General features: G+C 40.8%; 6 protein-coding genes across 7 annotated transcripts; 2 read left to right on the forward strand and 4 right to left on the reverse strand.

Annotated features, from left to right (window-relative positions):
• Positions 1-584: 584 nt before the first annotated feature.
• cacng2b (calcium channel, voltage-dependent, gamma subunit 2b) lies at positions 585-64127 on the reverse strand. The gene is made up of 4 exons (XM_084932038.1): positions 63593-64127; positions 21182-21265; positions 6652-6792; positions 585-2831 (listed from the first exon to the last, which is right to left on the reverse strand). The coding sequence occupies exons 1-4, from the start codon at positions 63801-63803 to the stop codon at positions 2299-2301; spliced, it is 969 nt and encodes a 322-aa protein (XP_084788164.1). The 5' UTR covers positions 63804-64127; the 3' UTR covers positions 585-2298.
• A 19880-nt stretch (positions 64128-84007) lies between these two features.
• LOC146386018 (protein CutA homolog) lies at positions 84008-87802 on the forward strand. Of its 2 annotated transcripts, none has more exons than XM_084932042.1 (7): positions 84008-84088; positions 84520-84640; positions 84739-84887; positions 85490-85549; positions 85720-85765; positions 87081-87130; positions 87296-87802. In XM_084932042.1, the coding sequence occupies exons 2-7, from the start codon at positions 84578-84580 to the stop codon at positions 87393-87395; spliced, it is 468 nt and encodes a 155-aa protein (XP_084788168.1). In that variant the 5' UTR covers positions 84008-84088; positions 84520-84577; the 3' UTR covers positions 87396-87802. The 2 variants fall into 2 exon arrangements, with proteins under 2 accessions (XP_084788168.1, XP_084788167.1); XM_084932041.1 differs by having other exon boundaries at positions 84575-84640.
• A 105-nt stretch (positions 87803-87907) lies between these two features.
• Positions 87908-103421, reverse strand: sst3b (somatostatin receptor 3b). Its single transcript, XM_084932040.1, has 3 exons — positions 103346-103421; positions 92814-93655; positions 87908-90249 (listed from the first exon to the last, which is right to left on the reverse strand). The coding sequence occupies exons 2-3, from the start codon at positions 93588-93590 to the stop codon at positions 89578-89580; spliced, it is 1449 nt and encodes a 482-aa protein (XP_084788166.1). The 5' UTR covers positions 93591-93655; positions 103346-103421; the 3' UTR covers positions 87908-89577.
• Positions 103422-110434: 7013 nt separating this feature from the next.
• Positions 110435-114158, forward strand: LOC146386020 (kallikrein-8-like). Its single transcript, XM_084930087.1, has 6 exons — positions 110435-110462; positions 111413-111593; positions 111754-111939; positions 113427-113479; positions 113746-113903; positions 114003-114158. Exons 1-6 carry the CDS (start codon positions 110435-110437, stop codon positions 114156-114158), a joined length of 762 nt encoding a protein of 253 aa, XP_084786213.1.
• A 3484-nt stretch (positions 114159-117642) lies between these two features.
• On the reverse strand, positions 117643-121043 carry LOC146386021 (uncharacterized). The gene is made up of 3 exons (XM_084930035.1): positions 120577-121043; positions 117983-119226; positions 117643-117752 (listed from the first exon to the last, which is right to left on the reverse strand). The coding sequence occupies exons 1-2, from the start codon at positions 120812-120814 to the stop codon at positions 118262-118264; spliced, it is 1203 nt and encodes a 400-aa protein (XP_084786161.1). The 5' UTR covers positions 120815-121043; the 3' UTR covers positions 117643-117752; positions 117983-118261.
• A 13368-nt stretch (positions 121044-134411) lies between these two features.
• On the reverse strand, positions 134412-137824 carry LOC146386022 (uncharacterized). The gene is made up of 4 exons (XM_084930036.1): positions 136179-137824; positions 135689-135754; positions 135180-135272; positions 134412-134975 (listed from the first exon to the last, which is right to left on the reverse strand). Exons 2-4 carry the CDS (start codon positions 135749-135751, stop codon positions 134634-134636), a joined length of 498 nt encoding a protein of 165 aa, XP_084786162.1. The 5' UTR covers positions 135752-135754; positions 136179-137824; the 3' UTR covers positions 134412-134633.
• Positions 137825-144179: the final 6355 nt, after the last annotated feature.

Consider the following 144179-nt stretch of genomic DNA (forward strand, 5'->3'; position numbering starts at 1 on the left):
AGTAAGTAAATAACACATCCTTGAACATTAATGTTCTCATCTATCACATATTTAAATACCACATCATGAAAAAACAAAACCTCTGGGCTCATTTTCTTTTTAGCTCTTCTGGCTGAAAGACTCATGCAGTGGCGAGGCATCCGTGCAAACTTCCACAGAATGATCACCAGTGCTGGGCATAATGTGTTCCAAAGTAATGCATTACTGTAGTCCCAAAATATTTTTCAGTAATGCAGTAATGTAACGTTAGTACATTACTGTTACTGTACTAAATGTATTAATATTTATTAATTATGTTATGGTGACAATTATGCATTACAAAGGTTCTTAAGTTATTTACACACCATGGCTAAAAGGGAAATAAATCAAACAAAAATGCAGAAACAACTGAAGTATGGTGTATCTGCTTAGTTAGCATGCTAACACAAAGCTAGCCATAAACCCAGAGTGATGATAAAGCTGAGTGCATGCTGACCCCCAGCCCAGCAGCCAGAGCCAGATCTTCAACAGCAGTTGTAGTCTCGGTTTCTACATGTTCATGTTTCATGTTCACGTTAGATCAGATATAATACAACAAAGACTCATTCAGTTCCCTACGGGGGGTTCAATTTTTATTTGTCATCAGGACTTGATGCATCCAAGTTCAGAATCATTCAGTTTTGGCACCTTGAAAGACATTATGTTTTTTTGTTTTTTTGTTTTAATTTGTCATTTACAACAACACAAAGCAAAACCAAAGAACAAGAAAATGAGATAAAGAAAGAGACTAAGGCTGTGTGAAAGTCCAAAGTAATGGAGGAAATAAAATTAAATGAAAAGGCAAGATAAGATTCTCTTCTGTTAAAAAAAAAGCCTTGATACGTTTTTCAAAGGTTGTTTTTTTTGTTTCAAGCATGATGAGACCCCACCCCAAATAACCCACTCAAAAAGAAAAACAAGATAAAGAAAAGTAGAAATTGACACAGTACTGTAACATTAATTACTACTTTTTTCACTCCCACTGCCCTTACATGGTATCATTGTTCAGTTGTTCAAAACATAGGTTCCTTAAAAGCAGATCGGATGATTTTAGATTAGCATGCATGTAAATTCTTAATTTTTTTTGGAGTCACTTAGCTTCAGCTCACTCGTAGCCATGTTCTCACACGCACTACTTTGTGTCTTTGGCAGTAGTGACGATTCATTGTCCATAGTCATCTGCAAGTTTGCAGAGAGACCATCCATTACCCAGAGTTCTCTCTTCACTTCACCCCTGTATGGGGCAAAAGCAAGAGTGGCCAACTCACATCTAGCTGACCCTGAACAAAGATGGCTGCCAGGGTTTTGGCGGAAGGCCAAACGATTTTGTTGTTGTTGTAAAAGAATGTGATAATGTGTCTAACGCTAACCAATACCAGTTTATCAAGTAGGCTGAAGCCTTTGCCCGTCAAATGAGCCAGTCACAATGAATCCTCCGTCTTGGTTTAGCTTCCATGACGACTCGGTTTAGTTTCATTGTAGGTTACATTGTTTCTTTCTTTTTTTTCTTTTTTCTTGATATTTTTTGCTTCAGGGAAGTCGAGTCATGATTTATTAACATATATGTTCATATATTTATATATAATCAATACATATATTAACTTATGTGTTTTTTCTTGGTTTTTTCTCTTTTTTTTGCGGCCTGAAATGCTCCCTGCTAAAATCCCGTACCGCAATGGTTCACAGTATTAATGCGAATAAAGAATGAAATCAAGAAGATACAGTAACTAAAGAAAGGAGTAGGGTTTATAAGGGAATTTAGGGTGCGTGTGTTGGGGGGGAGGGGCTTGTGGTATGGTAGTGCGAGGGTTGGTTCATAGGCAGGGCCATGGGGCCTTTCAATCAGACTGAGGAAGAGTAAAAAATATAAAGTTCGCCTATAAATGGGCAGTTTGGCCCAGCCCACCACTCCACAGTTCCACAGCCCCGAGACAACCACCAACCACCCCAACCCAGCATCATGAATGCCCCCCATCCCCACTCATCTTTCCCCGACCTTCCCCTCAACTCTTTACAAACATGTTCAAAACTTGTTAAACAATGGTTCATGGGAAAATCATGCATGTTTCTTTTTTTTATGCAATTTTACTCCATTTCCTTTTTATTAAACAGAAACTCTGTGATTATCTGAGGCGCTGTGGAGCTCTCAGAACTTCCCCTCTGTTGCCTACCCCTCGCTCCTCAGTCTTTTGGAGCCCTCTTTCTCTTTCTGTTTCCTTAAGCCACAATCTGTCTTTCCCCCCAGAGTTCCTCTGATTTCTCTTAATGTCTGTGTCATTTTCATACAGGTGTGGTGCGCCGATTGGCGGTGTTGCTATGGCCACCTGAGTCTTTCAGGTCCTTCTGGATGCAGTTGTGGACCTGCAGGAAGTTGTGGTCCCTCTCCGTGGAGTTATAGGTGGCTGTCGGAGTGCCTGTTTGGCCTTTGGGGAGCGTGTACATGGACAGCTCAGTGGAAGGCAGCGTCCCAAAGGCCTTCAGGCCCACTGGCGATGCCTCGCGAGAGTGCGAGGGATCTGTAGAACGGGACGAAGAGCGCGAGCGGCGTCGATAACGGTAGCGGTAGCTTGGGATGCGTGTGATGGCTGCCCCTTGGAGGTAGTCAGCGGCTCGTGCCCCCACACGCAGCTCCCGATGTCGGTCGATGAACATGTGCACAGCCAGCACACCCACCATTTCAGCCATGATGAAGGAGAGGGCGCCAAAGTAGAAGGACCAGCCGTAGGAGTAGCTGTTCTTCTTGGAGTCACTCTTGGAAGGATCCCCAGCATTGGCTGATATGTACACAATGATTCCTATAATGTTGCTCAGGCCTGGGTAAAGAAATGAGGGATGGAGATTAGCTCAAGAGCTAAAATGCAGCCAATCGCAGACAAAGCCACACGTTAAGCACACATTAACCTCAGTATAATGAAATATTCACAGGCGTAACACTATGACCACCACCCTAATATTGTGTTGATCCCCCTTTTGCTGCCAAAACAGTCCTGACCCATTGAGGCATGGACTCCACTAGACCCCTGAAGGTGTGCTGTGGTGTCTGGCACTAAGGTGTTAGCAACAGATCCCTTAAGTCCTATAAGTTTTAAGGTTGAGCCTCCATGGATGGGACTTGTTTGTCCAGCACATCCATTCAATTCAGAACCTCAAACTTACTGTTGTGCTCCTCAAACAACAGGGAATACTGTTTCCATGAAAGTGTGTACATGATCTGAAAATGTTGCCCAAAGCATCACACTGCCTCCGCCCACTTGGCTTCTTCTCATAGTGCACTTTAAAGACAAAATGTTCCCTTACTCCCTAATATATCCTACCCACTAACAGCTGCCACGATGAAGAAATAAGCATCATAATTCACTTCACATGTCAGTGGTCATAATGTTATGTCGGTGTATGCAAAGTAAATATGCAAAAACATATATGTTATGAAATAAGGTCAAATTAAGATCATCATATGTCATATTTATATTTTCCTCCTAATAATCTTACCTTCCTCCACACTTTTCACTGTCTGCTCAGACTGACTACATTTTTGTAACTTTTCTCTGTATGGAGGGCAGCAAGTACTGTATTTAGGACAGCTGGTACCAGCAGCAGCTGAATCGAGTTCAGCATGTACAGTAGGGTCCACAAGTTTTTTGGACTACGCAGCTTTTGTAGTTTTGCCTCTGTACACCACCACTAGGGATTTCAAATCAAACAGTTGACATGTGATTGAAGTGCAGACGTGCGGCTTTAATTTTAGTGGTTTAACAAAAAGGATCACATTAACTGTTTAGGAACTACATTCATTTTTATTCATAGCCCCTATTTTCAGACGTACAAAAGTAATTTGGCAAACCCAAGTGTGGGTCTTTAATACCGAACATTTTCCCTGAGGGGAAAATCAAACCTCTGAAAGCTTAAAATGACTTATTATGATTTGTCATTATTTTGACACATAGTAGTGTTTCACTGAAAGTATAATGATTCAATAGGCAGTCACAGGGCCTAGAATGACATTTATGATTATTATAAGAAAGCAACCTTTTCATATTTAATTGAGGCTTTTATGTTGAATTTGTTTACATTTCAACTGCTATTGTTATCCACCAGGAAAGTGCCCATATGGAAAAGATATATATAAATCTTATAAAGTTTGTATCTGTCTTGTGTGAAACTTGTATGAAAAGCATATAAGAGTGAAAACAGATATAAGATCCCTTGAAAAATTATATAATGAAACTTGTATGTTTTGGATACTTACTAAAACAATATATGAAAGTAATGAGAAAGTGGCCACTTTCATGAGTAAATCATGTAAGCCTTACATGATTTACTCATGAAAGTGGCCACTTTCATGAGTAATCACATATAAGTTTTTACTATTTCTTTTCCATATGGGTGGCCAAATAGCTGTCCTTCACATCTGATGGCTGAAGTGGCTGATCAGTGAGCATGGCAGAGAACCATAAATATGCCTCAAATAAATTAGTAAATTATCAATGTGCAATGTGCATCTATGCGCAACAGCATTAATATGAGTAGAATCAGTGATACTTGAAAGAAAGCATATTCCCAAAAGTGCAGGATTTTTTTTTTCCAAACTGGGGCAGGTTCACTTTTATTTCTTATGTCTTATTTGAATGTTTTCATCTGTGCCTCTGTATTTTACCCTCCTCTTTCTCCCCCCAGCCTTCAATGAGCTTCAACTCACATCCTTTGTCAGGCTCTCTGTTTCTCCCTTTCTGTATTTTCAACATCATACAAGAGGATTCTGGGTGTGTGTAGCCAGAAATAGACACAGACATGGACAGACAGCCAGAGAGACAAAAAAGACGAATACAAAGCTAAACGGTGAAAACAGTTCTGCACAAAGACATAGAGCAGCAGTCCGAGGTGTGAGGACTTTGTAGGCCTGATTGAGATGGATCAGAGAAAAAGTATCAGGGACACCTTATTTTTAGAGCGTAATCCCAGTGGCCTCCTCTTAGCCTAGCAACAGGGTGAGAGAGTCAGACGCAGACAGTGAGAAAGAGAGAGAGAGACAGAACTGCATCTCTCACTTCTGACTTGGAGGGGAACTAGTTATCTAGTGCAGCACAGTAGGCCATGGCCTAGAACCATGCACAGCCACACACACATACACAATCAGAAAAATTCTGTGGCAAAATGGCAACTTGCACTATCTTTGTCTTGTGTTGGATGCGGTGCTGTATAACGGAGTGCAACTGGACTCTAGAGCAGTGCAGACATGTTCTCTGGAGTGACGAATCACACTTCTCCGTCTGGCATTCTGATAGACGAGCATGGGTTTGGCGGTTGTCAGGAGAACGGTACTTATCTGACTGTATTGTGCCAACTGCAAAGTTTGGTGGAGGGGGGATTATGGTGTTGGGAGTTGGGCTCTGTCCCTTAGTTCCAATGAAAGGAACTCTTAATGCTTCAGCATATCAGGACATTTTGGACAATTTCATGCTGCCAACTTCATGGGAACAGTTTGAGGATGGCTCCTTTCTGTTCTAATATGACTGCACATCAGTGCACAAAGCAAGGTCCAAGAATAAGCAAATTTGGTGTGGAAGAACTTGAATGACCTGACCCCAACCCAACAGAACACCTTTGGGGTGATTTAGAGCTTAGACTGTGAGCCAGGGCTTCTTTTCCCACACCAATGTCTGACCTCACAAATGTGCTTCTGGAAGAATTATCAAAAATTCCCATAAACTCCTAAACCTTGTGGAAAGTTTTCCCAGAAGAGTTGAAGCTGTTATTGCTGCAAAGGGTCAACATCATATTAACCCCTATGAATTTAGAATGGGATGTTACCCAAGTTTAGATGTGCGAACAAATACTTTTGGCCATATATATATATAAATATGGACACGGTCAAGTTCACACTTAAGTATTTCAGATCATTAAACAAATTTAAACAGAAGTTTCAAAATGAAGGTGTTTATTATTAAGAGGAAAAAAATCCAAACCTACTTGGTCCTGTGTGAAAAAGTCATTGCCCCCTAAACCTAATAACTGGTTGGTCCACCCTAAGCAGCAGCAACTGCAATCAAGCATTTGTGATCAAGCATTTGTGATCACTGGCAATGAATCTTTTACAGCCCTGTGGAGGAATTACGGCCCACTCATCTTTGAAGAATTGTTGTAATTCAGCCACATTGGAGGGTTTTTGAGCATGAACCACCTTTTTAAGATCATGCCACAGCATCTCAATCTGATTCAGGTAAGGACAAGGCCACTCCTAATCTTCCTATTGTTTTTCTTAAGCCATTGAGAGGTGGATTAGCCAGTGTGTTTTCACTTTCAATCACTTTCCTAGTAGTAAAGTAAATCATACCACTGTATAATCTATATATCTATTATTTTTCACAGTGGTAACATAAAATCATCAAGTCCAACAGAAACCTTTCTTAATATTTGCTTAATATGCTCCCCTTCCCTTTTCTCCCAGTATATCAGTATAGTTTTTAACTTACGCTGGCTCTTTGGTCAGCTTCATTTTCATCTGCCTCTTCATACATCCACAAAGATTTTACCTCCTCTAACTTGCTTCTTCTTAATGTTTACCTCCATCTACTCACCCACTTTGACTGTTATATCTCCCGGTAAGTCTGCCTGTTTTCCTATTTCCCTTAATACCTGCAGAGACGAAGAGGATGCCGGCGCTGAGGATGATGTTATGCCGTGACTTGTAGAACTCGCTTGCAGCGATGCACAGCCCCCCCATGAAGAGCAGGATCACACTCAGGATGGGGAAGATACTGGAGGCTCGTACAGCACCTGCACACATGCATCAAGGCAAAAAATAGTTACCATAATTGTCATCGGTGGACACGCTGACACTAATTCCTTGTATGGCACGAGATATAAGCAAATACAAATCTTTTAACCAGAAGCTAACAAAGTATGAAAGGTTTCAGAGAAATAGCTGCTTTCATGCTTTGCTTTTGGACTATTAAACCTCAAACAATGATCATGAGTAACAGAAATTTCCCATTTGTAAAGGTGATCTGAATTTCTTCAGTCTCTTTCAGTAGCAATGCTGCACTTGACAGCACAACAGGAAATACTTTTAACAACTTAAACCCCTTTTTTATGTAATAAAAACTTCATCTAGGTCTCGTGTTCTTCAGTGACTTTTTCTAAACACTTCTACACCCAGGTTGCAAGACAGGGACTTCCAGTGTGGAAGGGGTTAAGCACCATATCTGCTATCATCCTGTTATGGTATGATGACTTTGAAAACAATTATGCTTAAAGCGGTGTACAACATTTGCTTGCACAAATTTCAGCAGTAGGCCGAATTACCACTTTGGAGTGCCTCGGTACAACTAATCCTTGATATGATCCTAAAGAGGGATCTTTTATTGCCCTGTATATAATATTATTGTTATTACTTTGTTTAACTTCCTTGCCACTTTTCCTCCTTTTCTATCTGTATCAGATCCTCCAATTGGCATTGTGTCTGTCTCCCTCCATGAAACCCCTCGTCATCCCTTTATCGCCCCATCTCTCTGTATCTGTCTGTCCTCATCATCTGTCTGTTTGCCATCTGTGTTGCTGATTTCCTGATCGGCCTCAGGGTTGTCATGGCATTGCCGTGGTCATGGAGCCGGTTTCTGAGGAGACCTGTGTCATGATTCTGAAATTTTGATTGCATTTCAGCAAGCTCATTCAGGTTATTTCCGTTTCCCTTGCAGAAAGTGTCACAATATTCTAAGCTACGTTTTTCAATGAATCTAGTATTAAAATCCAGATGTGCGAGACTCTGTGAAGCAAAAACTATTCATATACTTCTTGTGAAACTACTAACTAAAGTGTTTATTGTAAACAGCTGCAATTTTGCAGACCTTTGACCTGACTTTACATCCTATGTCTCTCGAAATTATGGTCACAAAGCAAAGGCAAAACAATGCTGGCTGTAATAAACCAGAGTTTGCCTCCATTGCTTTGCTCAAAGGTCCTTAAAATGAACAAAGAGCAGGTCTTGTCCCTGGTATTGTTTCTAATGTCAGTAGCTCCCATATTGGTTTTCTTTTCCCTCCCTCATTTTGTTTTTAATCCTGCATTTCTCTCTCCCTCCAACTCTCTATTGCAGCTGCTCTCTGACCGTTTCATCCACTGAAGCAGATCAAATATTAAGGTGACCTCAGAGTTGGAACTGCACCAAGATTCCCCTCCTCCTCTTCCTCCTACTCTTCTCCCTCCTATTTGTTTTAACCCCATCACCTCTTCTTCATGTGCTGTCAGTGCAAATCGTCTTCAAGGTGGAAATCCTTCATAACAGGTGCACACTGTATGTACACAAAGACACACACATATTCAAAGAATAGGCAAAGTTGCCTTCTGTCACATTCACTCACAGTCATGTAAACATGACTTCAGAGGACATTACACTGAGTTGCACTCCTGGAGAATCAGTCCAGCCTTAACTACTACTAACTACTAACTACTACTAACTACAGCCTGCCCAAGACCCCAGTCACACAGGCGTAGAGACAGGTGGTGACAACCTCTCAACCACTGGTTGCTAGGGAACAAAATGAGTATTCCCTGACTAGTTGTGAGTTGTTGCTGGGTGTCACTCTGAAATCAACTGCTAAAGCTCCAGTCTTGCAGGCCTACAGATCGGTGACCTGCTGGTAGTGACCGGTTACTAGGGAAAAATATATATTCTCCAACCAGTTGGCAAGTGGTTGCTGGAGGTTGCTGATAGTCATTAGTAGAAATTTGTCAAAGAAGTATACAATTCTGCACTGATAATTTTAACAGCTTTGGTCACTAGGACATTGCCACAACTGCAACTATGTTTCTGTAGACACAAACAACTATTCGATAAGTGACAATGCAACTTTAAAAATGCAAGAAACAGAGAATTTTTGCCTTCAAAGTAAAAACTGTGCCTCTAAAAGAGTTAGGCTGTGTTTGCAAACAAGTTGGCATCTTCCATGCAAACTATGGGCGCCTGCAGCAATCTCTTAGCAGCACTCAGCGGCAACCAGCAACCTCCACCAAACATTTGCCAACTGATTTGGCAATATGGATTTTTCCATAGTGAATGGATGCTGCTGGGGAGTTGCCAACTAGTCACTAAGGGTTACGGCTGTGTCACAGTAATCTTTACAGTGACAACATGAGTAATACCTATACCACACACACACGATTTTGCTTTTGCTGTGAGGACACTTGTTGGCACAATGCGTTCCCTTAGCTCCTCGGTCACCGACAGAGGGACCAGACCACAGTCCGGATTCCGACATAGACCTATTGCTAAATTTTGACAGACTGTTTCTATTTTACTCTGCACAACTTTTCTCATCTTTACAGTAGGGTTATTTTAATCTGTTCAGCCTTTTCTTTGTCTTTACAGGAGTCAGTATATGTACAAATCATTCAGAGCACATGTGAAAACAGACTACTGCAAGAAGCTGAGATGCAGAAGTCCAAAGACAGAAGAACCCACTACTAAAGAAAGCAACAAGCAGCAGAGATTTGTTTGGGCCAAGGATCACAAGAAATGGACATTAGACCAGTGGAAATCTGTGCTTTGGTTTGATGAGTCCATATTTGAGATCTTTGGCTCCGTCCGCCGTGAATGGATGGCCTCTACATGCATGGTTCCCACTGTGAAGCATGGAGGGGGAGGTGTGATGATGTAGGGGTGCTTTGCTGGTGACAGTGTTGGGAATTTATTCAAAACTGTACCAGCATGGCTACCACAGCATCCTGCACCAAAATGCCATCTGGTTTGAGTGTATTACTTATTTGCTTTGAAAAAATGGTACATGCTGATTCCAGGTCTTTCTGTAGCTTTCCACAAGTGGTCCTCGACTTTTGGAAAAGTCTTCTGATAATTCTTTTCACTCCTGTGTCTGAAATCTTGCAGAGAGCACCTGGAACCTTCTGTAGTTTAGAAATTCTTCTGCAACCAATGCCATCAGTATGTTTTACAACAATAAGGTTGTAAAGGTCTTGAGAGAGCTCACTGGTTTTACCCGTCATGACATGAGACACCTTTTTATAGGCCCTCAGATGGGACTGAACCAGCTGATATTAATTTGGTCTAAGTGGCAGGATTGATTTCTAATTACTGATAGATTTCAGGTGGTGTCATGACTTTCCGTGCCTGCTTGTTCAATACTTTTTCTGTTTGTCATTTCTCATTATTAAAATAAAAGGCTGCACTTTGTTATCAGATTGGCATTTTGCTAAGCTACTACGCAGCTACGTTAGCTAGCACTATCAAACCTGTCAGGTTTGGCATTGTGGCATACAACATTCTTTACAATGACATAAGTGGTTATGTAAATTCTGACACAATGGATTGTATGACATGCTTAAATAAACTTCTTGGTTTTACCCGGTGAACAAAATTTGACAACACTGACAACATTTTTACATTTTCCAGTTGACTTGATTGAAAGTAGAAAAGATTTTTTTTTGTATTTTACCACTATGGCTGATTTCATGTTAATTTGTGCCATAAAAAAGTGAATAACCAGAATCGAGAGAGAAAGAGAGCGAGAGCAGGAGTGGGTTTCATAGATAAGGAAGAAAAGAAACAAAGTTGCAGTAAGCATGCTGTGGCACTGCAGGTTTTTTTTAACACACACTGCATGTATAATTATAGGATTCAATGAGAATAAAGGGCTAAATAGGGAAAGGAAAAGAAATAAAGAGAAGAAAGAGAGGGAAAAGAAGAGAAGAGAGGAGAAGTGCAAAGACTGCAGGCTTTCACTTCTCTGTGAAGCTGCTTTGCCTCCAGCGATCCCTCTCCCTCTGTTTCCCTCCCTGCACCTACACTTTAAGCAGAAGGCAGGGAGTTAAGAAAGGAGAATTTTTAAATGCGCTGGCCTCCAGGCGCACCCTGCCACCAAGCACATCATGGCACAGAGACAGACAGAGAGAGCTGAATTGAGAGTGAATGAGTTTTAGTGTCAGCAGTGTGAGGAGACATATACAGTATGGTTTAGTTTCTTTGTTAAACAAGCAAACTTTTTCCCACCTGTTGTGATTTGATCTATCTCGAGGCCACCGTTTCTTATCAAAGTACGCCAAACACCAAAAGTCAAACAGAGCATTACAAAGTCCAACTTTCCAGAAATATCTTTGTTGCACAGGGTATTGTTGTACCAAAATGAATTCATCAATTTTATTATACAGTGTTCCAAAAATTAAAGGAAATTTCCCAGAGGTCTTCTATTGGATTTAGGTAATGTAAGCGTGGAGCCCAGTCAAGTCCTTTGACCGTTCTTCGTGACTTCTTTAGACCCTTTTACGTCTGGCACATGTGCTCACGGTGTACCTGCTCTCATCTGTGAAATGCACGGGGTGCCAGTGGTCATTAACCTGCTTCCAAACGTCTCAAAACCCAATCCATAGAGGCAGCACACTGCAACCGACAAGAACAAAGGATCTGAACACTACAGAGCACCTCCAGAAGTCTCATCATATGGACATGTTATGGCTGAGGAATACAACAGATATTAACTGAAGACAATCAGAAAGCAAATGAAAAATACCAATGAGCAATTTGTTTTCACTGGCTTCCATGTGAGAACAATTGCAGCTGACATTACAGTTTGTGCGTGCCACTGGTGAGGGGATCAACACCTTATTATCTGCACATCTCAGCCTATCTATCTATACCCCCTTATACATGCCGAAGGAGTTCGTGGCTGTCTTAGCTCATAATTGGACGAGAGGCAGTGTACACCCTGAACAGAGCACCTGTGTGCTAATTATCAGCATGAAATTGGTTCGTAATATTGTTTCTACGTTCCCCCGTTGGACCGTGCAACACTATTGGTTTAGTGGTTCGAAATTAGAAGAGAGTAAGGCTTTGCATTATTGCTGCACATGGAGAAACAATCATTCAGAGGAGGAAGCAGAGAATGGCGATGATCATACTATTGCTGTTGATGCTCCTATACTACACATCAGTCCAGCAGTTGTCAGCTGTGTGACATTTCATCTCACTAAACGTGCCAAAAGCTGCATAATATAAGACTTTTTCTCCAGTTTGGATTTCTCATTTCCAGAATCTGTGCATATGAGCAAAGTTAAGCAACACTTTTTGAGACATTAGGTCATTCCTACATCCACACCAGCACAATATGTACTGAGGACTATAATTCAGATGGAATACACAATCAGATGGCAGAGCAGGCACACAGACATACACACAAACGAACACATTCGCCTCGCTGCTTTCAAACAGCTTTTCTTTTTCTTTCTATGTATTACACTTTCATCTTCCATTCATTTCCCCAATTGCTTGGCTGGTTCTGCTGCAGTGGTGTGTGTGTGTGTTTGTGTGTGTTTGTGTGTGTGTGTCTCTGGCTGACTTATGGTTTCATTAGCTGCAGCAGAGGAGAGCCTTGTAATTGTGGCTGAATTATAGAGATGGGGGTGGACACCACCATGGGAGCTCCTTGGGTTCACACACACACACACACCTACACACACACAGAGCTGTGTTATGTGTGTACATATAATCTACAGTTACAGTACAGTTGAATCCCCCCCCCCCTCCACACACACACACCCCAATTACTTTCTCTCTCTCTCTCTCTTTCTGTCTCTCTCTCTCACACACACACACACACACACGTTAGCTCAGCAAGCTACAAAGTGAACGCACTCATCGATCAGCCCACCACCTACTCACTCGCTCATTCTCCAAAGTGGGGTGTTTCCCATACACACTGTACACTAACCATGCTGGAACAATCTGCTCACTTTTTCTGTCTCCCATACACACACACACACACACACACACACACACACACACACACACACACACACACACACACAACTTCGCCCACGTGGGAGAGCCCAGCAGCAAAGAACATGTGGTAGTGGGAACTCAGCAAAACAGCTTCAGGGGAATAACTATCTGTGTGTGTATGTGTGTGTGTGTGTGTGTGTGTGTGTGTGTGTGTGTGTGTGTGTGTGTGTGCGTCCATGCAGGGCTGACGAACGAATCATTTTTAGGAAACAAACTGCATTTATTTAAATGGAGGAAGAAGAACAGAATAATGAAAATAAACACCACCCTGCAGATGTGTGTTTGCACGTGCCTGTGTGAGTGGGAGCACGTGTTTGTGTGTGTGTGTGTGTGTGTGTGTGTGTGTGTGCTACACGCACAGGGGGAGCTTGCGCAGCCTGCCAGTCATTATCATGCCGTATTACTCATGTAAATCGTGATATGCCTCCATGTCACAACTCGATCGCCAAAAATAGCTGCAGTGACATCGGTGGGCCTGATGACATCATCAGTGGGTGACGTCACATGTCTCCTAGCATACCGATTCAAAGTATTAGCATTATGTATACGCATTCAACATTCTAATTATAGGAGATAGAAGGGTTTTCAGTGCAAATCAGGACTCTGAGGGTGTGCGCCCTCTGTACCAAATTTTAGACCTGACTAGTGAGGACATTTATTCAAAGTCACTATATTTTGCCTGATCCTCACTTGTTCACCTGGCTTTTTATGCTTTAAAAATTAGTTAAAGGTCATAAGTGTAAAATAACTATATATATATTACCTTAAATACTCTATTTTACAGAATTTAGCTCCGCCTCACCATTACACCATTACCTCACCAGCACATTAATGTTTTAAAGTGAGCTACATCCCAACATGAGTGCTTTTTTGTATATGACACATTTTTCTAATCAACAGTTTTACTTGCAGTATTAATTAATAGCAATAACATATAGTTTCTCCTCATACTGTATACTCTAAAATTTGAATTGTTAGGTGTGCTGGGAGGTTTGTGGTGTAGGATTTACAGACTGCAGTTCTGCATGGATGGCTAGAGGGCATGAGTCCACGTAAAAGCTTCTGTCAAAATCAGTTGAGCTGAGTGAGAGCCAATGTGTTTTCAGTTAGCCAAAATACTAATCTTAGTAACAGTACCTACTATACTGAGCCCAGCTGCTGAAGACGATGTCTTATATCTTTCAGTTTAACTCATTTTGTCCACTACAGAGGATATAATGAAGAGGCTATTTTAGATTTTCTGTTTGTGATGCTAACTTTTGATGCAAACGGTTATATTGATCCAGTTAAACAGCTTACATTATATTTTACAAAATAAATTGTACAGTTACCTGACTGAATTCAGAATAATTCAGCTTATATTTATGTAGCGCAACCGTCACCTCAAGGTGTTTTATATTGTAAGGTAAAGACCCTGAATTAATTTAGCTACGTGAACACCACTGCTCTAATAGTGTTAGCTAGCTGGCATTACCTGTTTTTCTGAGGCAGCTGCAGAATAGCTACTCTGAAACCGACTGCTATGAACGTTGTTGTTATTATTGAGAACAAAATCTGCTGGCAACACCTTGTAAAGTGTATTGTTTTTGACAAAGCCAGTCATTGCCCAGGTCTCATTAGTTTAATATATATTGGTAGGAAGCATCTGCCACGCAGACATGGCTAATTCTTGGCCAGTTTGTCGACTTCTAAAAATCTTCCTGATTTGTGCATATCAGGAGTCACAATCTTCCACAATACCAGTAAAAACTGACACTTTCATATGTTATTGTTTGCTTTATCTGTAGGTTCCATAACTACACTACTAGTGCTTAGTTAAGGTTAGGCAGTGGTTTTAATGGTTCTCGGGAGTGTACATTTAGTGAAGGTTCTCATAAATGCACACAAATGTGTTTGTGGTTGTGTGTGTGTGTGTGTGTGTGTGTGTGTGTGTAACTATGCCTTGATGCATGGAGCCGATGAATGGGATTAGATATGGCTAACAGCTCAGCACTGGCCCTAACTGGCTTGAACAAGGCATAGTTACACACACACACACACACACACACACACGCACGCACACACACACGCCTTTCCCTTTTTACTCTTTCCAACTCTGCAAACACACACAGCTGTAGTAGCCTATGCAAAATCTGTGAATTATAGACTTCATATGTTTCAAAATAAAGCCTCAATACACATAACTCATGTGATACCCAAGTCAGAACATTTACTGTAACATGGCCACAAAGGCACATCAGTACACAAATAGCCACGCACCGTGGGCTTCGGATTTCCTCAGTTTTAAAGCCAAAATGGGATCAATTATGTAACAATTTCAGAAAATAAATATAGATAGCTTTTTTTTCTTTGTCTTGTTTTTGGATATAGTGAATGCACATTAATCCACCTTGATGACACCAAGAAACATGCTGTCACCTAAATCTGTTATCCAATAAATGCAAGCTCAGGTTTCAAGGACACCATGAGTTCATGTGCAATAATAGCAGACAGTGCAAGACATATTATGGACAGTAGGCTATACATCAAAACGGTTTTATATAGGACATAACAAGCGTCTCAGCAAGCCGAGGTGAAATGTATGTCCTTGTATAATATTTGTTTTCAAGTGAGCCACAAGTTCTGATTTTGTCAGGTGCATATTTTTGCACAAGGTTTCATAAAAGTCGAAGTTCTGACCAAGAAGGCGGCTGTGATTGCCTTCATGGTTTCGGCACAGCATGAAACAGACCAAGGAAAACCCCAAAGTCTTCATGCATAAGTTAATGTTTTAAAATTAAGAGATCTGAACGAAAGGAGACGCCGGTAAAATTTTCCAGGAAACAGAAAATGCAGTTCAGTCACACAGAGAGAGATTTCTGCATCGACAGTGGTGCTCTCTGGTTTAGATGGGTACATCGGCAAGGTAAATCGTCAGCTCTGTCCTCTATATTATGCTATGCCGAAGAATTCTGTCCTCTCTCTCTGTGGCTGATAGTACAACTGCTGCAGGACGAAGGCTGACTGCTTGCTCTTACATAACCACATGTACAAATTCACCCAGTGAGAGGAGACCTAAAAGGGAGGGGGGCAGGGTGAAACAGCTCAGAGAGCAAGAGACTGAGGGAGAGAGACAGAAAATGCCCTTGGGCAGAGAGAGAGGGAGACAGAGAAAAGGAGAAACAGTGTGTGAAAAGAATCTCTAACAAATAAAGGAATCTATATATGCACGTGTGTGTCGGTATCCGTTCACCTGATATACTGCAAATTTTGACAGTGTTTTTCTCCGATTTACTAGAGCCATGCTCATGTGTTGCCTAAAAGCTGTTTTCTGTTGCACACAGGCACCTATGAGGCATCCCGGGCAAAACTTTGCTACATAGCAATGTATGAAAATGTATGAAACCATAGTGACCGCAAACCGGAGTTTCTTATGCTGCAGTCACGCTCGGGAAAACAGTGATTGGAAACTGCAGCATGACCGGAATTATTACGACTGTGTGGAATGAAACTGCAATCTCATTTCTTCTTAAATAGCTGCTTTGGAGATGGGGATCAGATCAGCCACCATTCACAGTCAGTTTCCGGACATCTTCGAAGCCACTCTGGTGCATCGAGATGGTACTAAAACGGCAATATAATGGAATCAGTTTGCTATCAGTCTGTATCAATTTGTCATTGAATGGGGTCAATTTGCAATTATATTCAATCTGTTTGCGATAATATGGCAGTTAACTGTGATAAATCAGTGAAAATTCCACATCTCCTCCTGTCTGCTGAAAATCTGTCGCCATATTCACATTAGATAGAAATTCATATTAACTATTTAGATTGAATCCTGCAAGAACCTCCTAGATTTGAAACAGAAATTCTTTCTGATGTAGTTGCTGCAGGATGGTTATTTAACTACAGACTGACACAGGCACTGCGTCAGACTATTTACAGGATAGGGCAGCACGGTTGTTAGCACTGTTGCCGCACAGCAAGAAAGTCCTGAGTTCAATTTCACCGTCAGGCCGGGGTCTTTCTGTGTGGAGTTTGCATGTTCTCTCCAGGAACTCCGGCTTCCTCCCACCATCCAAAGACATGCAGTTTGTGGGGATAACTGATTAATCTAAATTGCCTGTTGGTGTGAATGTGAGTGCGAATGGTTGTCTGTCTCTGTGTTAGCCCTGCGACAGACCGGCGACCTGTCCAGGGTGTACCCCGCCTCTCGCCCTATGACAGCTGGGATAGGCACCAGCACCCCCCGCGACCCTGGAAAGGATAAGTGGAAATGAATGGATGGATGGATATTTACAGGATGCAACCAGCTGAGTTGAGTCCCCTGCTGCAAATAGCCAAATGCAGATGAGTTGCGCTCGCTGGTGCAACCTGATGCAGATTGATCACAAGCGGAAACGCGTTGGTCAGTTAATAAAGTTGTTCCTCTTTACTTTTAAGTGTTGCTGGAGCCTCTGCTTTGTACATTTATTAATTATACAGCAATTATTTACAAACCTTCACCAATCTGTCTGAGAGTGACTACAATCTTGTTGACAGCCTACATTGTAATTGTTTTGGGAGCAGCTTGCCTTCCATCAGATGACCTGTGCAATCATGTTGCCATCAAAAGTGGTCACCCCGAGGGTCAAGGGAATTCCCTGCTTAACTTCTGGGTAATTAGTTAGTTGTCCCTACTATTTGCTATCGATTGCCTTAATTCAACTTTTGAAAACCTTGCATTAAGGCACTCCTCTAGTCTGAATAACAGCCTTTGTCATCACATTAATATTAGTCTGCTACTGTTTGAATTGTTACAGAATGACATCTGACATTTCTGCCCATCTCTGTGCTTCTGTACACTTTTTTATTCATTTCACTTCCAGAGCTGCACAACTGCTGCACTTCATTAATCTGTGGACAAATCCCACTCAGTCATGATGCAAGAGGTGTTATTTAGTCCTTTTCCTTTTTTTTTCTGTGCAGTGAATCTCAACTCAAAAAACCCATCTGGGACAGATCGTGATACTGCAACAAAAACAGGAAAATGTTATGGCTCGTTTGCTTTCTCCTTCTTAATTTGCATCTTCGATGTGGTCTGTGATGTTAGTCCATATATCACCACAAAGCTGCATTCAGACATGGAAAAGCAAAAGAAGAACAAAGGTTTATTTCACACGCATGTTTTCAAAACTGTTGGTCAGAGCTTAATGACTGATGTGATGTGATATTACGACAGAAAAAAACAAACAGGTGAAGGTAAAATACCTGCATCAATGATCGGACGTCCTTTTCTGTATAAATCAGAGTACCTGAGAACAGCTTTGATGTTTCAGGATGCATTGAGGAAACCAGCAACCCCAAGTCAGCAAATATTGAACTCTATTGTTTCACTCCGTCTCTCTGGCCGTCTTTATTCAGGCTTTTGGCAGCAAAACAATGTGATGGAAATTCAAGGTGGCAGAGGTGGGCTGGGATTTACAGATGCAGCACTTGAAGGTTAGCTTTTTGAAGGGGAATGGTTAACCATCTACATCGACTATTGTATAATGAACCCAGCAAGTTCAGTTGAGCAACTAGTATGAGACTGTGGCTTTAGTGGGAAGCTTTCAGGTGGGAATGTGTATGAGCAGAATAACAGAGGAAAAGATCTTGCATTGATAAACAGATGTTGCATCATTTCCATCTGTCAAAATATGTCATCATCCACACTTTACATTGTTATTGGTGTAATTTAGCTGACACTGTTAATCAGAGTGACTTGCAGTGAAGCGGACAGTAGAATGGGCTTTGATTACCATATCACTGAAGAATTCAGGAAGCCAAAAGCAAATAGTGCAAGAGTCAGTGTGTTAACGCATTTATAATAGTTCTGTAACCTGGCAAACTACAAAAGTGGTGCTCAGATAGCAAACAGAATAGGAGCAGAAGGACAGTTTGTGCAAATGGTGACAGTTACAATTAAGCACTTGACACAGTGATGAATTCCAGCATATAATTACAGCTGAGTTCAGCATTTAACTGTTTTACCTGACTTGTTGTCAGGGTTACAGCTAATGACTATTCTAATTAAGCTAGGTCATTCTCGTTGGACAGCAGTGGTTACATCTCATTACAAAGTCAACGTTAGAAAAAAAATTACATTCAGTTTATTAATATTCATGTCCAAGTGCATGTGAAGGCTTATTAACTCTTACAAACACGTGTTCATGTTCGTACGGTCAGGTTCAGTTTTTCCCAGGCCTAGAATTGCCTCATTATATGTGTTTATACCAATTTTAAAATTAGAGATTCATTATGGAATTTACATAATAACCCATCTGACATTATTAAATGGAGGATTAATTATTAATTAAAGGGAGGAGGGAGAGTATTTTTTAGGCTTTTCAACCCCTGTTTCTGTAGAAAAACCCCTAGTATCACAAATTAGGTCCTGTTTTACCTAAAAATATTTTGTGTTAGCCGTGCAGCAGACTGGAGACCTGTAAAGGGAGTACCCTGACTCTCGCACTGAGACAGCTGATATAGGCTCCAGCCCCCCAGCAACCCTACCAAGGATAAGCGGAAGAGAATGGATGGATATTTTGCGTCACTTTTAACAAAATTTCAGGTTAATCTTTTACTGCTACCATATATCAAAATGATTCAAGTTTTGACCTGAACAGTATATAAGGAGGACTCAGAGCGGTGATCGCCCAGGAGAGCTGATGGGCATGATGGCATCCCAGGGGCTGTGGTCGAAGTCTGGCAGGGTTCCTCAACAGCTTCTTCAAACTCTCCTTGACTCATGCCACTGTTGTCACCTGTCTGAAGGCCTCCACCACCCTTCCCATCCACAAAAAGACTGGTATAGACAGCCTCAACGACTACACACCTATAACCCTCATGTCTGTAGCTATGAAGTGTTTCGAGCAGCTGTTTCGCACATCAGAGACTGTATACCCCCTCCCTTGATCCTCACCAGTTTTCTTACAATCCACATCGGTCCACGGAGGATGTCACCACCATCACCCTTTACAGAGTGCTTAGCCATCTGGAGAACAGGAAGAGCTACATTAGGATGCTCTTCGTGGAGGATCCCAGACATCCTCACCACCAAACTGGACCACCATCAGGTCCATCCTGACACCTGCTCCTGGATCAAAGACTTCCCAACCAACTAGCCTCAATCAGTCCAACTCGGCCCAGAAACCTAACTTCACCTACAGGTTTTTGGGCACCCACATCTCCGCTGATCTCAAATGGACCCACAACACCAACGACCAGAAGCTCCTGCTGGGCTTCTACTGCTCCTCAGGGCCATTAGTGACAACAGGAAGGCTGCACAGAGGGTAATTAACACCACAGATACTTTTTTTGGCTGATAGGTCAGAATCTTCTGTCTGAAAGGCCTCAGAGAAAACCTTATGGCATCGAGAGAATTGCCGCAACTCACTCCCTGCTGTTAAAAAAAAGATTAACTGTACACTATCCAGTCTCAAACTAGCAAACTTCCCGTGCCACACTGTGCGCATCCGTTTCAACTAAACCATCTTCAAACTTTTGCAAACTTTTAAAAACACAAAAAAAGATTTTTGAGTGGACATGACAACAAACTCAGTTCCCTCGCTTCCCTGTATTCCTCGCTCTACCCCACAGCCTCCATCCACCAGCTGTCAGGCAAGCGTGAAGGCCTCGGTGGAGATGGACAGACATATGGATGGAAAGCAAGAGGGAGGAGGTGAGGGATGGCTGGATGGATGGAAGGAAGGAGGAGTGGGAGAGGTGTGACCCACTTAGCAGAGCCTAGAGTATTTATAGAAGAAAGTGTCCTAATTGGCAAGCCGCTGGGAGAGCAACAGCGCTGTACTGCTACCCTACTCCTTGTCCTTCACCTCCTCAACCTTCCCTTCACTGAGCCATGTGCTTTCTCCTGATGCACCTTCCTCCTGTCCTCTTTCACCTCCCACAATCTTTCTTCTTGAGGACTTTAACTATTTCTTCTTCCTCCTCTTCCATAACAGTGAGATTCCCCTCATTCTTCCATTCACATGCCTGACCCCTCCTCCTCTACTGAGTCTCTGCTGTAAGTGTACACTGCCCTCCATAGTTTCTCCTTGTCTCTGACTTTCTGCCACCTCTTCCTTTTACCCTCTCTACGACAAAAAAGTGTGGTTTCTCATCCCAGCCCCTTTCCCCTCTTCCTTTGATCTTTTTCCATTTTTGGCTAAGTGTGCTGTCACTCAGCCCACATCCTCACTTTCCATCCTTCATTTAATATGTTTGTAGGCTTTTCAGAGAGTTCATGATAAAGACACGAGCAGTGAAAGATAACTTTAAGATCAGATGTTACTGACTCAAAACCAACTAAAACCAGAAAGCATGAATAGATGACAACTTTGGGATTATTCTGGGATTATGAAGGAAAAAAAGACTCACGTAAGAAGTACTCTGAGGCATCCGCCTCATAGTCAGCATCCTCAGGAAAGTGATCTATCTGCTTGCACATGCCTTTGAAAGAACCTGTGAGAAAGAAAGAACATATTACAAAAATCAGCACTGACAAAATATAAAATTGCATGTGTAAATATGCGTTTATGTTTGTGTTCGTCTGAATGACCGAACGCAAGCAAACTCAATTTTCCCATTTTTTCCTGCATGGTATCACAGATTGTATCAAGTCTCCAGTATTCTGCTCGGTGTCTGTATCAACCCTTCTTTGGGACAAAAGAGATGAGACAGGGAGGAGAACTTTGTCAGGAGCTTTGAAGGAAACATATCACAGAACAAAAAGTGACAGACAAGGAGAAATAAGGAAGACGATTGGAGGAGCTCAGTCTAAACAACTCAAAAACGCAGGTGGGAGGGTGAGGAGGAGGCAAGGGGAGAGCAAAATGCAAATGATAGACAGGAAGAAAGGATAGTGCTGCTCATTAAGAGAGATTGTGTGTGTGTTTGTGTGTGTGTGTTTGGCTTAGTGCAGCTCCTGTGGTAATTGTTGTACCCTCCTAAACCACTGCAATTAAATGGCCCCTTGTTAATTGGCGATTGAAGGACGAAAGACTAGCGCCGGCTTTCAAATGGGCATTGGCTGCGCACATGAGCACACTCTCACAATATGTCTCACACTTCCAGGCGTGCACACACACACACACACACATTCACATACTGTAGCATCAGCCCTGTTACCACGAGCCTCACTCCAGCCGTCTTTTTCACTCATCGCTGGGGGAGTGTTTGCTGCTAAACTTGCATTTTTATCATACCTGTGGAGAAAATAACCATTTTATAACAAACCCTGATAAATAAAAGTGAAAAAAGAAAAAAAAATCATGACAGGACTCCAACAACAGCCTGTTTTGTATTTACATATCTTTAATACACCTCAGAAAACTCTCAGACGAACAAAGTGTTTTTCATCAAGTGCACTTTGATAGATACATTAAAGAAGATATTTCACGAGGAAGCGGCACCGAAACCTTTCAGAGTCCTGCAAAAACACTTTCATCTTTTCATAATTTCAGCGTGAACTGCGTGTAGAGCGCCGTGTTGAGATTGCGTTCGGTTCCTGAAAGAACCGCGATGAGTGACAGCGCACTGTGTTTCAGCAGAAATAGTTTCACATCTGAATGCCCCTTTGTCTCACTTGCTTACAGTAATTGTTTGTTGGACAAATGCGAGTCGGTACTACAAAGTTAAAAATACTGCAATCATGCTGAGTGTGCTTCACAGACACACTCACTTTTCTACAGTAAGCGCCGATGACTAGACTTTAAAATGATGTCATTTTCCCTCCAGTGGACGTGAAGGAGATATTTAGCACTTCAGCGCAGCCTCTTAGAAACTGTTTTTTTGTTTAATCAACAGAGCTTTAAAGGATGGTGGTGACAGCTGCATTGTTCAAGTTACATTTTTTATATGACCCATAAAAACCTCAGTGTGAATAAGAGCATGTTTAATGTGCACTGAGCTCTCCAAAAAAATGAGGATGCCAAACTCATTTTACCACATACAGCCCACTTTGATCCGCAGTGGACCAGACCGGTGAAACTTTCTGTTAGTGTAAAGGTGTTTAACTGCACGTTTAATCCCTAAGATGTCTTAGGATAAGAAGAAGAGATGCAATTTCAACCTAATCTCTCAGTTTTATAAAATGATAAAGAAATGCTGCTGTAGTAAGCGAAATAAAAAATTCCAGCTTGGCTCTTTGGGATTGAAATAAGAGTGTAAAATTACAGAAACAGCTCTGCTGGCTCATTGCCCAGACTGCCCTGTCATTACAAAGAGGAAAGTTTTTGTCAAAACAGAGAAAATGTCCATTTTAGTTATTTATTTGAATGTGGACACGTTGTAAAAAACAGACACTTCTAAAGTAGATGTCATTTAATTGTTTATCTGTTACCTTTACTACTGTGGGGGAGGTCTTTATCAGCAGAACAAGCTGTAAATTTGATGAAAATACAGCTAAAATCTAAAATTTATGTCCTCCTTTAAAAGTCCGGTGGGCCGGATTGAAGTCTTTTGTGGTCTGATTGTGGTCCCCGGGCCTTCTGTTTGACACCACTGCTTTAATGCATTAGTCAAAGATCACTGATTCGATCAAGATTGTTGGGGGCAGTAATTCCAAACTAACGTGGGAAGCTTAAACTAAACTTGGCATCATATTCAAAGAACCTGGGTGTGACGTAGGTATCTTGTGGGAAGTTTCTGACCAAAGTGATGTGCATATCTTATGTTGTTGTTAGCGGTGATTACATTACTGTTATAAACAATAAAGTTTCTGCAGTACATATGAAAAAAAGTACGTTTAACAGCTACCTAAGAAAAGAAAAGAAAAAATAATGTTTTGATGGTTTTGATGGTGTCTCTCTCTCTGAGGGCCCCTTGCTGAGTTCCTCCAAACCGAAGACCACGCAGGTAACCTCTGGAGCTGAGGAATGATGGAAAAGTGGAAGTGTCTGAAACTGTAATTCCTTGAAGTGCCACTTGAGTTTGGGCCCCAAGGTGAGTCAGTGCCCCAAAGGATGGAAATTTGGCTTAGTTAAAGCAAGGACACACTTTAGAGCTGTTAAAGCCTTTATGGTTTAGTCAGACTAGAGATATATCAGTACATGTGCATTAGACTTGTACCAATAAGTCTAATGCACATCTTGTTATGGACCAACATCAACAAGTCAATAATATCACATCATAAATAGAGTAAAAACAAACTTTGCATTGACCCAGACTCTGGGTCTTATAAGGACTATGTGGGATATGATTATATAATCAGACACAATCTCATACACACACACACACACACACACACACACACACACACACACACACACACACATTGAGGGTCCTGTGCAGTATCTGGACAGTGATCTCAGATGTTGATACTGGGATCTGCTGGAGCCACTCGCCCAGTTTGGGGGTTACTGCCCTGAGTGCTACAGTTACCACAGGGACCACGGTTCCCTTCACCTTCACATCTTCTTGAGCTCCTCTCTCAACCCTTGGTATTTCTTTACACCTATCACTGCTATGGTTAGTTAGCCATCACCAGTTTGTCCGCCTGTATCTGAAAGTTTGACAGAATCTCAGCTCAGTCATTGTCTCCCATTTTGACCTCGGGACTTCCAGGCCATACTTGGCACAGAAATGTGTGTCCTGTATACTGTGCTGACCACTTGGTATGCCCTGCCTGCTAGCATCTTGCACCCTGCTAATATTTGCTGGATTGCCTCAGGGGTGTCTTTACACAGCCTGCACTTGGGGTCTTGCATTGTGAGGTAGACCCCAGCCTCTATGGAGCTTGTACTTAGAGCTTGTTCTGTGCTGCAATGATTAATGCCTCTGTGCTGTCTTTCAGTGCAGCTTTGTCCAGCCACTGGTAGCCATTCAATATCAGCCACTTCTTCTATCTGTCGATGATCCATGCCATGCAGAGGTCTATCCTTCCTCACGTATTCACTAACATGCAGTCAGTTGTGTCAGTCTTCCTGATGTACTCACGGATGTTTGTTGTTTCATCCTGGATAGCAGTACACAGTGGTATATATATATATTCATCATTTTAAGATACGTTATACGGCGTCTTTCTTGTGTAGCTGGGAGTATACAGCCACGGCGCTGTTAGACTGGTACCACCATTTCCTTTAACTTTAATAAAAGGACTTCTTTTTTTCCCGTGTTTGGTTTTCTGTATAAATTTATTGGTTTGATCTCTGGTGTCTTCAACCCACATCCCACAGCATGTCAAACACATCAATTCGCACACACTCACAGCTATGTAGAAACTACATTATATCTATTCTTCCGTTGCTGCTTTCTCTCTCTCTCTTTGCCTTTCACACGCTCCCTCACTTGCTTCAACACATGCCCACCCACACTGCACCACAAGCACATGTAATGTGGAATTGTATTTTCCCTTCCTTCTCCTTGCTTTGCCACCCCCCCCCCCCCCCCCCCCCCCCCCCATCTTGCTCTCCTGTCTGTCTCACATACATGTGCTCGTACCCTGAAGACCAGATTCCCATTTGAAATGAGCTTGCAGCTCAGCCCGTCCTCTGGGCCTCTCTCTCTCTCCTTTTTATTCCTTCTGCAATTCAAATTAAGACCATGCTTTACTGTCTTGACTGGGAAGAAACCTGTGCAGTGCATTTCATTTCTTGGCTGATTCTTTTTTATGAATTTTGTATGGGCGGTGGGGGTTAAACACATGATTCCATGGCCTCTTTATTACATACACTCATACCTGTGATTATAGAGCAATATAGCACAAACAGGATTGCCAGCTTTCACCCATCAGAGTGAGGCTGTGGAGAGAGAGGGGCTTTGAGCATTTGGCCCTATTCTACTGATGCCACATATTTAAGAGCAGGAAGGACATCTCAGCACAATCATACCACAAGTACTTCACAAGTGGATATTAGCCTAAATCTACATTCTGTCTTATTGATTTCACGTGTGAAGATAACTGATCAAACTTTGGTGAATTATGACACAAAAACATGTGTGAGACAAACTGGAAATATATGAAATGAGTACCTTTATTATTAATGTAGTATATATAGTGGATGACCACTGCACATAGAAGCCCTGGAGCAAGACCTTTGGTTGGCTTTGAGGCAATTCTGGCAAAACTTCTGATGACGTAGGTAGCAGCTTCCTGCTCACACCATCTATAGTGGGAGTGGGGTGCTGCTGATCTCATCCATGGATATAATAAAGAATTATTCGAAGATCTCAATGCCACTGAAAGACTTTCTTTAGTAAAAGCACAGTTCGGGAACAAGAGGGATGACTCGCCCATCACTGTGTCTGAGGTCACCAAAGTAATCAAAAAAAGACTACTTAGAGATAGGGTGAGAATCTCGATTATTTGGGAGGCGGCTCAGAGTGGAGCTGTTACTCCTCGATGTGGAAAGGAGCCAGCTGAGGTGTTTTGGGGCATCTCCCTAGGATACCTCCTCAGTGAAGTGTTTTGAGGATGCCTCACCGGGAGGAAGCCCTGAAATGCTGGAGAGATAACAACTCTCAGCTGGCTTGGGATGGATGGATATTAACCTGTGAATCCAGTCATAAGTGGCCATTCAGCCCTCAAACCCCAGTTTGAGCTAAAACAGAGTTGGCTTCATGGAGCTGGATAGAAAGAAAAAAAGGGGAAATGATCAGCTTCATAGCAGTAAATTTGGATTCTATGAAACTGCGAAAGGTCTCTTTATGAAGCAATGCTGTGTATTAGCAACACAAACCTCTGCTAGCAAACAAATCCGCTTTGCATTCATTTACGCTCATTGTGTATTCGGCTTTTGTCAGCTTTGTCATCGTGTTGAAACAAACTGGAGTATTTTTTGATGCTGCAATACATCAACCAATCTTTTGCTCAGATAAAAGAAAAAATGCAGACACCTTTGTGCCTGCTGAGAAATCCCCATCTGAGAAACTCCTCCTCTTCCCTTCTCCTCTCGACACAGCCATCGTAATGACGCGTCGCTCTTCCAAATTGCCCCTTTTAAATTATACATTCTGCTTTAAACATGGAACAGATACTATTATTCTGAGACCAACCTACACCTCGGGGGTCAGGACAGCTCTGTCACCCACTTATGCTCACAGCAAGAGGGGCCGCTGTGTCTCACAGAGGATGATTTATACCAATAAGAGGAGACCCCGATGACCCCTTTGCTGTCATAAGCCAATCAGAATCCTGCTCGCTGACCGACCTGGTAGCTGTTAAGGATAAGTTAATACAGTATGATGAAACACTAGAAGACATCCTTTCATGAAGCATTAACATCGTAACCCACTCAGCGAGATACGTGAAAATGTGTGTGAAGAGTAAATGCCCTCCTCTGAACCGGTACTGTGTCTTATGCAAATAACTCGGCGTGTCTTTATTCCTTTATGCTAATTATGGCTCAGTCTGTGTGTTAAAGTGCCACTAAAGTAATCCCTCAGTGGCAAAGGTGGATGAACATCAGAGACCTCAAAGGAGACGTGTTGCACAGCAAAGGTGGCTACCAGCTCAGTTCAGTGGATTACAAACACGGTACACAGGAAATGTGCTCCTTTCTTTTCTTGATCTATTAATGTAAATTCACCCAGGAGAACATTCATCCCTGCTTTCATGCTTTTGTAAATATTTCTTTGTGTTCTTTAGGCTCCTCGGTTGTTCCGAATACGAACATTTTAGATTTTCTAAAAGGTTGCAACAACCCCACCCATGAACGCTTAGCAGAGGTGCGTAAAACGCTCCCTAAACGCCCCACCTGCTGCATCTGATCCACCTATCTCCCCAGTCTTTGACTTTTAGTGGCATTAACAGAAAGGAATTTAAAGTAAACGTACAACTAACTACAACACATTTAATCTCCCTCAGCTACATCATATTGATGGTTTTCTTCTATATTAACAAGTGGGTTAGCAAAGAATATGACCTTAATTATTAATAAACATCTGCAGTGTGGCTTATATAATTTAACCTTCTGAAAACACCGTAAGATTTTCAAAGACATACACTGGAGTCGAATAGGAAGGGAGATGTCATGGTTTGAACCATCTCAAAAATATGTTTGTTAGTTAAACCTGTTTTGCATTGTTAAATGTAAGGCTAAAGATCGCTATTGATCGGACGCCACAAGCGAAAGATTCATACTGGTGGAACATCACTATATGGAAACATAAACATTTTAATTGTCGTTATTTAAATTCTTTATAAAGAGCACCTCAAATAATAACAATTTGAATAAGCAAACATAAGGAAATACACTTGTCCATATTTTGCATAGACAAATATAAACCCTGTTAAGGTTTCTTTGTTATACGATTAAATTCAGTTTTATTTCTATAACACCAAATCACAACAACAGTCATTTCAAGGCACTTTAATGTAAAGAGCCTACAATAATACAGAGAAAACCTCAAGAATCAGATGACCCCCTATGAGCGAGCACCTCAGCGATGCTGGGAAGGAAAAACTCCCTGTTAACAGGAAGAAACCTCCAGCTGAAAAGTGGGAAGTTAAAGATAAGAATAGAGCTTAACTGCTGTGCCCTGTAACTTTACATCATAAAATTTAAGAATAAAAATATTTTGTTGCTTTGTTCTGTTGTGAGAAACATAAATATCTGTGCAAACTTTCACCTTGCGGGATGTTACTTGCTTAGCAGAGGAAGACAGAGAACCCTGTGCACCCACCACCCAATTTTCAATATGAGAGGATAAGATGATAAGACTTGCTTGTGAACATACACCCAGGCAGCTGTCATGTTATTCAACTTCCTATTGCTCTTTAAATCAGGCCTACACATGTGTAGCTGGTTCCCTTGTACAATACTATCACAGCAAATTGAATAGTATGCAGATTTCCAGAGCCTTGCATTCGTATTCTCCTGATGAAATTTATATCACTTGTGCTCGTGTATGTGTGTACATACAGTTCAGGTCATGACCCAAAATCAGAACAAGTCGCGAGACAAGAGGATTACCAGGGAAAGTGAAAATTGGATCAAACTGGATTGTAACATATTGTAGTAGGAGACATAATCAGGTTTCTCAGCAAGTCAGGGTAAGCAGCTGCTTGACTCATTAAACCCCATTTCCTGACTTCACCTCATATGAAAAATGCAAAATGTTATTTCTGTACAAACTCAGTTCAAAGAGGAAAAAGGCTTCATTTTCTCCTACTAGTCCCAAATGGTCCAGATATAATGATCCATATAAAAGGAGCTCAGACAAAATTCATACAGTAAACATGCGGCCAGAAATGAACTCTTCATGCATTTTAAAACTTTGATAGAGAACAAAAGAACTGAAATGACTGAAAAAGCCTTCAGTTCATTAAACGACTTCATTTTGAGCTGTATTTCATTTTAATCTTTGAACCCGCACGGCCAATTCATTTCCACGCAATTTCAGCACACGTCTGGCAATAGACAGACCTATTAAAGATAATTGTAATAAATGTGGAATTAGATTCTCACCCTATTTGTTCTAACTAATTTAGAGTAAGCAATTACTTTTCCTACCAGCAGGCATGCACAAGTGTGCACACGCACCACATAAATTACTTTGATGTCTGGTTGTGACAGAGAGAACTGCTTGGGTTTGCTCCTGATAAAGAAGCCTCCATCCCGACTTTGATTTTTTTTCCCTTTTTTGTGACAGGGAAGTAGAGCAGCCTGTTGTCATGTGGCACAAAGCAAAAAGGAGCAAATGACTGGTTAGTGATAATTTGGCAGATAATGGCGCTGTGTGGTGGAGGTCACCGTAGCGTCCAGGTGGTCAGAGAGCATTTCACAAGTGTTCACACTTTTAGTGTTTATTGCATTGCATATTAGTTTATTGCTCAGATTTCCCTCCGCGTTTAAATGACTCAACTCGGGTTAAGTGCTTCTGATCAGTAGCAGAGCAAAAGCCAAGTGGACTAACGTGGGTAAACCAAGTGTGATACAGTAAATGCATTCATCCATTCGCCATATCTTTTACTCTGTATGGCTATAGGGGGTTGGAGCCTATCCCAGCTGGCACAGGGTATATACAGGGTGGGCAACTCAAGGCCTCGAGGGCCAGAGTCCTGCAGGTTTTAGATATCACCCTGGGTCAACACACCTGAATCAATGATGATTAGTTCATTACCAGGCCTCTGGAGAACTGCAAGACATGTTGTGGGGGTAATTTAGCCATTTGAATCAGCTGTGTTGGATCAAGGATGCATTCTGCCATCTGCCATTCCTACAGCTGTGTATCCTGCTACAGTGATGCCAGCGGAACATTTTTATCAATGGCCTGTGTCACTTTTCTTTCAGATGTTGAAGGACTCCTGTTGACTCTACAGGACTAACCTGCACATTGACAATAGATGCTAAATAATACCTAGCACAGCTCAGTGTAAAGCCTATGGATCCAGATGCCTCAGTATGTGAAACCTTGGAAAGAAGAGTGGACCCAGCCAGAATCGTCAGTCTGTGGACAACAGTGCTGACCTTCCAGGGTAGGCTGCAGACAAGATGTTTAAATGACATGACCGTGTTGCTGCAGCTGCATGCAGAGAAGCAGGCAGAAAAGCAGCTAAACAGGTGAAAGAAAACCAGCGTGATCCTTGGATGACTAAGAAATATCCTGTTTTGCCAGTGTGTCCAAGACGCTGCTTGAAGCGAAAGGCAGATATTCAGTTATAAACTGACTACACTGAAGTTGTAAGGAATCAGATTGCATCTCATATCATGCAAAGTTTTCAAGTTTTGCTAGATATGAAATCCTGCAAAATATAAAATACATCAAGTTGAAGTCAGTCATGTAGTTAATAAAGACAAATTAGTGACAGCAGTAACAGCAAAGTTGCAGTTTCAGTAGACTTTTTCATTAAAGCAGTCACTTAATTAGCAACACTGGCATTCTAGCAGAAGGAACACCTTATAATAAACAAGCTGCTTGTAGAGAGTTCATCTGTAACATAACTTGGCATTGCATGCATTCAGTAAATAAACAGGGCATATGGTGACATTATATCTGTGATATAACATTTATTTTAAACTACTACTGAACACAAACATAGTTAAGCCTTTGGACTACATGGTTTCAGTGTTGGTGAAATGTGATGACACACAGCATCTTACAGAAAAGTCATTTGTGATTTTAATCACTCAGGCAGAGTCAGTGTATTAAAGCTTAGACTATAGTTTAGCTTGTTTATAACAGCTCACATCTTGGATATCTTTTTTTTATGTCTCTGCTTCTTGTATAAACACATTATGTAGTGCTGTTACACAAAGAATCAGTCAACAAATGTTGATATTAACTGTGTCGGACATAAAAATTGCACGTCTCAAGTAATGCGTATGCCTTCAGTCAGATATACTAATCCAAAACTGTCATCTTCTGCTATCACGTTTGGACTTGCATTTACAGTACTTTTACAAAGTATATACAGGGCTTCACAAATTGCCACAAAAACAAGAGAATACATGAATTATTAATTCATGGATTACAACGATAAATATATTTTTAGCTTTAAAATATTGTCGTTGATTAAAGGATTTGTGCATAACTAGTGGATTCACCATTACAGAAACATCAAAACTGATTTTGGTAATTACCAAGGCTGTTAATGTAGGATAGCAGTGGCAACAACCTTACATTGGGTGGTGCTTGTGACCCTTTATGAAATTGTTCATTTTTCTTTTCTTTTTAAATGAATGCCAAGCGGAGGATTCAAAAACCCATTTTACCCAATCAAGAATCAGCCTGATTCATAATGAAAAATTTCTATTTGTCATTTGTACACAATGTTTGCTGTATAATTTAAACAACGAACTTATGGACGATATTTCTACTGTTGCGATATATCATCAAGCTCTTGGCAAGACAGATAATATTGGCATTTAAGGAAATATCAAACCATTCATTTAAGCTGCGATAGAGACCAGAACAATTATGTCAACTCCAAGATCATGCCAAATTTCTATATTCATTTTAGAAAAATCCATCAATGCAACCAACAGTGTTGTTGCTACTCAGTTAAAGTTAAAAAGAGAACAAAATCTAACATGCACGTGAGATGCAGCACGCCGCACCATTCATCTCAGATCTCAGCTAAAAACATGCAAACAACAGAGGCGTTCACGCATCATGAACATCATCTTCATCTGTGCATCCAGCACTAATATATTTGCAGACATCTATCTTCATGGATCCTTGTTACACTAGCTCAGCACGGTTGTCTCCTCTGATAGCGCCACACAAAATTAAACTTGTGATCAGACATAATCACACCATCTCAGAGAGCTGAAAAACTCAGCAACACTTTTTTGGGGGGAGACAGAGCTGCAGAGAAGCAGCAGTTCAGCTGTTAAAAGTAGGACTTGTACTGTGTCACCAGCATGTAGCACTCTTACAACAAGAGTGTTACAACTTGGCGAGCGAATGCAGATTTTCAGAACACATTACACCACCTCACGAAAAACAGCTACAGCTCTTTGAAACTGCCACATGAGAAAGGACGTGAAACGACAACTGAGTGGTGAAAACAGGGCCATAATTTCTTAAGTGAAGCATTTTTTAACATTGTACTCTGGCTCCACCATCTTAATGTGAAAATAGACGGTTGCGAAACAACAAACACGGTAGCTCTCGCAGCTCTGAGAAAAACACACAAGCCCTTTACACTCTACATCTCTGTGAAGGAAGGTATTTTGTTTAAACTGATGGCGGCTAAAAATGTTGCACCCTGCCATGAAAGAAGAATGCTTATCTTAGGAATGCATTGATTTGTATACATATGTAACTATAAGAAATAATATGCAGCACCGGCAGCAAAAAAATGGTCAAAATGCGAAAGATAAATCAGACACTAATCAGTGCATGAGTGAAGTAAACTGGACAAGGTTGCTGATGAGACAGTTACTAATTACGGAACATCCACCTCCATCTGTGGCTGTACACGTGCTAATTGCAGACATAAATTTGCAGATGGTCTCTCAAAGTCTTTAAAAAAAGAAGATTACCAGGTACAGCAAATAAACAATTCATTTTTAAAAAGGGAGTACCATCAACCACCTGCAAACAACCACACTGTCCCCCTTTTGAGAAATCCCTGAGCGCGCCGTCTCCGGTCCCTTCCCTGCTCTATCCTAGTTTTGTTTAGTGAAACTTTCTGCAATGTTTTCCTCCCCCCTCCCAGCTCTGATAAATTCCTTTGGCACACATGTGAAGAAAAGAGGAGCAAAATGAGGAAACTTAAAAAAAAAACAGCAAAAGGGTGGAGGGAGGACAGGAAGGAGACAGACAAGACGAGACACGTGAGACAGAGAGGTGACAAAAATAAGAGAAATGTGAGAGATCCACAAAGCCTGCAGCGTCCTGGTGAAGCTTCATTGATAAATGAGGCAACAGATGTTTAGCCCCATATGAAATTACAGCAAGCTGCTATATGTGGAATAGATACCTGCCCTCATTCTGCAGCTCTACATTACATCCTCCCAAAATCATCTCTGTTGCAGCGCACTAGCCGCTCATACGTCCAATATTCAGCTAGGAAACTGACATTTAACTCAAAATGTTCACATTTTCTCCCCATTATAAGGTGTCAACAACGGCATGTTTGCTGTATCTCACTGTGAAAGCACATAACGTGTGCTGGTGAGAGAAATACTTAAGCCAAAATGCTTTGTCTGTTTGACTGACAGGACCTGTAGATTATTTAGTGTGTATTTCAACATCTGCTAGAATTTAGAAGAAAGTTGTTTGGCTGAACAGATGGGTCAGAGTTACAACAGAGCACTGCAGTGACTATTTTGAATCTCTTACGTGTGATGTGTGACTCATTTCAACTTGTTTTAAATTTTTATCACCACTGAATATCCTGAAATATCAAAGGGACTAATCATCATTTACTAATTAAAAGCAAAAACAGCTGACTATAATTAAATGACTATAACTGAATTTAATTGTGCATATTTGTGACGCAGCACGAGAGTTGTAGCTGTGCACAAAAGCAGCAGCGCAGTGACACGGGCTTTTCTGTTGTTTCCAGTGTTTGCGATCTTAACTTCACTGTCTCCAAATGTCTCTCAAAACTCAAAAAAGTTTACTCTGTTTAACAGTTCGTGAAGCATAAACTGCAAATAATCAGTGCATTATTTTTCCTCAATTTTCACCCAGCACAAACCTCCACCACACATGGCTGGAGCTAAATCCAGGATGGAAGCTGAATGGAGATAGTATTTTCTTAATTTCTTTTGTATTTTACATGCTTTAAATTGCAGTATTGTGAAATTCAGCAGTGCTCCATTCTGAAATAGTCACTAGCTGTTTTTTTTTGCATTGTGAATGTTTGTATTAGTGTTGGTAAGACCGACCAATGAAAATGTCTTTAATAGTTTTAGAGACATTCAGGTTCAAATATTGCTGCAGATTTCACTGTGTGGAAAAAGGGCCTGAAAGTAGGTCAATGGACCATTTTCAAAAAATATATCTTGAGAAGGATTTGATATGTGAAGCAGAAATTTTACAGCAATCATTATATATGCTCACACATAAATTTTTATGCAAATCAGAGACAGTTGAGCAGAAGGCTCGTATGGATTTGAGATGGAGTGACGCGTCTGGATTTTTTTTGGATGTTAATATATCAGGTCTTAAATTCTCCAAACAAGTAAAAATGTTGGACTTTAGTCTGACATCACATTTGTGAGGTACTAAACTCAGCTATAGTAACACTTGATCCTGTGGAGAAGTCCTGTGACCTGGAAATCATGTTGTACATAGTACTAGCTTTCTTTTCAAATGTAGGAAATGCTACATTCATATTAGTCGTATACCTTCATTCAAGTGCCTAATCTAGAACTGGTAACACATTGCAATGAAAAAAAAAAGAATGGTGCAAAATGGTGGCTCTTGCACTTCTCTGTAAAATTTCTCATCCTGAGGTTGGAACCACTGCACTGAAGGCCAAAGCACCGAAGCGTTAGGTATAGGAGACTAATACAGATAGCTTGGTTTGATTGGTGTGAATTGTGTTCAAATATTGAAGGGATTGATGGCAAGCCAAAAGGCCTGGGAGAGTCAACCCCCCCCCCCCCCCCCAAAAAACAAACAAACAAACAAACAAACAAACAAACAAAACAATAAAGATGTGATTCAGTGTGAATTAAACTTCTAAAAGACATTATTATCTCTGATGTCCATATTAAATTGGGGTTTATTTACTTGAGACCTTAATCCATTGACGTTCGAGGTGACGTTGGTGATGACCCAAATCCTTCGGAGTCGAGCAAGAAGTCATTTTTTGTAAAAGAAAGTTTTTCACGTGTATCAGGTAGAACGATTTAAGATCTTTGTTTTCTGATTGCGAGACTCTGAAGAATCATTTCTATCAAGAGCAAAAATGAGATATTCTGGTTGGGGTCAGGGTTTAGGCTATAACTAATGCTGACTTACACCTCCAAGGCCTAAACTTCCTTACTAATGCAGATATAATGCTCATCAGAAATAAATTGATTCTTGATAGGTATCTAGGTTTTGGGGGGTTTTCCGCCTGTCACAGATTGGAAACGTGAGGACATGACAAGAGCAGAATATGTCTGAACATTTCAGAAAGTAATACAACAGAATTACAGTAAATTTTACTTTGTTTGGTTAAAAGAAACAACAAGTGGTCATGAGATATTCTGACTATTTGCAGATTTTTAATTAATCTCATTTACAGCATACATTTAAAGCCTTGAGTCATTCAGAAATCTTTACATAATCACATTAATCATCAGTGCCTGTTTTTCAAATACTGAAAATCTTTTAATAAACCTTATTCTAAAATATCTCCTCGCTTTAAAAGCCCAAACAAATCAGCTGGGTGGGGCTGTTGGTTTAATAAATGATTTAAGCAGAAGTCTAATTTTCAGCCTACGGTGAAACTCGCCGCTGGTGCAGTTAAAATCGGAATATTACGTGTTGGTTAGAAACCGCAGGCCTAAAATTATTTTCTTCCTGTATTTCTGACATGGACGTGAATTGTTTGACAGATGGGGATTGCTGAATGAAAAAGCGGTCATGGTCATAACGTCACACATTACACCACATTAAAATACATTCATGCTCCGGTGAAAAACGAGCGTAAACGGGTCAGAATCAGCCGTTAGCTCAAGAGGGTCGACTGATCAGACCGCAGGATCTGGCAAGATAGTGGGTCATTGACCAATAAATGGCGAGTGCTTTCTTTCTCCCCCTCTCTCCTCATTTAAGTCTCCCGTCCACTGTCTTTCCTCCCCATCCGCGTCTCTCTTACTCTACCCTCTTACCCCCCCGGTGTGTCTGTGATGGACGTTGCGTAACATTACTAAAGAAAAACGACACACACCAGTGTGCAGCATCGGCGAGGGCTGCGAGCTTGGAGGGTGGGCAGGAGGATGGGGTGGTGAGGGAGTCGAGCAAAGAGCACTGACCCAATATCTAATGAAAGAGCAGAGAGAGATGAAGGGGAAGGGAGGAGGAGGGTGGGGTGGAGGGCAGAGGCGAAGTCGACTGGAGAGATGGAAAGAATAAACGGAAAAGAAAGAGATGAGGGAGATGAGATGAGAGATGAGGTTTGGTGTGGGGAAATATGGAGGGGAGGAAAAAGGGAAAGGGAGAGAGGCTAGAGGGGGAGACAGAGACAGAGAGGGGCAGACAATGAATTCAGGCAAAAAAGAGCCTGGGCATTTAAACTATAAATAACCAAGATACTAGCAGCAACACTGGTCTTCTCTTTCTCTCCCTCCATCCTTCCCACATCTTTCTTTCCCCCCGTTTCCCTGCGTGTCCGTGCTTGTTCTGCTTCACAAAGTCTGTGATTTTGATCAGCTTACGCTCTTCAGAAGGACAAACCCCATCTGACTTTGATTTAGTCCTGTTGTGACTGGCTGCAATTTGGTTTGTTTGATTTGGTGATCACAAGCATTTGTTTTATTGGGATTTATTTAAAAAAAAAAAAAAAAAAAACAGCACAAGACATTTAACCAGGTTAAATTCCAAGTCCCGTGCTCTCATTGGCTGGGCAGGGTATAGAAAACCATAACCGTAAACCATAAATAAATTGATATTCAATTACAATCACAATTTATATAGGCACTGATTTATAAGATGATTTTCTCTGAAATATTTTATTTTGTAATGATATTTATTTCCCAAAACATGTTTACATTTTTAATTTCTGCTTCTTCATGCAAATGAGTGATCTGTTATCGGGTTAGCTTTTTGCCTATTGGTTGCTTAAGATCACAGTGTAAATGCTAGCGTCCAATCAGGGGACTGCTAGAAAGCAGCAAACAAAACTTTCACATTTGTCCTGCAAGATTATGCTGTCAGTGTGAACTGCTGCATTAACAATACATGAGTTTGAAAAATATCTTTAACACAAGAAAACAATTGCAATTGCAAGTTTTGGCAGCTTTTGATCTCCATATAACACTCCCCTAAGCTACTCAAACCTGAAGAGCCCCTTGCATTATGTGATAATAGCTCGAGAACACATATCCAGCTGTGTTAATGTGAATATTGGCATGAGAACAGACATGACCGTGACCTGAGCTTGAAAGTTTATCTAGCACAGGAAAATCTCAGCTCCAAAACCTTGAAGCTTCAACTTCATGTAGGAAGGAAAAACCATGTAACAAGTGTGGCCTGACATGTAGGAGCCTCAAAGTTCAGTATGTAAGCATAAGGTTTGAGTGCTTCACTTAAACGACACCTCAGCAATTGTTCCTGAGGGGAAACTGTTATGATAGCTGCATGTATGTATTTGTATTTATGTTTGTGTACATCTGCGTGACTGTGTGCACTTGTGTGTTCATGCTCTTGCATGTGGGAATGTGTGAGTCTGCCTTAAAAGCGTTCATCTCTGCGCTGTGCGTGTGCACCTGTGAATGCATGTGTGGTCCATGCGTCCACGTGTGTGCAAAAGTGCAAGCGTGCCTGTGTGTACATGCATATGGATATGAGCCATTAGCTGTTATCCACAGGGAAGACATGTTAACAGGTTTGGCTACCACTGAGAGAATTGTTAGGAAACTGTGTGTGTGTGTTTCTGTGAACGTTTGTCCACACGCACACATGTATACATGCCCAGCTGCGTGTGTTTGTGTGTGTGAGGTCCCATTGAGTCAGTGGAAGGAAGGCAGGGGGTATGAGTGTGAGGGGAGGGAGGGCCTGGTGGGGGGAGGTGGGGAGGGTGCTATGAGTCATCCTCCGCATGGGCTTCTGGCTCTCTCACTTGCTTAGTAGCTCACCCGCTCGCTGTCTTTCCCTGCATAGCAACGGCTGTGCAAAAGCTCATATAGGTCCCTAGCAACCAGTACTGATCGTGTAGTGGCCTGTAAACACTCCATTAACAGGTCACAAGGACCCATTAAATCATAAATACACCAATCAATGCGCACAAAATTGTTTCAAGACGTCATGTAAACACGTAAACAAAAATGATCAAGACAATACGAGGAATGTGGGGGGGCAAACAGAAGCTATTTTAAGGACAAATTCAATAAAACTCTGTCCAAAACCAGCCTACAACTTTAACTAGCTAATGTCTTAAATATGCTTTCAAGTGAAGAAAAACGAATTCACATCTATTTGCTGGAAGTAAAAATATGACTTTCCCATAAGGCAGGATTCACACACAGGGATCACTGAGTGATCTTTTCACACAATCAACAAAGCAACAACAACCAGTCGCTCACAAGGCAAGCTAGCTGAGTGTTTTTTAGTAATTAGCATTACCAAGCTAGCTATATGTAACTAACTAGCTAGGGTGTATCAGATATCCCGGGTTGCTGTTACTGCCTCATCAAAGTAATGTTGGTCCAGGATCAACATTGCAGCTGACCAATCATGTTGCTATCATAGCTTTGCAATGTGGGGGGAGGAAATCCCTTCATTATATAAAACTCTCTTCAAGAAAAAATAGTCAGCTATTCAAGTGTTTCCTTTATTAATTTATACAATATAATAAATATATTATTAAGAGGTTTGCTCTTAGTCAAATTCAGGCTACTTCTGTTGGTTTACTAGAGACAGGTTTTAATATCTATCAAGTTAGGTATCAGGAGATTTCAGGTTAGCTCTGCCAATCAGGAAGCTCTGTGATGCTGGATAACTTACTTGTCCCCCAGAAGCAGAGGGCAGAAGGCATTAGCTGCCCGATAGTTCAACACATTGAACACATAGATTCGATACCATTTATGCAGTTTATCGCTTGCTAGGAGAAAAAGAACCTGTCACTAATTTGTTCACGTTTGCTACACATTAGTGCTGAGACCTTTTTCACTCAAAATGTTTAGATCCCTAACTCGGAATTTTGAGGTATGGATGGTAGAAACAAGCTTAATACAATCTAGCAACAATTTAGTTGCTAAATGAGAGCATTCAAAGTTTAAGTAAGAAAAAATATTTCTGAGTGGCAAGGGCTAAAACCATAAAAAACCCGTCATTACGTTTAGGTAGGACACAAGTTTAGTACAAACAGATTGCTGGGTCATTGCCTGCATCATCACATCCCAATCACTTGATCCTTACCTCCACATCTGTCTTGGAGTTTTCTAATTAGCTCCCTCAGTATGCATACCAGTCCCCCAGTTTCCTTACAGACTGACTCTTGTGCTTTCGTGCACAGTTCTCCAGTTCACAGACCTTGTGCTCTTGTTTTGATGATTTGGATTCCCCACCATGTACATTTTTTGGAACCCATCTGCCAGAGATGCCACTGTCAGAGAAACTGACCTTTTACATCTTGTCTTATACATTTCCCAAAATTGAACTCTGAGTCATAGGGAGGTGGCGAGAAAAATGCTGCCCCGTCGCAGGTCTCAGCACTCCGGCCCAGCTTTCTAGAAACAATGTCAATGCACAAGTGAATACAAATGTGCAACGGCAAGTAATCTTTGAAGGAAATGTGAGTGGATTGTATTTCTGTTAAAAAAACACTGCATTGCATTTCAGCAGAAAATACATAGAGTGCAAGTAATGTGTTCTGTGATGGTATAATGTTGTTTTGATCTTGCATTACAGTGTTCACTTGTTACTACAACATTACTGAAGTTTTTATGGTTATTTTTAGGCACTCTAATCGCTTACATTCAGCCAAAACAAAGTGTTTTCCCTGAGAACAGCCCAGCCGGTAATTATATTCCCACCTTAGTGTAATTGAAAAAAACATTTGAAATTTGTAGCCTACCAAGAATCACAGGAATGCTGTTTGCTACCGCAGCTGGAGCACCTGAAGGGTTAATAGTGATAGATGGGGCAAATAGTAAAGCTAGTAAGCCATGCTGGTGATCGATGATGTTTCCCAAAAGGCTCAGCTGCGGTGTTTTTACCCAATCAGCAAAGGAGTAAACAAGAAGAAAGTGTTGTCTGTCTCTATCAGCTGATGTTTCTGCGGCGATAAAAAATACACAAGCTTCCAGTGTCTGCTTGCTGTGTCAACAACATTAACCGTCACTCAAGGCAGTGTCAGTCATCACCTCGGCGCGCTCTCACTTTAAGATCTCTTCTTCCTCTCACCTCACCCCCCATTAAAGACGTTGATCTCGGTACAGATGTTGTTTGGAAAGCTTTCTCTCGTACACATCCACGGCTACCTCGCCCTCCTTCACAGATGTTGTTTGGCACATGTCTACCCGTCCCCATCTTCTGCTTTATCGCCTCTCCTTTTACCTCCATCTCTCTCTCTCTTTTTCCACCTTCTCTTGGTCACCAATGCTGTTTTTCTCTCCATCTGCTCTTTTTTCCCCCCAGTTTCCCTTCCTCACTTCTCCCGTTTATTTTTCACCTTCCTTTCAGACTTTCCCTCTGTGCTCAACCCAGATCTTCTTCTCACTTTGCAGCAGCATCTCTCCCAGATGTTTCTGGGCACAGACGATCTCTCCTGCAGATGCAATAAAACTGAAAAGTCTCCTGAGGCAAGAGAAGTACTTGTTGTTTGGGTTGGGTGGGCCGGTCACAGTAATACGCTTGCAGCCTGCATAAAGAGAGCAACACATACTGTCACGCAAGCTGGGAAACTGTGTGTGTATGCGCGCGGGTGTGTGTGTGTAGATATTCAGCTGTGAACTGTGTGAGTATGTATAATTCTAGCCTGGTGTCTAAGAATCATTTCCATCTTGGTTTCAAGGCTGCTGATTTGGGTCCAGACCCAAACACAAAATCTCATTACATGGACAAACATGAAAAAAGTGAAAATAAATAAATAAATAAAAGGAAAAAGCAAGAGGCAATTTTCCTGGCTGGATACTGAAGCAGCAAGAGTCGGGTCTCAACATTCATAAGATTTCAAATTGCATAGAAGGTCACCACATTTTGTTCTAAAAACCAATTTACGGTCTCTTTTACAAAGGTTACAAACACATGGTTAACTCTGCAAGCTACTGAGTCGATGAGGCCAAACGTGTTTAATGCCGAAATGGGGAGAATAAGGATAAATGTTTATGTCCATGCCAAGAGTAAACAACCTTAAGGTGGCAAAAACTGCAATTCCTCAATGACCGCACGAGCCTGCTTCTAAAAGCAAGACATCCACATGTCAAACCCCACAATTCTAGACCAGAACAAAATGTTTACTGCCTGCTGCACTAAATAGTTTTGGCTTGTTTGGGTAGATTTCCCATTCATGAAAATTTGTAGCGCGGTCAGTTTTATACAATAAATGTTTTTAAAAATAAATGACGCACACAAGTTGTATTTAAAGTTTAACGTCATGCAGTTAGGTGCAAGTTATAGCCAGATGTAGCAATTATGATATAAATTAAAATTCATATATGTAAATTCATATTTGCTTAATTTTTTAAAAATTGTCAAAAGTTTCAGTAATTAAAATTTTCATGGTTCAAGCTTTAAATGGTAAGTTCTATTTAATTCTAGGGGAACTGCGGCTTAGTTGTGTGCTGTATATTATGTATTATAGGTGGACGGATTGATCCAAATATCGATAGTATAGTATTGGTATTGGATTAACACTAGCACAGTAGGATACTTTGTCTTTATCCTCATAGTTCAGTATATAACCCACTAAACTGCGTTGAATAAATTATAATTATTGTTACATAAGCTGCCTTTACAAATTAAAACTATCAGTGTCAGTATCGGTAATACCGCCCTATATTTACTTGGTATCAGATCGATACCAAAGCACAGCACTAATGCATAAATAGGATTTCTGCCTAATGTTCGCCCTGTGTGTTTTTACTGCTCGTTCTTTCAAGTCAAATTAGTCATTTATTAATAACAAGTCAACAATCCGGTTTTATTAACTGGACAGCTGTTAATTGGGGAGCTTTAGTAGAACGTAATGGTCATTTGTCTTCATGTTTGACATTTTACAGACTGAACGATTAATCGAATAACCGATAAATTAATCGGCTTGGGTGGCTGAGGTTGCGAAAAAAGCTCAACAGCAGAAGAAAACAAAACACGGAGACCCTGAAGACAACCCAGCTCAAACAGGTCCTGCCATTTCAGTGGATTTCAGCCGTAATTGGATTTCCTTTTATCCTTCACCTGTGCAGAGCCTTGAAGGAATACTTTGACATTTTAGGGAAAAAAGGGTTATTAGATTACTTGTTCAATACCGCTCTCATATTGATCCTTTAAATATAACTCTATACGACCGAGTGCTGCTTGGATTAGTTTAGCATAAAGAGTGCAAAAATAAGGAACTCTTCCTCAGGCGCTAGTAGGAGTTTTTCTGACTTTGCACCTATTTTTTTCAGACCAGCAGACTACTTTACCAACTTTCTTGTTTCGTTTTTTTAAACTTCAGAGCAGAGATAGTCATTTCAGAGTAGGTGTGACTTTAAAATCTCCAACTGGTGGATTTCCATGAAGGCAAGAGATATTTCCTCCCTGAAATGATCCAAAGAGCGACTAACGGGGGCGCCACAACAATCGCCATGACAACAATGATTACTCATCTCCAAATAAGTGAAATAACAATGAATAACATCTAATCAGACTCAGCGCGCTGAAGGTGTGATTATGCACACTGCTGCTGCTTTGCCACTTTATGCAAACCATCTCTCTCTCTCTTTCTTTCTTCCTCTCTCTGTCGTTCTCAGAGCGCTCTGGGCAGGATGATTAATTTGCGACTATTGATTCCTCGAGAATGTGGGAGGGATTGAAAGAGAGCGAGGGAGGGGAGAAAGGAGCATCCAGTATTCTGAGTAGCGCCTCGCTGCAGCTCTCGCCTCCAGTCTTTCATTTAAGAAAAAGCCAATGAGTGCAGAGTTTGGATCCGCCAGAGCACCTCCATCCAACCCCCTCTCTCCCTTCTTCTTCTTCTTCCACCTCCTCTGCTCATCCTTCCTTTTTTCCTCTTCCCTTTCGCTTCCTTCTTTCTTCTTTACTTCCCTCCTGCCCCTGCATCCCCTGTTGTCTAAATTATCTGTGAATATTCAACAAATGCAAGCGCGCCTGGCAACAAGCAGGAAGGAACGGAGGGAAGGAGAGAGGGCGAAGTGCTTAGAAAACAAAAACAAAAATATTTGCTCCTTTCGAAGTTCATAAACTGTTTCGTTCCATAAATATCTTGAAACCAGGAGGCCAGCCCTCAGCTGTGTTTCACTGCAACTTCAAAACAGTAACAGCCGATGAAAAAGTCACAGAATAATTATTAATAATTTAATATTACGAGCAGCGAGCTAATACGCCAACTTCTGCCGTAGTGATGGCAAAAGGTACATTTTAACACAGCGCCAGTTCACAAACACAGCAGCAACACAAAAACAGAAAAAGAATCCCGTGAAGAAACAAACAGCAGAGAGTGAATGTCTCGAGCCAACCCTCATTTTTAATTTTGTTTCTAAGAAGCTGGATTTTTTTAGGCGTTCTCAAGCAATAGATTTCCTAAAAGATTTCTCTTCTTTAAAAAAAATATACTTTAAAGCAGATTAACTTTTTTTTTTTTTTAAATCATGCCCTTAGGAAACCAGAAAGCATCCAGCAAAAACCTGACAGAGGACCCAAGAGATGCACTCGGGCCTTTAGTAGATCCTGTTCACTGAAGCCTCAGAGAGCTCAGGCTGTGTTGAAGAATAAAGATGGCCACAAATATTGACTTTCAAGGTCTTTAGTATTGTACAAATTCAGTTTTTGTCTTGTTTCAACATGTTTCAATAAATCATTGCACCTATTTCCCATTTGCCTAGCAAAGTAAAAAGCAGTGAGGATGGCTACAGACTTTTCCACTGTGCTGTACATTTCGGATCATATCAGAACTTATGTGAAACCAAGTCAAATTTGCATCTCAGTGTTTTTGTTTTTAGCGTTGTTGCATTTTCTTGTAATTTATTTCTAACGATATGAAGTTTTTACGTTTGCATTTCTCTTGAACAAAAAATTCTAAGGTGGAAATGTACTTGTAAGTTCAGTTTAAGTTAAAATTATAACTCCACAGGAAAATAATTGGGAGACGATGGAGTGATAATGTATTCACAGCTTCACTATCATAGCAGGGGACCTTCAATGTCGCTGCTCAAGAAAACCAACCCTAGAAAAGTCAACTTCAGCCTCCCATTTTGAGGGAGGGACACACACAAGTGTCCTGTCATCGTGACTTTGTCCCTTAAAACCTGAGCAGTTCTCCCACATGCCAGAGACTTCACCAGAGAGGTCGTATAACTCCACATTTAAGGCAGAAGTTAGCTTCAATCTAGCTGTTTCCTTGTTTTTAAAAAAGAGAAAATAGAGACTAGAAATACCAAAAATACTTTCCTGATATTCACTTAGATTAAAAAGTGAATGGAGCCTATCCCAGCTACCATACACTAAACCTGCTATAAACTTGCATTCTTCCTGATGACCAGCAGGGGGCTATGTGTCAGTGGGAGGTCAATAGGAAATCAACACTATAGTTCCTTGATCTAAGACAAAACAGGGTATTCTTTGACTGCAGCCACCTTCTGACTGATAATTACTTTCTATGTGAAGGTGATAAACCCCTTGCTTATGATATTATGGTTTAAAACCCAAGATGGTGATGGCCAAGACACTCACCTCAGTGCTTCAGATCTGGTTAACATCCTGGTTCCTAGGTCCCTCATTTATATACAGTGTATGATATAGATAAAACTTTTGTCTGATAGTCAATATGTTATCCACTGTGATATATCGCCGTACCAAAAGTTCCTACCTTTGCATATGGAAACACTGTTTTGCCACAGATAACAAGAAGGCAGCTTATGGGTGTGTGACTACAGTCAGAGTGCAGGCAGAGTAGAAATTGTCCTCTGACTGCTTGTCTTAGAGCACTATAGCTTTTTTACATCCAACCCTCTCAAAAGCCGATCGCTTGTTGCTAAAGAAACACTTGAAATCCTAATGAAATGACACAGCTGGAAAAATGTAGGCATCTGTTTAGCGTGCCTGCTGTGCTGATATTGTGCCATGTTTTTTGGACATTAATCAACAGGACGGCTCTACAAAGGAAGAAGAGCGTTCAGTCTGGAGCATCAGAGAATCACACACTTATCTAAACACATGATGCTGGGAGAGACACTCCACTGTACGGTTAGCAGATGGCCGCAACGTGTTTTCAATCGCTTAATTCACAAAAAGGTTTACAAATAATACACAAACATAGCCGCTGCACACGGCAAATCCTGCGCCTCCCACGTGTGTCACCTGTCGGTCGGCACGTCTGGACAGAGACGCACCGAACAAGGAGATTTAGCTGGAGGCCATTTTGTGTCCACGCGTTGTTGTCACTGCACTGACCTGAACTCTGAAAGGCTTCAGGAAACTACTGAATCGTTTCAGTTTACTCTGAGTCGACTCATGCACTGCAGTACCTGCTGCAGGGAAGAAGCTTCCTGTTCCCTCAAAACAGCACGATCCCGTTCTTGAACGCTTCATCAGCTGCACGCACGAGTCAAATACCCACTACGTAGCTTGGACATCAGAATCGCAGTGAGGTTCACAGACAGTAAACTGGGTGCTTTAGATTCTCTCAGGAACAAGGAGAAAACTTGCATTGAACTGAAAGTTTAAGGAAATTTGCAGGATACGAGAAAGCATTCGTATAAATCAGCTGCCAGTCAACCTGCCCTTTAAAAAAGTTTTTTTTCAGTTTCTTTAAAGAACACGAGTCTGTTTCACATCATTGTTTAGCCATTATCTAGAAAGAAGACTGGTAAGCCTGGAAATGGTGCAAGTGTGACTTTAACAGTGGAATAATGAATGTGCATGCAAGTAGTGTCTTAGCAACACACACTCAGTCTTCTTGTTAAATTTACACACCATCACACAGCACCACCAGCCCAGTACAAATACAGTCTTTTGCTGGGTCATTTAGCAGCTGCAGTTGATCAATGAGTAGTTAAAAGTCCAGTAACTGATTCACTCCACACCTATTTACTGTATGTCTCTCTGTGCCTCTCCAGTTCAGTCCTAAGGGAGGGATTAGTAGTATACTGCAGGACTGAACCCCAAGTCATTTAAACCTTGGTTTTCAGATCATATCTGCATAAATTATGATTTTACAAATTGACTGCCATTTGTACAATTTTGCATGGCTGAAACTCAAAGAAAACGGCCATTGTCTACATACAGTTGGCCATTGCTATATACTATATACTTGCTATTACTATATATATGCACATACATTTAGAAGCTCTAGCTGTGTAGGTTAGCAAAAAGGGGAACTTCACAGATAAAACCATCCATTTAAATAAGCTTTAATCCTAGTGCTCCTTCACTTGCAATACTCTACAAGGACAATAAAGGGTGAGTGGTTCCCTCTGACTCCAACAGTGTCAGGTTGAGAATCCATTCTACCCCCCAGGTACAGGAGTTTCTGCAGCAGGACTGATGGAACCACCAGCTAACACAGCAGCATGCTAAGGAACCTAGCTAGTGTAGCTACACTGTACACTGCTAAGCAGAGGACTGTTTAATGTACTGATTTAATGAAGTGATAAAACTTTATGTTGAGATATGTGTTCAGAGAGAGGCTGTTGGGTGGTTATCGCCACCATTCTTGTTAAGTTGATGTAAGTTATGTGCCACACATACACACAGTGTTGCCAACTCCTCAGTAAGGAAAATCGCTATTGGTTGTCCTAAAAGTCGCTAGAAGTCGCTAAATGACGTCATCGCCTAATTTGCATAATTGGTCATGCTAATCTAATTGTAACCTATGTTGTTGGAGAGAGAAATAACATCGTGGAAGAGACATAAAGTGAGTAAAAAACGTCCTAAATGCATTTAGAGTTTATTTAGAACTACAAATTAAATTTCTTTTAGCAATTATTGGTTTTTTTTAATGTCACAATTCCAACCCTGCTCCTTTACCCGGGCTTGGACCGGCAAAAGTGACCCAAAATAGGCACTCTGGTGGAGTTACTTTGTGTGTGTGTGTGTTTATAAGTAGTTTTAAACCTTGTGGTCCACAAAACAGCATAAGAGTAAAAAAGTAAAAGAAGAACTGACTGCCTTACAGCACCCGCTGCTTGTTGAGAGTAAAAGCGATACGCGCTTTCACGTCTTTTTTTAGCTAAGGGGTCTGAAAACTCGCTAAATATAGCGACAAAGTCGCTAAGTTGGCAACACTGCATACACAAGGTATGGCGTGCAAACTAACAGTCCTCTTTTCTGACTTAAACCTAAACATAACCACATGTTTCGACTTGTCACACATACGTTCTGACATTCAGGCTCAGTCACACTGGAGTAAAAACTAAACGGGAGCGTCTTTGCGACGAGGAAACGTTGGTTGATTGACCAATGCTAGCAATTAATTTTTACCCATTTAGTGACCACTTGGAAGCAGTTGGGCGACCAACTGGTCACCCAGAGGATGAGTGTTCAACAAACAATCTCCTTGGATGTATTCTTGTTATATTTCTATTTAAAACTAAGGTTGCCAGGCACTTCTGTCCTTTTTATATCACTGTTTTGCAGAAACTAGGTCACTATTTGTAGCAGAATTTCAGATTTTTTTTGTTCTATGAGGTTAAGACTGCACTCTGAATTTTAGTAGTTAATGTTAAGTCCAACAGATTTGCAATTTTTGCTGATTTATCAGTTAATCCCTGTGTTGTCACAAACAGATTGCCAACTAGACCCCATTAAATCACAAACTGATAGCAGACTGAATCCATCTTACTGCCGTTTTATCTCCAACTTAAAGCACCAAAGTCACTTCGAGGACGGTACGTGACTGCGAGTGGTGGGATGGCTGGTGCCGTCTTTGAAGCAACCATGTCAAAGGCAATGAAATATTTGTGCCTTGGTCTCGAACCACTGTTTTGCCTAGTGTGTCTGCATTACACACCTTCCATTTCTAATGCACCTTTAGTTACAGTGTGCAACTGTGCTTCAAAGGAGTGCATTTGATATATGCGCTTCTTTATTTAGCACTGCACAAGAGTGATTGTTCCCTTCGACCTTTACATTATTATGGTGTTATATATTTGTATTAATTTAAATCTAATAAACAGATTAATTTTAATTGTGTCATTTGAAGTATTATTTAAAATGCCACCAATTATGATAATTATCCCGAGACTGAGTAATGTTGTTTATCTGTTTGAGAATGATTTATGAGGCTGATTTAATAACCTAAACCTACAGCTGAACATGTCCAGAAGGCAAAGCCATGGTTTCGTGAACCTAAAGCTAATACATGCAAATGACTAATTATGAATTTATGCAGGCTCATTTTCATCTATACTGTTTCCTCCATGTACGCAAGAGTCAACCTCAGCTGTGAATTATAGTAATGACCACATACTGGCCTCTTTACTTTGTAGAGGTTAACAGAGCTGAAGCACTCAGTGAGGACTGGAGGTACTTACTGCAGGTAAATGTCCATAAATGAATTACTATACTCAGTATGTTGAAATATAAGTATCACTCATTTGTGTCTGAGATGATTGGCATCTGCTAAATTTATTGCTCTAATTTTCCATCTTCAATCTTAAAGACTTTACCTCAAGTATGGAACTCAAGCATCTATCCTCAGAAAGTATTACTCCCAAACATCTGTAAAAGTACTTTGATGTAAAAGAATAAGAGCAGTTCTTCTTTAAATACTTGGCTTTTAATACTTTAGAATTTTCTTAATAATTCATCTTTTTACAGGTGTACTTCTCAAAAGGCCTTCTAATCTTTGTTCATCAGTAGGCGGATGTGGTTTGATCAATTTTCTTTTGCAGTAACCAAACAATGCACCAACAGTCATCAAATTCTTGTTCAAATATTGTCGCTCTGATCGGTGCAAGGAGCACAGCCATTTAGACTCATTCCATCAGTCTGCACAGAAAGGAAAAATTTGTTTTCCAGGTCTTTGAAAGCTTAGGCTTTAAAGCTGCTCTCGGATGACGTGCGGACCTAATAAAATGTTCTTGCTGTCGAGGTCTGCCAATCAAACATATCTGATGCATCACATATACAGTACCTGTAAATTCCCAAACTAACTCACGAAAAATGCATCCAGATGGCAACACGCACACACACACACACGCACACACACATACGATTTACAACAGACCACGAATCATAACGGCAGACAGTGGAGTTTATTACAGCCTTCATAGTGTTGCACCATTATCATTACTGTGAGTTAGACACATCTGCAGTGTGGCTATAAACATCTTCTGCTGACCATGAAGACTTGGTGAATCATAACCTGACACCTTGTTTGAGTTTTCTTTGTGCATCTGCATGTCTCTCAGTTAATATCTTTCTTTTTTTATGAAGCATACAGTTAGTGCTGATCAGGTGACTCTGAGTCCTCCTTTAGTTATGCTGTAATAGGCCTAGGCTGCTGGGCCTTCCCATGATGCATTATGCGTATATTCTTCACTCACCTTTTCTCACTCTCTGTGTGTTAATAGCCCACTCTGTACTTAATCATTAGTTAGCTCTCTTCCACAGCATGTCTTTTGTCCTGTCTTCCTCCCATTAGCCTGAACCAGACACGGCAGATGGCTGCCGCTCCCCAAGCCTGGTTGTGCTGGAGGTTTCTTCCTGTTAAAAGGGAGTTTTTCCTTTCTACTGTTGCCAAGTGCTTGCTCAAAAAGGGTCATCTGATTATTTGAATTTCCTCTGTATTATTGTGCAATTTTACCTTATAATATAAAGCACCTTGAAGTGAATGTTCATACACTATGTAAAAAGAATTGAGAGGAATAATAACTGGAGTGTCCATGAGTCGTAGTGTCATGTTCAGGTGCTTTGCTCATCTTCACTGACAAATGTAAACCCTGTAATTCAATTGCTGCTCAAAGCATATCAAATCTGTCATGTTTTAATATACCTCAGTCATAAAAGTGACATTTGAAGTAAGCCAAACCAACTTTGTGTCACCATGTGGCCTAATGCTGAGTGAAGTGCAACAGGATCTGGCACTGTGACTGCTATCGTAGTGTTCATTCACACTTCAGTGTCTGCCAGGTTGTGCAAAAAGTGGCCTCGGTGGTTTGTGTCCTGGATTGTATCCCGCAGTAGTGCATCTGCATCCAGGCAACATAAATATCATTCTAGTGCATTTTAGTACTGTTTCCTGTATTAGTTAAGAGCCTAAACAAATAAGTGCTTTAATACAAATGACTTACTTCTAAATGTTATATTTCAACAGGTAGGAGGATTGGTGGCTCATATCTACTGACGTCAAGTTTCGACAGTGTTTGTATATGTGTGTGTGTCTGTGTGTAAGACTGAGTCGTTGTACTTAACACATTGCTTATCCTTACAAATTTGACCTCTGAACACCTCTTTAATGAGAAGTGCATGTGTTTGTGCTCTGTAAATGAAGAGCCAAAGTCACGACATCACCTCAGGGACTGGCTTCTGTAATTTCTTCTGTATGCAGCCGTCTCTGCCCGGCTGTACACACAAGTCCGAACTGCCAAGCTCTGTACCAAGGCTGCACGTTATTACTCACACAATGAATGTGAGAACATAATTACATAACGTGCATGGGTGCGGGTAACGTTACGTTTGGCTGCGTGTGTGCAATGTGCTTGCGTCTTAAATGTGTGCAAGCAGTCCACGTTTAACTCATATTGCGTGTGCTGTGCTGAGATCAGCTTATTTTACTATCAGGTAATCAATTGACTAATGTATTGTTTACAGGAAAGTGAGACTGTGAACACACACACAGGCATTATGTTTATGAGTCATGTGGCTTAGAGATGACAGCATTGTTACTCCATCAGTTCGACCATATGTTACTACTAATGCAGATTTCTTATCGGCTTTACCCTGTGTTCGTAATGACAGCAGCCCACTCGAGCTGTCGCTCTGCTGTGACTGATGGTGGGCAGGGTCACAGGCTCTCGTGACTTCTATCTAATGAGCACATGGATGTTGTAGTATTTTTCCTTCTAACAATAAAGAGTGTTTGCATCGTCACCATGTGACCACAAATACTCTTTGCAAATGTAAATGTAACAGGTTTATATGTACATACATGCACTGCCCGGTCATTCCCTTTGGCTCCTGTTGTCTGCAGGATTAGGGAGCAGTCGGCCTGTCAGCACCTCTCCCACCAGGCGTTAAACAGACTGTGTGGAGGTGCCAACAGATCCCCGCTACACCACAGTCAGCCTACTATACTGTAAAACAAAGAATGTGACATACTGTTACTGTTACTACTGTAAGAGACTGGGCTCTCCTGTGACAACACAGATTGTAATACAATGCAAGTCATTCTGGATGATTTAAAATAAAGCCTATAGATCTTTTCGGTGTGGTTTAACAGTCAAGGATTGGCTTACACTACAGAAATAATGCACATGTGCAGGATAGTCCTGCTACTACATCGCTCTGGCACACCTTCCTCTTGTAACACTACAGTCTGCTAACAGCTTTGTCCTGTTGCATAACCCTGTTAGTGAAACACTTCAGCATCCGCAGAACAAACACATGACCGGACACACTGCTGTAGTTCTCAAAAGCAATTTTAATGTTAACACTGGAGGCTTTGGATGCCCTGTGACCCCAAACATATCAAAAAAGATTTACAAATATAATTTACAAATAATTTTGATTCAAAATGTAAATGTATTCAGTCTAAAAACAGCAGTCTTTCTTCAAAAATACCCACCAAATTAAAATTACGTTAGTGCTCACTGTCCTCTGCCTGGATATTGTCCAACAAGAAAATTATTATTGATCAGAAATGACTTGTATATATAATTGTATTGAGACTGAAAAAAAAGTTTGGTTAAAGGTTGGAATAATTTTAGTATTTGACTATACAGTACATGAAAATATTTTGTTTTTTAAGATTTTAGTAATGGATTATGTTCACACATTTATGAACTACATCTGGATTTTTACCAATGCATCATTAGAGGTGGGCAGATTGATCCAAATATTGGTAATAAACACCAGTATTGGTATCGGATCCAATCCTCCCAGTTCAGTATGTAGAACCAGCGGATTTTGCTAAATGAATTCATTTTTTTGCAAATGAAAAAGTATGCCTCAAACATGTCAGATGGCTGAACCTTTTTTTGTTGACTCTCACGTCTGTTTTTTGTAAAAGCTGATTTCATTGTGCTGATTGATTATTGCGGGAAGTAAACATTTACAGGGATTTATTGGTCATTAAAATGTGTTTTGGAATTTGGAAAGACGATAATTCATCTTATAAATCATGACATACTGCTGTCCCCTACAAATAAGCTGCCTTTATAGGTTAAAGATATTGATATTCTTCAATTCTTCAGACTTCAATTTTGTGGTAAACAATCAACAGTTAATATGTCAATGAATCGTTTCATTGAGTCCCGTATGGAAAAGATATATATAAATCTTATAAAGTTTGTATCTGTCTTGTGTGAAACTTGTATGAAAAGCATACAAGAGTGAAAACATATAAGATCCCTTGAAAAATGATATAAATGAAACTTGTATGTTTTGGATACTTACTAAAACAATATATGAAAGTAATGAGAAAGTGGCCACTTTCATGAGTAAATCATATAAGCCTTATATGATTCTCTATATGAAGTAGGCATCTTATGCAAGTCTTTTATAAGCGTTTACTATTTCTTTTCCATATGGGGTTTATATGTTTAGATTGTTGTCATATTTCCTTTAACTATTTAATTTTTTTGTATTTATTTATTTACTTTTTTCTTTATTGCTGTGAAGGTTTTGCAAAACTGTCCATTTATTGTTATTATTAGTTTTATTGCCTTATTTAGAACAATGCTTGTGTGTTGTCGTGTCTCTACTACACTTGTGCATGCGCTCGCTCTTTTGCATGTAGCTGTTTGCTGCGTGTGTGATTGATGCCCCTCCCATGGCGCGGACTGGAGTGTGTGTGTCAGTCCCAGGTGGTGTGAGTGCTCGTAAACAGTCGCTTTGATTGAGAGGCCGTGATGCCTGTGTGACAGCCGGCCTTGTGCTGCCAACGGAGCTCTGCATCACCATAGTTACGCCGTGTCATGTGGCCATAGATGCCCAGCAATGCCATGAAAGAGGACAAGCAACACTGCTACAAATAGGAAGTGGACTGACTGCATTAATTGGTTAACACAGAGAAGGTTGGGGTAATATAAACTAAATTAATTAAAATAGTTTTTCTCATTTTAATTTGCTCCATTTGGATCTTGGGCTGTCTTGGGGGAAGTAATGGTGTATGTTTATATAAACATGCCTCTGAGAAAAAGTGGTAAAACCCATGTAAAACATTTGTTCACGGTCATGACAATGACTCGGGTGCTCAAGGACACAGACAGGAAAAACACAATTTCTGGGTTTATCCATCCATCCGTGTTCTCCCACTTATCCACTTCAGGGTCTCGGCAGGGCTGGATCCTATCCCACATGTCATAGGATACACCCTAGATGGGTTGCCAGTCTATCACCGGGCTAACACAGAGAGACAGATAATAATTCAAACTCACGTTCACACCTACAGACAATTCAGAATTACCAATTAACCCAACATCCATGCCCTTAGGCTGTGGGAGGAAGCTGGAGTACCTGGAACCCACGCAGGCACTGGGAGAACACGTAAACGCCACATGGTGGACTCGAGCCCAGGACCCTCTTCCTGTACTAAACTACTGCACTAATGTTTTTCCAGTTATATTATGTAATCAAAACAACAACAACAAAAAAACATCCAAATAGAACTTAAGCTCTTAAACCCAAATGATTGTATTATTATTTTTTCCTTTTTAATTCTAATGCCAGTTTTCATTAGCTTTTACAAGCCTGTGATAATGGGATGCAGGATTACTAAAAGAAAATGAATAAATAAAAGTCAGCCTGAGGTCACTTGTCGCTTTTCTGTAAGTTAAATTCTTCACTTCACAGAGTTTATGCACGCACAGCAAGTATTTGTAGCCATGCAGCATGGTTATTAACTTCCAATTACAGTTCTCTGTTATGGCGTGCAGTTATATAAGTTACACCACAGAATAAGTGTAATTATGCAAGAATGTATAAGTGTGTGCACAATGGCAACATACAAGGTGAGGAGAATACAGAGGCTTCCAGTTTTTGACCAAACAGGTCAGTGTTTTGACTTTCAGCCTGTCAATAAAAATATTAAAAACAATTCTTTTGACCTGGTGCTGAAGAAAAATACAAAATCAGGTCTTTAGCCTAAAATAAACGCTTATCTCCATGGTAACCTAACCCTTACAAGCCTCACAATGACAGAGTCCCTCACTGTCTTTAAACAATCCTTTGCGATACATACATGTCCGCACACATAAGCTTACAGGTGTACATAACGCACAGTCGGTGTTTTTGTCAGTCCAGGCGAGTGCTGCATAGATGGAAATTATTCGACGTGGCAGGGTTTTTAAAGGTTCAGGCGGTTCAGATGGCTTGAGCAGCGAAATGATTTTGAGTGTGATGAAAGCTAAAATTGACGGTGGTACAAACACATACTCGCAGCACACTCTCAGACACTCACACCTCATTCCCAGAAACATATCTGCTGTCACACACACCTCGCTCGCTCTCAAACCCGCCGTGATGGAGATTAATAGCAACATTTAGAGCCTGCTGAGCTCCACCTGTCAAGGCTAGGGCCCCCAGGGCAGCTCCGGTCTGTGCCTACGAACGAGAGACTGTCCCGGGGCAAGATCCATCATGGAAACCCACGACAGGCTGGATCTGTGGAGCCTGCCTCCACAGCTGGACCACCGACACGGGGCCATCCGTCCAGAATGACAGGCACGCTGAGCGGATCCAACTGGAGCAGACTCGATAGCTGCTGGATGGAGGAGTGTGGGGGTCCGAGGGGACGAGTAATGGCTGCACGGATATTAGGAGGCTGCTCCAGGGTACTGTGTGCACTTTTACACAAGTGTAAAATACACATATACACAAAAGTAAAGTTGTCATATGTGATATATATGGATTTAAAGATTCATTCTGCCTGTTCGGCCTTTGTTTGCATCACTGTGTCACTTCCTTACTTTTAAACTGCCCAGTTCAAGAAGACACCGAGAAAGGAAGCTTTGTGATTAATTAGTCCAAGTGGGAAATACTGATTTAATGCTAAATGCTAAACTAAAACATTTAGATTTTTACTGTTATTGTTTTCATCAATAAGAATGAAAACCTTGTAGTTGGTGCTCAAAAAGTTTCATAAAAACAAAAAAAGAAAAACAAAACATGCCTGATTTAAATTTCACAGTGATAACCTTTAAGGTCATCTTCTTGTGCATCTCTGAACCGCTTTCAGAACAGCTGCAATGTTCAAGCCCAAAGAAGCTGTGTTAGGTCAGAAGAGCAACCTGGAGCATAACTCATGACTGTTTTCTCAAAATTCATGTGTTCATGCACCGTAAGTTCCTCCCCCAATCCAACCGATTCTACTGTAAGATCCTATAGCCAGATTCACCTGTCAGGGTTGCCCTACAGGACTTCCATGGACTAATCTAAAGATGGCCGCCCCACTGGGAGAGGACTCCCAGAACATTTTTGTGTCAACTTTTATTGCTGTAATAAATAAGTCATAAGTAAAAAAGTAACCATACGTTACTTGTTACTTTTTTCTTCATAGAACAAACCAGCAGCATCTGCACAGCTGGGCTGTTGTGGTAAATACTTTACACTTGTCACCAGTTTAATATAACTGAACTGCTGGTTAAGAAGTTTTATGTGGTCGTGTAATAGTAAAACATGTCATTTTGACTGATGTGCCAGTTTGTCAAAGCAGCAGCATATCTCAATTTTCTCTGACTTTTTAGGAAGGAACGTCCGTCCATTTTCATACCTGCTTTCCTAATTCTGTCACAGGGTGAAAGATGGTGTACACCCTGGAAAGGTCACCAGTCTGTCACAGGGCTAACAGGGTGACAGATACACATTCACACTCACTTTCACACCAACGGCCAATTTTGAAGCACAACGATAATCACCTATCGCGCAGGTCTTTGGACTTTGAGAGGAAGTCAGAGAAAACCTATAAAGGGAAAACATGCAAACTCCACCCAGAAAAGGCCCCAGCTGGTTGGTGGATTCAAACCAAGGAACTTCTTCCTGTGTGGTGACCGTGACACCCACTGCACCACTGAGAGGAAACAGCATAAAGCAAAATTGCTGCTTTTTCGGACAGATTTACTAACTAGCTTACAAAATAGCATGAGTTGGGTTCTTAAAAGTTGGGTTGATATCTAGCACAAAAAACGACGACATTTTTTGGGGTTAAATTTTCTATAATTCGCGTGTCGCAAATGCCAGTAAATCTGATTTAAATATTCTCCTCTGTATTTTACGTCTTGTGGAACGAACTCTCAGAAACATGAACATCTTTGTGTTTCTGCTTGAAAAATCAGTTGAAAGTCAGAATTTTCACTGAAATCTCACGAGCACTTAGCAGCAGGGAGAATTTCATGGTTTCATCCAATAGTTGAGCTATCACGACCGCTTTGTTACGTATTTCAGGATGTCAGTGAGGCAGTTTGAACTGTTTTTGGGAGAGCTGGATCACATTTGAAGGCAGAGAAATCATTTCAGAGGGCCTATTGACCTGAAGCAGCGTACAGCTGTGCGTCTAAGGATTTTACTATCTCCGTTTTGAGCTACGAGCGCGCTTGTTGCCAAATGCAGTGGTCTGATTGGTCAAATCTGTTTATTCACATGTGAAAATTCAGAAAAATCAAGCTTGGTCAGAAAAACATGCCTCCAATTCATCCTATGAAATTTTGAAGTCACTGTAAATGGCTGCAATAAGAACAGAGGAGTTAAAGTATTTTTAATGCACTAAACATTTACACAAGTTTTGCGTGTCCGGTGTGTACAGGCCTTTAGACTTCATGTTCTCAACAGGGATTATGGGAAAACAGTGGGACATTTTCTTTAAATAAGTTATAAGGCTAAAAATAATTCCAAATAGGTTTTGTTGTCTCTGTTGAGAAGAATTTCCAGTAGTTGGGTGGCTGTGGTTTGACAGCTGCCTTGACCTGTCAGTCACTTCTATTACAGTATCAACAGCAGCACGCCCACAGAGCGCTGCTGGATGCTGACTGTTTGCAGGCCTCTGTGTGGAGACAGAACAATGGTTCTTATTTCTTACACCAGCACTCTTCTTTCAGACATTTTTTAGGATTTGTAGCATTTTATTAAGCACCTACGTCTTCAACCTTTCCTCTCCTTAGCATGAGTTTGTGTTATTGTAGGAGGGGACAGGTTTACACATTTGCAACATTTTATGGTTCCTGATTATTAATTTCTTGTGAACTACATTGGATGTACTGACCTCAGGGGAAGGACGTATTGTAATTCGGTTCATTTTAGGCTAAGGAGATGACAACAATAGGGCATAATTCTCAGTAAGTGACTTAATATTTGTCATGGTCCTGGGTCGAGCGACCCAGTGTTTGAGTTTTATGTATCTTTTGTATTCATTTGTGCCTAGCTTAGTTCACCTAGTTAATTTCTAGATTGCAGTTTAGTCTTGTTCCTTAGTTGTTTATGTCATCTCCCCCTGTACTAAGTCTCCCTGGTTCATGCGTCATGTCTGCGTGGTTATGTTTAGTTCATGTCATGTCTAATCTCCATGTTTCCTGTTTTACTTTGAAAGTCTGTATTCAATGTCAGTGTATTCAGTTTCACGTCTCCTGTCCTGTCGTTAGGTTCATGTGTGTCAGCTGTGCTCCCATGTGTGGCCACTTCCCCTGATCATCCCTCATGTGTATTTAGTCTCTGTGTTTCATACAGTCTGTGTCGCGTCGTCTGTGTTCCCACCCTCCATGTTGTCACAGCCAGTCCTTTGTAGTTATGGTTTCCTGTGTCTTCATAGTTTATCCTGGTATCACTTTCCCAGTTTAGTTATAGTTTAGTTTTGTCACTGCGCTTCTGCCTTGTTTGCACTCCTTGTCTTCAGCCACAATAAAGGCTCGCTTTTCGTTCGAACTCAGTTTCGTGTCCACGCCTGTGTCTGCACCTGAGTCCTCCACACACACTCCACACGGTCTGCCACTGCGACCGTGACAATATTTGAATGTAGCCTCAACACAAAGGTATTTTTTAGAACTAGTCCTGTGCAATACTGCAAGTCAGTGCAGTGCCAATGTTGCAGATACAGATACCAATACAGATGCTGATATTTCTGACCTGTAAAGACAGCTTACATGCAGGAAAGCAGTGTGTCATGATTTATGGGATGAATCATCAGCAGTTTGCAAAGTCTTAACACATTTTATCGATCACTAAATCACTGTTTTTTAAAAATTTCCACAATAATTAATTAACTGAATAAAGCACACCTTTCAGCTTCTCGTGTATTTTGAACCTGGATTTTTTTGGAGACAGGAAATGTGAGCACTTTGGGTTAACTTTGGGTTAACTTCTGTGTTAAACATAACCCTAAATATCATCATAAAATATGCAGAAAGCTCTAATCTACAATAATGCCTGAAAAAAAATCTAACACCCATAACTTGAGGTGAGTGTTGTGGTGATTTGGTGCCGTATAAACAAAACTGAATTGACAACATAGACTCATAATTAACTGTATAGAAAACACTGAGGTAACCACAGTGGAAGTTCAGCCCGTCAGTCTAACAGTTTGCATCATTTCATTTATTTCTGGTTGGAACTCGGAGCCTACAGATCCCAGATCGCACATTATCAGGTGACTTTGGAGTAAATCTGTTTGTAATCATCATTTCCCGCTCCCCATATCAAGTAATGAAGCATCCGATAAAGCAGTGGGTGTTCTTTTGCAGTCAGCCGTCCCTCCCTGCACTGACTCTCTGACTAGTGCTTGATATGAAAGATACATGACTTTTTTTGTCCAATCAGATTACTACTGTAATCAGATTACAAGCCATTTGTGCTCTCCATCCACTGATGCACTTACTGGGGCTTTAGATAAAGAGTTGGTCTGCATATTTTTTCTGTGTCAGTAGCTGGATTTTTGTATTCTGGATCCCATGTAATTAGTTACTCCCCTATCCTGGCATATCACTATCTGGGGCTTTAGATAAAGAGGCAGCGTGGAGAGGCTCTGTTGACGATCAAGCACGGCAACGCTACCGGAGCTGTTGGCTATTAGCATAATTAATGTCATCGCCGTAATGCACTCCAATATGGAGACAGAGCCCTGCCTCACGCAGAAAGACACAGGCACTTTTCCATCTGTATACAGAGCAGAGCTTTAAAGCAGAAACATATTCACAACTGCAATAACGAACACAAGCTCGACGTGACAGTGCTGCGTGCGATCTTTGGTGTTGTTGTGACGCCAGTGTTTCACAAAACCTTTAACATTCACTCAGTAGTTTCTACAAATCACTTACATCAGGTCTCGAGCATTAATGTAAAATCACTGTCACGCTGTGACGTTTTATGTTAAAAGGCGGGCAAGATAGGTTAGATAGAACGTGGGCCTGTGTGTTAAAGATAGCACAGGATGCCTGAGGGGGTGTGACAGCAAACCAGGGCTGCCTGCTCTTTCTATCTCTTGCCCCCCTCCACCACCACCACCTCCGTTTTTCTCTTTCTCAACACCTCCCAATTCTTCCTCTCCTCCCTCTCATTCTCTTCTCTGCACCACACAGCCATAAAGCAACTGTAGCTCTGAAGGCGAAGCACAACAGAGCAAGCTGGATCTCTCTCAGATTCCTCTCTGCTCTTAACCATTTCAAATCTCTGGTGCCAAGGACACAGAGCGAGCCTAGAGTGTGAAAAGTAAAGCCACTTAGCGAGGAAAATAAGCATATCACATGGAGCGAGTTGGCGTGGCCGCGTTCACATCCGCGAACGTGTCGTTGATTTGACACAATTTTTAAAAATTCGGTGCCGAGTTCTTCGGTTTTTGGCCCTTTTTTTGTACCTACGTTCATAAGCCAACCAGCGTTACGTGCAACATTTGTTATCCGTGACCCGCGCTCAAAAATGATTGCATAACGTGGACACATGGCCGATCACTCGTAGCTGTTATCACACCTGCACAAAATGAGCCCTTTGTTTAAACTAGAGAAGCTAGCAAGAAGAGTTATGTGAAATACGCTGCCTTTTGTTTCTGGGCTAAAATTTAAAACAGTGCTCAGGCTGCAGGGTGAAAATATAAATGCTGGAAGGAAACTACGTTTCACTTTTCATGGAAAACCAAAGATCCGTGTTGTCCAGTGTATTTCCTTTTGCAACAGATGTGTTAGCACCTGAGCGGTGATGGAGGTAGCCATCAGTGGGAAATTCAGTTTGGGTTAACTGAGGCTGTGTTGCCACTGATAAGTGTTTTTTTTTTTTTTTACATAGACAGCTTATAGAAAGTTTGTTACCTTAATATAGCGACTGAGGTGACTGAGGGTTAGGTTTCAGTTTGGTTCACTGTTGTGCTCTAAACCTTTATCACCCAAGACTCACACAGGACACCAGGACTTATTTTGGTCATTTTGTAATCTCAAAGCTGATTTTTCCATCTGTGGACCTGTGAATGCTTTGTGCTACTATGATCCCAAATCTTCTCTTCTATCTGCAACCGTTTGAATTGTGTTTCTAGCGAAACTGCAATATTAAAAAAAGAGCCTAGACCTGATTCTCTGAATGTGGTATAGGACCTTTAAGCGCTTTTCATAACCTGGCTGGTGTTTCGCTGAATGAGCAAGCATTAGCAGCTGTTTGTTTCAGTTATTGGGAGCACTGTGCTATTCCTGGGCTAGTGTTCTGTTGAGATCAAGTCAAATTAAAAACCACAGTTACATTTATTACTGTAGTTTAACTCGTGTAAAACAGACAGACGAAAAAAAGTGCTACATCTTCCAGGTCTTGGGCACAGGTTACGCTGTTATCTGTAATCTTTCTCATGGCAGACATTTGGAGTCCTCCCAGCAAGGGATGCGCAGGTGTATTAATGATGCATGCTGGTTTACTACCATGGCTTAATGGGACATGTGGTGGAACTAAACCACCTGTCCTTTCCCAAGTTAAAAAAATATCTGTGCCATACTTCTTTTGATTTAAATCTCTGATTAATCATGAACACGGCCCTTCATGTTTTTGTCCAGCACTAGATGAGCTCATTTACAAAGAGAAAAAGGAAAGATGAGGGTTTTTTTCGTTTACCTTGTGGTCAAAGGATCGACCAAGACATGATGGTGTCTGGCCAGACATGACCTCATCACCTACATACAGTGTCAATACGTGTACAACCAGGAGTCCTACAAAGCTTCAGAGACATAGGAAATATTAAATCATATTTGAAACTGATATTTTAGACAAAACTATAGATATGATGTATTTCCTTTGATTAGTTCTACGCTAAGATTTGACCAGAACTGGACAATTTTGTGAGCGATGTGCCATCAGCTTCTGTTAGATAGGAACAATGATGGTAGTGCTGTTAGTCCAGGATATACACATGGAAAAACCTGGTTAAAGGATACACTTTTTTAGGAAATACAACAATATTGAGCAAAAAAAGGGATGTCAGTGATGTTCTGATGTAATTAAGTTTTGAAAATTAGTGTGTGATGTTGCAGCTTCATCTGCCACCGGATCACCTCTATGAACTTTTTTTTTTTTTAAAAAAAAGAAAGAAGTGATGAAGGGATAATTTAAGATGTTCTGGAAAAATAAGGTGAGATTATTGTATGAGATCTGAGTTTAATGCCATGAAGTCAAACAGCAGGAGAGCTGAGAAAGAAGAGAATACAACATGATGTTGTGTCAGGGAAAAAAACATTTAAAATTTGGTGATCAAGTGAAAGAAGCAGCTGGAGTTGTCATTTTAAGTTTCACTACACATCTTTTCTATCTTTGCCATGAAACTGAAAAGAAATAAATATGAGGACAGAATCTACAGGACTTACTGATAACAAGCTCGTCTTCTAATCATTTCTGTGAGGATAAATAACAAAGGTGTGCGACAGGATCAGGCTTCATGGCTCGACCGGTGTGACAACGTGAGGTCACAATCAGGGAGTGGCGCGTCACAGCATCCTCACTGTCGCACACACACACAGTCTCACACACACACAGTCTCACACACACACAGTCTCACACACATACATATACATGAGTAATAGGTAGGTGCTGATTATGACATCAAACCAGACTCAGCAACATGTCGTTTTCTGTCAGATTTATCACAAAGGTGCTGATTTCAAGGCCCGATTCAACGTGCGAACACCGTGTTGCACACAGAGCTTCTTGCTTTCTCTCCCTCCTTCTCCTAAACGCCCGTCCGGGCTAACGTTGAACAGAGCAGTCGTGCAGCCTCGCTGAATCGTGGGAGAAATCCCACAAATGCAGTGAATCTCCGTCACTCGAATCTGTGGGCTTGATATTGCGTGATTTATGATCACGACCGATTGAACATGAATGCCGTATGTAAAGTGTGCGCATGTGTGTGCGTGACCCTCTGCAGTGCGAGCGTTTGTGTGCATGTGTCAAAGACGCTTTCGCACACAGAGACACTTCACAGCTTTTCCTTTTGTATGATCACAAACTCACACTGCAAACTCGCATATGCTTTCCTCTCTCTCTCCCTCCACCAAAAACCGCTCTTCCTGCACACATCAAAGACACATTCATGCCAGTTTTCTATCCATCTCTGCTCCCAAACACGGCTGTATAGCAGGGTTTTTTTTATTATCCCTTTGCAGCCAGTATTTTGAACACAGCAGTGTACCTCCATAGATTTACAATCAAAAAAGTTAAAACTGACTTTTTTTCCCTTGTTCTTTATTTTTTTTTTTTAGTAGAATCCCAATAACCCCGGCTCTAAAATAAGCCCTGCTGATGCATCACATTGGTTTCCCCTCTGTGATGCAAGGATTTTGGATTTCACTCCCCATCTACATCTACAAGACTAGTATGGAGAGCAGGAGGGATTACTGTGATCGCTGAATTGCTCCCCCCCGCATAGACGTAAGTAAGAAATATGGGTTCATCAGCCTGCCGCGGAGATAAACTTAGCTGTACACCTGGCTGGACCGTGTGTGCCATGTGGAGCCCGCTGTGGCAGTTTGCTAAGTGGGCCAGGCTGCTCTCTGCTGGGACAATTAAAAAGACATTCTGGCCACACTGGCCATGACGGACCATGAGGGCAGCCCCAAAACCGCGGACGAGGATGTGACCATTTGGTAGACAAGCCATCCAAATCACTGCTCAGGAAGAAGCTGCATCCATTTCAACACACAAAGAAGGAATGATGTCACACAGATAGATAGACAGATAGTGTGGGAATGGATGCAGAGTACATACAGAATAGTGTGGGTATGTGAGCCTATGTGTAGGCATGTGAGTGCAACTGCAGGACTGTGTGAATGTGTGTGTGGGCATGTAGGGATCGATCTGCTTGTGTGCCTGAGTGTGGTGTTGTTGGTGTATGTATATATATATATATATATATATATATATATATATATATATATATATATATATATATATATAAACAGCACAGCTCCAGCTCACCTTCCAAGCAGCAGGTCCTCCAGAGGCCCGAGTGCGTCATCACCTCCTCGTTCTTCTTGCTGGTCTCGTTTTCGTTGTTGCTCTTGATCTTGCAGACGCCGCGCGAGTACAGCCAGTAGTCTGTCCCCACGGCGATGGTCATGAGGCTGAAGGCAGCGAAGGCCCCCACCGTGGTCAGCAGCATCTGAACCCCGCGGTCAAACACGCCCATGTTGCCGCATTCCACGAAAGGGGGGCCCCCTTTCCTCTTGATGTACAGGAAGTAAATATTTGTGAGTTTGCGTCGCCACGCCAGCTCGGAAAACGGGGGGTGGGCGGCGTCGGGCGGGCGACGGTGGCGGGGGGCGGCTGGGGGGGCGGGGGAGTTCGGGGAGCTCGGGGGAAATCGTATGGTTGGTTTTTGGGGGGGTTCTTCAAAAGGGTGAAAAAATGAAGGGAAGGGTGAAGCTCTGAGGTGGATTTCTCGCTGTTTGACCCAACAGAGCAAGGGGGGTGAGGGGGGGTCAAACAGACTTTGGCAATGACAGCAGAACCCTCAGCTCTGAAGCTGTTCGAGTCCTCAAACGGCAGTAAGTTGCCCTGCTCTAGAAAAAAAAAAGTCGACCTAAAAACACAGGCTTCAAGCAGATCCCACAAGAGACCTGGTCTGGGATCTAGGCCTACTTTGTTGAGTTGGAAGGCCTCTAAACGTCAAACTCTGAAAAAGGCCCAGATCAGGAGAAGATGGAGGATTCTGCTCAGCTTCTCCGGGGCTGTTTTTAGACCTGATTTAGGCTTTCTGAGCCGACTCAAACAGTTACACGTATTACAATCCTCACAGCTTCAACGGTGATGTGATGTGCATGGGAGCGCTTGATTTTTTGTGAAAAATATATATATATTTATATATATTTTTTCCACTCACAGAGTCTGTCACACACAGCCTACACTGTCATTCTCCTGCTCTCTCGCACACACACACACACACAACTCACTCGCTCGCAAACTTAAACTTTCACGCACCTGTGCATGGACGAGCACCCGCATGCACGCAGGGTGAATTAATTCATACTGAAGAGGAATGAAGAAACATAGGGGGGTGGGTGGAGTGTTGTTAAGACTAACACAGTTGGCGGCCTGATTTCTTTAAAACACTCCCCGAAGAAGGCAAAGCACAGATCTCTAATTAACGATAACACAATTCAGTGGTGGCTAGCTCGGTGTGAACCCAGGTGGATCAGTGAATCATGGAGGTACATGTCAAGCACTTCTGACAAATCAGGCTGAGCACATGTATTCTGATGGGAGACAGGCAAGACAGACAGGCAGGAAGGGCCCGGGATATGTTAGGGAAATTAGGACTAAATGTACCAAAAGGAATGAGAGGACAGACTCAAACCAGCAGAACCAAGCACTTCACCCACCCACCCCAACCACACACACACAGACACACACACACACACCTCCAAATCAAGGACAGAATGATAAATACTGCCAAATATCAGCCAGTGCCATGACTGCCATAAAAACCAGCCATTCCTTAGAAGACAGGATGGAGAATTAAAAAATAAATAAACAAATAAACCAACCAGGGACGATCAACCCCCCTCCTCCTGCCCCCCTCTTTCTCCAAATAATAGGAATAAAAATCAAGCAAAGAAGAAGAGGAACAACATCAAGTTGTGCAAATCAAACGACAGCCTGCTTAGTTTTCCTTTTTCCTAAAATTCTGGTCCCCAGTTTCCATATGTGGTCCCTAGACCTTTCTCCGGCAACAGTGGAATTCTGCTACAGGGGGACACGGGCAGCGGTACCGACGGCACACCGCGGAGAGAGGGGCGCATCCAGGCGGAGAGGCCGAGCATCACCGGTCACAGAGCCGGTCGCAGGCAGGAGGAGGACAAGGAGGCATGGACGAAGCTTCCCGGAGCGTCAGAGCCTCTGCCTCCCGCATCCAAACGGTCCTTAGACGGTTATATCACGGTCAGCCGGAGAACAGCGAGGGCACACAGACACACACACACGCACACAGCCGTTTACTGTCATCACATGAAAAAAGATCGGAAATCATCAAAAAAAAAAAAAAAAAAGGGAAAAAAAGCAGCAATTATTTTATGGCAATGCTGTCGGGCGTGAGGAGGTGGTGGGGGGTGGGCAGTGTGCGCAAAAAAGGAAGAGGCAAATTTCAAGTCGAGCAACACATCAATCCTCGTTTCCCTCGGTTTCCTTCTTCGCAGCGCCGAGATAGAAGTGGAGAGAGGAGAAAAAGAAGAGGAGGAGGAGGAGGAGGGGGTGGATGATGGTTAGGAGCACAGGATGAAAAAAAAATCGACACAACCAGAAAGCGAGAGAGCGAGGGGGGATGTTCCGTGCGCAGCAGCAGCAGTACTTTACGCAAAAACAAGCGCACTGCAAAAAAAGGAAGAAAAAACATGCCCTTTACCCACGTCAGTACATCCATCACTTTATTATTTGTCTGAAGCAGTGTGAAAACATGTGCATGTTCCATCAACTCGTTTCTAGAAAGCTTTTCTTTGCACTCCTCTAAGGTTGGGCAACTTTATTTGTAAAACGGCGACAGGCCAGCGCTTTACTAACGGTACGAAACGGACATGACACTGAAAGTGTACTAAGGAGCACGAGTTTAAAACAAAGGTCAGAAAAATTAGCTGGTGTAGGATAAAACGATAAAAAGTAGATTTTAAAAAAGTAGATATAGGCACGTGTGGTAAAGTAATGAAGCATTTTTGAGTTGTAAGTTGTAAATTTTATGAAGCAACAAAATAATAATAATAATAATAATAAAAATAATAATAATAATGAGCAGTCTGGAGAAGCAGACAGTTTCGTCCCAGATACCAAAGAATATAGCGTGAACTAGACACGCATGCAGAAGCCACGTTACCAGCAGGGGGAGATAATTAAAGCTAAGAGTTCGGTTGTGAGCAAAAAAGAGACAAAGTACATCCCGGGATCCTTAATCGCTAAACAAGATTAAGCTAGGTGGCTACTATGTATTTACATGTAATTACGTTTTCATAATGTCTGTTTAAATGTTTCCCCGTGATTATTTTTCATGTTGGTTTGAAATAAAATATCTTCTTCTGCTGTTACTGCAACTTCTGCATGCATGTCCATGTCACACCGGCCCAGTGATGTCAGTTTGAAATAACTAATTACTGAAGTGAGATTCCTTCCGTTTTGGCTGAAATCCTCCAAATATGTAAAGTCTTTAACTTCAATGATAGCAAGGACACTGTTAAAGTAACAAATGACAATGAATTACAAAAGCAGTCTGTAGCTTTTTTAGCACTCCGGGTCAGATACCATTTAAAAAAAAAAATTGTTGTTGTTGGGTTTTTTTTCTGCCATATTGTAACCCCCCCACCCCCCATACACACATACACACACACACACACACACACACACAGACACACACACACACACACACACACACACACACACACATATTTCTATAGTAAGTGGTGGAAAAACAGGACATCTCACATCACCTCAGGTTTATCCATTACTTCATTACTGTGGTGTCATATGACTGGTGACAGGGGAGGTCTTTGTCAGTAGAAAAACTTGTAAAATGTGTTAAAATATATTTAACAAAATGTATGCTCTCCTTCACATTTTCTAAAGCCATCCAGTGGGCTGGATTGAAGTCTTTGGCAGCCTGATTCTGGTCTCCGGGCCCCATGTTTGACACCCAGTGGCTGTATTTCATCAGGCAGCGTATGTTTGTGTGTTTTTATTTTTTCTTTAAACCAAGTTCATGTCCTGCAGACCCAAAAGCCTCTAGTTACTGCAGGAGTGCTGCTGTGATGTGACCTCCACCTTCTAGCCTTTTCTATGAGCAGGGGAAGCAAGAAAAAAAATCTGACAGGGATCAATAAAGTGTCACATTATTGTCATCATCAGTGCGTTATTATTATTATTTTCCAGCGAGCTGGTGTGCTCATTCATTTCCTGGGGAGAGGCAGATTCGAGACACAAATGATGAAAGGGGTGAGCAGAGTGTGTAAAACACCTGAGCGAGCAGTTAAGAGCTTGGATGGTTTCTACAGAAATAGATTGGTTAGGTTGTAAAACTCACTGATCCGTGGTCAGTATGTCTGACTCTGTCATATGTTTCACATCCCCTCGCCTTGCAGAAACTACAGTGATTCTAATGCTGTCAGAGCCACTCGTATATACATCATGTTATATGTAGCTGCACGTTTAAAATACCCTAACGAAAGGAGTTTTTCAACACAGGTCATGAAAGCTTTAAAGGCCAAATAGTTTTGAGGAATTCCTGCAAATAGGTGGCTGAAGGCCACATATAGCAAGTGGAAATACAGTGCAGTACGTGGAATCTTAGTAAACATATCTAATGTTTTGTTTTATATTATCCACCTAAATATGGAACGTTTCAATAGGAACATCTGTGGCTTCTGCTGCCTCATCGTGGTGCTGAAATGGACAGCTCCTCCAGTGACTCCACAAGCACGGCAACTGTCTCCCTCTTGTGATAGGCTGCACTGTATCCACATGGTATTTTCATGGGTACTGCTAGTAAATAGACACAGATTCATGTGTATATACACACAAACACACGTAGAAAGAAAAAAAAACTGAGTGTTGCCTGAAGGCAGCAGGAGTTTTGTTCCTCTGAGAAGGCGAAGGAACGGATGCTTCTCTTCTTGGCCAGGATTTTCTTCAAAAGGCGATGTTTAATCTCAAAACTGATTAACTGATTAAAGCAAAGAGAATCCGTATCTTCGGATTCACCTGGATTTCATTGGATTGGACATTATTTCTCAATGCTAGATTGAAAAGGCATCACACAGAACATCATGACGCACACTAAGATGAAGCTGATGATATCAGCAGTACTGTGTTTTTTCTAACTTTGGAAAGTTTGTGAACTTAAGGGGTGCAATACACTGACACACACATCTGCTAATTACTGCCATGTAAGAAACTAATAAAACAAAACAATCTCACTTGCCAGAACTGAAAACACCAACTTTTAGGACAGGCTGTACCACACAGCAGCCCATAATATCAGATCGTTAAAATAAATAAAATGCTCCAAAAAGCACAGAGAGCACAAACACATTAGTGAGGTGGGGTTCATGGACTCTAATTTAGCAGAGTTGAAGCCCAGCAGACTTCTATTAGCTAAAAGCTGCCAGTGTCGAACACCTGCCAATCAATGCTATTATCCAGATGGATGAGTTAGATGAGTTAGAAAAACAAAAATAAAAACTCTCCCATTGTGCACTGCAATGAAGAGGAAAACTATCAGTAAAGGCCAAATTAGTTTTTTGCACAAGGCTGTAAATATGCTTCTTTAATTGTCTGATTTGGGGCATTTCAAAATGTTTATATCTGCAGCAGAACAACCATCATCTATCCATCCTTTCATTTTCTGTTGCTTATTTAATTCAGGGTCACCAGGGTGGCTAGAGCCAATCCTAGCTGCCATAGGGTGAAAGGAGCGCACCCTCAATAGGTTGGCAGTCTGTCCCAGGGCTAACACACAGACACTAGGGATGAGAATCAAGAACTGCTTCTTGCAGAAAACCAGTTCCCAGTAGTCCAGTTCTTTGGAATTGTTAGTCTACCTGCATACCGATCCCGCTTATCGGTTCGTGCATTTGCCCTACAATCAGCTGATTTCAGTTCGCTTGTCAGGGGAAAATAATGACACAGTCCAGAGCATGGATATGAACATTTATTTTTATTGCAAAAAAGGACAAGATAAATAGCAAAGTTGAAATCTGCATCCATGATGGAAACAACTGCAGTATGTTGCTAACACAACTTTGGTTCTTTGCATGCAATTGCACAAACAGCATGCTAACGTTAAGCTAGCCAAGTGCAGCAGCCAGACCCCGAACTTCGACAGATAACAAGTAGATGAACAGTCGGGCTGCAGCCCCCCTTTCTCCCTGTTCGTGTCTCTAAAGCAGAATCACTGTGGTGATTGCTCTTTTGTGCTGGTTTTCATCTTTGCTTTGTGCGGTCAGCTTTGTATTCTACTAAGAGAAAGATCTTAGAGATGTGTGTCCTCATTAGGGATTTGTGTTGGTGTGTGGGGTTGTAGCCTCAGGTTTCTGTTGTTAATTGGTGATTACAAGACAGTGTGCTTCAGATATTTTACCGAGTAACATGAGAGTAATGTACCGAGTATGTCATATACCAACTGCATGTCTTTGGCCTGTGGGGGGAAACCAGGGAACCCAGAGAGAATCCACGCAAACACACAAAATTTCCTCCACCGTGAATCTTCAGGGTATGAGTTTCTACCCGTCAGCCATGATTGTCAACAAATTGATACCACGGGTGCATCTTCTTAAATTCTCGGACGAGCTCCAATCTCAGTGATCTCGACCTCAAGGTCAAGGTCAGAGGTCAAGTTTTCTGAAACTCAATAACTCCCGTAGGTAGTCACCAAAGATTTTTATACCATACTGTAGGTTCATCAAGGCATATTTTTATATAACTAGCATGTTTAAAGCACATGAGAATTTACAGCTATATACATTACATACATTATTAGGGGCACAGTTACTCTGAGTGACATGTTGGTCCTGACTAGCCCTCTACCTGTCTGCTAATCTGGACCTCAGGTAATGTTTCACTGAACCTCACAACCGTCTCCAGTGTTACCATAGTGATTTACTGCATATAATATGGCTTCCCATGTGGTTTATTGGAGAAATAGAACAAACTGATGCAAGAAGCCTGTCCAACACACCCACGCAGTCAATGAATCCTGGTTTCTAACCAGAATTTTCTCAGGTGAGATGAATTCTGAACTTTCAGATGGATACAGCTGAGCTACGTGGTGCAAAGGCTAGCTCACAGAGTGCCATATGAAACATTTCATGATTTGTAAGTACATTAAGACTTTTTATAGTGACCCTTCTATATGTAGAGTTATTTGCTGCAGCGTTAGCTAAAAGGGCTGTAACTGTTTTAAAGCCTGAAAGAGGCATTTAAAAGATTAGTGTGAATGTATATACAGTGTAGCAAATGGTTCCACCTATATATACATTTCTACATATATCCAGCATGTTTCAGGTGATGCCAGAGACACACTACTGCAGAAGAAACTTGGAGCAATGGTCTTTGACACGGTTCCAGTATTTTGAAATTATAATAAGCTGCCTGTTGGGGATTCTCAAATTAAATGTCAAAACTTCAGATGCTGAAAGGCCATACACTGCAGCACTAGTCAGATCTGGATGTAATGAGGGAAGCTCTACCTTCTTGCTGATCCCCCTGCAGCTGCCTGCACCATTTGTGGGTGATGACATGCACAGTATGCTTCTTTTGTCTTTCTCCACAGACAGTCCATAGATTATGTGCTCCTGTCAAAGTCTACAGCTTTAGTATGCATGCAACAGTGCTGGCGCCCCACGTTAGCTTATGTTCTACTCCGGAAATCCACTGCATTATTATACCTCTGATTTACTATGGAGTAAACAAACAACACGTTACATAGCTGTTTGAGAGTCTGGGTTGTTTTTTGCCTTTGCCTTTTACCAAAGAAAACCAGCTGCTGGTTTTAGCTTCATAATCTGCACAATCTACATATGAAACAACAAATGACTGAACCGTTAGTATTACCAGGATTTCTGAACCGATTACTGACATAATCTGGTCTGATGTTCATCCAAGTTACAGTTACAGACAAACATAATGTACCTGATTGTCTATGTGTTGGTACAAGTGACACAAATAGTTATACACCAACCAGGCATAACATTATGTGGCTGACAGGTGATGTGAATAACACTGATTATCTCTTCATCATGGCACCTGTTAGCGGGTGGGATATATTAGGGAGCGAGAAATCATTTTCTCCTTAAAGTTGATGAGTTAGAAGCAGGAAAAATTATCAAACATAACGATATGCACAAGTTTTACCTTGGCCAGATTGTAATTGTTAGATGACTGGGTCCAAAACTGCAGTTCTTGCGGGTTGTTTCTGCTCTGCAGTGGTCAGTATCTATCAAAAGTGGTCCAAGAAAATAACTGCGACAAACCAGTGTAATGGTCGAGGACGCCCAAGGCTCACCGATGATGTGTGGAGTGAAGGCTGGCCTGTGTGGTCCAATCCAACAGACGAGCTTCTGTATGTCAAACTGCCCAAAAAATTATGCTGGTTCTGTTAAAACAGTGCCAGAATACACAAAGTATCACGGTTTGTTATGGGGCTGCATAGCTACGACCAGTCAGGGTGCCCATGCTGACCCTTGGCCACCTGAAAGTGCTAACACGCATTAGAACTGGATCACAAAGCAATGGAAGAAGGGGGCCTGATCTGATGAATCACATCTTCTTTTAAATGAGCATTGCTTACCTGGAGAACACGTGGCACCAGGATGCACTATGGGAAGAAGGGAATCCAGCAGAGGCAGTGTGATGCTTTGGGCAATGTTATGATGGGAAATCTTGGGTCCTGACATCCATTGGGACATTCCTTTGACACCAGCTACTTAAAAACAGCATTGTTGTACACCCTTTAATGGAAACAGTATTCCCTGATGGCAGTGGCCTCTTCCAGTAGGATAATGCTCCCTGCCAAAAAGCAAATGTGGTCCAGGAATGGTTTGAGGAGCAGAACAACAAGTTTGAGGTGTTGACTCGGCCTACAACTTCCCCAGATCTCATTCCAATCAAACATCTACAGGAAGTGCTGGACAGACCATGGCCCTACCTCGCAACTTCCAATATTTAAAGGATCTGTTGCTAACATTTTGGTGCCAGGTATCACAGCACACCTTCAGGTATTTAATGGAATTCATACCTCAACAGGTCAAGGCTGTTTTGACATCAAGTGGGGCCAACACAATATTCAGCAGATGGTCATAATGTTATGACTGATCAGTGTAATCTGGATATCAATACTGAACACACGGGATAATAACTGTACAGGATCAGCTTCAACAGTGACAACCCCCATTAGGGAATTTCCTTGAGTAGTTATGGATTGAACCACAGAACTTCGCATTAGTAGACCCAGCTCTACCTCCTGAGCTGCAGCTGCCCATCAGTAGTCTTGATGAAACAGCTGTCTTCAAGCCAGTGCATCTAAATGTGTCTATGGTAAGGACTCTGACATTTCCAAAACACAACTGTTTTTCCTTTTTCCAAAAGTTCTGTTGTTGACTTGCTTGTGTACTTTGTGTCACTGCATATTTGCATCAACCAGATTCTCCTAAGCTTCAGGTCATGGACTGCTGCCCTGACATTCACCTGTAAAATGTCTGGATACGAGCTTTAATTAACCGTTTCTATGACAATCTAGGCCCTGAGGTAACGAAGCAGCACCAAACCACAAGGCTCCATGCTTCAAAGTGGTTTCCTTCACGGTGTCTTTAAAGTTACATGATCGTTATTTTTTTTTTCTATTTTTAAACACAGTTTTTAGATTTTTTTTGGGTCTAGATTTTTAGATTTTTGCAATTGTGTTACCACCGGGTTCTTTTTGCCTCTTCGAGGGTCTTATGCCGCTAGTCTGCTGTGATCTTTGATTCTCAATGTGTGGATAGTAGCAGCAATATCGAGGGGCACTTCTAATTATCCACACTTCCAATATGACTGACTGAAAATGGCTTTTGAAAAAGTTGTTAGGAAAATTGACTTTTTTTCAGCCTGCACTGTGAGTTGTCTGTAAGTATTAAAGCCAAATCACATTTATCTGCAACTATGTCACAAAACACACACTTTGATCAAGTACTGCAGAAATTCTGATGCATGTTTTGATATAGCTGACATTCTTAAATTGTATTAAGGAACAAAGCTGTGTACATTTAGGGGCATGGTTGCTTTGAGTGACAAGGTTACAGAAATCCTGTTAATATGCAAATGTTTTCTTGCACTAGTTCCCAAAATGTAAAACCATGCCTTTACCACTAAATGTAAACATTTAGTTTATAGCAGGACTATAAGTGTTATGTGGTTATTAATATCTTGTTCTTTTCCACAATGCGTCTTTTGTCATGACATGCTGCCCCTCCCTGATCCTGGTCTGCTGGAGGTTTCTTCCTGTTTAAAGGGAGTTTTTCTCTCTCACTGTTGCCAAGTACTTGCTCATAGAGGGTCATCTGATAATTGTTTTTTCTCTGTATTATTGCACTGTCTTTACCTTACCTTACAATATAACTACTGTTGTTGTGATTTGATGATATAGAAATAAAACTGAATTGAACTGAAATTGCTCAGCATCAACGTAACAGCAAACATACGTGATATCAGGTTGTGACTGCGATTTAGTTTATTTCCATTCTTTAAATCATGTTACAACAATCACTGCAGTCTAATCTCTACCGGGTTAAAGTTTGCCTCGGAGGCCTGTTAATAATATAATACTGTGCAAAAGAAATTGTGATTTGTTAAATTAAGGCATGTAAACTTTCCTGACCCATTCAGAAAGAACAGCAAGGTATTATGGTATTGCACTTTCAATCATTCTGAAAGAATAGAATGAGCATTACCTCATTTGGTGACGCAAATCCTAATGCCTAATAACAGCTGGTACACTGACTGAATTACAATAAGAGTGACAAACAAAATTTGAGCAATCCAAAGCAACTCACAGGGTGACAAGTATGAACGGTTTCCAAATTAAAGACAAAAAATCTCCAAACAAGAGATAAGAGTGGGAGGAAGAAAGTGAGGGAAAGTGATACAGAGGGATAGAGACTGAGCCATAGAGGCACAGAGCGAGCAGTCTGCCATGTTGGCCGCCCTCCCTCCTCCTCCTCTGGGGTCTAGAGGACATGTTTAACATTCCACTCTACTCCTCCTCCTCTCCTCTCATCCAGCCACAGCCTCAAGTCCCTGCTGCACTCGGGTTACTGATGGCCAGAGACGAGAGGAGCGGCACAGAAAATCCCTTAATCATGACCAGCACGGCATTGTTACTGCATTGTTGTTGCTGCATCTCATGAACCCTCTCTGCACAGGCAACAGCCGACTCCAGTTTGGCATTTTCATCTTAAAAGACCTTTAGATCAAAGCTTGTTCTGCCAAGCAACGGATTCAATGCGGCACCAAACATCCAGCATAAATCTAAAGATTTGTCCCTTTTGCCAGTTAATGAAGACTGCGTTTTGTGTACATGTGTGTGTCTTCAGATTCTGGAGATCAAAGTCTTAGTGTGTTTTCACATTGCGGTAGGGTCTAGACTGTGAACATGTCCACTTGTTTTTCTGGGCTTGGTCACTCGGAAAGTGGCGCAGGAGCTAAATTCTTTCACGCGTTATTGCATTTATGCGCACCAAAATCTTGCAAGGTTGACAGCCTAATCAGGAAACATTAAGATCACAGTTACACATCTACATAATCGTGGCTGCACAACTGATCTCTAACCACGTCCCAATGCGTTTGTACTGGGACTTAACCAGAGAAGTGACAACATCAGCGTTGCTATATAAACAGTTCTTATAATCCACTATAAAAAAGTCAAACCAGAAACTGTATATAAAGACACATTAAAAATGTTTTCAAATGTATTTCTTTATCATTTCAGAAGAGGGTGACTCCTTTGATTGCAAAAAGAATTCAGATTCTCTGTGGGGAAAGTGACCCCATTGCTCACTTGATGTATGACCTCAGTAAACACTTTCCTGCTGACTTTATGATCTCAATCAATAGCAGATGGGTACAGAGGGATGCATGCTGCATTTAAAGTGCTTTAATGTGACCCTGATTCCAAAACATTTGCTTTCTGTGTAAATTTTCCTCTGCAAATTATCTAAACTCTATTATTAGAGTACTGGATTGTAAAAAGTACAAGGAATTTCCAAGAAAGTTGATTCGGTTCATCTGGAAGTGGGTTTTATGAGAGTGGAAAATATAAAATAATAAGTTTCCTTTTTGTATGATGGAAGGCTTAAAAAGAAGAAGCTGGTTCAAAGACATCTTTTTTCACTTCTTTTAACAACACTCTGATTGGGAACTGAGGAAACCGTCTCTGTAGTTTTACAAATGTTTCCCATTCTTCCCAGACAGGATTTCAGCTGAACCTCTGTTTTCATTTCATAATGCACCAAATGTCTTCAGTGGGTGACAGGTCCGACCTCCACGCAGCCAGTTTAGCACCCAGACTCTTTTTCTGCTGAGCCATGCTATCGGAGTACATGTAGATAACACGTGATGCAGCTTTGTCTCGCTGAAATAAGCAAATCCTGCATAAGAAGTTGCAACGCGCGTTTGCGTACATAAGATTTTCTGGAGGAGGACAGACATTTGTTTAGAACTCTTAAAGATGTCGAAGAAGCTCCTTTAAGCAATTACTTTGGTGTTCCTCCACCTCCAAAGAAATGTCAGAAGGAGTGCGAACCCCAAGTGGGTATTCTCGGAAAAGTGGTTGCAGGAGGTGAGCTGGCTTCAAACAATGATGAACACACAGAGATGTGGTGCAGAATGTGCCGTGAAAATCACACTCTAGCGGACAAAAACAGTGCCTTTTATATGTACGCGAACGCGCGTTGCAGCTTCTTATCTGGTCCACTTATGTGCACCCCTGACTATAGAATCATATCTGATTATAATGCAGTGTCTCTATAGAGCCCAGGATTACAAATAATTAGTATTGGTTTTGGGACTTTTCCCTTGAGTTCTGACATTTCTCTAGATTCATGTTTTTTTTTTTTAATGATATAAGTGCGATTAAAAATGAAGTCCACTAATTAGAATAAATTGTTGAACCCTTGGGCAGCAGTGTGGTATTTGAAGTTGCTGCCTTCAATACAAGAAGGTCCTGGATTCACATCCACCAGTGGGTTGGGCCTTTCTGTGTGGGGTTTGCATGTTCTTTGTGCCTCTGTGCATGGATTCCTGCCATAGACGTGCACGTAAATCACAATGATTATTCTAAATTGGCTGTGGGTGTGAATGTGTCAGTCTGAACTGTTGACCTATCTGGTCTGCACTCTGCCTTTTGCCTTATAATGCTTAGTATAGGGCTCAGCCCTGCAATCCTGAATTAGAAAAACAATTAAGAATTTTTTTATTCTTTAAATTTCTTTATACTTTGCTTGGAAAATAGAAAATAGGTACACTTATACTCTTTAGGGGTGGGGGGACTCCAGGCCTCAAGGGCCGGTGTCCTGCAGGTTTTAGATGTGTCCTTGATCCAATGCAGCTGATTTAAATGGCTAAATTAAGTTCTCAGCATGTCTTGAAGTTCTCCCGAAGCCTGGTAATGAACAAATCACTTGATTCAGGTGTGCTGATCCAGGGTGATATCTAAAACCTGCAGGACACCGGCCTTGAGGCCTGGAGTTCCCCTTTACGGAGATCTGCAAACATAAATGAAAATGCAGTAAAGCTTCAAAGTCAATGTTTTTATTCTTCAATGCAGCCTGAACTCTCTTTGGCAAAAGCTATCTTCTCATTTCGTTGGGTAATCTTCAGGAATAGTTGTCCAGGCTTCTTGAAAGACATTTAAAGCTTTTCTTTGGATGTTGGCTGCCTGTTGTTGCATCTCTATCAAGATACTATATCAGCAGTGTGTTTGGGATCATTGTTATGCTGAACAGTGAAGCCAGTGCCAATCTACACTCTCCTTTGCATAGTGGATCAAATTAGACGATACTTTTCTGTGTTTATAATCATCTCTGACAAGATCCCAACAGCACTGACTGAAATGCAGCCCCAAACCATGACAGAGACTCCATCATGTTTTATAGATGGCTGCAGGAGAGAGTTGTACCTCTCTCCTGACCTGCTCTGTACATATTGACAGATAAACCAAAAATTTCAAATTTGGATTCATCACTCCATGAGACTTGTTGCTGCTGATTTTCAGTCCAGGTTTTGGTGTAATTTTCTCCAGGTTTCTTAGAAAGCGCTTCTTCACAGCTTCCCTTCCACTGAGCCTGTTTCTGACGAGGCTTCAGTGAACAGTAGATGCACATCTCAGGTGCTGTTTTAGGTCTTTGCTAGATTTTTCCTTTTTCTTACGAAAATGACTTTCAGATACTGTACTCAATCCATCCATCCATTCTCTTCCACTTATCTGGAGCCTATCCTAGATGCCATAGGGCGAGACGCAGAGTACATCTGGACATGTTTGCCAGTCAGTTTGCTCTCTGCTGTAAATACTTTTTTTTGACCGGCCACTTCTCTTGTCCTCAACTTGGAGTTTTCTCAAATATTTTTAAGGACTCACCACATAACGTGCTGAAATGTCACAGGTTTTGACTGACAGCTCTTTCTTTTTCACAGTGTAGTGTGAAAATACCGTTGTATGTCTGTCAAACTGTTACCTTTAGCATTTTTCATAGATTCACCTGGAGAAATGGGAAAAAAGTGATTCTTTTTTGCAATATTTTTCTAGTAATAAAGTTCCTAAAGATACAATTTCAAGTTGGTCGTGTGTAAACAAATGTGAAAAAGCAGTCAATGTCCAAATAAACCCTGTGAACAATCTTCAGAAAGCCTGGAGTGCCAAAGACCACGTTAGAAAAGTGGCTCCTTGGAAACAAAACACAATCAAAGAGAATTTTGCACATCTCGGAGTTTTTGATGAATTTGCTTAAATGAAAAGAAATTCAGTCTTTAAAACATCTGTATTTAAAATATTGAAATCCATTTTTCACATTTTCTCATAAAACCCCCAAAATTTTTTATGAAATAAACTAATTTGTGCACAAGTATTTTTCAAAAATGTGCATCCATGTGCCTTATTTGTAAACACCAAATTGAGACTAATGCAGCCACCTTCTTTCCTCTCTTTCCATCTCTCATTGCACTTTTTTCTCTATTTAACACACATTTTATACATTTCTTTTTGGGCACGTCCCCAAAGATTTCCACTATCCCATCTCCTGCTTTTCTTTCCCCCTGCCCTTCACCTCTTTCCCTTCTGCCTCTCGTTGCCCAAGGCTGATCCAGGGTGTCCTGTTCCTCTCGTTCTCATCACAAGCTTCCAGTTTGCATGAATGACTCTGCGTTACCTGCTGCAACCTGGCCTACTTTGAAAGTTCCTCCTCTGCTCTGTTCCAGCGCCACGAGCAAAGTCACAGGCAGACAGAGGGAGGCGGTGGGCTGGTGAATTAGCAATGTGGAGGGAGGAAGAGAGCGAAGAAGAGAGGAGAAAGGAAATAAAATGACACAAAACCTGGGTGAACTTCTCCCCAGAGCTGATGTAAGGAGCTTCATGCAGCAGCGACGAAGAAAAAAGAAAGGCAGAGGAAAGTTTCTCATCCACATCTGTTTGTCCATCTGTTCTTCTTTTTGACCTCTTCTTCGTGTTTTGGGGAATAAAAAGGGCATAACATTATTAATATTGTTATCCCACTCCTCTGCTTAGCTTTCGTCTCATTTACAGGGGAAACATCCAGAGTCCAATCATTTAAATAAACCATACTCTGTTTCATTTTCAGACATTCACACATTAGACCATCATTAAGATCACAGGAAGTCCTGCACGCTGAATTAAAATGGGTCAAAAACTGTGTGGAATCTGCTGCAGATCCCCAAAGTTTGCCTGAATTTTGTATTTTAATCTCATCAGTGTTTTCTAACTGCAGGGATATGAGAGTTTGTTAAATACAAACTCAGGGTTACACTCATGATCTGGGATCTCAGTCCTCAGAAGTAAAAATAAAGGAATCGTGAGAAGACGCTTTTTTTCTCCCCTCAGTGTACAAACTGCACGCATGTTTATTTGGGCCTGAAATCTTCATGCATGAATTAGCAATTTAACTGGAGTGCTGCATTATGCAATCAACATTTTTACAGATGATGGGTGACTCATAACCTATAAAAAGCCTCGCATCCGCAGTCGGGGCTGTGGGTCAAAAAGCTAATCACGGGGAACATGTATGCCATCCATCCTTAAGCCACGGGTGCTTTTTGAATAATCAGATAAGTGCAGGGATGGGCGTGATGAAGGGAAAAAAGGGAGAGACGGGCTAATTGCTGTGGATCTTCAGTCCTCTGAGGTATTGTCTCGGCAGACCCTGCTGTTAGTGAGGTGAAACTTCTCTCTTCTCTCATCTCCTGGGTGAAGGAGGAAGGTCCCAGGGTGGCTCTCTCTCTGCAGAAGTCATCATTAATGGGGGCAGAGGAGAACAGAAAGAGAGCATTTTGCCCCCTCTTTCTCTTTCTTAATTTTCCACTCTTATTTCTGATTTCCTGTTGGACTGTGTTTGTTTTTGCGGTGTGGTGGCGTGTTGGCGAGTCCTCGAGAGTGTGGATGATACTGACAAAACAGCACGCTCGTCCAAGAACACGAGCCTACACGGAGATTACGGCGCCTCATCCGCTGTCACCTGTTCATCCTTCGCTTTAATCACAGTTATTGTGCAGGAATGCGAGCATTTAAAAAGAAAGAAAGAAAACAGCCCGTCCTTTAAAGTTGCATAGCGGGTTATTTTGGGCTCCCTCAGTTCCATGAAATTCATTTTCAATTCATTTTCTGCATGAACAATGTTAGGTGACTAGCAGCTGGAGCACATCCAAAGCTTGGCTGGGTACAAAGCTGTCCCCGCTGATTTATCAGCACAAATAATCAGCAGCTTTGCTAGAAAAATATCTAAGACACGGCTTAAGCAAAAGTACTAAGATGTGCACCGAGTACAAACATCAAAGAATCACAAGGCTAAAAATTCCTTATTAATGGAGGTATATGTATCTGGCAATCATTAGCAACGTGCAACTGTGAAGTGTTTAGGAAACACTACATTTCCATGATTTGCAGTTTTTGGCCGGCTTTGTCTTTACAGCAAGTGCAAACATGCAACACAAGACGGGAATAAATACAGTGGGGACAAATGCATCTCAGATGTGTGGTGTTGTTTCTGTAGCGAGCGCCTGAATGCAAACCATTACAAATGATGGAAGAGACATGGTGTAAACCAAAATACACAGTTTATTATTGCCATATTTTTGTGTCACCCCATAGCAAGAAGATCCTGGGGTTTGACTCCACCATCTGGCCCTTCTGTATGGAGTTTGCATGTTCTCCCTGTGTCTCCTGGGTTCTCTCTCTGAGTACTCTGACTTCCTCCCACAGTCCAAAGATATGCAATTAGTGGGGTTAGGTTAACTGGTGATTCTAAATTGGCCATAGATGGTTGAAGGTCTTTGTGCGTTAGTCCTGCAACAGACTAGCGACCTGTCCAGGCTGTACCCACCTCTCACCCTATGGCAGCTGTAACAGGTTCCAGCCACCCTGAACTGGATAAGAAGATGGATGGCTATAAGGATGGAGGTTTGAGTTTTGGCCTTTATTGATAGATTTCCTCTTTATTTCGATGCACAATGGGTACGAACGAGACCCTTAATTGGAAAAGCAGAAGAAAATGGATGGATTGATATTCTTACCGGTATGTCAGCAGTTGCTTTAAGTAGAAAGATGCAAAGACAGCCAGTAATGAAGGTTGAGCAACATGACTGATATTAGTTTAACTGACCGATTGACCAACTTTGGGTCGATGCTGAATAAAGTTGTAAATGTTACATTGTTCCTCATTATTCCACAATGCTGAGTGGATTTGTAGAGGTTTAAGGGGAGATGAAAGACAAGAGTGAGAAATCGCACCTTAGACAGCCTGGATTTGTCCACCTCGTGTGGTCTGCAATGAAACTGCAAAGACATGTTTCACTGATTTTGAAGCTGACATCGTAGCTGCATATAGAAATCTTTAGCTGAAGTCCACGTTTACCCGCTTCTTCTTCTTCCTCTCTCTGTTTCTTCCTCTGTCTCTCTCTGGAAGTTAAAGGGCCAGTGGAGGCTGATTAGAATGCAGAGGAGGAAGGCTCTGCTGCAAATTGAAAACATATTGATTCTCCTCATGCTTCCGGGGAGAGAGAGACAGAGGGAGATGGGAGCAAAGGGAGAGAAAAGAAGGATAAAAGCTGGTGAAGAAACGGAGGGAGCAAGACATGCTCCCACACCACCCCCCACCCCACCATGCCTGTAGCAACTTGTGTGTCTGGTGTCTATCTCTCTCACACTCCCTCTCTGTTTCACACTCAAACAAATATGAACTGTTTCACATGGGCTACCAAGATAACATCTCACACAGGCTGAGGTCTCTGTCGCTATGGCAATCAGGTCAGGGCAAGCAGTCGTACAGGACTGCATGTGTGTGTTTGCGTGTGTTTGCGTGTCTTCTACATGCGAGCGCGCGCTGTCATGTCCAGCTGTGTTGGCGAGAGGCCGCGGGATGCCAATGAGAGAGGACAGCACACAACACGTACAGATGTGCTGACTGCACAGTTTCTATGGGAACCAGCCCCCACCCACCCCTCCCCTTCCCACTACCACCAACATATCCCTCCTCCTTCCATCGCTCCTCATTGCTCCTGCAAAAGCTCGACAAGCTCCTCTAATGCCTCTCGCTTCGTCTTTATGCGAGCCCAAGCATTCCTGGTGGAGCTCTCACATCAGCTACAGCTCAATCTGTCTCCCCCGCTTCTCCCCCAAGTGTGCATGTCAAGTGCGTGTGCATGGGTGAGAGCCTGCGTGTGTGGATATTCAGTGGACACGTGCGACAGGCTTGTCTTCTTCTTTAATCAAGAATGGGGGTGAAGGCAGGCGAAGTGTGAAGTAGGTGGTGAATATTATCAAAGAGACTGGCCCTTCTGTCATCCGCACAGAAACAACGCACAAGCACAAATAACACACACATGGAGCAAACACAATTTGTGTGCACAATCGCAGACACTGCTGGCACCCTGTTGACAGGGCTTGATTAATTGTGCGTGTGTGTGTGTGTTATAACTACCAGAGCTGATCATAAACAATACCGCTGTCTGCTGAATAAAAGCTGCCATCATATGGCTGCCTGCTGCCATTGCATGTCTGATCGTTTCACACAAGTCTAGATTTCGGAATATTTGCGTGTGTGTATGTTATATACATGAGCAGCTGCTTAGAATTTCATGTTTCCGTCTGATGTTTTAAAAAAAAGACACAAATCATGAAAAATTGGAAATTTTACAGCAAAGTAAAATAAACTACACCTTCCCAAAAAATTACATCTAAATTAAAGGTAATGAAAAAACTGCACATAAAAAAATGACATATGCTTTATGTGTGATTAAAAAATAGAAATGTCATTGACTTAAACATGCTTTTTACCAATTTCAGATAATCTGGCAGTTTTGTTTTTGTTTGTTTGTTTGTTTGCCAAATCCCAAAGTTAAGTTATTGAAGTTTAAGTCCAGGTATTTTTTCTTAAATAAAAAGTCCATATGTGATTGCCTTTTGCAGTTTCCTGATTGACTGACTTTTGTTGTGGGGCACTTCCTGTACTTTAGCGTTTTAGCATGATATGCACTTAAGCAAACAACGCAAAACCATGGAACTATAAAATGAGCTTAGTGTAAATTTAGCTCTATGAGGATTTTTGACAAATACACAATTTTTGCAGTGCTGAATCTGCACATCACCACAGTGGATTTTAAATGAAACAATCAATTGCAAATTGCAGATGTTCAGCGTTAATTCAAGGGTCTAACAAAAGTATTGCTTTAAGAGTTTAGGAATTACATCTACTTTTTGAAACCAGATTTTCAGAGGTTCAGAAGCAACTGGCCAAACTAACATAATTTTAAACGTGAATTTTTTTTTAATATACTTAAATAAAAATCAATCAATCAATCAAACATCACCACATGCTGTGTTTCCTACCTTGTGATGCTCTGCCAGGCCTTCACATATTTGAGAGTCTCTCTGCTTCTCTTCTGTCTTCAGTGACTGTAACTCTGTTGGGTTGAGACCAAGTGACTGACTTTGTCACTGAAGAATACTCAATTTCTTTGCCTTAAAAAACTCTTCTATTGCTTTTGCAGTATTCTTTGGGTCATTATCCATTTGAACTGTGAAACAGCATCTACATGAATCTGAGCAGAGTATAGCCCTGTACACTTCACAATTCATAAAGCTACTTCTATGAGCAGTCAAATCATCAATAAACACTATTATTTCATGGAACAAAACCTGAACAGCCATCATCTGACAGTTAAACTGCTTGCCATGCAACAGTCATGTGGATATAATACATACATATTCAAGGTCAGGTACAACTATTAAATACAATATATTTAATATATATGGGGAATATTATAAGCTACAAGATTTGTTTTAGTTGTTGTTAAGTGTGTTTTCTGTCAGACATAGGGGCTGTTGTGGCTCATTTGGCTGAGCACGTGGCCTACCTATCAGAAGGTTTCTTCCAGTGCATTCACTGGGGTAAATGTTTGTGTGTGAGTGTTAGATAAAACCAATGTGTGTGTAAATGATTAAATTAAACGTATAAGATAGTAGAAATTATAGAAAAGTAACTAATTAGAAATTATTATTTATTTATTTTCCCGAAATTCAGAAAAAAAAAAATAAATGCAGAAATGTGAATTTGAATTCCAATTCCGTCTAGTCCGCTGTCACGCAACATACATGTCAAGGGCTTTTATTTTGAAAGGTAGGGGCAGGAAGGTTTACAGGAGGTTTCCTGTAGGGGTTGGGCAGTGACAGACTGCGGTTAGAAGGTAAGTTGCAAGGAATTTACATTATAGCAACACTTTGCACTCCAGCTGAACAACTTATCAGAGAGTTTTAGTGAGTCTGCCGTGCCGTGTTGCTCTTTCACACACTCACGAGCTTCTGCCGACGCCCAGCAGCTAACAGCTAACTGTGGTTACTAGCAGTGCAATGCTAAACACAACTCACCTGCAAGTTCAAACCCTAAGCCCCACAAGCGTGCAGTGTCACTGTGTAATATTTTAAACAAATATATACTTTTGGAGAACCGGCTGCAGCATTTCTACAGCCCGTTCTCTTAAACCAATGTCACGTATGGTCTGCTTTGTTGAGTGGAGCGTGTTGAATGCAAAAGTGTGGAAGTTAACAGAGACTTTCATGGTGTTTGCATGGTGTGACAAGCTGCTTCAAGTACTAACCCTTATGTAACTCTGTTTAGACACATTACAACAAAGGGGAAAAAAGCCTAAGCTTTGTGTGTCTCACCTGCTCAGGCAATGCGCATTGGTTTGCCCACAGCAGAGACACTACAGGGTGGATCCTTAAAAGCTTTACTTTTGGTGAGTGTGCGATTTCCTCTAACACTTGGCTCATCAAGTTAGGTAAAATGAAAAAAAAAACATGCTTTGCTCTAACGTTTATTCATTTCTCTCGTCAGACAGTGCTCCTGAGCGTGTTTATGTTCCAGCTGCTGAGGACCGTCGGACTGAGGGCCTTCTCCATGGCATCTGAGACATACACATCAGGCACACACTCTGCTGCCTTTGTCACCTGTCCTAATGACACAGTTGCTAGAGATTTAGCCAGGTGATTCAAGTGGCACAATAACAGTTCTGTTTATAATATATGCACACTAGACACTTTGTTAGGTACACCTTACAAGTACTCGGTTGGACCTGTTTTTTGGCAATAATTGAACAAGCTGCTGGAATCATTCTTCAGAGACTTTGGCCTGTGTTGACGAGATGGTTGCTGCAGAACATTCGTGCAAATTTCCTGGTCCACCACTTTCCAAAGGTGTTCTACTGGATCGATAGCTTGTGAATGTGGAGGCCACTTGTGTACATTGAACTCACCGCCACCTGTTCAGTAAAACCAGCTTGAGATGATTTGAGGCTTGTGATGTAGTTTGTTGCCATCAGAAGGTGTCGTGAAGGGTCTGAAATGGTCAGCTACAATATTCAGACAGGCTGTGATGTTTAAACCATTTCTTTTTGAAGCTAAGTGCTCCAGAGTATATCCCCCACACTATTAGACCACCACGACTAGTCTGAACCATTGATACAAGGCAGGATCCTTGCACAAATGTGCACGTTCAAGTAAAAAGTCTCTGTCTTCATTAGCTGGATACAAGGACCATGAGATGTTTTTCATCTGTGCTCATTTCATTCTTTTATTCTTTCTCACAGGGGTATTGTGGAAAAGAAGCTAGCAGCTTGTGTCAACATTGTCCCAGCGATCAAATCTATGTATGTTTCACATTAGCTATTCTTTAGTATCATGTTGCACTGAGCTTTCTTTGCCAGTGTTGTTTTTTGTAAATTATAGACTATATTTATACTGTTCTAACTAGCAGAGGTCTTCCTGCGTTTGAAGCTAGTACTTAATAACCAAAAATAATTGTGTGCTGTTCCTTCAGATATGAATGGCAGGGGAAGATTGAGGAGGACAATGAGGTGCTTCTGGTGAGTGCTTTCTGAGTACTGTTATATATTGGCTAGATGCAGCTAAAATCCATTTGTATGTCTTGGGGGCAAAATGTAATACAAGACTGTTATTATTTCAGATCCTATTATGGATATAGTTTAATTTATTAGTGAAATAATTTAAAAGAAAAAAAATCCTAATTTACAGAAGTATTTAGACCCTTTGATGTGATGCTCCAAGTTGTTGTCCGATTTCTAAAGTCTTGAGTGCTCCCCACAGCAAGCAGCATCAGTAATTGTGAGATGGAAGACGTTAAGAACCACAGAGACTCTTCCAAGAGTGAAATCAGTCACAAAATCATGTTGGTACTTGGTTACAGGGGCAATCAAGACTCAGTCCCTCCAACAGAGTTTCAGAAGACCTCAGGAGAGAATTGTGAAACCTTTTGAAAGGTGGCTCAACTGAGCTCCAACAGTTAGTTTTTTTTTTTGGTAGAGTAGTTCAATGGAAAACAATATAAGTAAATGCTATTATCTAAACTTCAACCAAATGATTTGTAAGAGCAAAACCAAAAAAGACAAACTCTAATATTTTTTGCATTTAAGTCCAAATTCTGTTACCGGTGAACACAAAGCACTGATTATTGGCTACGGTACCATCCCTGCGATGTAGCATGGTGGTGGTAGCATCATGCTCTGGGAATACTTCACAGCAAACAGGGATGGGAGATGTATCACAATCAGGGGGAGAATGAAAGCTACTAAATAAACAGAGGTCCTTGAAGTAAACCTGCTGCAGAATGGGACGTGAAGGAGGGGCAATGGTTCAAAAAACTAATCCGAGACACTTCTAGAGTAACTTGAGGACAGAAAATTGAACCTGGAAATAAGATTATTCTATAGAAGAGCTATAGTTTTTAAGCTTAGGTTGTGACTAAATGACTGTCAATATGAGCTGTTAGTAGATAGACTCTGTCCTACTTTCTGTAGTCACTGTTAGAGGGAACAGCACTGATAACCATTCTCAGCTGTGGGCAACATTTCAGTATTTAATATAAATATTTTTTAAAGCAAGTAAGTCCTGAATGCACCTGTGAAGACAGCAGTAAATGGCAGTACTGCTTTTTTGTGGGGTGTTTATTAATGCAACATGTTTTAAAATGTGCAGAGGCAGGTTTCAGGATAGATCCCATTATTTGTCTGCTTACTCTGACATATTAGGTCATGGTCTCTTAGAACATGGCGAACTATATTTTTAAACTGTTCAGCACGAGTTTTCTCCTTCATGAATTTGATTAAATGGAAAGGTAGTATGTCTGAAGTCCTGTTTGACACAGTGTCTTTCCAAATCTAGATGATCAAAACAAGAAGTTCCAAGGTACCCGCTCTTGCTGAATATGTCCGGTAAGTTTGTTTTAATATTCAACACATAAAAATCCTTCCTCCAAACAGATCGCACTAGAACATTGCGTTCATCATTTGCTCCATTATGTCACGATTCATGCAGTCACAGTTTTAACTACTGGCTTTTCTCTGTTTATTTGACTCATAATGGATTGTCCTCCACAGCTCTAACCATCCCTATGAGGTGGCTGAGGTCATCAGCCTGCCTATTGACCAGGGTAACCCGCCTTACCTTAAGTGGATTGGAGACATTGTTCCTGAGTAAAGGTGGACAGTTAGATTAGTGGAAGAATTTTGGGATGATGGATGTAAAAAAAATTATATAATACAAAAGTTCATTCTTTTCAAACACACCCCCGTTACAAAAAAACCTGTCCAGATTTGTAATTATTATTACAAACTGCATTAAATGTTGGGATTAAAAACATGTTCTGAAATATTTGCAATGCTTCTTTCTCCTAGCAATGAGCTGAGGCTTGTAAATAACTGCCTTCCCTCTACTATGTGGACCTCTAGAGGGCAGCAATGTTTTGTCCTTTTTCAAAGTTAAACTGGTGCAGAATTTAACTTTATCTCGGTGAACCCTGAAATGTTTAACGTGAACAGACATCTGTTACATCTGTTATGTCTTTAATTAATTTTGCATTGTGAAATAAAGCCAACGGTTTTTCATTGGTTTTAAGCATTTTTTTGGTGAGCACGTTATGACGGCGTGACACTTACATACATGCTACATACATATGTTAGGCACATACTATATACATGTCCATATGTTGTGAAGTAGGTTACATGACTTTTTTTCCATACAATACCTTTTCTTTCTTTTTTTTAAACATTCTAGTTGGTTAAAGTAAACATTTATTTAGCCTACTGTCACTACTTGGCTTTAATACTTCACCATAGCATTAAAAACATCACTGATAATACAAAGTTTTGATAGTGGAAAAAAGACTTAAACAGACGTAAAACACCAAGATCACAATAAATGACAAAACGTCCTAATTTTTCAATGTGACTCAGTTTCTTTACACTGACTAACACTGTGTAATGCTGAAAACTATGCTGCTCATTATGCTAAAGTTAAAGGAACACTTTAATCAAAGTACAACATAAGGTTTTAAACTTGTGGGATATTGATCTGGTTAGTTAAGCAACAGAGGGGGTTGTTCATCAGTTTCAGCTGCTTTGGTGTTAATAAAATTAACAACAGGTGCACTAGAGGGGTAACAATGAGGCAGGCACAAAAACAGGAATCTTGTCTTTGCGGACTGTTTTTCACTGGTTTTGCACCTGGAAAGTGTCAGTGTCACTACTGGTAGCATGAGGCGATACCTGGACCTAACAGAGATGCACAGGCAGTCCAGCTCCTTCATGATGGCACAGTGGGTGTGGGGAGACATAACCATGGAGGGATGCACAGACCTCTACAGACTAGGCAACAGCACCCTGACTGCCATTAGGTATCAGGATGAAATCCTTGGACCCACTGTCAGCCCCTACGCTGCTGCAGTAGGTCCTGGGTTCCTCTTGCAGTGAGAGTATGCAGGCAGTTTCCTGACAGAATTAATACTCTTTGACTGGTCCTATGCTTGGCAGAGCCTTTGAATTCAGTCCTCTGTAGGCTGATAATTTCCATCAATTGATATGGTATTCTTTATCTCTAACATGTTACCCAGTCCTTATCAGCTGAGATCTGATGTGCTTTCAAAGTGTTCCTTTATTTTTGAGCACTCTAAATATATAGCTTTACAAAATTAACAAAAATTTAACTTTGACTTATTAAACTCATTAAACATTCAAAGTTGAATAAAAATCACAATTAATGTAGAGATTTTTAACAACAGTCTATCTATTTAGGTCACTAGCAAGTATATTTATTATTGCACTTGTTCTTAAGCTGCGACCTAAAGCATGGTTTTAGTTAACCTTAAAAAAGAAAAGTAATTGGTTGATCTCCACGCATGTACACCAATTCAGGTGAAAATGATGCACACAAGCCTGACTGAGACGTGTGTTTTCTGAAAACAGTGCTAATTATCTTTGTGGGCTGCTCTCAAAAGCCAACGCAATAAAAGTAAACAGCTGACATTTTTTCATTCCACAGTGGGTCATTAGTCATGTGGTTTCCCACTGGGGCATGATTCATTTAGTGCATTAGCCATTTCAGCACAAGAAGTTTCAGAAGTAACAGTCTGGTTCAAAATAACAGCGATACTTACAAACAGTGGTCATTTAGGCATCTTTGTGTGTTTGTTGTGTCCTTCAGGTTTCATTGTGCCTGCCGCTATAGTTTCTCATGGTTAGATTAAGTTGTTACTCTTTTAATTTGTGGCAAAACACTTGCATTAATGATGCCAGACTGTTATCATAAACTGGCATTAAAACCAACTTCAAAGACGCTGTAATACAGCAGGTACCCAAATCCACTGAAAATGGGCAAATTTCTGTTACAGGTAGCTGATATCAAGCACAGAGTTTTGGTCCAGGAATTCTTCAGGTGACCTACTTCTCTTACTGGCCAAAGAGGACACTCCCTCAGCAGGATCAAAGCTTGCACCCTGGTCACGTGTACCCCTCTGTGTGACCTGTGTCCTTGAGTCCTCTTTTACTCCGTTCTGATTCCCATTCTGTGATGTCTTACAGATTTCTCTCATCTGTATAGCACCTTCTATTCCACCTATTTCCTCCTCTTCTTCATTTCTACTACTTTCTTTCCCATGCACGTGAGTGATTCCCTCACTTATTTGCTGTCGGAGAACAATGCCGCCCCACTCCTCCGTGGGCCTCTGGGCCTCGATGCCGGTTCTGTCGTTGCTGTTCACCCTGCGCGACGTGCGGCACAGCGCCTTCCTGAAGCCCCTCTTGAAGTTGTCAGACAGAAATCCGTAGAGTATGGGGTTGGCGCAGCTGTTGGCATATGAAAGGACAACAACAAAGAAGTAGAGGCCCCTGAAGTCTCCAGGCAGGACCACAAGGAGGTTGAGAATGTTGAGAACATAGAACGGCAGCCAGCAGAAGATGAACACCGCCACAACAACAACTACCATCTGGGTGATTTTACGCTCTGACTTCTTGCGTCTGGAGGATGTGGCCTGTGCCCGTTTTCCAACACTTCTTACCTTTAAAGGAGAGGAAAGCAAATACCCTCAATTTAAAAACAGGTTAATGAGAAAGTCTGTCCAAAATGTATGCAGGCTCATATGAAACTGATACGCAAATTTTTGCAGATACAGATGTTTTTTTTACAGAAAGAAAGAGACTAGTGTACCAGATTAATCCTGTTTTCTGGCCTGTCCGAGGTCTACCCTGCCCTTTGCCTAATGACAGCTGGGATAGGCTTCAGCCTCCTTAATGACCCAGTAGTTAAAAAGATGGATGGACAGATGGAGGAATGGATGGGTGAATAGATGGATGGATTTCCTGAAATAGAAAAGTCACTGAAATAACGTAAACTGTCAAACAGTACACAACTATGACAAACAGACAACACTATCTGAGATCCTGCTGGTGGTTAGAGAGGATAAATGGTAAAATGGTAAATGGACTGTATTTGTATAGTGCTTTACTAGTCCCTAAGGACTCCAAAGCGCTTTACACATTCAGTCATCCACCCATTCACACACACTGGTGATGGCAAGCTACATTGTAGCCACAGCCACCCTGGGGCGCACTGACAGAGGCGAGGCTGCCGGACACTGGCGCCACCGGGCCCTCTGACCACCACCAGTAGGCAACGGGTGAAGTGTCTTGCCCAAGGACACAACGACCGAGACTGTCCAAGCCGGGGCTCAAACCGGCAACCTTACGGCGAGCTCCCAACTCTTGAGCCACGATCGCCCCATATACATGATTCTGTTTGTTGTTTAAACATATTTATCATCCTCCTGTGCCATTAGTGATATTAACAGAGTGTAGTCCATTTACGTTGGACTTCAGCATCTACACATTTGTTGGCAGATTTTCTGAGTAATGTAAGTTTAGGAGGACGTCACTGTGGAGAGGAGTGAGTTTTTTTTTTTTTTAAACAAAAATAACCGAGACAGAGTTTTAGTGTGGAAGGAGCCATTATGTTCCCAAAGTTCATTTATGTTTCCCAGAGATGCAGCAATATGATTCACAATGAGTCAACATGAGCAATGTTAATCATGACTGCAAAAAGATTAGCAACAGTGAAAGTGGAAGATGAAAAGTTATAACCTTGTTTACATATAAACAAGTTACAGTAACAGTGTATATACACACTCATGCAGATACCGATCAGGCATAACATTATGACCACAGGCCACAGGTCCCCCTTTTGATACCAAAACAGCCCTGACCCACTGAAGCATGGACTCCACTGGACCCCTGAAGGTGTGCTGTATCTGCAACAAGATTCTAGCAACAGATCCTTTAAGTTCTGGAAGTTGCGAGGTGGGGCCTCAGAGCTTCTCAACCTTAAACATGTTGTTGTACTCCTCAAACCAGTCCTGAAACATGTTTGCTTTGCTGAAAGAGGGCACAGCTTTGGAGGCTGCGTATTTCTGTTGCTCCGTGGTTCAGTTTTGTGCCCATTTTGGTGCTTTCATGAATGGACAGAGGTCAGCACGGGCACCCTGACTGGTCTGCAGCTATGCAACCCCATGCGCTGCACATGACCCTGTTGCTGGTTCACCACTGCTCCTTCCTTGGACCACTTTTGATAGATACTACTGCAAGCTGGGAACCCCCCACAAGAGCTGCAGTTTGGAGATGATCCAGCCATCACAATATTAATATTATTAATATTGCAGACTCACTCAAATCCCTGTGCTCGCCCATTTTTCTGCTTCTACCTCATAAACTTTGACTACAAAATGTTCAGTTGCTCCGTAATATATCCCACCCACTAAAAGGTGCCACAATAAAGAAATAATCAGTGTTATTCACTTCACCTATCAGTGATCATAATATTATGCCTCATTGGTGTATACTGTTAAAATTAGATACTCATGTTAAACATGACCCAAATTTGTAAACCTTGCGGCCAATACATGTGCAAGTAATCGCTGTGCACAGTGAGGTTTAGGACAGTGTTTACTGCTTGTTTATCTGTGTAATATGTAAGAGTGGGGACATCGTTAATATGGTCATCTCATGCTCACAGCTCTGGCTGTGAGCACAGCCACCGCCTGCTCTTTCAACCTGTTTATAATGAACAGAAGAAAGCTGGCTTAAAGTGAGGGTGGCTGTTATAACCCTAGCAGGCTCCCACAGGTTCAGCTGCCACCCATTTCTCCTGAGGAGCCAGTGTATAGCTGGATACAAGCTTGTGAAGAGCTCCTCGGTGTACGCCAGTGTCAGTACTGTGGTGACCTTAGGTGTGTGTTTCCCAGCCTGCAGAGGCTTGTGTAGTGATGTGCTTTGACGTATTTGACGATGAGTTTAGCGCTGTGTTTGAGCTAGTAGTGAGCAGCCAGTGCCCTATGTGAGAGTGAAGTTTTTCTTTGATTAACCATTTCTTGTCTTTTCAGCAGATTCTAGTCTGTTGACATCCTTTGTTGGAGTAATATAACAGTATAGCTGACTCGTTATCTGTCCCCTGAGCTTATCATTGTTAATCCCCTCATCCCCTAGCCCTTTCCTGAGGGTGTAAGAGTGGCCTTAAAGGAAATGGCTTTTTTTAGACAGTGGATGAACAGTTAATTGTCAATCAAAGTCATACCTTGATGACGATCAGCAGGTAGCACAAGCAGATGACCAGCAGGGGGCAGAAGAATCCAACAGTGCACGTGTAGACAATAAACGATGTCTTCCACACTTCTGCTGGTTCAGGCCACACGATGCTGCAGTTCCCATCATCCTTCAGCACGTCCGCGAACACCACTACCGGCAGCACCACCACAAAGGACCCCGCCCAAACTGTGCCACTGATAGCCTTAGCCACGTGGGGGCGCCGCCACCAAGAAGAGCGGATGGGATGCACCACAGCCAGGTATCGGTCCACTGACATCACAGTTAGACAAAAGATGCTGGTAAACTGGTTGATGGCATCCACTGTCATAACCACTCGGCACATCAGAGAGCCGAAAGGCCACGAGAGCAAAGCGTTCTGTACCGCCAAGAAGGGTAGGCCCAACATGAAAAGCTCATCTGCAATGGCTAGATTGAGGATGTAGATGTTTGTGACTGACTCGTGTTTTGTGTAGTTGACAACAACATGGATGACCAGAGTGTTTCCCACCAAGCCAACGACACAAACGATGCCATAAATGAGTGGGATGAAGATTCCAGCCAAGCCAGGGAGGGATCCTGGTTTACTTTTGGTGCAATTTTGACAGGAGCTGTTAAGGAGAAACGAAGTGTCATCTTGGTTGAAGCTGTGAAGCGGTTCGGAGGGAGTAGAAAGGAGCAGGAAATGAGAGTAGGAGGGGGCAGAGGTGTTGCTCCAGGTAGCTGTAGGGACTTCCTGAGGCAGCAAAGCAAACTGGATGAGCTCCATCGAGGCGTTAACGACTATCAGGCAACAGTTGTTGGTAAGCTCACATCAGTAGAAGATCAGCAGCCCTACAGAAAGCAAAGTTAATTAATTTAGCACACTTCATGTGGACATGAAATATAAAGCAATTAATGCATTAAAGGTGTATTCTAACATCTTGGAGATGTCCAGTTAATCAACTCTTCCAACAAATCAGCCGTGTTGGTTGTTTGTCCACTGAAATGTGTCTGTAAAGCTATAAAGTTTCTTCTGGGACCTTTTCTGAGTTCTGTTTTCAGTTTCTGTTCGAGCAGATCTGTTGTTGGAGAAAATGCTTCATCCTTTGTAGCATCCTTTACATCAGGGGTCCCCAATCCCAGTCCACGAGGGCCGGTGTCCCTGCAGGTTTTAGATGTGTCCTTGATCCATCACAGCTGATTTAAATGGATAAATTACCTTCTTAACATGTCTTGAAGTTCTCAGAGGCCTGGTAATGAACTAATCATCATTGATTCAGGTGTGTTGACCCAGGGTGAGATCTAAAACCTGCAGGGACACCGGCCCCCGTGGACTGGGATTGGGGAAACCTGCTTTACATGGTAGAATAGACACAGCACACAGTTTGCATGCAATTATACACACTGCAGCAAACTTGTTGCTTAACTTTAAAATATAAATATAGTACATAATAATAGTTTTTGTCAAAGTATAGAATTTATGTAAAACCCTTAGGAGTAAGAAAGGTGCTAGGTGTTATTTAGCTTAGATTAGCACCATTAACGATAATCCAGGTCCATGAAACTTCAACTAAACTGCATTATAATTGTGTTTTAGAGTTTTAGAGGAAACATCTAGGCTGACTGTGTAAAGGTAACAGATTTCCCATCACGTCTTAGATTGTTCTTTGCTAGTATGGACTTTAAATTATTATTGGATAGACAGCAACTTGGGAAGTCTTGTTACCTTGAGGTTGCCTGGAGACAGCCGGCACTCAAGTGCTGTATTGTTCTTGGTTTCAAGTGGGCAGGAGACTTTTGCTGCATGTTTAGTGTTTATGTCTTCTCTGTAAAACTCACAAGTGACATTTTTTTGCATCTAGACAACAATACTATATAACTAGCTAATGTGAGCTTTAGGGGTATTTATATGTTTTAACAGGCTTCTGTCAAAAATAGACATGCAAGCACTATTACATTTTTCATCTTACTATTGGCAAGAGAATGAGTGAGCCAGTTTAATAAAATATAAAACTGTGTCTCTAAAAGATATGTAGTAAAGAAAAATAAAGCATAGGAAAAAATGGCATACACAGCAGTAAGAGAGAATGAACAGGCAACGACATGTATTGACAAAGACACACTTTTCTATGTACACATAACGTTGACTGCTGCTGATGTTGGACAACACCTAAAAGTTTCAAAAGTTTGGCCATATCTGCCCAGTGGCTTGATGAATACTAAGCTATTAATAAACATAACAACCTTCCTTCCGTCACAACAAAACAAGCGAGCACCAGAACACAGACATAAGGTATTTAGTTTTATTAGTACGAGACTTGTTTATGAAGCCATCCCAGCTTCTTAATCACCACTGTTCCACACACAGGCACACCCTCATCCCTCACAGCGATGGTTAATAATTGGTGCTCTGGTAGGAACAAAATGCACTGACCTATGGGGGGAAAAATAGCAGAGGCATATCTTCTGCGACCTCAACTGAGTAAAGTACATTAATGCAGATGTGAAGATGAGCGGAAGAGCGGGGAAGGTAAGGTGAATTATATACACTACTAAAGAATCCCCCAGAGACAGTTACTTTAGATTAAATTAAGTACAAATATTGGCAGCACACAGGAAATGTACACACTTTGAAGCATGACTGAATTCTCTTTCAGTGTTTGGAGATTTTTTTTGCTTTGCTTTAATTACATTTCATTCATTACAACCTAAAGGGCACCAATACCACCAGTGGAGAATAAGACCACAGTGTTCACTGGTCAAACACGTGATCAAATCATGGTGAATGTCAATCCCTATGTACAGTTTTTAGACCAAACCTAAGAGCCATCCATAGGTCATGACCTCAATTACTAAATGTAAATGCCAGAGGATGGTATATGCTGTGGATCTCAACTGCTTAATGCTGCTACTGCTTTTATGAAGCAACTGGGTAAAGACAAGAAGTCGATAAATATAGAAATATTAACCTGCTAGGAGTACCTAATATCGAATTACACTTATACTTGGGGTTATTTAGGCTTTTAAAACCTCATGTTTAAATCAGAAATTATTCAAATGAAAGAAGGCTAAGATTGATTTTTTTATATTGTGTGCACATTGTGTAAGGAGTCTTTAGTGAAGAGATCCTATTGTGACATCATCATATAAGGGAGTAGTGATATATTGAGCTGTACTGGAAAAATCCCCTGGAGGGAGTCTAGACGGTGGTGATAGCAGCGCAGGGGTGAAGGATGATGCTGGAGATCTGGATGGATGTGATGTGGAGCATGACAAAGGGTGAGATTAATGGATGGACCTGAGGACAGAGGTCCTGATTAAAAGTGGAGATGAATGGGGTGGAGGAGTTTTCCATCAATCTGACAAGGAAATGACCACAGAGAGCAGCAGAGGCTTAGACATTTTTTAAATGACCACAGTGCAAAAAATTGGATAAGAGACAGAAACTATGATAAACACAGAGAGGAACATCATCAGTCAGTCGACTTTATAAACTAGGTGCTGTGTGAGAGGGAACATGAATGGGTGGTATAAACGTGAGACAGTCTTCTTGACTAACCTTTGACAGGCTTCGTATCACAAACAGTGCTGTGATTGTGAATATGGAGTTGTACAACGTTCAGGTGTCACACTGTACAAAGACACGGAGCTAAAATGGTTCAACAGATTAAATCGAGGCACCAATTAATTCTCTGGCCTCAGTCATTGATTTTTTTTTTCCAGTCAGCGAACTTGAGTGACGTATAAAGAATTTCAATAAGTCCTTTTCAATAAAGCGTATCAGGAGTACACACAAAAGAAAAGAATGTTGTAATGCAGTAAAAGTGGTTTAGCAAAATATTAAAAATCAGCTAAGGCACAAGAGCCAGTGTTCACTCTTAAATCCTGTCTCCATGAATAAAAAATATTAAAAAAAAATTATCATTCTGGTTTTTATGGTTCCAACATTTATTAAAAAAAACAGTTTTGGATTGATAATGAACAAATAGTAGGAAACCAAAACTTCTCTGTGGTTACACATTGTTTGTGACTATTTGGAGTGCGTTCTCTTTGTAATCCAACCTTGTGGCTAGTATGTGCATCATTTATTAAGCTTAAAAAAATCCACAATTACCTTTAAGTTCTGTCCTTGTCTCTCTATGCTCCCTTTTCCTCCTTCTCTTTCCTCTCATTCAGCAGCCAGTCACAGCACAAGGCTGCCCCTTCCTGAGCCTGGTTCTGCCACATGTTGCCTCTTATTAAAAATGAGTTCTTCCTCCTCTCTGTTGCCATGTGGTTGCTCACAGTGAATTGCTGGGTTTTTCTCTATGATATTGTAGGATCTTTATCTTGTGATAGAAAGCACCTTGAGGCAACTGTGGCTGTGAATTGGCACTATAATAATAAAATGGAATTGAACATATAAAAACTATAGTAATGCAATTCACATCCATGGTTAGTGAAGACAAATGATTTTCTAACATATCACTGGCTTCACATCACTATCATAACGAGAATATCTGTTAATTAATATATAAAAGGGGAAATAACAAGTTTAATGGTTCCATAACACAAACTGGAGTAGTTGCAGGTATCCTTTGTTTTTTTTACTCACACCATACATTAGATAGTCACTGAATGTCCCACTGAGATGCGAACAGTCAGCAAGGCTAACCTAATCACACACACACTCTCCTACACTCTCCTCATTTTGCCTTTGCTATTGCCTCCCACCCTAATCTCTGATAAACACAATAAGAGCAGACTGACAATTTTTCTTCCTGAAGTGCATCACTTCTCTTGTCTGCCATTGCACGAGCAGCTCTCTGAAAACCCTCCCAGGAGGTGTTGCTATGGTAACATAAGGTCAAGACAAGGCTTAAAGGTCCCTGCATGGAGCAAATTGACGAGATAAGTGAGAGTCTGAATGACTGCTGATTGAAGAGTCCTTGCATTTACATTCAAATACAAAGAGTATTGTGTGTGAGAGGCCAGGTGTGTGACAAATGTATTTGTGCATGTGTGTACACAAAACCTGCCCTCTGTGCATCTGCAGAGTGAAGATAATATAGTCTTAGAGATCTCAGGGTAAATTTATGTTAACTGGTTGTTATTTAAAGTCTGATGTTAGCTGAAGTGATGATTACAATTCTAAATGTTCACTTGTTTGCTATACATATCTATATTTATGTGCCATTTGTGGCATAGAATGGAATATGTATAGTTTTCAAAGCAAATCTTAAAATAATAGGCTCAACACAAAATATGATTGAGCTACTGGTTTGGCAAATTTTGCATAGTCTGCTCTCTCCTAATACAGACATACGGAGAAACAGAAGCTAGAAAGTTTGTTAAAAATAGGAAGGTACTTACTTTTTTATTATTTCACATCTCAAGGATTACTCTATCATTCTGGCAAACAAGGTTATACAGTCATATGGCTTACTAACTCAGTGTTCTGGTTCACTTTCCCCACTTTTTACCTCATTTTGTGGCTGCAGCAGGGAAAAGCAAATGCCAAGCATACAAATTTGAATATCAAACACATTTGGAAAAGACTCAAGACTGGATCGAGGGAGTGAAACGGTAATCTTCTGTGGTTTCGTAACCTTATCATTCTGTGCTAGCAGGAAAAAACTTAAATGACGTTGAAGCTGTGCTGAAAAAATAAATGTAGAAAAAAATCTCATGCGTAACTGAAATATGTATTTTGCCTGATCATTAAACTTTAATGGTAACTTACTGGTTGTCATTTACAGTAATTTAACTATTAATAATAAGTGAATGCCATATGCCACATATGAGACTGAATAAAAAAATATAATACATATTAATTTTACAAAGTGACACAATGAAAAAGAATAAAAAATTAAATTTAAAACCTTGATTTTTGATTTTTTAAAATTAATAAATTGAATGTAAATATATTTAAAGAAAAAAACGCTGTTTAAGTGAGACAGCACAGGGTTTACAAATGAACTGGTGAAATTGTACCTATTTGCTGAGGCAGTACAATGAGAGGCCTGGGTGGGGTGACTGTAGCTCCGGAGGTAGAGCAGGTCACCTACTGATCGGAAGGTTGGTGGTTCGATCCCTAGCTCATGTATCCTTGGGCAAGATACTAACCCCAGGTTACTCTCCGATGCATCCATCGGAGTATGAATGTGTGTGAATGTCGATAGAAAGCATTCAGTTTAGAGACAGTGCTTGTGAGATTGGGTGATTGTGGCATGTTGTATAGAGCGCTTTGAGTACTCTGGGAGAGTAGAAAAGCGAGAATAAGAATCAGTCCATTTGTACAGTATAATTTGAGGCAACAGCAGCAGTTCCTAACCTACCGAAATTATGCAACGCTTTCAAACTGTCGGTGGTCCTTTCTATCCACTTTTTCACTACACACTTTAACGACATTACAGTTCAATGTGTTTTTTCTTAATCTCATCAGTCCTATGTTTTCCTGTGCTGGCTTGAACACCTTTAGGCTTTCACGTCAGAGACTTTCTCATTGCTCTAATTCAACTCTGACTAAACTCAATGCTGAAAACTCAGTTTGTGATTACCAACAAATGCATGTCACTTTGTTCCTCACGAATCAGTAGAAAATAAAATCCACTTTCACTGAAGCCTCAGTGTATTTCAGCATAGGCTTTACAGTTAGCCTTTGAATTAGCTGAAGCCAAGATGTCATCTTGAGATTTTCAGAGCTTTTTCCAGAGAGGAAAGACTATTATACTGAGTCATGCACCACCTCAGCAGTTATTGTGCCTCGATGGAATTCACTGAAGGTGTGTGTACTCATAACTGGATGCCATGGCTGACACTGCAGGACAACACACTTCTCTACTCCCATATCGATCATTCCAGCTGTTCATCCACAACATCACTGAATCCCAAATTCAGTTATTTCCATAATGATGCTTGCTCATAACTGCAAAGCGACACTAGCAGTATTGTACTTAGAGATTAGCTGGTGAAGCGACAATTGCTTGGCACATAATAACCCTGGATACTATTGTTATGGTTTCTGCTAATGAAAATAGCTTGCACCTGCTGTGAGCTTCAGCTGTTGTGTCTTTCAAAGGAACAAGCTGAAAACTTTAAAAAATCCACATTCATGCTCACAGCGGTTTGGTGCACGATGCTTTAATAAACACTTTTAACATCAGTTTCCATGTTTTTTTTTTAATGTTTTTGTTTTTTTTCCCATCATGTTGTACAACCATCAATTTGGCTTTAACCTCTCATATTTCTGGTGTGATTAACCACTCATAAAGACAAAAGAGAGCATAAGAGACGGAAAAGAGATGTCCTTGAATAAATTTCAATAGTTGAATTTTTGGAAAGCATTTATACTAACATTAATGGTGACTCTCTTTATAAGAGGCCTGGTGATGATTACATGGTTGATACTGGTGGTAAATACATGTTTCCTCCTCACTGAAAACTCTGTTGACGCCTGCGTAATACCTCGTAATTGTTCAATCCACAGCTTGGAACAAACAACCTCCTGATGCAATCTAGAGGCCACAAGGTACCCATTAACACAGACGCCTGTCTGGCAACTGTTTCGTTGGGGAAGTGAATGCCTGCTGATTGCCCAAAGGGCCGCTCATTATTGTTACATTCACTAAGTGCATTTTAGGGCATTTCTATTGTTTCTTTTAATGTCAGTCTGGTCTTTTCTTTTTTTTGCCACCCTTATTCCTAGCATATAAAAAATAGGACAGGAAAAAGCAAAGACTGCAAAGGCTGCAGAGGGTATCTCATAAAGGGTCATGGGAAATGGGGAAGAGTAACCATCACTCACTGCACAAAATAGATTTCAAAGCCTTACTTATCATGCTGTCATTAAGAAGGTGCCAAGGAATTGCAGCATAAACTGTATACATTTATGTGCATCTGTCCATTTATTTCACATGGTTTATAATGTTAGTTATAATTGTGGATACAACTGATCATCACACGACGGTGATGCTGCACAAAATCATCACTTGAATTCCTTGCTGCGACGCTTTGAGCTTGGACATGAACACACCTAAGTATACTTCGTGTAGACAAAACATTTAGAGACTGGAGCTTGAAACACACTCCTGCATCTGTGAATTTGCATTATATGCCAATAAAATACAACACTAATGCTAATGACACACACATTTAAAAAAAGCTTACCAAAGTAAGTACATTCTAGGTTGGCAGCAGTCTCCAGGGTTAGGGTAGCTAAAGCTGCTAGCAAATACTAGGTAACGCCTCAGCTAGTTAAAAATCACTGAACATGTTTGTGCTCTTTTGGACCATTTTAACGAGTTTATCTGGCAAATTATATGTCTTCTGTCACAAAAAGGTCTGTGACTTAAATTGTAATACTGTATGAATATGCTTCAGTCTATGTATGCAAGTTGCTAATCAAGATAAACCACATTAGCTGCTAACTAGCTGCTAGCACTACAGCCTCTCATCCAAATATGGCCATTGTTTACTTCCAAAGAAAAACAATGGTGACAGCCAAAATGCCAAACTTGAAGCTTCAAAGCAGTAGTCCACAAAAGAGTATGTGCTCTTGTTGTGATTGGGTCCAAATTTTATGTACAGTGTTTGACTTTAGGTAACATTTAAATAGTGATAATATTATCAGTGTGAAATACTGTACTTTTGGTTTACTAAATTTAGCCTATTCAATATCTACAGTTACTAAAAATAGCCCCATCTTTGCAAGATAGACCAGTAAACATTTGTAAGTTACTTTAGCCCAAAGTACAAAGATCCTAAGCTTGTATTTTCACAAAAACACATATATGCTTTCAGCAAGGCAAATACTTGGACTATAAATATTCATTTGTGATATTTCTTTGGGGAAAATAGTGGGTTTATGATGTGTGTACACTGTTTATGACATGTAATACACAGTAATGTTCTTTTTTTTTTTTTTTAAAGCAATTTCACTCGAAGCAGGAGAGCATAGATTGAGCAGAGATACACCATCAGCTAATTGGCTATCCATTAGTCCTACTCCCTCAGGGAATCTACTTCCTCTGTTGCGGTTTAATTAACAGATTTGGACTGGATCCAGTCACCTCCACACCGCTGCCTGCCTCCACACTTTTTATTACAAAGCTGACAAGTGCTCACAGATTGCACAGAGTCTGATCAATAATCTTACAAGCATGTCATGTGGATCAAAGATCTGCAAATGCAAACATGGTCACAGACCGGTTTTGGTTGTATTTCAGTTTTTCCGAACGACACATATGGATGGACTTATCTAAGGATAGATAAACACGCAGGGAGGTGTTCGTGTGCACACATGAGTCATTTGGCCCTAAGGCAGTGACTGAAGTTAAAAAACACAGGAGACTGTGCAGCACCCACAGTGTCACACTGCTTGTGGAGGGTAGATTTTTGGGAAGGTATACAGGAATTTGTGGGGGGTGCATTAATGCTTACATGCATTGCCACAGTTCTGCTAAAACCAATATCAGCAACACTTTTATCCTCTTCCTACACAGCGTGCAGGACACATGCAGTTTATGAAAAAAAAACGTACCACAGGTGAACAGACGAGAATGAAAAGCTTTAAAAGCTAAAGAGTGGTGACCAATTAAATTAAAAGCTCTGTTTCCTCGGACAGTGAAAGAAAGAGAAAACAAAGGGTCACGTAGAGGTTAATTATTTTTTACCTGTTTCACAGCAGTCCATTAATTCAAGCAGCAGGGCTTCAATAACAGTGTTCTAAACCTTATCAGTGATAGTGGAGCAGATTTCATATTCCTTCCTCTTCTTTCCTCTTTCTTTTATTTCCTCTCTACCCTGTTGTTGTTTTCCCCTCATCTCTTCTTCTATCCCCTACACTGCATGTCACCCTTCTTCATCTCACTTGGTTTCTCCTCATCTCTTCTCTCGTGACTCCTATTCCTCTTAATTCTGCATTTTTTGTTTTTAGTTTGAGTTCAATTTCTATTCCAGTCCCCTTTTTGTATGTGTGACCCTTTAGAGCAAATCAAGGCCTCCACTTCCACCTGTATCATTTTTAAAAGCCACATACACAAAAATCCTAATTTTTACAGTAATTCCAGGAGTTCTGTATCAGCAGCAGACAGATGAGCACCGTGACTGATAATGTTTTTGGCTTGCTGCACCTCCAGAGACACGGCGCGAAATATATCTCACATTAATAAAGAGTATTAGAGATTAAAATAAATCCCACCAATACACAGCAGCAACTAGGACAAAACAGAAAGACACGAGCAACACACAAAGCACAGACTGCTAAAGTGAACCTAAACACGGACACCAGCCACCTTCACCTGATGTATTTACATGTAAGCACGAGTTTATGACTGTGTGCTGTCCGCTATCACAGGTGAATTCTGCAAATAAAAATGTATCCAGCTGACGGCAATGGCTGCTTTTGTTTGGACGAGCCATCAAGTTTATGTTACTAAGTAAGACAAACTTAACGACGCTTCATTTTCACAGGCTTGTGTTAGCGGCAGTGTGGATTAAAAAGGTTGTCCTGCACACTCTAAACAGAGACTAAAGACATGACGAAGGGAAAAAAATACTTACAACTATCCGCTCACTGTTTTTCACCGGTCTGCACTTCAGCTGAGAACAGACTCACTCGGAGCAGTGATCAGCGGAGACTGTCTCAGAGCTCTGAGAGCTGAGGGGGTTTGTAAGAACAGCCTCCACCTACAATACCCACGCGCGCACACACGCGCCCGTGTTTCTTTTTTTTTCTTTCCTTCTGTTTTTTGTTGGAATTTCGAGGACCCTGCAGACACGACGTATTAGCAACTCTCTTAACCAATACAAACCCCAACCCTAGTTCTAGAAACAGTTTTAGATGTTTTAAATATACATTATATTATAATGGTTATGCTCGGCTTAATCACATCCTGTATTATCCTCTCTCGTAGCTGAGCAGCGAATGTTGTGGAAATCTGAAATAAATCAGGTTTTCTCTTTGACTTTTATTTGACTTTGCATTGGTTCAAATTACCAGCAGGTCCATGTGCTTTTTTACAAAGCACCTCCAATATTTACACATCACTGCCACGATCACAGAATACGGTCAGAACACTGTGTGCGAAAGATAACTGATGTATGAGCGTGTGGTATACCTGAAAGATTATTCTTTGCCCTCATAACACAAAACAATACTTTAATCCAGCTGAAATAAATAAAATCTGTTTATTTATTCAAATTATTAGGAAGCTATGCTCATAATAAATTGAATACATACCAATCAAGTACATTTCATTTGGCCAGATTCCATTAAACTTTTTTCCTGGACTTAAAAAAAAACAAAGACACAGAAAGTTGACATGTAATTAAATTAAAATCAGCATTTTGAGCATAAATATTTTCTGAGTGCATGAAGACAGAATGACAAAACATGGAGCCTTTCACTGAGTCAGGTCAGCTTCACACAGTCTTAAAATTTCCCATTACACTAATCAGTTGTTAATACCTTTGCGGGGAGTGCACAAATGAACAAACAGCTAAGCACCTGAATCTCTGGAGCCATTACTCATAGCAGCAGCTTTGGAAAACCATCACTTTATGCTTTTTAAACAAGTGCCATTAACATAGGTTCAGCTTTTACTTTTTGTGCACTTAAATTTGAGTCCTCAAGACAAATTGGCGGTAAGAAGTACTGTATAACAAAGTACAGGGATAGTGCTATCACAGTGTCACATATTTTGCACAAAGCAATTTTAAAAAGCTGTGTTTGTTTAGACATTTAATTCTGATTCAGAAATGCAAACAAAGTGTTCAAAAATAGAAATTCATACGAACATAGCAGGCACTTTGCTTTGCTCTCTCGTCTTTCTGCCTCTGTGAATAGCTGTAAGTAAAAATGGAGGGGCCATTGACTAACAGTCCATGTTCAGACCAGACTTTTTAACTGAACGAGGCAGTCACTTTACGACCGTCAGCCAGTGCATTTCACCTTCCTCCTTAGCAATAACTAAGGCAAAAATGCAGTTCAACCCAAGGCACAGTGAGAATGGGCTTCATGAACATGGCTGAAGCAAATGTCATGTTCACAGAGTGAGATATGCTGAGTGGTGCATAAGTAGTTTGGGTCTCCTTAGAGAGTACTCTGAAGGTGTGCCTGCATGTGTGTGTTCTTCTATTGTCTGTCATTCCAGCACACGGTTCCAACATTGTTACTTTTCAAGCACCTACACCTGTGCGGCAGACTCACACCCAAGCTCCTGCAGTGGGAACTCTAACCTTTAGTACATGTGTCCCCACTCAGCCCCGTGAGATATAGCAGAACCATCAATTCAGAGTCTGACACTAAGGGTGAAGACGAGCCTGACCATTGGTCTGCTCCAAAACAAGCCCATAAGCAAGCTTTGAAATATTATGTTACAAAATTGTGAAACTGCGACATGAAATTTGATTTGAAAATGAAATTCATCCTGATTAGGAGCTGTTATGATCTAAATGGTGTTCTAGATCCAGTAAGCAAACAGGAAGAGCTGCAATGTGTGTGCTTTTTCATTAATGAATAAATAATACAAAGCTATAGTGCAGACTACAGCGCCATCCAGTTGGTGTTCGCTCTCTCTGCGGTAGAGTATCACTTCCTGTTCACATAGTGGTGTTTTTGTGTAGCTTATCTGCACAGCAATTTAATTATAACCTTATAGATAACTTCTTATTTCACAGGGTTAGGGTTAATCTTCCTGCTTGAAAATGACGTGCCCAAAGTGAATTGACTATTTCGCTTTGGACGTCTGCTTTCAGCACCTGATGGCATGTCCGGGTGAATGAGCCGCGCTTTGCGTTTACATCTTTTTGCGGAATCTGTTTACACATTCAAAATAAAGAGAGAGAAGTTTGTTTGTTTGTTTTTTGTTTCTTTAACTTATGTATGCATACACTTCCTTATTATTTGGTAAAATTGCCCCAAAACTGTTTCACTTGGGCCACACGCTTCAGGTTTCCTTACACCAGCTTTCTGCAACAGTTTGCTGGAATCTTGGCCCACTCCTCTTGACAGAACTGGTGTAACTGGGTCAGGTTTGTAGGTCTCCTTCCTGAGCGGTATGATGGTTGTACATTCCTGTACTTTTTATTCTCACGTATTATTGTCTGAATGGATGAATGTGGGACCTTCAGGCATCTGAAAATTGCACCTAAAGATGAGCCACACTTGTGGAGTCTACAATTCATTTCCTGATGTCTTGGTTGATTTTCCTATGATGTCAAAGAAAGAGGCTCTGTGTTTGGGGTGTGGTTTTACATGCATCCACAAGTGTGCCACAAATGAACTCAAATGGACTTAATTAACCGATCGAATCATCTTAAGCTCAAAATAGAAAATATCTGGAGTTTAGCTTTTGTTTTTACTTTACTTGAGAGATACTGACCTCAATAAACAGCGTGGGTATCTTCAACTGTATCTTATGAACACTCAGGTGAAGAACAGAGCTGAGCTATGAACTGATGGTCACCTGATGGTGAGTTGGGTCAGGTGGTGGGGGAGGATGCTGGACACCCCTTTAACTGCCAGTTCGACAGCATTCTGAGGGAGGCTTTGGACACTGAGTCAGAATGGACAATGTTCTGCACCTCCATAGCTGAGCCTGCTGTATGGAGCTGTGGCAGCAAGGTGCTTGGTGCCTGTCATGGTGGTAATCTCCCAGAAGGGAGCCATTAAACTGAAGGCGGAGTTCTATCGGGCTTGGTTAGCCATCACTCAGTGGCCTCCAGCTCACACTGGAGGGGTTCACAGCAGGGCTGTGCGATATACTGAATATACTCAATGTATCACCAGTTTTTCCACAAAAAGTGAAACACTGCCTGGACTGACAAACAAACCATCCTTAAAGATATTAGAACACACCAAGCTTCTGTGTTATTTGAGCCAGAGACTGCACTTGTGGATGTACAATAAAATTTTTTATATTTATTATATCAGTAATGTAACTTGCAATACAAAGTTATGAGAAGCTTAAACTTAGTTTCAGAATAATTAAATCTGAGACTTTGTTTTATTGTAAGGTTAATAAAGTTTTTGATTGTGTGACAAATAAAAATATGAACTTTAATTCTGAAAATATTTAACTATTATTAAATAACACCGGGTACAATATTTTTTAATATGTGTGTTGTTCAGCAGAACAGTGACCAGTATGTTGGCTGATATACTTTATTTATATTTTAAAATAAAAGTTGGGCTGATTTTAACGTATTAAAAGGAGTGTTTTTAATAATTATTTTTTAAATAAAAATACAGTGTTTATATTAAATGCTGTACTAGAAATAAGTTCAAGGATGATAACAGGTCATGTGATTTAGTTACATTCAATTTGTATGCAGCAAAATGAAAAACAAGTTACCACATGTTGTTTTTTAATTTGGTAAATAATTGATAAAGTGTTAAAAGTACTGGTTGTGTTTGACCTCATCACCAGGATGAGTTGGAAGTACCTCAAATTCCCTCAAGCGGCCTTTTCCTGGTTGGATTGCCACTACAGTCTGTAAACTGTAGAGGTAATTTTGTGAGCTCATTGGATGAGCAGTTTCTGAAATACTCAGACCAGCCCATCTGGCACCAGCAACCACGCAATCTCTTTCCCCCATTCTGATACTTGCTTTGACCTTCAGCAGGTCATCATGAACATGTCTGTATGCTTAAATACTTTAATTTGCTGAGGTCTGATTGGTTCACTAGATATTTGTGTTTAACGAGCAGGTGAACAGGTATACCTGGCAAAGTGTGTGTAACCCTCAGTGTTACTGACATGTTCCACACTGTTGCACAAAAATACTCTGTGCCCCACACTGTTTTATTAAGCATGTCTAATCACTGTAGACATTACATGTACCTTCTTGAAGGAGAGGTCAAAGGTCAGTTACCTTTATAGGTTCCTGCTATATGTTATGACATATACACAGCACAGTTGTAGGAATGATAATTTCTAAGTTCTAAAGCTTTTTGTCAATTTTCAACCAATAAATCATAAAGTTGACCTTGAAGACCACAAGTTTGAATGGATTGTTAACATGACCCCACTCTACAGCCCTACAACATTTTCCAGCTATCCTGGTTACAGAAAAAGATTAACAAGCAAAAAAACAAACAACATTTAATTATTTCTGATTAGAAGCTGTACAGTCAGCACTGACAGTTAACAAATGTGTTATAGGAAAATAGTGAACTTTACAAGACTGGTTTTTGTTCCAAAGGCTTGCACAGACCTAAGCTCACTTATGACCACTAGAGCTGGAAACAAGACCTCAACCAATCCTAAGGTTAATTAGCACGGATAGCCTTTAAAAAACATTTGCTAAAAGTTGTCATTGCTGACATATACCTGTATTACAGCATGGTGAGTAGCGAGAATGCAAAGTTATTGTTACCTTTGAAAAGAAAAATGTGAAGATGTAATATTAGTATGAGCTATATGCTAATGTTATTCACTCAAGCAAACATCTCAGTTCCTGACTTGCTGCTTTCTAATATTGATTATTTCTGGACATACCTACATGGTTATTGTACATCCCACATAAATGGTGACAAAGGCAGTAACTATAAATGACCATAAATTAACTGTAAATTAAGCTGCACTGGCCTCCATTCATATAGATCTATCACGTGCACGCACACGCACGTTAGCAACCGTAACGTGTGTAATTTCAGAAAAATAACATCTGCCATTGACCAATCTCACCTGTCCTAAGGTCTTTTTTCTCACCTCCTATTACTTCCTGTTCCAACACATGGTTGTGTTTTTGTGTAGCTTATCTGGAGAGCCGAAATAATTAAAAACTTATAGATAACTTCTTATTTCATAGTTTAATCTTCACTTGCTTCATCTGAAGCACACTCTCTTTGTATTCACTCACTGTATTTATAGGAATTCGCTACCTTAGCTTAGCTAAGCCAAATAACACACACCAATTAGTTAAACTACATGAATGTCTTAAAGCCATAAAGACCTGGATGACCTCTAATTTCTGCTTTTAAATTCAGATAAAACTGAGGTTATTGTACTGCCCTGAAAATCTTAGAAATATGGTATCTAACCAGATTCTTACTCTGGATGGCATTACCTTGGCCTCCAGTAACGCTGTGAGGAACCTTGGAGTGATTTTTGACGAGGACATGTCCTTCAACGCACATATTAAACAATTATGTAAGACTGCTTTCTTCGATTTGAGCAACATCTCTAAAATTAGAAATATCCTGTCTCAGAGTGACGCTGCATTTATTACTTCCAGGCTGGACTACTGTAATTCATTATTATCAGGATGTCCTAAAAACTCCCTGAAAAGCCTTTAATTAATCCAAAATGCTGCAGCAAGAGTCCTGACAGGGACTAGAAAGAGAGAGAGAGCATATTTCTCCTGTTTTGGCTTCCCTTCATTGGCTTCCTGTTAAATCCAGAATTGAATTCAAAATCCTGCTCCTCACATACAAGGTCTTGAACAATCAGGCCCCATCTTATCTGACCTTGTAGTACCATATCACCCTATTAGAGCACTTCGCTCTCGCTCTGCAGGCTTACTTGTTGTTCCTAGAGAATTTAGAAGTAGAATACGAGGGAGAGCCTTCAATTTTCAGGCCCCTCTTCTGTGGAACCGGCTTCCTGTTTGGATTCGGGGACAGACACTATCTCTACTTTTAAGATTAGGCTTAAAACTTTCCTTAGTATATAATTAGGGCTGGACCAGGTGACCCTGAATCCTCCCTTAGTTATGCTGCAGTGGGGTGGGCTGCTGGGGGATTCCCATGATGCACTGAGTATTTCTTCTTTAGTCACCTTTCTCACTCACTATGTGTTAATAGACCTCTCTGCACTGAATCATACTTGTTATTAATCTGTCTCTCTTCCACAGCATGTCTTTATCCTGTCTTCCTTCTCTCCCGTTGGGGGGAGAGAAGAGAACAGAGACAGTTTGCTGAAGTACAGATGATGGTGTTGGGCCATCACCAGAACAGCTTCACTTCATTTGGCTGTGATTGGTTATCAGGAACTGTAATTATATGATGAAACACAATTCTTTCAAGCTGTCCTGAGACCTGACATCAGTGAAGACTATATCATATAAATAAATCCTTTTACGAGTCCACAAGAAACACCACAAATCACAGGGCAGTCTGTGATCTTTCAGGACAGAGACATCAACAACAGTGACAGGACCCTCAGCGTCTTTCTACTGAAGCTGTCAGGCCCTGCTCAAATTTGAGCCACAAGCCTTTGGATAAAACTTGATTCAGGTCTTGACCAAAGTACATTTATGGTCAGTTCATACTGTAGATCTTCTATAATAAATTGATGGTTTACACAATACTCAAAGTTTCATTTCTCAGCTTCATTTCCCTCCCAGCACTTTATGAAAGGCAAAAGCAAAAACTGCTGATGAGTAACTTTGCATAAATATGTGGAGTATTGCAGCTTTTCATGCAGCATGATACGGCTTCATAATGACACTGGTGACTATACAATGGTCACCATTCAGACAGAAAGGCAGTTGTTAGAGGGTGAATGGCAGGAACACTGTGTCTGCTGCCTCTTCTCTTGCCTCTGTGTATCAGTGAGTATTCAACAACAGTTTCTATATTTAACTGCTGGTTCTTACTGCATAATTCTGTCTGTATAATATAAAAATTATTCAATGCATCGAGTTATGCCAAACCTCACAGAAACTGTGCACGGTGGGTATTCTGAATTGCTGCTCGGCACATATATGCAGACCACAGTCAGAGCCTTACCCTCTGCAGCTTGAAGTCACACAGAGGTAACCCACTCGCTCTCTGTCAGCACGCAGTCGCAGACTCGTGAGTGAGGGTTTTTTTTCTTTTGTTTTGCTCTTCAACTCTTAAGAGCGCCATTAGCCACACAGAGGGCACAATATGTTCTGCATTGCTTCTCAAAGTTAGCATTGGTTAGTGATCATGAGCTGTTTTAGGTTTATAAATCATTGGTTTACACCACATTTCTCTGAATTAATGGCACAAATTGACAAACTGTGAGATACAGTGAAGTGTGTAGAACATGTAATTCAAATCAGAGCACAAGCAGAACAAGAGCATGAAGCTGAGATCAAACTTCATTTGCTTCCATCTATAAGGTGCAGGTCACTGAGGTCTTCTGACAGAAACCTGCTGGTGGTTCCTCGTTCTGGGCTGAAAACTAAAAGAGACTAAGTGTGTCTTCAAGGCTGTTGGCTGATAATCTGTGGAATGCACTAATATTACATTTGATCTCTGTGGTCTGAACATTTGAAAGAGCAGCTCTACTTATTTGTACAGGCTTGATTTTAGGTAGTGGATATTATTATTGTCTTTTAATGTTTGTATTTATTTTTTGTTGATTATTATTGTGAAGCACTTTCTCTATAGAAACATTTTACCTTAATTTCCCTTCTGTCACTTTATGAAAGCCAAAAGCAAAAAGAGACGATAAGTAACTTTGCATAAATGTGTGGAGCTTTGCAGCTTTGCAGTTGACAAAGCTTCATAATGACACTATGTGACTATGCAGTGTCCAATATTCAAACTGAAATGCTTACTGCATGTTTCTGCCTTACTTCTGAGAGCAGATATTTTACAGGTACAAAGAAAAACTGGCAGTGACCTGGTGGGGCGGGGGATTCCTCTTTCAGGTGTGACGGCGAACACAGAGGTCGCTCTGCAAAAGAGAATCATTGGAGGTGATGAATGTGAGCGACAGTATCGTGTACAGCTCAGAGCAGTTTATCCACATGGACCTTCCAGCTTGTGTGGAGGCTCTTTGATCAGCGACCACTGGATTCTGACTGCAGCTCACCGTCTGAAGCCAGGAGGGTGAGGAGATCAGAGAAGCAACTAAAACTTGGGAACCCAAGGAATGTCTAGTAGCCATGTTTTTGCTATTCAGTAAAAAGTAAAATACATTCAGACAAGATGAGAAATAGAATATGGTGACCATCAGTAATCAAGTTTTATGTTTGCTGTGCACATGCAGGACCATGTTTGCAAATCTAAGTGTGCATCAAGGGGGTCCGGAACAAGAAGTGCAGATAACAGCAGAAGCTGAGATCTATACAGACACCAGCACAGGCAGAGTTCATGACATCATGCTGCTGCAGCTACCTAGCAGCTCTGATGTCCAACCTATAAAACTACCTGACTGTGATGAACCTCCTAAAAGGCGAGTTGTGGATGTTTCTGCTTCAGGTTCATGTGTTCTGACAGATACTGACACGTCGTGCTAACTTCAGTTTTAGATTCAAATGATACATTTATGTTCCTGTGGCTCAAAGTTTCTTGCTTTGAAGTTTTTTTCTTAAAGTTTCTTCTTGACCTGAGCTCTGTGCTGTGAAGTGAGTTCAACAAATGTAGAATATATTTCCTTTATCTTATCCCAACAGTGGGAATCAGGATAAGTACTCACAGGAAGCTGCTTATCAATCCACTAATTTAACCAGGGCTTTCAATCCTAATGGATGTGGATAAACTATACTGGCAATGCAGGTTTTAAAAAGGAAGATAAAACTGTAATGTTAGAAAAATATGAAGGGTTTAAATGCATAATACAGACTGAAGGTAACAGCTGCTGCAGAAAAATCAGTGTTGTGTGTGTGTGTTTGTGTGTGTGTGTGGGAAATTGCTGTAGGGTAGCTTAGTAGTAAAAGCACTATATGAATGTGCAAGAACTTCAGATGCTTTGTTCAATAAGACTGGAAGAAATCTATATCAATAAAGTCTAGCCCATTTGAAGACAAGCAAGAAAGACAGCAAAAATCCTGACTGACATCACGGCCTATCATTACACAGGAGAATCTGATGGATCATTAATCAAGTATTTCATTTAATTAATGTTTGAAAGACAGTTTCAGCTTTTATTCTGTCAGCTACAAACTTTCTGCTGTTTATTAGTGTAAGAGAAAATAAAACTTAATATAACAACAGAATTTAAACATAGGCTGCAAACTGAAAAATGTCTATGAAAAAATGCTATTGAAGAATTTTAGCCCCTCCCACTGTCCATGTAGTACAGTAGGAGAGTCTAAAGTTGAAAGTTTCAAGGGATCTTCCAGGAATGGTGATGCTGCTTTTCTGGACAAATGATCTCTAAGCTTGAACTTAACCAGAGGGATATAGTACAAAGAAAATTCAACAAGGCTTGGCTTACTTTGCGTTAGCTGGCTTGAGAAAACGTAAAACACCAGTCAGTGTCACGCCGCCGGGTATATCAACTTCTCTTTTAAGCTGTGCTTTCTGCTTCACGCTCCGTGCCCACGCATGTAACAAGGGCTGCTACAAGGCCCTTTAAAACAGGAAGTAGCATGTGCTGCAGTGAGCTTGAATGGTTTCCCAATGCGTTGAGCAAGCACAGTGCAAGCATGCTAGCCAGGTGTGGCGCATGATGATAAAGTGGTGACTAAAACTCTATAAAGGACATAACTAATATAACAGCAGGTCAGGGTTACTCTTACAATTTTCTCTGGTAAGAAGTCAAAATCCTTCATATAGAACTCTGAAGTTACCTGGAGAGATGAGATCCTGCTTCATAGTACAGGCCTCAGGGCAACATTTCAAAGTTAACGTGCAAAACAATCAATATATGTATTTGTATGTAACTGACAAAAAAAAAAAGGAGAGAAAAGCGTCCAAACACTTCTTGTGTCATTCCAGAGTTGAGATCGCAGGTTATGGTGCCACCACTGGACTAGCTAACGAGACAAGAAGTAAGACGATTTTTAACAAATTTGTTGTATTAAGAAAAAAGAAAACAAACCATCCAAACTGTTACTTTATTAGTAAAGAGATGTTGCAGATATTTGTACTGAAATTGTATTTTGCTTCATTTCTAATGTGTTCAAAGTAAAAAAAAAGCTTTTCCTGTGAGCTCAGACCATTTTATTTCTTTCTGCTGCATTTCTGCATAAAATACAAATCTGCATCATTTTTTAAAAAAGTGCTTTAAGCTGAACTAATTGTCCCTTTTTTCTAGAACCTGGTAAATCACCCTCTCTTCACTGTGCAGAGACTGAGGTTGTCAGCTGTACAGAGCTCAATGATATTTTACTGAAAAAATTCCCCGAGGTCCACCGAGTCAAGAGCTATCAACACTGGTTCTGTGGACAAAGTCCTGGGAAAGATATATGTCGAGTGAGTTTGCATGATCCCTCAGCTCACAGCTGCATTTATTAAACATTCAAAATACAGAAAGATTTTATAAAACTGGGAAACTGTATTTCCGTCTTGCAGGGAGACTCTGGTGGAGGAGTGGTTCATAATGGCAGGATTTATGGGGTCTCTTCTTTTGTGGGAGATCCAGACTTTGTATGCAGAGCACCGGCTGCCTTCATGGACCTCTGTGATCCTGAGTATGCAGATTGGATCAGGAAAACTATCAACCCATAAAAAGCTGTGAGGTGTGGATAACTGTAAACAAGCTGAAATAAATAATCTTTTAGAGTTTAGCTTTGGTTTCTTTTATTCTGTTTGATATAAGCAGTAGAGGATTTCAGAATTTCTGTGTTATTTACCAAAAGACGTTTTTTCAGCTGCACCCACACACAGTTTCTTTAGATAACTTCAACTGCAGAAAGTAAAAACTCAGCATTAAGTTTCAAATGCAGTTTTAAAGATAATGATAATATGGTGTCCCTGAAGAAAACACCTGTCAATAGAAAAAGCTGCAAAATCCTGCAAAATGTAACAGAAGTTGAATAAAACACAACGGAAATAGAAAAAAATGCAACAAGGCTGAAAAACTGAACAAACAAACAAAAAACAAACACAAATTACAACAGAAATAATAACAACGATATTAAAAAATAATAGAAGTAGAAAAAAAACGTTCTCATCCTAAAACTTGGTGGCAAAGTGGATTATGGTAAGGAAACACTCATTTAAGTGCTGTCATTACTCAAAGGTTCCTGATAATCATGCATGAAATGATTTCTGGAGGGGAATGAAACTTAACTGAACTGCTCCCTGTGACATTTTGACCTGTCAAACGCAGGTGTAACTCCTGTTATTCATTGTTGTATTGCAGGTCTGCTGTGCACGACGTCTGTGAATCTGAGTAATTTGGTACAGATGAAGGAATAAGACTGCTCAGATGCTTTGGGTGTCACGTAATGATCCCTCAGGTTTGGGTGTCTTTGGTGCCCTTTGATTTCAATCTAACTGCACATTGAACAGAAATCCTGCCATGACAGAACACACTAATGCCTTTTCAAGGGAGAACCGATCCTAATCTGAGCTGTCAGCCCCAAGTTCTCTGCAGTCATCAAATCAAGCATAATCTGGTTTGAACAGGCTCCCTGCCTCACTGCAAAAGCCTTTTTACCAGCTGCTGTTTGACAAATTGCAAAGCCTCTGAAGAGACTTTAGAAAGGGGAAAAAGGATACGAAGAAAAAGCTGAACAAAAAGCTATCCATGCACTGTTTAACATTTCACTTGGAGTTTATTGACTGTATTCTATCTGTGGATTGCATTATAGTTTCTCTGAGAGCTTTGCTCCCTGAAGATTTTATGATCTGTGAACGCTGAGTCTCTCTTGTGGCTGTAAACCAGTCTGCTCAGCATGGCACTGCATGGCAGAGATTCTCTCCATTTTTTTGAATCACCTTTGCTCAGTTGTGCTCCTAACTGATCTCCTGAGTTTGGCTGTATTCCTGGACTTTGCCCTTTAGTTACTCTTCAGTCTCTTTGACACACAGGCTGCCAAATTTGAAATAACATTTTTAGTTTTGGAAAAAGAAGAGCGTGTCTAGCAAATTCTTGCACATCCTTGTTCTTAAATAGCACTTTTCTACTCAAGCACTCAAAGTACTTTATACACCTCATTCATACAAGCACTTTTCTGCACCTAAGTTCTTTCTATCTAACATTCATACTCTGATGGACACATGAAAGAGCAGTTTGGGGTTCAGTATCGTGTCCAAGGATACTTTGAGATACAGACCAGATCAGGCAGCGATCGAACCTCCAACCTTCTGATCGGTACTAATTGGACGTTTGCTGCTGCACATGTAGCATCACAGCTTAGAAGATGGTGGTGTGGAAATGTGTTTCCCATTAACATTTGACTAAGAAACTCTTAGTCAAGGGTTAACATCACTAATGTCAGTATTTTCACTGACTCTAAAAAGGCACTGACCTTCATTAGATTAGATCAACATTGTGCCTTAAACCTGAGCTGTACAGGAAAATAGATTTCTGATACACATGTACATAAACAAATAAAGAGAGATGTTTCCCACCTGCTGAGAAGACAACAAATGCATAACCTGATTACCACCATTAATCTCATATCCACTCATTTCTGGCACCTATAAGTGAGATTGATTTCACTGTCCTGCTGTCTTGGCCTTTAGGAGAACACAGTGAGACAGATGAAGCTTGCACCAGATGGTAGAAACACAATGATCGTGGTCTTAGACACAGCATCCACACTCTGTACATGATAGTGTGTGTGTAGAGCTGTTTGCAGGAACTTGATGAGGCTTTGCTTAAGTGGAAATCCACTGATGTTCAAGCTCCAGGGAAGTGGGCGGGGACATAGGACCTCTGGGGCCCTCTTCCTGATGGAGCCCTACCTGACTCCTTTCACTGCTAAAGCAAGAATGGTGCCACAACTCATTGAAACAATACTTCATTTCATCAGAATCATTAAATGATTCTGTTAAAAACAACCGCCCAGTGTACTTGCATGGCAAACATCGTGATTAGACATTCAAGAAGAGCCTCTTAAAGATGAAGGTCTGTGTCTCTTGACCTAAACACATAATCCAGTTAAATCTGATTTATGTTCATTAATGCCCCTCACACTGTAACTTAAAGTAATAAATCGGTCACTGATTAATTACAGAAGTATGTTTGTGAGCATAAAGATGTAAGCCTTGGACCATCAGGATAAAATGTGGTTGGGAAACTTAACAAGCTTTGATAAAACTTCATCAGTAGTTCGAACAAGACCTCAAAACCTTCGATCACCACGGGTGGTGAGCAGACTGTGGTTGTACCATGCAGCCTAACAACATGCAGTAAATTGCAGGTTAAAGCAGTTTGCTTACACATTGTTAAACGAGGGAAAGGAACTAATGTGGCTGTCACATTACCCTTTTGTCCCATTTCATCCCAGAACTCGATTTAATTGCTGCTCACTTTCTACAATACTTAAAACTGATCAGTAGGACCTGAAACTGCAAACATTCAAACATTCAGGCCAAGAATCAGTTGGTGAACATATTAATCTACTACAATTAGCAAAAATGAATAAATAAACAGAAGAAAGTTACAGTGATAACAGAGTCATGCAAGTTTTTGACCAGGAGGTTAAACTCATGCAAATTAGCTTCACCCAGGCTCATGAAAACACTGTCCTGCTTATAAACAGCAGATCATTTGTGTCAGTGTGTCAGGATGGTTTATATTTGAGCTTTTAGTTCACACAGAACAATTTTTATTAATTGTTTTTAGCGATTACGAAAGTCTGTGAATCCCCAAATTGTTCAGTTGTTCTTTTTGCTCCCCATGAGGTCACTTTCACCATGTGACAAAAACAACACCCCACTGTACACACTCGGGCCACCAGCAACTTTCTAAATCCTCAATAAAAAGCTGACAGGTTGCATTGATGTTCCAAATAACTTATTAAGAAAACAACTAAATACACAGAAAATGTTATGAAAATTGGTTTATTTTATATCTCATAGTTTTAAATGATGCAATAAAAATATGTATAAAACATCACAAACTGTAATATTTTACAAATGCTTACGTCCTGCTGATGCAATGGAGACATCTTCCAGTGACAGTCTTCATCCGTGTGTGTGTGAGGAGGATCCTAAACCCACCGACACAGAAGTGTATGTTCACAACTCCCTCTGTGCAGGCGGGGTCAGGACCCTGGGTGAGGAGGGGTGGTGCTGTGGCCAGTCAGGTATGAAGTGCTGAGAGTGGATCTTTGGTCCTCTGTGCAGCTCTGTCCACTCTCAGCTTCCCTGCAAAGCAATAACACAAGAAAGACGTCATTTTAACACAAAACAGCATTTTCATTGTTGGTAGCTGCAGTATGTTGTTAAAAAGCAATTTTAAACCCAACGTATACACATGAAAAATATAAATAAACCTAAACCTACAATGCTGCTGACATAGGATGATGATTTATACCAACTATTGGAAGAATTTCGCCTTCAATACAGTTTGTTGTCAATGTGAGGTGATAACTTACATAGTTGGAACACAGCACCACTCTCCCGTTTTTCACTTGGTCATCCATCCTTCTCATCGGGTTGGTCGGGGTAAGGCTGTCTTCTGGGTGGGGTGTTAGCTCCATCTTGGACGTAACTGGAAGTAATAACAACTAAAAAACTACCTTTCAGTCACAATGTAATATTAATGTCACATATCAAGAAAAAAACAATACGTTTCACATGTCCGAGTCAGATGTTCTTATATCTGTAAAAACAAAAACACAAAGGCAAAGTTTAAAAACACGTTCTAACATAAACTAATCAGAGTCACTGTCATCAAGGGAAAGGTTAAAAGGCCTCTCCCAGAAACGTCTGACTCCAAAACTACCTGAGGATGTTGAAGGGGCATCAAACTGGTCACTTACCTTGCACCTCTTTGCACTTACCTCTTCGGTGCAGATGTCTTCTCTGCTTCTCTTTTCTGAGGAAGGAGCAGCAGAGGGAGCAGCAGAGAGAGCAGCTGAGGAAGGAGCAGCAGAGGGAGCAGCAGAGAGAGCAGCTGCGGAAGGAGCAGCAGAGGAAGGAGCAGCAGAGGGAGCAGGAGAGGGAGCAGCTGAGGAAGGAGCAGCAGAGGGAGCAGCTGAGGAAGGAGCAGCAGAGGGAGCAGCTGAGGGAGGAGCAGCTGGCGGATCACCAACTGGGGCAACAACTCGAGGGAAGAGTGGGGCGTTGGCCTGGCCGGAAGGCGGCATGGCGATGGGGGCAGCACCTGGAGCAATAGGATGTTGCCAATCGTGCCAAAACGGCTCTGGAGGGTGCTCCCGGATGAGAGGGGAATCATCTCTCTCATCCATGGTGTCATACCCCGAGTCATCGCTAAGCCAATCCCCCCACTCTTCTGAGTCGTTCCAGTCAGATGAATTGTCAGTCTGTTCACTCACCTCATCATCGTCTACAGGTAGGTAGGGGGGGTACTCACCTTGCTGTTCACCGTCATCAGCATCTGGTGCTTCATGAGAAGAGGGTGAGGGTGAGAGAGGGATAAAATACTCACCATACTCACCTTCGCTGATACGCTGGGTATCAGTGTCCTGTTCTTCATCAGAAGAGGGGGAGGATGAGATAAGAATATACTCACCATACTCACCTTCGCTGATACGCTGGGTATCAGTGTCCTGAGCTTCACCAGAAGAGGTGGTGCTCTGGAGACTGTCATCCAGGATCCTGATGACTTCAGGAAGGCCTTCTTCTGCAGGGCGTTCAACCACATAGTCAAGACGCCCTGTGAGGAAACAGTTTTTAAAATAACATTAGGAATGTAATAGACACCCAGTGTTAAAGCAACAGACCTACATCTGTTAGTTTGAGCAGAGGATGAGAGAAAAGCATTTTATGTCAGACTGAATGACACTTCTACTTGTTCAATCTTTAAGTGAAGTTTTTTAATAGAAGACCACCAAACCTCCACCAAGGCAGCTCACTCTGTGTACTTTTAAGGTGACACTATATTGACACTATATATGACACTGTATTTTGTCTACATTCAATTTGTTTTATTTGTTCTTTGTAAGCCTTTATGCAAACACTATGTTGGAATAGGTAATGGATAATAGCTATTGATTTGTAAATAGCCGGACATGAGTAACTTATTATATAAATATACTACAGTAAATTTATAACTAACCATGCAGCTCATTCTCCTGTTTTATTTACAATTCACGATGTCACACATTTTGAAAAAAGCTCATAAGTTAAATATGTGGATGCAAACCATAATGTAACATTTAGACCACATGTACCAATCGCATGTCCTAAATATAATTTTTTTTTTTAAAATAAAAACACAATCTCCTTGGCAAGAGTAAAAATTGCACACACAAAGCTCTGCAGGTATGTCTGAAAATGATGGTCAAGTGAAAAACAAACAAACAAACAAACAAACAAACAGAAACTCTTAACTCAGAATCCACATTTTTAGAAATGTGCACAAGGACTGTATCTGCCATAAGGACAGATACATCTAATCTGTGGTAAACATGCTATCCCTGTGTAAATATCCCTGTGTACAATATCTCTCTCTGCTATCCAATAAGGTTAAAAGCATTACCGTAACAGAAGATAGGTCTTAATGCCATTATTACTACTGTTTTCATATTCTTTTGATATTATTTTATTTGTATTTTTTTTATCTTTGTGTTTTGCAGCAGAGACAAAAAATATAGTTTATGTCAATAAAGCCTTTGATCCGGAGAAGAAAAGGATGTTAGGAGGGGACCTGGATCTGTTTACACCTGAGTGTTCTGACGCCATGACATCTTGAAGATGCCGTTACCACGGAAACTGAATTTTGGGCATTTTACAAATTTTAGTCCATTAAGCTATTTTTAACCATTTCATTTTAAAGAAAAGTGTCAAATTTGAAGCCTTCAAATCAAAGTAACACCTTTTTTTCATATTCATACACCAGTCGTTAATAATTTCTACACCTCTCCCGGAAAATTTAAAGCATACAAACAATTTACGGGAAACAATCTTGGAATACACATATTTGATCACGTTAAAACTTGATATTCACACTGGAACTTGTTAAATTATTACAGTAATTTACATTTAAAGAAATTTTCAAACGTACCTGCAGCGAAGTCCAGGTGACAGTCGGGGAGTCCGGGTCCACGGTGAGCCATCTTCAAACTTGAAAAACAAAAACAAGTACAAACAATCCACAGATGAAGTACTTGTTGTGCTTTCAAGTTAAATCCGCTTTCAGTAAAGTGTTTTCCAAAACTTAGCTTTCCACAGGCTGAGGTTGGAGCAGGTCGAAACAAGTCCACGAGCAAGTGTAAACAGACGTTTGGAACCTTGTGCAGCATTTATATACCCTCGGCGGCCATGGTTACGGTTGTCAACACATGTGCACATGATATAACTATATGAATGGAGCTCACAGCAGTGTAATTTACAGTTAATTTATGGTCATTTACAGTCAGGGGTGGAAGTAATGAATTACAAATACTCACGTTACTGTAATTAAGTAGATTTTTTGGGTACTTGTACTTTTATGAGTAATTTTTCAAGTGTGTAATTTTACTCATACTTGAGTACAACTTACACCATGTAAGTTGTACTACTTCGCTACTTATAAAATCAAAAGTCGCTACTGAGTACGCCCACAATTTGAATTAATATTCAAACCTTTCGTCTGCATTTTTGCAGCCAATAAGGCCGTGCAATCGCAACCGTGCTGTTGAGTATTGCAGCATCACAGCGATCAACTGAAGGAAAATGACAACGGAGTCAAAAATGTCCTTAATATTTTGGGAACTTTATTCCACATCAACAGGCGGCAAAACTTTCCTCATGGGTGCCATTTTCGTTGTGGTGTACTTTTTTCTTCTTAGGGGCGTGATGACGCAGCATCCGTGATCTTACAATGAAACAGTGCCTCCTTGTGGTGACAACTAAAATACTGTCTCTGTTAAACCACAGTAACCATAATCCAGTTAAACACTGTACAACATGAGTACACACAATGAATATCTTAACACGTGCCAATTTAAGACGTAAGCAAAGAATAAACTGCGCTGCAGCAGCAGGCACAGGTGTCTAGAGGTGCTAAATGGTGGAGTACAAACTACTTTATAGACGGAAGATTTCGAGACAAAGAAGCCAAAATGGAGACAGAGGACAACACTGTCAACCATGAAAACGACGTAGAAAAGACGGAGGACGCGTGCCCGTGGCCATACCTGGAGGAATTTTTCATGTACAGAGGGAGAAAAGGAGACAGCGTCCAGATGCAGTGCAAACTTTGTTTGACCTCTACAGTCATTTCAGCTTACAAGACTTCAGCGTCTAATCTTAAAAAAACACATTGAGGTAAGAGGTTTTACAACTATACGTGTACAATATTGCCTTCTTATTTTTCATGTGTGTTAAGGTTATTAGTTTGGCTAAGATATTGTCACCGCCATTGGTTAGCCTGATAGTAAAATAAGACGGAGCTAGCTAATGTGCGTGTGTGCATGCATAATTGAGCTACAATTCATAGGAATGTTTTAGCTTATTATTTGGATAACCACCGTCATTACAATAAATTAAATTTGTAGTCATTTAAAACTCACAGGCCTACAATCAGCTGGCCTATAAAAAACAAAAACTTGAACACAGTGCTGAGCTGCATCTCAAATTAATCTTCCAGCTCTCAGCTGACATGTACCAGAGCCCGATTGATGGATCAGTTGATCAGTATCATTGGCCTGATATAGGTCTATCATAGTGACATGGCTCTTAATCAGTAGGGTTATATGTTTCCCAATATGATATATTTTTTTAAAGAACATAATGTGGATTGTTTTTATTTGTTAGCTGTATGGGCAGCATTTTTGTGTATGTGATCCCTTTTCTTAAATTAGATTTGCTGTATACACATATTTTGCTCTCTTAGTATTTTTAGGACCTGACTAATACTGAAAACTTTAGGGTGATACTGATAAAAAGGAGTTAAAAATTTAGATACTGATACATTGGTCGATACTCTTTTTACAGATAGTATACAGATTACAGAACTTAGAATGTATACAGAAATTCATGTTTTTTGCAATGATCGTTCAAAATTGGTTTACATTTGTAAATAAATACAGCAATATATCTGCAAGATTTGATCAAATTCACCACTCTTTTATACTATGCTAAACAATCAAAGATTAGCTCATGTCTAGTTGAATGATGTTTTAAAAATGTGTTTTCCTTTAGTGTTAATCACAGTGATGTTATGAAGTAATGTATGAACCTGACGTATGATAATATTTATCTCTACAGAGGAAACATCCATCGAAGATTGAGCAGTACAATATCACTGTGGCATCAACATCTCGTCAGCGAAAGACCACAGCCACACCAAACAAGCTCTCAGCAAATACACAAGCCAAGTTACCAGACCTGATGTTGAGAGCTGCAAACAAACATGTTCCACAAGCAACTGTTGACAAGCTTGTCATCAATTTCATATGTGAGGGTCTACAGCCATTTGCAGTGGTAGAACAGCCATCTTTCAAAGAATTGGTTACCACATTACAACCTCAAGCCAAAGTCATCTCCAGACCCACTGTCTGTGCCAGAATCTGTGAAGCTGCTGATCACATGAAGATGACTTTGGTTGCAGCATTGGATAAAGTCAAATTTGTTGCTACCACTACTGATTGTTGGTCAGCTCATCAGAAAAGTTACCTTGGAGTCACATGCCATTGGATAGAGGAAGAGTCCCTGGAAAGAAGATCTGCAGCACCAGCATGCAAAAGATTGAGAGGGTCTCACACATTTGACATGCTTGCTGGTGCGCTTGATGATATCCATTGCCAATACAAGATTAGAGGAAAAGTTGTAAGAACCACAACTGATAGTGGATCCAACTTTGTCAAGGCCTTCCACATGTTTGGGGCACAAAATGATGCAGATGAAGCTGAAGATGAAGCAGACCCAGAAACTATTGACCTGACTGACCATATTGACTACCATGAGGCAAGTGCAATTCTTGATGAAGACTCTGGTTTGGAGTATCAACTCCCGCCTCATCAGCGATGTGCATGTCACCTGCTAAACCTTGTGGCAACATCTGATGCTGCCCTAGCAGAGAGCATGAATGAAACCTACAAGAGGCTCTCCCGTGCAACCTTTGCAAAATGCCAGGCCATTTGGAACAAAACTGGCCGGTCTCATTTGGCTAATGAAGTGGTAGAGGACAAGTGTGAACTACAGATCATTCGTCCCAATGCAACACAATGGAATTCAACCTACCTTGCCACTGAAAGGATAATACGCATCATTGATGAGAAGGGGGAAAATGCCATCAGGAGCATTTGTGAGGAGTTCAAGGTGAAAATGTGAGTAAAATTGGACACCTACCAATATGGTTGCAAATTTTGTGAATTTTCCTTAATGGATGGTTAAAAACGTGAGCAGACTCTTAATATTAAATCAGAAGATCCCTATTATAGTCATGGTGGGTTTTGTTGTTGTGTCTTACAGGTTGAGTCCTGCAGAAGTTGCATTCCTTAGGGAGTACTGTACCACCATGAAGCCACTGGTGAAAGCTTCAAGAGCAGGTCAGTATGCCGTGGACTTTTACACCACCATGTTAGGGATGGAGGAAAGTAATAAAGCTTGAGTGGAGAAGCTGCTGCAGGGGCTTCCTCAGCTGAGCTCTGAGGACAGAGCTGTCCTGGATGCTAACTTTTCTTTGGAGGAGATTAGTGCTGCTGCTGCTGGTCAGCTGGCTCCTGCACAGGGTGGGCTGCCTGCAGACTTCTGTAAAAGACTGTTACTGGCATCGAGTCATCATGTGGGGCTCTCTCTTCTCCCTAAAAAACAGAGATTTGTCTCTGCTTAGAAATGGAGACGTGGCTCTGTTATGCACAGATTACTAACTTCCTTCAAAAGTACTGGCCACCAGGCTGAAACACTTTGTGAAATGAATCACTCACAGAGATCAGTCGTACTGTGTACCACACAGCTCTAATGTGAACAAGAGTTTTCTCATGAGAGACTTGGTAGTTATTTGTAAATTGTACAGTTTGATGTTGGAATAATTTCTTTAGATTAAGAGAAAGTGTTTGATAGGATTGACAATCTTTTTTGTTTTTCCATTATGAGAAGTTTTTCTTTTTGGAGGTGGATTTTTGTCACTTTTGGGGCTGTTGTATCAGGCGGCTTTCTGTTTTGTAAAAGTGGATGATGGGCTGAGCTGCCCAGTATAAGTTTGGAAAGGATCTAACTGGAATGTCCTGTTCCTGGAATATATATTTATATTGGTATATTTGTTAGAAATTTAATCTTTGTTGAATGTTTTAAGAGAAGCAAAGTTATCTAGATTTATGTTGCCAGGTTTATGTCGGAGGCCTCTGCTGGTGTTGTCATTGTTTTTCTGTTTTCATTACAGATCAGAGTGATGTGGACTTTCTCAAAAGATGTTTAGATTTGTATGACAACCTTCAGCAAAGGTGAGCTGGTGAAAAAATATGGTGTAACAGGTTTGTTGGTGGTCATATAGAGACTTTTTTTTTTTTAGGAAAAGAATAGTCTCGGAGGTTGCCATGGAGACGGTCTGTGTCAGACTGTCTAAGCCAAAAATGGATGCTGTACATACACTGATAAATGTCATTTCAGGAGTGGCCAGATTGAAATCCAGAGAAAACTATGCTAGAGGTGAAAGGTCAAACATTGGTCATCATGTTGAGATTTTTTTAATACCACAGACTGACAAAGAAAACTGAAATTTGTGAATTTTAAAGGTGTGCAAGATGTGCTGTGTTCATTCGCAGGGCCTTGCCCTTTTATTTCATTTGTCTTTGGTTTTGAGTTTTTATTTGTGCTCTTGTAATTATTTTGTGATAAAACTTTTTCTATTTTGAGATCAAGATTCAAGTGGAAATCTTTGTGTGTCTGTCTCTCTCCCTTGGTTTCTGTAGAGGTACAGTGTGGGGGCGCCTGGATAAATGTTAAACAGAAGCTAGATGTAGTGTTCCTCCACTGTCCGTTAAGGATATGAGGAAAAGAAATGGTCGACAACAAAGTGTATGGTGTATTTATAAAAGAAAATGGCTTTTAAATTGTATACCAAAACGACCACCAGAAAGTCAACTACAACTTGCTACATAATCATCATGACTGTTGTGTCAGTTTAACAGTTTATGGGTTGACTTCTTTCAGTTCATTCACTGTTTACATCATGAAGGAAAAAGAAGGCAACAGGCTGAGAAATGAAGCTGTTGTGTGTCTTTGTGGCCACACGGGGGCAGTGCTGCATAAATAGTAGAATCTCTTCCTGGACACTTTTTCTAGACCTCTTTTTAAATGACTAATAAAGACAACAACATGAATTACATCAGGATCTGATATGGTTGTCTTTTTTTGTTGAGCTTTATATATTTCAGAATGCCTAGAGTTTGTTTGTTTCCCATGTTTTGTGATACAGAACATCTCCTCTCAGACGGCTGTTGTCTCATAATGGGTCATTACCTGGTCTGATGGTGTGTTTGTTCCATTTATAAATCAAGCGATTGATTTGTGAAATGAGAGATGGCCTCTGACCTGCTGACTGGTGTCTGATCTCCTCTGCTCCCCTCAAATTTGACAACTACTCAGCTAATGTGATGGTGGACAGGAAGTCACTAAACCTGGGACTCTGGAAACACATTTCTAGGGATTGTGGGATTATAATATTATTTTATGCCATGTTAGACCCCTAATTAAAGATTGTGAATTATTATGTAGTTTTAGCTTGCATTATTCTCCTGAATTAGAAGAAGGTTGATAACTATTGCATTTGTTAAACTGATTTGCATTACATTAGACTGCTGATTTATTGTGAACGAATGATATTGTTTTATGATGCATTATACTGCTGAGTTATAAGAAATACTGTTCGCAGAAAGCCATTGCCTTATTTGTCTGATTAGAAGAGAACAGAACATACTGGAGAGGTTTTCTGCCCCATCTCAGCAGGAGCAGATAAACAGGGAGCCAAGGTCGTAGCTTAGGCGCTGTGTGAGAGAAAGAATGTGAATGTTTAGGCTTTTATGATTAGGTGGGGGCCACTAGAGGCTATAAGAGTTTGATCAATGCTCCACTATTTTGAGATCTGATGCTGTCTGCGTACGGTGTCCATCTCCCACGCGTGTGATCATTAAAATCATCGTTTGACTCAACCCGGCCGGACCAGTGTGGTTATTTTGGTTTTTCCTCTTGTATCCATCCCCAATATTTGAATCCGTAACAGTTTGGGGGCTCGTCCTGTGGTATTGGGGTGGAAGTTGGAGGTTTGGACGGTCCGAGGTTGTCGAACAGACAGGCACAAGCCAGTGGTCTGACGTGAGTGGGCATAAGCCGGCTTATACAAAGGTAAGGCACTACCTGTTGAATCTATTTCCAAAGTGTGCCAAATTGGACATGATAAAATTAAAGTCTACTCACTGAAATTACTGGTAGATGTCTGTTTTGATTTTAATGAAAATCTCATGAGATTTGAAAGTTGAAGTAAGTTATAATACTGGGTTAGAGTCCCAAGGTAAAGTAGAACAGTGAAATTGGGTTAGAAGCCCAAGTAGTTTGATAGGGAATTGGTCATTTTGTGAGTTAGAGGCTCCATTGACCACTAGGTTGCACCTGCCTCAGTCATACTCTTGTTTTGGGGGGTTGACTGTTGTTTCAAAGTGTTATAAATTATCCTAGAACGGCGGTGGAACCGCTAAGAAGCGCAGTGCTCAGAGGTAACGCTTGCCAAGGCCGGGGACGCCTAGGCCTTGTCCTCTTTGAGGGATAGTCAGTTGGTCACTGTGGAGCTTGGGGCACTCCAGAATAACTAGTGGTTGCACCACTTTACCGTTTGGAACGGTATCTGCGCTTTTTTGGACACTGTTAAATTGAGTTAGGGATTTTAGAGATTAGGCCAGAAACAGTTAGAGTCTGATACTGGTTAATTGATCACAAAAAAGTTGGACTTTCTTCGGTTGGACCCGTTAACTTAAATTTGTCAAAACTGTGTAGGCGCTAAAGCTGTCAGGCCTGAGAGTGATTGTAAATATAAGACGTCTTTGTAATATAAAATAATAGAGCTGTGTGTGAGACGAGGCTGTGTGTGACGACAGCGCGCTGCAGCGCTGCGAGCTATTTTTAGACGGTGTGTGAACATGCAAATGAGGTGGCTGCTGTGAAGCGCACAGAGGACTTTTTCTTCCTGTTTAGCGTGTTTTTGAGTTTTATAATTATGATTTGCAAACAATGATACATGCCTGTAATAAAAACGCTGATTTTGTTGATTATAATATTACAAATAAGGTTTTGAATGACTACGGTGAATGTTTGATATATGGCTGGGTTTTGATATAGAAGAGACAAATCGTGCATGATTTAGACCGGCACTTCAGTCGGCAGGGTAAGATTGAGTGATAAATACGGGGGTGATTTGTTTCAGTTTTATGGTGAACAGTGAATTGTGTGTATACAGTGAATTTTCTTGAGGGTGTGTTTCTAGGGATAATTATTACTGGTTTTATACATTCATATTAATGGAGGATTGTGGCTGAGAGTGTGGAGAGAGGACGTGAAGACGGCTTTGCAGCTGCCGGGGTGAGTAGCTGTGTGTGAGACAGGAACTTTGCATGCCCATAAAAGGCAACTGCCTGACTGTGTGAAGTATGCACCAAGAGAGAGTAAAATCTAGGCAGATGAAGCGAGTGGATGTTTTCAGAAAAGAAATACTAAGTGAATATTTTAGTGTGTTAATACAGGTGGATTTCTCTCAACCTGGAAACCTGAGTACAGCGGCAAAAGGATAAATTAACAGAATTGGGACGACAGACAGGCCAAGCTTTGGCTCAAAAGTTTGCAGCTTGACCCCAGCTTTGTCCCCACCCTGAAAAGAAGCTTAAAGGACATCTTCTCCTCCAGTTATTGGTTACCATCACTGGAAATTTTCAGGCAAGTTTTTGGCTGAATTGTTATTAGCACCATGTGTCCCTGAATCTCACAAGCAAGCTCTAACTCCTGGCTGTAGACATGGAATGCTGTTATTTAAGGTGGGAAATCAAAATTTGGGAAACAAAATAAAAACACAACCAAAGAAATGTATAAGAAAGGCACGTGTTAGAGAAATGCCTCGTTTGAGAAAAAAGTTAAATTAACCCACCCACAAACGCACACACACGCAATGCAAAAACAGCTTACATTCATGAACACGTGAAGATTTTCCAGCAAGGTTAAAGCAGCGAAACTTAACATACACCTGTTGTTGAATGATGAAGTTTATCCACAACTAACAAATAAACTTTCTGGGTTGCAGGACAACAGCTTAACTTCAAAAAAAAAAAAAAGACACTGGTCTGACCAACCAGTGATGACACGACAAATTTAGTGGTTAAAAGATTCAAATTGTGACATGTTTTCTGCTGACTGATTAATACAAATGATTACTGAATGAAGGAAAATTCCTTTTTTGGGCTTTTAAACATGATCTTAAGAATTTTAACATGTACCTGTGTTGTCCTGTCAACTTGGTGGGTTATGAGTTGATTATATGGTGAGAAAAAACAAAAAAAGGGGGAGAGAAGGCTGACACAGGGCCTGGCCCCGTTGTTTCTCCCCTCTCTGAATAACACAGCCAACACAACATCATTTTCCTGTTCGCCTGCTTTTGTTTCGTTTTTGTTTTGTTTTTGTTTTTTCTCTTTATGCTTGATTACAGGCTGCTTTGCCGAGGCTGACCTGGACTCCTGCTCTCCCCTCTACCATCTTTGCTCTCTCCTCTACCATCTTTGATGTGACCCTGACCAAATGCTACAGCAGCTGGACCCACAACAACAACCTGAAAATGTCAACACTGCTGCAGGAAAACGATCTCATGCAGCGGAGACGGAGAGCGTTAAATCCAAGGCCCGTTTCACTACACGGGGGAGATTTCCAGACAGCTTCAGCTGACAGAGCAGTGACGAGACGCCCATTAAGCCCGGATGAAAAGTGAGGGGGAGCAAAAGAATGCTGACCTTAACAACTCTGCATTAAAACTGTGCAGGACAGTGACAGACCAACACGGATGATCGGGCAGCAAAAAGAGCGTGCCAGAGACAGGAGGAGTAACTGAGGTCAGGAGGCACCTCAGAATGGACAAAAGCACCAGAAGAAAATAAGCTGAAGGCACAGGTGTCGGGGCTCGGCCAGGAGCTGACCTCTGAGAACAGCCGGACAGCAGAGCTGCAGAAAGCTCAAAAAGTGTTGGAGGAAGAGAAAATTAAAACACAGGAAGCAAAGAAAGAAATGGAAGATACAAAGAGTTACACTCAAAACATGAAGAAGGAACTGATGAAAGTGCAAGAAGAACTTGCAGAAGAGAAAATTGAGGTGAAGGTATTGAAGAAAGAAATGACCGGCTCTGCGGTGACCAAGAAAGACTGCAAAGACGCTCTTAAAGAAATACGAAAGCACAAAAAGGAAGCTAAAGAGCTCCTCAAACACAAAGTGAAACTGGCCAAACAGCAGCTGAAAGAAACATTTAAAGATGCCGAGGAGCAGCTCAACAAAACCTTCAAAGAACTGAAGGCAAAAGAAAAGCAAGCCGAGGACAGGAGGGGATTCTGGAGCAGACTGCTGAGAAAGAAGTGACCCAGCAGCATCAAGTTTGAGGACATCAATAGTTTCTTCCCCCTCTCTCCACCTTTCTTTCACCCCATCCTTCTTCTTGGGACCTTTGTTTGTTTTTTAAAAACTCTAATCTAAATACATGTACTGAAATACACAAATAAAATTGCCATAACTTGACCTCATGTTGCCTGCTTCTTTTCTTGTGTGTCTGTGGATGTAAAACAGTAACACACTTCCTGCTCTGTGTGTCTTTAATTGTAAATAAATGCAATATGTTTTCATTTTAAAATGCAGTGCAAAAAACTTCTGCTCTAAATCAAAGCAAAAAGCTTTTTTTTTGCCTGTTGTGGACGTTTTCCATTCAAATAAAGCCTGCAGACGAGCGGTGAGCGGTAGCTAACATTCTTTAATCAAACACACAAAGAACAGACAACCAAGCTTGATGAAGTCCCTGCATGACCGCGGGACAGACGGTCAGCAGAGTCTCCCTGAGCCTAGCATGGCTCTCAGTTAAATACCTTCTCCAGGAACAAAAGGCAGTACACAGCTGTTTCACACCTTAAGGTTCACACTCCCTTGCTACCTCCCAGAGTCCTCGAAGACACAAAAGACTCTTCCTGTGGAGGTGTCTGCTTCCCCCAACTTCCTTACTACACCCCCACCATTTGTCTTACTGTATGAGTGTGAGACATGTTAAAATCCAGTGGCACCAAGGCATCATACAATAAAATAATGTGATTAATACATAAGTAAAAGAAATTCCTATACATGCCCCTTCCTGATTTCTTATGTTTTAACATGTTTGTTACACTTACATGTTTCCAATTTCAAATGTTAACACAGATGTTCAGAGTAAATACAGATTGTAGTTTTTTAAATGATGATTTCATTTAGTTTGGGGAAACAGCTCTCCAACTTTACCTCATGTAGAAAAAGTCATTTCCTTCTAAACCTAATAAGTGGTTTTATCATCTAGCAAGAACTGCAATCGAGCATTTGCAATAACTGGTGATGAGTGTTTTACAGCGCTGTGGAGGAAATTTGGTCCTCTCTTCTTTGCAGAATTGTTTTCATTCGGCCACCTTGGAGGGTTTTCCAGCATAGGCTGAGTTTTTACTCAGGGTGAGGAGGGTCCTGACCCCGCCTGCACAGAGGGAGTTGTGAACATGCACTTCTGTGTCGGTGGGTTTAGGATCCTCCTCACACACACACGGATGAAGACTGTCACTGGAAGATGTCTCCATTGCATCAGCAGGACGTAAGCATTTGTAAAATATTACAGTTTGTGATGTTTTATACATATTTTTATTGCATAATTTAAAACTATGAGATATAAAATAAACCAATTTTCATAACATTTTCTGTGTATTTAGTTGTTTTCTTAATAAGTTATTTGGAACATCAATGCAACCTGTCAGCTTTTTATTGAGGATTTAGAAAGTTGCTGGTGGCCCGAGTGTGTACAGTGGGGTGTTGTTTTTGTCACATGGTGAAAGTGACCTCATGGGGAGCAAAAAGAACAACTGAACAATTTGGGGATTCACAGACTTTTGTAATCGCTAAAAACAATTAATAAAAATTGTTCTGTGTGAACTAAAAGCTCAAATATAAACCATCCTGACACACTGACACAAATGATCTGCTGTTTATAAGCAGGACAGTGTTTTCATGAGCCTGGGTGAAGCTAATTTGCATGAGTTTAACCTCCTGGTCAAAAACTTGCATGACTCTGTTATCACTCTAACTTTCTTCTGTTTATTTATTCATTTTTGCTAATTGTAGTAGATTAATATGTTCACCAACTGATTCTTGGCCTGAATGTTTGCAGTTTCAGGTCCTACTGATCAGTTTTAAGTACTGTAGAAAGTGAGCAGCAATTAAATCGAGTTCTGGGATGAAATGGGACAAAAGGGTAATGTGACAGCCACATTAGTTCCCTTCCCTCGTTTAACAATGTGTAAGCAAACTGCTTTAACCTGCAATTTACTGCATGTTGTTAGGCTGCATGGTCCAACCACAGTCTGCTCACCACCCGTGGTGATCGAAGGTTTTGAGGTCTTGTTCCAACTACTGATGAAGTTTTATCAAAGCTTGTTAAGTTTCCCAACCACATTTTATCCTGATGGTCCAAGGCTTACATCTTTATGCTCACAAACATACTTCTGTAATTAATCAGTGACCGATTTATTACTTTAAGTTACAGTGTGAGGGGCATTAATGAACATAAATCAGATTTAACTGGATTATGTGTTTAGGTCAAGAGACACAGACCTTCATCTTTAAGAGGCTCTTCTTGAATGTCTAATCACGATGTTTGTGTTTGTCTGCAGCATCACTGCAGCAGTGAGGGTATAACACAAGGCCACAGTCATGTGGTATTCTTATTCTTATATATAAAAAGGGTTCACAACTGAAAGTAAAAAGTAATACAGTTAATGCACATTCATCTTAGTTGACATAAGCATAAAGACAATGTAAATAAGATATGAAAATATTTTAAAAGTTATTATTTTTCATGTTGCATCAATGGTTGTCATTTTATTCACGAGAACTGCGATCTGTACAATACTAATCGGCTAGTTTCTGGGATCAATTGGTAGTGTCTCCAATCTCCACTAGGGGGCTTTTGCACGTTCTCCTCATTGCATTAAACTACTCTGTGAGATAACAACACAAAATCACTCTTGTGATTCTTTCATTCCTGTTTTCAGGGGTGTAATAATGGCTGCATTCATTGAGGAACGTAGAGGAACAGTTAATATATGACAGCCTATATTTAGTAACATAGGGTCAGTGCAACACAACCAGGCACTTTTACATCAATAGCTCAATTATGTCCAGCAATATTGTCAGAAACTTTTTGATACACAGACTTTGCTCATCTCATATAAATGATTGACATTAAATGCAGTCATGGGGGATCAGTTGGGCTTCAGAGGTGCAAACATAGTATGAAATTGATACATATAATGTCTAAATGTGTATCTTGAAATTTCAATTCAGTTTTCTCAATAAAGGATTTGAAAGTTAATAATGTCTTATTAAACACTAACTTTGAAATATGGTCATAATGCAAGGACTGGTGGTCTCTTTATGGGTACAAACAAATGAGTTCAAAGTATTTTAGCATATCCCTGTAAAATCAACAAATCCATTCTTTTCACATTTTTATTGGTTCACTCTTTCACATACTAAAGCCATGCAAGTACACTGGGCGGTTGTTTTTAACAGAATCATTTAATGATTCTGATGAAATGAAGTATTGTTTCAATGAGCTTTGGCACCATTCTTGCTTTAGCAGTGAAAGGAGTCAGGTAGGGCTCCATCAGGAAGAGGGCCCCAGAGGTCCTATGCCCCCGCCCACTTCCCTGGGGCTTGAACATCAAACAAACATCAAACAAACAGCTCTACACACACACTATCATATCATGGATGCTGTGTCTAAGACCACGATCATTGTGTTTCCACCATCTGGTGCAAGCTTCATCTGTCTCACTGTTCTCCTAAAGGCCAAGACAGCAGGACAGTGAAATCAATCTCACTTGTAGGTGCCAGAAATCAGTGGATATGAGATTAATGGTGGTAATCAGGTTATGCATTTGTTGTCTTCTCAGCAGGTGGGAAACATCTCTCTTTATTTGTTTATGTACATGTGTGTATCAGAAATCTATTTTCCTGTACAGCTCAGGTTTAAGGCACAATGTTGATCTAATCTAATGAAGATCAGTGCCTTTTTAGAGTCAGTGAAAATACTGACATTAGTGATGTTAACCCTTGACTAAGAGTTTCTTAGTCAATTGTTAATGGGAAACACATTTCCACACCACCATCTTCTAAGCTGTGATGCTACATGTGCAGCAGCAAACGTCCAATTAGTACCGATCAGAAGGTTGGAGGTTCGATCGCTGCCTGATCTGGTCTGTATCTCAAAGTATCCTTGGACACGATACTGAACCCCAAACTGCTCTTTCATGTGTCCATCAGAGTACACTGTAAAAACTCATCTATAGAATTTACCCAATAAATCTGAGGTAACAATTTGCATAGCCTTTTTTGTGGTTGATTTAGTTCAATATATTGTGTATAAAATAGCTTCAATAAAAAGCTATGAAATACTTAATTAAATTGGGTAAATTTTACCCCATATTTATGTATACATTCAACAGCTACTTACTCATTGAAATTAGGTAAAATTATCTCTTGTTTGCTAGTTGGTAATACCTGATAATTACTAATAAAATTTAATTATTATCAGTTGATAAACATTACCTATTCATATAAGGTAAAATGTACCCCCCCAAAAAAGATATTCAAATGGTTCATTATCTCAATGTTTTTATTCCATAAAAACACAGAATAAAGTGCAACACAACAGCTAATGCAGACAACACTTTCAAAGGCCACTTAGTCCATTTTAAAAGCCAAAAGCACAGAAACTCTACAAGGTTGTTTCTGTGCATGTACGTTATCAAACATATGTATAGATAGAACAGAACACTATCACCAACATTCAATAGTTTCTGTGCTTGCTGTCAGAAGAAAAATTACAGCTCCATCAAGCTATGTCTGGACAAAAGATCCTCTGGGAACAAGAGGGGAAATGTGTGTGCATTGCATAAGCTTATTTTTGAGACCGTGGACCTTGTTCAGTAGTTTCGCCCCGTCAAGTTCCAAAAACAGTTTTTCAAAAGTGTCAAATGTGTTCTTCAGCTCCTTCGGATATTTGAGGTTGAGGGCATATATCAGTCCCATCAGCAGTACACATGCCTTTGTTCGGCTTCCACATCCCTCCATCACTTGGTTTCCCTCAATCACAATGAACACATCTGATGGATCCTCCTCAGCCATGATGTCGTGGATCACGATCACCTTCATCATATTGTCTGTGTAATCCTCACATTCCTACGTGTTAAAAAGAAAGAAAGAAAAAGCATACACACGTTTTATTTTATTTAAGATGCTTTTTCAATATATTTCAGTTGATCTAAAGAGGGGAGTGGAAAGAAGATGAATGGAGAAGGGGAGAACAGGGGATAGGAGAGGACAGGAGAGAAGAACATTAGGATCCCTTGAGTTAATAAGTAATCTGTTATCAATATGACATACCCGGCAGTCATGAAAAAGATCTTCTTGTCTTTCCCCGAGGTAGCTAATGAGGCAGCAGATAACAACATCCCTTTTCTTCTCAATGCTCTGTGTCTGTAGGGAGATACAATTTAGTGAAAAGACTAAGTCGAGTGATTTACATACATTAAGACTGAATTACTTAAAAACAAAAACATGGCTGATGCCTCTCTCCAGCTTTCAACAGGTGAGAGGCTGGGTACACCCTGGACAGTCAATCACAAGGAAACATAGAGACAGACAGGATAAACAACCATGCACGCACACACTCAAACCTAAGGACAATTTAGAGAGTCCAATTGACCTAACAGTCATGTTTTCTGACTGTGGGAGGAAGCCGGAGTACCCAGGGGGGAACCCACACATGCACAGGGAGAACATGCAAACTCCATGCATAAAGACCCTGGGCCAGGATTTGAACCCAGGACCTTCTTGCAAACCACCGCAGCCCTCCATAATTACATATTTGTGAAAAACGTCAAATAACATACGTCATTCAAAGTGTCCAGCAGAGGTCTCATCTTGGAACCAGCAGCTCCTCCTTTGGCAGGCATAAGCTGCAAAAGATAATCACAATCCTCAAAAACACATGGCACAGTTTCAAACTTTTTTAGATGGGCACCAAGATGTTCAAAAAACTTCCTCTCATTGTCAAAAGAGCATGAATTACAGACAATGCATGTGAACGAAAGGATGTTGCCTGGCTGGGATGACTGTGAATGATGCCTTGACAAATGTGTCCTTAATGCACCCCATGGCTTGACAGTGCAAGGGCAATCTGCATGAAGGCAGGGTATGGAGTGGACTCGACCAAAATGCCCATGTATTAGCCTGATGTGTTTCAGCAGGTCTAATCTTTTTGTGGTTGTGAAGTTGCACAACTTGCATTTCCAATTCATTTTCACATAACTGAGGACTTTGGTTAAGATTAACCACATTTTCAAGGTCAATGTGATTTATTTCATTTAGAAACTTGCATACCTGTAAAGGATACACCGGGGGTGGGGACGTGGTTGGGTGCGTCAGCCCTAGAACTGGTAACAGTGTCGTCGATCAGCGAGCCTCTGCTTGTAAAGGACACACGTGAGGACCTGAAAAAGAGGGCAAATAGTGAGTGTCCACATACACAGATTTTTCATGCAACAAAAATTAGAAAATACATTACACAAAAGAAATTTTCAGACATGTACCTGGTTACAAGTTTTTTTTATCAACCTGAGTCTCTTTAATGAAGGTAGAAATTAAACATAAGGGGAATATTCTTCTTCAGTTTTTCTTTGCTCCTCTTATCTGAGAAGTCTGTCTGTCTGTTATACTTAACAAGGGTCTGTTATGCAGAAATAACAGATTGTGTACTTACCTCACTAAAATAAAGGCATTGCAATTGCATAGGTTAATATTCATGCGTCATGGAATTAGCTTCATAGATCATATTCATAGATGTAATATGCTTCACAGAACATGCCGTATTTCTCCAAATTATAGCCCAGACATATAATATTCAAAATTAATTTGGACCCAAGGTGTTTAAAAGAACCAGGTTTCTATATGTGGCCCGCTGAATAATTGGGGACGTATGATTATGAAAACAATTATTGAGCACTGACGTTCTAACACTACCCAATATAATATAAAATATATTCAAAAATATTTTACTTGATCCCACAATTCCAAAAAAAAAACTTGGGTGCAGCAACAGTGAGTATTTTCACACATACTAGTGGGATACAGTAGTACTTTGTTTTATTTTTTAACATCTGCCATTTCAATATTTTAGAAAAAGCTAGCATTAACTAATTTTTAAACTTAAAACAAGCAGTCAGACAGTCATGCACAGGCCTGGACTGGGACAACATTTCAGGCTGGGAGCTTTACCCCCCCTGCTTTTATTTTGGTGTGACACCCTGGGGCAACTTCAGCTACTTTCTGTCAGAGACCGTTGGCAACACTGATGGTCTCATGAGACGCCCTCCCTCTCTCAGACACACTTGTCCCGCCCCGTGAGCGAGTATCTTAATCATCAGTAAGTAGGAGAGACTTTCTATCCAACCAGAGGTGAGGAAGGCGGGACCTGCCCCTACTTACTGAACGTAAGATACTCTTTAACCACACATCAATAAATACAGTTAATAATTCAAACTCTCAGAGCAGTCTTTGTTTTTACTGATCGTTTCACGTTGGCTTTATTTGTTTTGCTGCTGAAAAATCTCCCTATAGCTGGAGTTCATGATGCTGCTGTGTCCCAGTGTTTCCCCGCAGTGCGAACAGCTGAGCGGATTATGAAGCAGATACGGGAGCAAAGCGGTATCTATCACATTTTTAAATACAACCAAGCATGCTTCAGAGCTTTTTCAGAAAGTTCTGGTGCTGCTAAAACAAAGCTGCCAGTTACAGCTGGGAGAAAGCTTTCAGTGAGCTCTCCGGGATGATGAGCTACAGTGAAGATCAATGGGGAGACGCAGACGGATGCAACAGCTGTGTTTTAAGAGTTTTAAAACACGGCTGTTGGGAATGATCTGCCCAGTGTTCATAGAATCTCAAAGACATACAGGATTTAAGTTTGTTTACCTGCTTTATGTGTTGACCCAGAAGCAGAGCCACCACAACTTAAGGATTGCCGCTCTCATTTCTCAAAAAAAAAAAAAAAAAATCGTCTGACGTCCATTTTGATTAATTAATTAAAATGGACGTAATTACATGTGTCATAACTATTTATTTAATTAATGAATTCCAATTTGAATTAATTATTGCCACATTTAATTAATTATTTAATGGTGTATTTAATTAATTCATTATGGCAGTCCTGGCGTTCCATAGAAATAGACTTTGTGACACGCAGGCAGAACAAGACTTTGTGACACGCAGGCAGAACTAGACTTTGTGACACGCATGTAGAACATGACTTTGTGACACGCATGTAGAACATGACTTTGTGACACGCATGCAGAACTAGACTTTGTGACACGCAGGCAGAACTAGACTTTGTGACACGCATGTAGCACATGACTTTGTGACACGCATGCAGAACTAGACTTTGTGACACGCATGCAGAACATGACTTTGTGACACGCATGCAGAACATGACTTTGTGACACGCAGGCAGAACAAGACTTTGTGACACGCATGCAGAACATGACTTTGTGACACGCATGCAGAACATGACTTTGTGACACGCATGCAGAACATGACTTTGTGACACGCATGCAGAACTAGACTTTGTGACACGCATGCAGAACATGACTTTGTGACACGCATGCAGAACATGACTTTGTGACACGCAGGCAGAACATGACTTTGTGACACGCATGCAGAACATGACTTTGTGACACGCAGGCAGAACAAGACTTTGTGACACGCAGGCAGAACAAGACTTTGTGACACGCAGGCAGAACAAGACTTTGTGACACGCATGCAGAACATGACTTTGTGACACGCAGGCAGAACTAGACTTTGTGACACGCAGGCAGAACTAGACTTTGTGACACGCAGGCAGAACATGACTTTGTGACACGCAGGCAGAACTAGACTTTGTGACACGCAGGCAGAACAAGACTTTGTGACACGCAGGCAGAACAAGACTTTGTGACACGCAGGCAGAACTAGACTTTGTGACACGCAGGCAGAACTAGACTTTGTGATAATAATTAATTAAAATTGGAATTAATTAATTAAATAAATAGTTATGACACATTTAATTAATTAATTATTGACACATTTAATTAATTATTTAATGATATATTTATTTATTTCATTTTGGCAGTCCTGGCGCCTGGCTCTCATTTTGAATTAATTTTATCTGTCAGCCTAACCCAACAAACTCAGGGGGCGGGGTTAACGCTGATCGAGTCAAAACCATTGCTTTGGCCTGGTGGCCATTGTTTCTAGCACACAACAACCGGCATGTGGAAACTAACAGAACTGAACTTTGAACAACCCTGTTTGTGTGTCACCAAATACCGTTTTAATATTTTTTTTAGCCGAGAATGTAGTGGTTTAATCTTCATATGTGTGGTCGGTTTGTCAAGATACAGCCTCTTTGCAAAAGTGCTTCGATGATTTCGGAGATGTCTGCCCAGTCTCACGGCAAAGCGTGGGATAGACCCGCTCGCCTCGCAAGCAATCGAGCTATTATTACCGCCGACAAAGCGCAGGCCCCGGTACACAGCTGTAATAACCCCCGCTGACTTCTTTTACTGAGGTTATATTTATCTGTGTTTTATTTCCTGATGTTCTTATGTGTCCTACGTGTTTCAGTCGCCAATTCTGAATTATAACTAACATTAAAAACATGTTTAAGGAGGAGAGAGAGCAAATAAATCTGTTTAACATCTGATCTTTGGGTTTTTGTTCAGTAATCAGCGTGACCTGTGTATAAACGCATAAAAAGAGATAACGTTGGTGTTTCCGTCATGTAGTAACTGCTGGCTTTAACTGTACAAAGGTTGTTCGACACTATGAAACACATACAGACTTCATGATGTTCGGCTAATATTTTTATTGTGAATATTAATCATGAGGGTAAACGGCCCTGTACACCACGGAGCGAGGTCAGCATATCCACGATATCCTCAGCTCCATGAGTTAACACAGAGTTTCCCAGCTGACTATCTAACTGCCAACTATTCCAGAGACGTGAAAATATACAGAATAACGAAAAGTGTAAGAGACTCAGCAGCAGATTAGAATAACAGTTATACATTTAATAAATCACCAAATGAATCCAAGAAACGAGCAAACCTGTTCCGACAATTTGAGTTTGTATTCCCTCAGCTGCAGACTCGCTGCTGTTTAAATGTTTGAGAGGAAGATTAGATATAAAGAAAACGTCAAACATAGACTCATTCTGCCTTCACATTTGATATGAGGCCAGCACGTATAGTGGCTGTGTCCTGTTCTAAGATCATACATGTAAAATTGTTGTCTGACCTCCGTCGATCCAGCCGCTCAGAGTCCGTGGTTACCATGGTTACTGCATGAGCAGCTATAATGTTAACAGCTGGCACTGAGGAAACCTGCCGGCAGCATGGGTGTTTATGTTTTTCATTGCAAAAGAACTGTCTGAATGGTCAACTGAAGTTAACTTGGATAATTTATAGTCAAGGAGTATCACAGATAACGCCTACGTGAGCTGTGTGACTGTTCACCACTACACTGAAATCAGTAGGCTATTACTGATATACACGTGCTATATCATAAACTATTATATAAATAGGGAGGTCCTATTAACATGTTTAATTTTAAAGGACACCTTCCTGCCTTTAGTCTCATTCATGAGCAGTATTAGTTTTCTTCTAACATCCAGAAGTCTGCACGATGCGTTTCATAGTTTGTAACAAACCTTTGACAGTTAAACATAACATGACCGAAAAAGCAAAAAAAAAAGAAAAAAGAGAGAGAAAAAAATCACATTCTAACAGACAGCTGGTGCTTAGAATACAGTTGAATAACTATTAAAAAACAGATGATATAATATTACTGTCCAGGTTGCAGACTTCATGATGAACATGCTGTTGCAAACCCTGCTCCTCTCGGTGGAAATGCGCCTTCTCTTTCCTCTTTGTATAAAAACATTTTAAAAGTCAGTTTAATCTCAAAATTCACTGTTAAATTCAAAACACACCAGATAAAGAAAAGCGAATAGTTCAGTCTAACACATGTGCCAGTGAACCATTAAACGTCTGTAAAACTATGCAGTTATGAAACATAACTTTAACCTCAGCCAAACCGATTTGCTCAGTTGTAAATAAAACAGCGAAGTAAACGTGACCCGACAGACAGAACCTGAGTGAATGAAGTCCAGCGTTTAACCACTGAGAGCTAAAACTAAGGTGAGGTTTCAAAGCTGTGTGCCGGTGATTGGACATCAGCCGCTGATGAAGCTGGTTCGCCTATAAAGTGCTCTGTAAGGAAACAAGCTCCAGCAGCTCTGCGCTCGGGGAAAACACTATATTTACTCATCTTGTGCAGAAAAATGCGCTGACATTGCTTTATATCGAGCACCGGCTGCCCAGTTAAACTGTGACTATCACCAGGTAACGTAGGCGTGTTTCTTGAATTAGCAGCAGGTGTTAAACAGCTGACAGATGAGGAGGAGGATGCATGCAGGTAAACTGAGGGTCTGTTGAGCTGATCGCTGGTTTCGTGAGAAAAATGTCAGCTCGTTCTTTATGTTACAGAAGCACAGAGACACAAGACCAGGCGGAAAGAGACGATCGTTCGGTGAAAATGAGAATCTGCGAATGCAACATGTGGAACACGGAGAGTGGAATATGTAACCCCCCGGTTAACGTAACCCCCTGGGGGCACTCTGCATGCTGACTGTTAGCAGAGCTAGTGAAATCTCTGAAAACATCTGAGCACTTTTGCAAACATGTTCTATGTTGACAACCTGACCAGACATACAGCGCGACATTCGCGGCTAAAACACTGTTAAAAGTGTAGTTGGTGACAGAAAAAACTTAAAAGAAAAGGTTAGTGACCTCATATCTTAGAAAGTATGAGACTTTCTCCTATCCAGTGTCGTTGCTCCAGTCTTGTCATCCTGTGTTAGGGAATGAAATCAATTTAATTGTCATGTTAGATCTGTTCGACTCCTGGCTCCGCCCAGAGTCTGCGTCCGCAGAATTGCCAAGAAACAAAACCTGTAATAATATGAACTTCACTTCAACGTGAACCTGTTGACTATTTCCGACACAGCAAAGGAACATTCTCTCCTTCTCGAGGACAGGCACCGACTCCCACTTATCTCCTGGAGCCAACTGTCCCTTATGGAGACACAACATTGCAGCTACAAGGTTTTCCAGATTTGTTAAGGTGATCGATGTGTAATGCTCTGAATCAAGTATGTAATATTAAATGAATGTTGTTTAATTAACTGCCACTACCTAAAACTTAACAAACGATATAACTGAATAAAAGATCACAAAGAAAAACATGATATCAGTGTTATGTAAGCGCGTGCGGCCTTCCCTGCCCGAAGTCACTCCAGTCCATAGATCAGCCAAACATCGTGTTGACTGTAGCTCTTAACCCTTATTAACTTGAGCACAACTCTATAATGAGCAACAAACTGCAATATGTATAAACATGATCATGGTTACACCTGCAATGAAAGATCATATGACTATTCTGACACCTGTAAATAGAAGATTAACATGAGGTTATAACAATCACTGGAACACAAATGTTAGTATAATGTCAATAGCTTCAATAAATGATTAACGCAATGCTTGTTATATGATTCTGATGTAACAATAATGCTGATGCTAAAATAACAGTAAAACACCCCCTTTTTATCCCGTTTATAAACTTCACAAATAAAGGTTTATAAATGCCTCTTTTAATTTTATTTCCCCCTGTTTTTCCCTCACTGACCACAGCAGGGGAATCTTTGTTTTGATTCAGCCATGAATCCAGCTCACCTGATTCACCACTGAGCCCCACCGTCACTGGCATCTGACAGGGTGGCGCTGCACATTCTTCCTTTAATGTCTCTATGTTCAATCAGTTAATTGGAGTGGTTAAACATGAAGTAGACTGCGTCCACAACAAGTCAATACAGCTGTAAATGTGGCCAATTATCAATCTATTACCAATCAATAACAAAAAATAGCTTTTATTTTATGCATGCTTTTAGTCAACCACTCACCCAGAGGATTTCCAATCCCAGAAAATTCCTTCTCCCCCTTTAATGAGTCTGTCCTCCTTCCATGCCCTGGTAACTGGTCCATCCAGAGCCATATCATCTTGAAATATACATACCACAAGCCAAACCACACCTTGGTCACACCAACCCTTTTCCGCCCTGAAGATGTCCAACGTCATCTTAGTCTGGACTGTCAAAGGTGACTTTAACGCTGACTGTTCAGGCAATCCATTTTATAACATTTCCTGGTCAGATTAGCCAATCTCTGCACCAGGGTTTTAATAGTTTTGCAATTTTCATTAGTTTTTATTTTGATTTAGTTTTGACTTCAGATTTTCAATTTTATATCAGTTTTAATTAGTTTTTACCAATTGTTTGCTAGTTTAGTTTAGTTTTTATTTTTTGAAAATCCTTAGTTTCAGTTTAGTTTTGATTAGTTTCAGTTATAGTTTTAGTTGTGTTTGCAATAATTAAGTGTAACAAAATCCCAGTTTCATCATATCAGTCATGCTCTTCTGCTTATCCTTGGGTATTGAGACTATTAACTCTTGCAGCACCGGGTGTTCGTAATTTTGGTTCAAGTGAATTGATAAACCTTTTGAAGGCAATTGACTCACACAGTTATGTAGATATCCCCGTCCTGTTGTCTCGGGATGCATCACGCTGCCTTGCCTGGGGTTAGCTTCTGTTTTCTGGGGATGAGGGTTGAGTGTGCTCCCTTACCTTTTCAAGGTAAGCTAGGTTAGCCTTCTTGTGTGAGCTTTTCAAGTGCACTTTAAGGTTTGTGGGATTTTTTTCCCTTTAGAAATGTCCCTCATAATTTGTCTCTTTCCACTACAAGACACTTGCTTTATCCAAAACACAGTCATATTCAAAGTAATCCCAAATTGGACTCTGGCGCTTTCTCCTGACTTTTCCTGACATGATTCTGCACGTGGACGGAGCAGCAACACAGACGACTCGACTAACGTACTGCCACCTGCTGGCATAATGAGACACAGCAAGAAAAAATCTGGAAGCTAAACTTCATTTTCACCCTTGACTATTGTAGGACACACACACACATCAATGAAAACTAAACACATTTTTGCCATAAATTCAGTTAATTTTAGTTAGTTTTGTGAACACTCATTACAGTTTTAGTTAATTTTCCTTTTTTTGTTTTTATTTTTATTTCCGTTAACTTCTAGTTTTCGTTATTTCGTTAGTTTTCGTTAATGATAATAACCTTGCTCTGCACACTGGAATAAACATAATCAACATGATCAACATTTTACTGCGTGTTGTTTCACCATCTTATCGATTCCAACTCTCCATCCGCATGTGGTTTGGCACAT

The sequence above is a fragment of the Perissodus microlepis genome, chromosome 6 (assembly GCF_051167445.1).
Source record: "Perissodus microlepis isolate ML-2025 ecotype Zambia chromosome 6, ASM5116744v1, whole genome shotgun sequence".
Taxonomy (NCBI): Eukaryota; Metazoa; Chordata; class Actinopteri; order Cichliformes; family Cichlidae; genus Perissodus; species Perissodus microlepis.

Excerpts from the sequence above, each read along its gene's own strand:
- sst3b (XM_084932040.1), bottom strand. The coding sequence starts at position 93,590 with ATGGAGCTCATCCAGTTTGCTTTGCTGCCTCAGGAAGTCCCTACAGCT. Across the intron at positions 90,250-92,813 it reads ACCTGCTGATCGTCATCAAG|GTAAGAAGTGTTGGAAAACG; the intron begins GTATGACTTTGA and ends TCTCCTTTAAAG.
- LOC146386022 (XM_084930036.1), bottom strand. The coding sequence starts at position 135,751 with ATGCCTGCCAAAGGAGGAGCTGCTGGTTCCAAGATGAGACCTCTGCTG. Across the intron at positions 135,273-135,688 it reads TGCTGGACACTTTGAATGAC|ACACAGAGCATTGAGAAGAA; the intron begins GTATGTTATTTG and ends ATCTCCCTACAG. Across the intron at positions 134,976-135,179 it reads ATCTTTTTCATGACTGCCGG|GAATGTGAGGATTACACAGA; the intron begins GTATGTCATATT and ends TTTAACACGTAG.
- LOC146386021 (XM_084930035.1), bottom strand. The coding sequence starts at position 120,814 with ATGCTGCACAAGGTTCCAAACGTCTGTTTACACTTGCTCGTGGACTTG. Across the intron at positions 119,227-120,576 it reads TCACCTGGACTTCGCTGCAG|GGCGTCTTGACTATGTGGTT; the intron begins GTACGTTTGAAA and ends GTTTCCTCACAG.
- LOC146386018 (XM_084932042.1), top strand. The coding sequence starts at position 84,578 with ATGCGCATTGGTTTGCCCACAGCAGAGACACTACAGGGTGGATCCTTA. Across the intron at positions 84,888-85,489 it reads GTTGCTAGAGATTTAGCCAG|GGGTATTGTGGAAAAGAAGC; the intron begins GTGATTCAAGTG and ends TCTTTCTCACAG. Across the intron at positions 87,131-87,295 it reads GCTCTTGCTGAATATGTCCG|CTCTAACCATCCCTATGAGG; the intron begins GTAAGTTTGTTT and ends TGTCCTCCACAG.
- LOC146386020 (XM_084930087.1), top strand. The coding sequence starts at position 110,435 with ATGCCAAACCTCACAGAAACTGTGCACG. Across the intron at positions 110,463-111,412 it reads CCTCACAGAAACTGTGCACG|GTGTGACGGCGAACACAGAG; the intron begins GTGGGTATTCTG and ends TTCCTCTTTCAG. Across the intron at positions 113,480-113,745 it reads ACTAGCTAACGAGACAAGAA|AACCTGGTAAATCACCCTCT; the intron begins GTAAGACGATTT and ends CCTTTTTTCTAG.
- cacng2b (XM_084932038.1), bottom strand. The coding sequence starts at position 63,803 with ATGGGCGTGTTTGACCGCGGGGTTCAGATGCTGCTGACCACGGTGGGG. Across the intron at positions 21,266-63,592 it reads GAGGACCTGCTGCTTGGAAG|GTTCTTTCAAAGGCATGTGC; the intron begins GTGAGCTGGAGC and ends TCTTTCTCACAG. Across the intron at positions 2,832-6,651 it reads CATCCTCTTCGTCTCTGCAG|GCCTGAGCAACATTATAGGA; the intron begins GTATTAAGGGAA and ends TTCTTTACCCAG.